Source organism: Haliotis rubra, unplaced genomic scaffold (genome assembly GCF_003918875.1).
Source record: "Haliotis rubra isolate DU_JTF1 unplaced genomic scaffold, ASM391887v1 Scf284, whole genome shotgun sequence".
Taxonomy (NCBI): Eukaryota; Metazoa; Mollusca; class Gastropoda; order Lepetellida; family Haliotidae; genus Haliotis; species Haliotis rubra.
Window position 1 is genome coordinate 197,393 of NW_025766936.1, and position 144,179 is coordinate 341,571.

Genomic DNA, 144,179 nt, shown 5'->3' on the forward strand with positions numbered 1-144,179 from the left:
TTGTATTCCTCATATTTGTACGGAGTTCTACCATCTCCAGCACCCCATGCCCCTATCCTCGATCTGTGTGTTGTTGTACTCATTGTTAATGTCTTCTGATATTCATCTTAATTAAAACTTCTATAGGAGGGATGAATTATGTGACTCTTGGGACCACCCTGTATCTTAGTCGGACACTCTTTGTGTACTGAACATGAAACGTATGGTATCGTGAATATTTTCGGGGGATATGTTTAGGAAACTGTGCTCTGACAGGGTGGGGAGCGGACATGACAGGGTGCGGACATGACAGTGTGGGGAGTAGATATGACAGGGCAGGGAGTGGACATGACAGTTAGGGGAGCGGACATGACAGGGTGGGGAGTGGACATGACAGAGTGGAGAGCGGACATGACAAGGTGGGGAGCGGACATGACAGGGTGGGGAGTGGACATGACAGGGTGGGGAGCGGAACATGACAGGGTGGGGAGCGGACATGACAGGGTGGGGAGCGGGCATGACAGAGTGGGGAAGTGGACATGACAGAGAGGGGAGCGGACATGACAGGGTGGGGAGCGGACATGACAGGGGGGGAGCGGACATGACAGGATGGGAGCGGACATGACAGAGAGGGGAGCGGACATGACAGGGTGGGGCCAGATATCACAATATGTGTTGGATTCATGCATAGTTACGATCATGTATTAGGATCATACACAGACGTGTTGGAATCATTCTAGGTCCGGAGGGATCATATGTTGATGTGTTGGGATCATATGTTGATATGTTGGGATCATATGTTGATGTGTTGGGATCATATGTTGATATGTTGGGATCAAATGTTGATGTGTTAGGATCATATGCAAATATATGTTGGGATCATAAGTAGATGTGTTGATGGATGTATTTATTATGCCGTGCACGTGCATAGACGTGCTAATCTAAGATCAGCTTGGGATCCGTGAAGGAATAAAGCGCAGACGTGTCGGGAATGCGCAGACGCGGTGGGATCATGCGTTGGCGTTATTGGCTCAATAACGGAGCAGTTGCTGCCAGTTATTCCCAATACAATTTCCGACGATGCACTGAAGAAATGTCGTACATTGCTATAAGACAGCGCCATCAATTGCTCGGTGGTAAACGTATTTATAACAACGTCTCATTATCCGGAAGTGATTTGGTGTGTGAAGGACGATGGGCGAGACACGGGCTTATCGAGACATCACCGATCCCACTGCCGACATGAGGCGAGGCTAGCTGCTTGTAGCATACACAGAGTTCATCAACAAGTCAACATCAAATTTGATTTTATAGCCTTTTTCCATGGTGTTAAAGTCCCATACCGTGATCATATACTATAGATAACTGGCTGGTGCTCGTTCCTGTCAACTCGTTGATGTTATTGCCCTTTAATCGTAAACACTGCCCAAAGTTGATACTCTCCGCCCCTCTCTCACACTCTCTCCACCAGCTGAGTCTCGATATTAGTGATCAAATGTTATTCCAAACCACTACCAGCAACGTCACTAGCATATCACGATTGAAAGTGGTAATCTTGTTCCTCTACCAGATGATATATAGACTGTGTGTCAGTATGTGTTGATATATAGACTGTGTTAATATACACAGGGAGTAAACTTTAAAGTTTAGCTGTCTCTAGAGGGAAATGTATCAGTTGGTTGTAGCGTTAAGAGAAATGTTGTATCTCTTGGTTGTAGCGTTAAGAGAAATGTTGTATCTGTTGGTTGTAGCGTTAAGAGAAAGATGGTACTAAGTGCATGATTATAGTGTGTTAAGGAGGGTTTTATACGTTAGGTGTAGAGAATAGAGGAGGGGGGAAGTCAAGTGTTCTGGTGAATGGAAACAGGTTGTGTTGGGTTGTTTGAGTGTGTGGAGGAGGTTGTGCAAGGCTTACACACAAAACCATGAAGCTACCTAACTACATTGTAGAACCTTCCTGTCAACACAGCAGCCCGATGGCACCTGAGCTGTTGGGCCCCATCTACATCTCGCCAGGCAAGCCCTTTGAAGTGCTGAGTTACGATCATTTAACGAGCAGGTTTGTGAGATCCAAGCGCAGACACTGCTAAGTTTCATTCCGACATTCTCTACAAGACTAATGAGTTTATAAGGCTCATTCACTCTTTCCAAATATCAACATTTAACAGTAACATATCAATTACGGAGCTGCTTGAGAGACTGGGTTGACAGAGGAGCTGTGAGCAGAACGAAGTGCTGAAGATGAAGGGGTTACATAGAGGACGGGAAGACAAGTGTCACCCTCTATCACAATACACCACCATTACCAGTGAAACATTTAAAACTACACTACTAGCCATAAATACCTGCCACTAATAGTAGACATACCCATCCGTCACCTGTGCACACGCCGAAGTTCTGTAGACTACAATGTTGTTGTAGGAGGCACAACCGTAGTCTTTATCACCAGGATAACTTTGATTTCACTTTACGTATGTTCCCCATTGACAAAACCTCCATTATTCTCCTTTGTTCTCTGTCAGCCGTTCCAGCTGTGCCAGCCCCTACCCAGCTAGCAGCATCGGGTTATTCATGGACTTCATCTGCTGTAGCTGTTGCGTGGTTTTTCAGTTTTGTAGCCAAGTGCTGCTTGGTAATACGCTGTTGTAGCCAAGTGCTGCTTGGTAATACGCTGTTGTAGCCAAGTGCTGCTTGGTAATACGCTGTTGTAGCCAAGTGCTGCTTGGTAATACGCTGTTGTAGCCAAGTGCTGCTTGGTAATACGCTGTTGTAGCCAAGTGCTGCTTGGTAATACACAGTTGTAGCCCAGTGCTGCTTGGTGATACGCTGTTGTAGCCAAGTGCTGCTTGGTAATACACAGTTGTAGCCAAGTGCTGCTTGGTAATACGCTGTTGTAGCCAAGTGCTGCTTGGTAATACGCTGTTGTAGCCAAGTGCTGCTTGGTAATACGCTGTTGTAGCCCAGTGCTGCTTGGTAATACGCTGTTGTAGCCAAGTGCTGCTTGGTAATACGCTGTTGTAGCCAAGTGCTGCTTGGTAATACGCTGTTGTAGCCAAGTGTATAGTAATAGACTGCTGTAGCCTAGTGCTACATGGTAAAACACTGTTGTAGCCTAGTGTTGCATGGTAATACACTGTTGTAGCCTAGCGTTATATGGTAATACACTGTTGTAGCCCAGTGTTACATGGTAATACACTGTTGTAGCCTAATACTGCATGGTAATACACTGTTGTAGCCTAGACTGCATGGTAATACGCTGTTGTAGCCTACTCCTGCATGGTAATACACCGTTGTAGCCTAGACTACATGGTAATACACTGTTGTAGCCTAGACTACATGGTAATACACCGTTGTAGCCTAGACTACATGGTAATACACTGTTGTAGCCTAGACTGCATGGTAATACGCTGTTGTAGCCAATTGTTGCACAGTGACGTATTCCTATTGAGCCAATTGTTGCACAGTGACGTATTCCTATTGAGCAAATTGTTGCACAGTGACGTATTCCTATTTAGCAAATTGTTGCACAGTGACGTATTCCTATTTAGCAAATTGCACAGTGGTGTGGTATGTGGTCAATTACTGCACAGTGTATAAAAATGATATGAAAGATTTAATTGATAGAAATTTATCGATTTTCTCTATTCCCATTTTCTATTGTATTTTGCCATTTGGACAATCTTGTGAATGAATTTCATTGTTTAAATAAGGCTACTTTTACACCATTATTTGGGCTCTATCCTATTTGAAAACAAAACATGGCGGATACATTTCTGTTTTTATGTGTGAAATAGGCTCCCAATCAAATAATGGTAGTTATTTCTAAGTATAATGTTTGATTGTTGACATGTGATAGGGGAACACTATCAACATCATTGAAGACATGTATGTAACGGCGAGATTCTCTCGGACAGTCTTGACTGAACCATTGGAACAAACAGACAGACAGACAGACAGACAGATAATTCCTTGTTGACCTGTCTGAGCACTGGAGCGTCTGACAAAGGGGCAGAGCACGGTTTGTATATACACGACCACATAGAAACTATGACGACTATGTGAGTTTCTACGACAAGACTTGCTTATACTGACACATCCACCCTGCCATTCTAAATGTTATGGTGAAGAACGGTATTGTATATGCTATCCGCCTCGGTCGGCATGTCACGTGACACACTGGACATGGATACTCCACCTGAGGAGGACATAGCTTCCTCCCCCCCCCCCCCCCCGAACTGCCCTGAACCTCAACCTATGTTACTAAGTAAAAGACGTACTTATAACATAAGTACAAAGATGGTGACCGAGTGTTCCAAGTGGAAGTCCTGATCGATGGTGCATGAAAAAAGAGGATGTACGGAAGATGAAGGCTTATGAATTGCCATACTGGACCAACTGGAGGAGGGATGTGGTCGGATTAGAGGCCTCTTACAGCCTCTTAGAGTCCGGTCGGTGAATAGTCAGTTAGGAACTGATAACATTGGGGTTCATTATAGCTATTTAAACGGGAGCTAAGGCCAATGTTGCAGGCCAGTTCGGGGGGAGGGGGGCAGAATGTCGGGGGGAGAGAGTGTTTCAGTGTTTGCCCAGCTTGCATTGACCGAGGAAATACGAACTTCTCCCTGCTCTACAAGTTAAGGTAGCAGTGCATGCATGAATGCGCCATATTTCATTTCTATTATGATAAATATCTGGAACCATACATCTCCGAGTTGAGTCGCATTTCGAAGATACGGCGCCATACACAGTCGTCCAAGGTGATGCCAGCTGTAAGCGACACCCCCCACCTGTGCCAGAGGCGGATGTCAACACAGTTTATCTTTCCTTACACGCGAATGTCGAGTTTTTGATGGGCTGAGACCCATTCTGTTATTTTAAATGAAAGCTACTAACATGCTAGGTAGACATGTTCACTTGGTATTCGAACTGAATCATGCATGTGTAAGACGTACCATATACATTCCTTTCCCGGTGGTCCTTAGGGAAACATGTATTGATGTACCCGTTATGCTGAAAGTGGCATGTTCCTCAGAAACAGTCTAGACATCAGTCTTTGCCTACCCCATCCTGTGAACAGCAGAACGTACAGGATTCAGATGACGTCTCGTTTAACCCACTTAAAGCTGAGTACCGTGGTATATGACGGTAGGCCAGTCGTGCACAAAATCAGGTAACGTATGTGTACTGGGGGGTAACTAATAAACGCAAAGCCAATTCAAATTTATCGATATGAGGAGTTCTGCATGAAACCGCATTGCTGGGCAAACATTGTGATACTGTTGGTAGTCACTGTGATGGTTCCCGGATCTAGAGGGTCCCGCAGTGACGGTTCCAGGGTCTAGAGGGTCCAGCAGTGACGGTTCCAGGGTCTAGAGGGCCTGGTAGTGACGGTTCCCGGGTCTAGAGGGTCTGGCAGTGACGGTTCCAGGGTCTAGAGGGTCCAGCAGTGACGGTTCCAGGGTCTAGAGGGTCCGGCAGTGATGGTTCCTGGGTCTAGAGGGTCCAGCAGTGACCTTTCCAGGGCCTAGAGGGTCCCGTAGTGACGGATCCCGGTCTAGAGAGTCCGGCAGTGACGGTTCCCGGGTCTAGAGGGCCTGGCAGTGACGGTTCCAGGGTCTAAAGGGTCCAGCAGTGACGGTTCCAGGGTCTAGAGGGTCCGGCAGTGATGGTTCCCGGGTCTAGAGGGTCCAGCAGTGACCTTTCCAGGGTCTAGAGGGTCCCGTAGTGACGGTTCCCGGTCTAGAGGGTCCAGCAGTGACGGTTCCAGGGTCTAGAGGGTCCAGCAGTGACGGTTCCAGGGTCTAGAGGGTCCCGCAGTGAAGGTTCCCGGGTCTAGAGGGTCCAGCAGTGACCTTTCCAGGGTCTAGAGGGTCCCGCAGTGACGGTTCCAGGGTCTAGAGGGTCCGGCAGTGACGGTTCCCGGGTCTAGAGGGCCTGGCAGTGACGGTTCCCGGGTCTAGAGGGCCTGGCAGTGACGGATCCCGGGTCTAGAGGGCCTGGCAGTGACGGTTCCCGGGTCTAGAGGGTCCGGCAGTGACGGTTCCCGGGTCTAGAGGGCCTGGCAGTGACGGATCCCGGGTCTAGAGGGTCCCGCAGTGACGGTTCCGGGGTCTAGAGGGTCCGGCAGTGACGGTTCCGGGGTCTAGGGGTCCAGCAGTGACGGTTCCCGGGTCTAGAGGGCCTGGCAGTGACGGTTCCGGGGTCTAGAGGGTCCGGCAGTGACGGTTCCGGGGTCTAGAGGGCCTGGCAGTGACGGATCCCGGGTCTAGAGGGCCTGGCAGTGACGGATCCCGGGTCTAGAGGGCCTGGCAGTGATGGTTCCAGGGTCTAGAGGGTCCGGCAGTGACGGTTCCCGGGTCTAGAGGGTCCTGCAGTGACGGTTCCCGGGTCTAGAGGGTCCAGCAGTGACGGTTCCAGGGTCTAGAGGGTCCCGCAGTGACGGTTCCGGGGTCTAGAGGGTCCGGCAGTGACGGTTCCGGGGTCTAGGGGTCCAGCAGTGACGGTTCCCGGGTCTAGAGGGTCCGGCAGTGACGGTTCCCGGGGTCTAGAGGGCCTGGCAGTGACGGATCCCGGTCTAGAGGGGCCTGGCAGTGACGGGATCCCGGGTTTAGAGGGCCTGGCAGTGATGGTTCCGGGGTCTAGGGGGTCCAGCAGTGACGGTTCGCGGGTCTAGAGGGCCTGGCAGTGACGGTTCCGGGGTCTAGAGGGTCCGGCAGTGACGGTTCCGGGGTCTAGAGGGCCTGGCAGTGACGGATCCCGGGTCTAGAGGGCCTGGCAGTGACGGATCCCGGGTCTAGAGGGCCTGGCAGTGACGGTTCCCGGGTCTAGAGGGCCTGGCAGTGACGGATCCCGGGTCTAGAGGGCCTGGCAGTGATGGTTCCCGGGTCTAGAGGGTCCTGCACTCGGTTTAATACAGACCGATACGACCTAAACCGTACTGGAACAGGCTGATGCACGTTTCACCACTAGCTCTGAGTGCAAGAGAAATATAGGTGCTGAATGAATTCAGACTCCTTATATTATCAGATATAGGGTCTGGTTGCCATGGATTCCTCTGCAACCAAAGAATGAGACAAACAACAAGTAATATGTGTAAGGTTACATCAGTGCTGTCAAAGATCAATTGTGTCCAGCCTACACTGATCGGGCTATTGTAAATATTTAGATAATGTCTAAGATCAATGTCATACTGTCTTGAACAACTGCATTCTGTCAAAGACTGAAATTCAATAATATTAACATCAACTGAATACAGTCTAACATCAACTGAATACAGTCTAACATCAACTGAATACAGTCTAACATCAACTGAATACAGTGTAACATCGACTGAATACAGTCTACCAACGTCTGAATCCAGTCTGTCATTAACTGAATACGATCTAACATCAACTGAATACGGTCTAAAATCTACTGAATACGGTCTAACATCTACTGAAACAGTCTAACATCAACTGAATACAGTCTAACATCAACTGAATACGGTCTAACATCAACTGAATACAGTCTAACATCAACTGAATACGGTCTAACATCAACTGACTACAGTCTAACGTCAACTGAATACGGTCCAACATCAACTGAATACAGTCTGTCATTAACTGAATACGGTCTAACATCAACTGAATACAGTCTAACATCTTCTGAATACAGTCTAACATCAAGTGAATACGGTCTAACATCTACTGAATACAGTCTAACATCTACTGAATACAGTCTAACATCGACGGAATACGGTCTAACATCAACTGAATACAGACTAACATCTACTGAATACAGTCTAACATCAACTGAATACAGTCTTACATCTACTGAATACTGGTCTAACATCAACTGAATACGGTCTAAAACAGTCATCGACTGAATACAGTCTGTCATTAACTGAATACAGTCTATCAACCAATGAATCATTAACTGAATACAGTCTAACATCAACTGAATACAGTCTAACATCAAGTGAATACGGTCTAACATCGACTGAATACAGTCTAACATCAACTGAATACGGTCTAACATCAACTGAATACAGTCTGTCATTAACTGAATACAGTCTAACATCAAGTGAATACAGTCTATCAACCAATGAATATTGTCTGTCATTAACTGAACTGAAAACAAATGAATACAGTCTAACATCAAATACGGTGAATACAGTCTAACATCATCAAATGAATACAGTCTATCAAACATCCAATGAATAATGAATGTCTGTCATTAACTGAATACAGTCTAACATCAAGTGAATACAGTCTAACATCAAGTGAACATCAAGAATATTGAATACAGTCTAACATCAACTGAATACGGTCTAACATCATGACTGAATATCGAATACAGTCTAACATCTACTGAATACAGTCTAACATCTACTGAATATATACAACCTGGTAAACAGAGCAAGGTCACCCTTAAGTGATGCACAATTAGATGGCATGAAAACAGTGGCAGCTTGTTCTTTCTAACTGGTTCTTTTATTGGTTTTGATCAGTCAATGAACCTTTCTTTTACAAAACTCTCATATTGAATTGAATTCTTGAATCATTCTAGACACTTCTGGTCCTGCAACCACCCATCCTGATGTGTTTTCTGTAGGTCCAACTGCCCCTCCATCTGCTTTCACAAGAGCATTGACTTCTTCATGAGCCTGATCTAGTACCATGGCAGGGAATGGTCGTTTAGGTTTAGGTGCTACAAATCCACCAGAACAAAATTTGTGGTACACTGCTGAGTGTTCCACTGATAAGGAAGACATGTTTCTGATGTGAACTGAAAGCCATCGTGCATAGATGACAAGATCTAACATAAACACCCATGGTATTACTCTGACAAGTGATGCTACATACTTTGGGAAATCTGCTTTTCGAATTGCACCCACCAGGCACAATATGCAAAGTTCAAGTTCAAGAAGAAGGCACCAATGCTGAAACTGGGGTTGAGAAGAATCACACCAGCTTCTAAAAGTCAAAAGGTCTTCTTTGTTTGGTTCTGTTTATTGATAGTGAGCCTGTTGTTTGGTTCTGTTTATTGATAGTGAGCCTGTTTATTGATAGTGAGCCTGTTGTTTGGTTCTGTTTATTGATAGTGAGCCTGTTGTTTGGTTCTGTTTATTGATAGTGAGCCTGTTGTTTGGTTCTGTTTATTGATAGTGAGCCTGTTGTTTGGTTCTGTTTATTGATAGTGAGCCTGTTGTTTGGTTCTGTTTATTGATAGTGAGCCTGTTGTTTGGTTCTGTTTATTGATAGTGAGCCTGTTGTTTGGTTGATAGTGAGCCCAAGGTTTGGTTCTGCTGAGTGAGTCTGTTTGGTTCTGTTTATTGATAGTGAGCCTGTTGTTTGGTTCTGTTTATTGATAGTGAGCCTGTTGTTTGGTTCTGTTTATTGATAGTGAGCCTGTTGTTTGGTTCTGTTTATTGATAGTGAGCCTGTTGTTTGGTTCTGTTTATTGATAGTGAGCCTGTTGTTTGGTTCTGTTTATTGATAGTGAGCCTGTTGTTTGGTTCTGTTTATTGATAGTGAGCCTGTTGTTTGGTTCTGTTTATTGATAGTGAGCCTGTTGTTTGGTTCTGTTTATTGATATTTATTGATTGATAGTGAGCCTGTTGTTTGGTTCTGTTTATTGATAGTGAGCCTGTTGTTTGGTTCTGTTTATTGATAGTGAGCCTGTTGTTTGGTTCTGTTTATTGATAGTGAGCCTGTTGTAGGAGGAAGAGTGTAGCGGCTGTGATCTGATGGACATGTCTTGTTCTGGCAAAGTGGGTACTCTTGATGAAGGATCTTGAACTCAGCTATTTCAATACGCAATCCACCAAACCTGATATAAGGAAACTGGCTTCACCATATGATTCCGGAAAGTTCCACTGGATTGTTTTTGCATTTGCATACAGTTGTTGATCCATGGTAAGCACAGATAGATGACCTGCATGTAAATGCTCAACAGCTTTCTTTACAACATTCATTGAATGTTGTGTCAAAGCAACAGAGTGTGCACATTCTAAAAACAGTGGCATAAGCGCAATTGTTGTTGGAGGGTCTGTTACTGCATCGAATGCTTCCCATGAGGGAAAAACATCATTATTGCCTAGCTCTTGTTTTCCGAGTAGTCCTTTCGTGTGTTCAAACCACTCACACTCAGGATCAAGTATTGTGATAACACCATGTACATCTTGAGTAAAAGGTCTTTTTAAAGGAGGCACATAATGATCCGTCTTGGTAAAACATAATGGGGGTACACTGGTATAGACTAACGTCAGCTTGACAATGATCTTCCTATTTCTTCAATCAGATGAACTTTGTTTGATGTTCCCTCCCATTCAACTGTTGGGTGCTGCATTAATGAAATATCCACCAAAAGAATGCTCTCCAAAATGCATCGTCTGCTACAAGCAGCCATCTTAGATTGTTCAAGGGAGAAAATTCCAATACTACTTTCAAAAGTACTGATCTCATTTAAAAAGGCCATACACACATGTGTATTAAAGAATATACATGTATTCTAAAATTCATAGCTATGAAACAATAAACATTGTGGAACATAATATAGTGGATCAATACTGTATTCATCATGTTAATCATGTGTTAATTATTTTATAAATAACAAAAAGTAATACTTTAAATGTACAAGGAAAAACATTTTGGTATTAATAGCTAGAACATGAATTTTTTAAATCCAGATTGAATTGATCTGAACAAATAATACTGACATTGTGTACAAACATTTAAAACATTCTTAAGAAATCAAAATTTTGCGGCCATCTTGGAATTTTGTCATCACCAGGAGGCAATATACGCTAGATGTAAATGACATATATCACTATAAAGAAAATTCCTTAATAAAATACTGAATATGACAAGATAATTATGATATGTTGAGCATAGACTGACATAGTTAGAAATTTAAGTCAAACTGGCGGCCATCTTGGATTTTCGGCCACCAGGGGGCATCCATATCCAGAAATGTTTAGAATTGTTCAATATATAAGTGTGCCAAGTTTGGTGCTTTTAACCCATAGTGCACAATTTTGACAAATTCCTGGCCTTAACCGCCCCACTATCTGTCATTAACTGAATACAGTCGAACATCAACTGAAAACGGTCTAACATCGACTGAATACAGTCTAACATCTTCTGAATACGGTCTAACATCAACTGAATACGGTCTGTCATTCACTGAATACAGTCTAACATCAACTGAATACAGTCTAACTTCAACTGAATACGGTCTAACATCAACTGATTACGGTCTAACATCTACTGAAACAGTCTAACATCAACTGAATACAGTCTAACATCAACTGAATACGGTCTAACATCAACTGAATACAGTCTAACATCAACTGAATACGGTCTAACATCAACTGACTACAGTCTAACGTCAACTGAATACGGTCCAACATCAACTGAATACAGTCTGTCATTAACTGAATACGGTCTAACATCAACTGAATACAGTCTAACATCTTCTGAATACAGTCTAACATCAAGTGAATACGGTCTAACATCTACTGAATACAGTCTAACATCTACTGAATACAGTCTAACATCGACGGAATACGGTCTAACATCAACTGAATACAGACTAACATCTACTGAATACAGTCTAACATCAACTGAATACAGTCTTACATCTACTGAATACAGTCTGTCATTAACTGAATACAGTCTAACATCAAGTGAATACAGTCTATCAACCAATGAATACTGTCTGTCATTAACTGAAAACAGTCTAACATCAAGTGAATACAGTCTAACATCAAGTGAATACGGTCTAACATCAAGTGAATACGGTCTATCAACCAATGAATACAGTCTAACATCAAGTGAATACAGTCTATCAACCAATGAATATTGTCTGTCATTAACTGAATACAGTCTAACATCAAATGAATACAGTCTAACATCAAGTGAATACGGTCTATCAACCAATGAATATTGTCTGTCATTAACTGAATACAGTCTAACATCAAATGAATACAGTCGAACATCACGTGAATACAGTCTATCAACCAATGAATATTGTCTGTCATTAACTGAATACAGTCTAACATCAAATGAATACAGTCTAACATCAAGTGAATACGGTCTATCAACCAATGAATATTGTCTGTCATTAACTGAATACAGTCTAACATCAAATGAATACAGTCTAACATCAAGTGAATACGGTCTATCAACCAATGAATATTGTCTGTCATTAACTGAATACAGTCTAACATCAAATGAATACAGTCTAACATCAAGTGAATACGGTCTATCAACCAATGAATATTGTCTGTCATTAACTGAATACAGTCTAACATCAAATGAATACAGTCTAACATCAAATGAATACGGTCTAACATCAAGTGATTACGGTCTATCAACCAATGAATATTGTCTGTCATTAACTGAATACAGTCTAACATTAAGTGAATACAGTCTAACATCAAGTGAATACAGTCTAACATCAAGTGAATACAGTCTAACATCAACTGAATACAGTCTTACATCAACTGAATACGGTCTAACATCTACTGAATACGGTCTAACATCTACTGAATACGGTCTAACATCAACTGAATACAGTCTAACATCTACTGAATATATACAACCTGGTAAACAGAGCAAGGTCACCCTTAAGTGATGCACAATTAGATGGCATGAAAACAGTGGCAGCTTGTTCTTTCTAACTGGTTCTTTTATTGGTTTTGATCAGTCAATGAACCTTTCTTTTACAAAACTCTCATATTGAATTGAATTCTTGAATCATTCTAGACACTTCTGGTCCTGCAACCACCCATCCTGATGTGTTTTCTGTAGGTCCAACTGCCCCTCCATCTGCTTTCACAAGAGCATTGACTTCTTCATGAGCCTGATCTAGTACCATGGCAGGGAATGGTCGTTTAGGTTTAGGTGCTACAAATCCACCAGAACAAAATTTGTGGTACACTGCTGAGTGTTCCACTGATAAGGAAGACATGTTTCTGATGTGAACTGAAAGCCATCGTGCATAGATGACAAGATCTAACATAAACACCCATGGTATTACTCTGACAAGTGATGCTACATACTTTGGGAAATCTGCTTTTCGAATTGCACCCACCAGGCACAATATGCAAAGTTCAAGTTCAAGAAGAAGGTTCTGTTTAATGCTGAAACTGTTTGGTTGATTGATGAGAATCACACCAGCTTCTAAAATAGTCAAATTGATAGTGATCCTCTTCTTTGTTTGTTGTTTGGTTCTGGTTCTGTTTTTGGTTCTGTTTATTGATTGATAGTGAGCGTGTTGTTTGGTTCTGTTTATTGATAGTGATTCTGTTTATTGAGTGATTGATAGTGAGCCTGTTGTTTGGTTCTGTTTATTGATAGTGATAGTGATCCTGTTGTTTGGTTCTGGATAGTCTGTTTATTGATAGTGATCCTGTTGTTTGGTTCTGTTTATTGATAGTGAGTCTGTTGTTTGGTTCTGTTTATTGATAGTGAGCCTGTTGTTTGGTTCTGTTTATTGATAGTGAGCCTGTTGTTTGGTTCTGTTTATTGATAGTGAGCCTGTTTATTGTAGGAGGAAGGTTCTGTGTAGCGGCTGTGATCTGATGGACATGTCTTGTTCTTTATTGATAGTGAGCCTGTTGTTTGGTTCTGTTTATTGATAGTGAGCCTGTTGTAGGAGGAAGAGTGTAATCTGTGGGTACTCTTGATGAAGGATCTTGAACTCAGCTATTTCAATACGCAATCCACCAAACCTGATATAAGGAAACTGGCTTCACCATATGATTCCGGAAAGTTCCACTGGATTGTTTTTGCATTTGCATACAGTTGTTGATCCATGGTAAGCACAGATAGATGACCTGCATGTAAATGCTCAACAGCTTTCTTTAAAACATTCATTGAATGTTGTGTCAAAGCAACAGAGTGTGCACATTCTAAAAACAGTGGCATAAGCGCAATTGTTGTTGGAGGGTCTGTTACTGCATCGAATGCTTCCCATGAGGGAAAAACATCATTATTGCCTAGCTCTTGTTTTCCGAGTAGTCCTTTCGTGTGTTCAAACCACTCACACTCAGGATCAAGTATTGTGATAACACCATGTACATCTTGAGTAAAAGGTCTTTTTAAAGGAGGCACATAATGATCCGTCTTGGTAAAACATAATGGGGGTACACTGGTATAGACTAACGTCAGCTTGACAATGATCTTCCTATTTCTTCAATCAGATGAACTTTGTTTGATGTTCCCTCCCATTCAACTGTTGGGTGCTGCATTAATGAAATATCCACCAAAAGAATGCTCTCCAAAATGCATCGTCTGCTACAAGCAGCCATCTTAGATTGTTCAAGGGAGAAAATTCCAATACTACTTTCAAAAGTACTGATCTCATTTAAAAAGGCCATACACACATGTGTATTAAAGAATATACATGTATTCTAAAATTCATAGCTATGAAACAATAAACATTGTGGAACATAATATAGTGGATCAATACTGTATTCATCATGTTAATCATGTGTTAATTATTTTATAAATAACAAAAAGTAATACTTTAAATGTACAAGGAAAAACATTTTGGTATTAATAGCTAGAACATGATTTTTTAAATCCTAAATTGAATTGATCTGAACAAATAATACTGACATTGTGTACAAACATTTAAAACATTCTTAAGAAATCAAACTTTTGCGGCCATCTTGGAATTTTGTCATCACCAGGAGGCAATATACGCTAGATGTAAATGACATATATCACTATAAAGAAAATTCCTTAATAAAATACTGAATATGACAAGATAATTATGATATGTTGAGCATAGACTGACATAGTTAGAAATTTAAGTCAAACTGGCGGCCATCTTGGATTTTCGGCCACCAGGGGGCATCCATATCCAGAAATGTTTAGAATTGTTCAATATATAAGTGTGCCAAGTTTGGTGCTTTTAACCCATAGTGCACAATTTTGACAAATTCCTGGCCTTAACCGCCCCACTATCTGTCATTAACTGAATACAGTCTAACATCAACTGAAAACGGTCTAACATCGACTGAATACAGTCTAACATCTTCTGAATACGGTCTAACATCTACTGAATACAGTCTAACATCTTCTGAATACGGTCTAACATCAACTGAATACGGTCTGTCATTCACTGAATACAGTCTAACATCAACTGAATACAGTCTAACTTCAACTGAATACAGTCTGTCATTAACTGAATACAGTCTAACATCAACTGAATACGGTCTAACATCAACTGAATACGGTCTGTCATTCACTGAATACAGTCTAACATCAACTGAATACAGTCTAACTTCAACTGAATACGGTCTAACATCAACTGAATACGGTCTAACATCTACTGAATACAGTCTAAATCTACTGAATACAGTCTAACATCGACTGAATACAGTCTAACATCAACTGAATACGGTCTAACATCTACTGAATACAGTCTAACATCTTCTGAATACGGTCTAACATCAACTGAATACGGTCTGTCATTCACTGAATACAGTCTAACATCAACTCAATACGGTCCAACATCAACTGAATACAGTCTGTCATTAACTGAATACAGTCTAACATCAACTGAATACGGTCCAACATCAACTGAATACAGTCTGTCATTAACTGAATACAGTCTAACATCAACTGAATACAGTCTAACATCTACTGACTACAGTTTAACGTCAACTGAATACAGTCGAACATCAACTGAAAATAGTCTGTCTAACATCAACTAAATAATGTCTGTCATCAACTGTATATCGTCAAAAAATGATTACTGTCTAAACTAAACTGAGTACTGTCTATGCTGCGATCAACCAAAGGACATACACAACTGTACAATATGAAACTATTCGGGCATTTTAGAATAGTGTTTTCTTACACGGCGTTTTGCAATGTGTCGAATTGATATTGCTATAGAAAATATTAACGGAGGGATTTCAGTTATAGACGGAGGCAGTCCTCGGCTGCAATGGCCGCTCAAGGAGCGAATGCAGGGAAACGATGGTACTGCCTCCAGGCATCTGGCGGGGAACCTCGTAAAACAACTCTGTGATGTCTCGTTTCCAACTCTATTGACAATATCAATAAAAAGTGTTCAGAGATAATGCCGTGTTTAAGTGCTTATGAGCGGGCTTTCAAATATCCAAACTGTGGGTATTCATTTTGCTACCGTTTTGTCAACATTTACACGATAAGGGTCAGCCTTGTCCTTACGGATACATTGACACCCTCGTTATAGTAACTTGTCTGTCTGTCATTATATGCCGAGATGGAATGTTGTCTCTATACAGAATGCGACTCGTTAGTACAATGTTTCAAACCTTTCATTTCAATTTGTGTAGGTAATTCCCTTTCATAGTAATGCACACTGACAATAGCCCATACACTCTGCTTATGTCTACAAACACCATTTTTACACAAATGGAATTGTCGACATTACTTTGTCTTTCTTGCATGTTACAGGTTCCAGACGAACTATTACCCTAGGAGGTAGAGAACTGGAAGAAAAATGGGGGGTTTGCGTCTCTGTGTCCATATGCTGCAGTCGGAAGTGTCTCGGCCTCGATGCGCGCGCATGACATCCATCACCTTCACCTTCACGTGTACATGTAAACCGTTTCAACACACGGACCCGACCAAGCAACACGACTTCATCTACTGAATGTACTTGTTTCAGGACAAGTCAACCTTCAACATCTTCACGCTTCATCGACTGGTTTACCTCGCACAATGCGCTACAGGCAGTGTACCCGTTCCTCTCAAACAAGCCTTTGTAGCCTCAGTGTTCCACGGCAATCCCAATGTGGAGGAGGTTGTAAGGCTGCGGCACAAGGACACTACTGGATGTCCTTTATTGTTTGCAGCATACATCAAAGTCATATCTCACGCTTGTTACCCCAACTCAAGGACAGAGATAATGCATCTTTTCGATGGAGTAATGTTTCACAAGTCAAAATGCTTCAGCTGCTGAGAAAACGATAACGATGTTTCTCCCCTACTCCATCGGACAAAACTAAGGACCTCCAATGAGTTTCGCGAAGAGCTAACTGGTGCTTGTGTGGAGAGTTAGTTGAACGCGTTCACGTGGAGATGTGGTCCGACTGTTTCGTGAGTGTCTGGGTGCTTTGTGTTGAAGCAGGAAGCCTTGGAAGTGGGCACAGCGTGGTATACAGTCTATCTTCCAGCTGGGAGCCACAGTGTGGACAGAAGTGGGTCACAACCTACAGCACTGTCCGCAGAGTTTTATTAGTTTTTTTTCCGTCTACATTGCTCTGACGTTTTTGTCGTACACGTTGTATGTACAAACTATATCAAAGGATATGACATCAAAGGGACAATTAAATACACAGTAATACCTCAAATTCGCCTTTCTAAATCCAGACATTACTCAAGATTTGCTGAAATGACCCTTGTGATAAATCAATGACTCAGGAAAATAGGAAAGAGTAGGAAGAACAAGTGGAAACAAAATCGACTGCTATGTATAATCCGTCACTCAGCTGTTAAAAAAATAGTGCAAGTTTGTGGCATGAAAGTCAGCGATACTCAAATATACAGCCGTCCTGGAGAAATACCGTCATGTTTGATGATCGTTAATACTGACGTGAATACAGTCATGTTTGATGATCGTTAATATTGACGTGAATACAGTCGTGTTTGATGATCGTTAATACTGACGTGAATACAGTCGTGTTTGATGATCGTTAATATTGACGTGAATACAGTCGTGTTTGATGATCGTTAATACTGACGTGAATACAGTCGTGTTTGATGATGGTTAATATTGACGTGAATACAGTCGTGTTTGATGATCGTTAATACTGACGTGAATACAGTCGTGTTTGATGATCGTTAATATTGACGTGAATACAGTCGTGTTTGATGATCGTTAATACTGACGTGAATACAGTCATGTTTGATGATCGTTAATATTGACGTGAATACAGTCGTGTTTGATGATCGTTAATACTGACGTGAATACAGTCGTGTTTGATGGTGGCTAATGTTGACGTGAATACAGTCATGTTTGATGATCGTTAATATTGACGTGAATACAGTCGTGTTTGATGATCGTTAATACTGACGTGAATACAGTCGTGTTTGATGGTGGCTAATGTTGACGTGAATACAGTCATGTTTGATGATCGTTAATTCTGACGTGAATACAGTCGTGTTTGATGATCGTTAATATTGACGTGAATACAGTTGTGTTTGATGATCGTTAATACTGACGTGAATACAGTCGTGTTTGATGATCGTTAATACTGACGTGAATACAGTCGTGTTTGATGGTGGCTAATATTGACGTGAATACAGTCATGTTTGAAGGTGGTTAATACTGACGTGAATACAGTCGTGTTTGATGATCGTTAATACTGACGTGAATACAGTCGTGTTTCATAATGGTTAAGATTGACGTGAATACAGTCATGTTTAGGTGGTTAATACTGACGTGAATACAGTCGTGTTTCATAATGGTTAAGATTGACGTGAATACAGTCATTTTTGGTGGTGACTAATACTGACGTGAATACAGTCATGTTTGATGGTGGTTAATATTGACGTGAATACAGTCGTGTTTGATGGTGGCTAATACTGGCGTGAATACAGTCATGTTCGATGATGGTTAATGTTGACGTGAATGCAGTCATTTTTGGTGGTGGCTAATAGTGACGTGAATACAGTCGTGTTTGATGGTAGCTAATACTGACGTGAATACAGTCATTTTTGGTGGTGGCTAATACTGACGTGAATACAGTCGTGTTTGATGGTAGCTAATACTGACGTGAATACAGTCATTTTTGGTGGTGGCTAATACTGACGTGAATACAGTCGTGTTTGATGGTAGCTAATACTGACGTGAATACAGTCATTTTGGTGGTGGCTAATACTGACGTGAATACAGTCATTTTTGGTGGTGGCTAATACTGACGTGAATACAGTCATGTTTGATGGTAGCTAATACTGACGTCATTTAAAACACCACTTTTGAAAGGGTGCATGATCCAGATATAGCTAATGTTCCATGTATTCTGTGCCCCTGACCAGCCCAGTTCCCGACGGTCGGGGTATACTATGACAGGCGTGACGGGAAGGACCGCTGGCATTAACGTAATCTACTGGCATTGATCTGCTTCCGTCTGACAATGTGACCATGACATTTACTTGCAAGTCCAGCATGATTCGTCCTGATGTATTGGGTGAATACTTTAACGTAATAAATCTCGTTAATGTTTGTGCTTAATTAATCTCGCGGTAAGTATTCCTTTTCAAAATGTATCTGATGTCATACCATTAGTTGATTAATGGTTGATTAGCGTTCATCACAAGACGCAAGTGAAATAATCTTGTAAATGTTACATTATTAGGAGTCGGCAGACGTTTGGTACAAAACTAATTAACGTGGGCGTGGATCAGGACGTGTAGAGTTTGTTTCTACTTTACATGGCGCAGACAAGGCAAGGTTGTTAGACTGGTTCTATGTGTAGACGGGTGAGTATACAGGTACATGGTGCAGTATGTTGCTGGGCGGTTGAGTATATATATGTGAGCGGTTCTTTGCACAGGTGGGTGTTTGTACAAGTGAGCGGCTGTGTGTACAGTTGAGTGGTTTTGTGTACAGATGAGTGGTTATGTGTACAGGAGAGTGGTTGTGTGTACAGGGGAATGGTTGTGCGTACAGGTGAATGGTTGTGTATACAGGTGAGTGGTTGTGTGTGCAGGTGAGTGGTTGTTTGTATAGTTGAGTGGCTGTGTGTACAGGTGAGCGGTTGTGTGCACAGATGAGTGTTTATGTGTACAGGTGAGCGGTTGTGTGTACAGGTGAGTGACTGTGTGTACAGGTGAGTGGTTGTGTGTACAGGTGAGTTTATGTGTACAGATGAGTGGTTGTGTGTACAGGTGAGTGGTTGTGCGTACAGGTGAGTGGTTGTTTGTATAGTTGAGTGGCTGTGTGTACAGGTGAGCGGTTGTGTGTACAGGTGAGTGGCTGTGTGTACAGGTGAGTGGTTGTTTGTATAGTTCAGTGGCTGTATGTACAGGTGAGGGGTTGTGTGCACAGATGAGTGTTTATGTGTACAGGTGAGCGGTTGTGTGTACAGGTGAGTGGTTGTGTGTACATGTGAGTGTTTGTGTGTACAGGTGAGTGTTTATGTGTACAGGTGAGTGTTTATGTGTACAGGTGAGTGGTTATGTGTACAGGTGAGTGGTTGTGTGTACAGGTGAGCAGCAGAACAACTTCTCGGGAGAGTTGATGTATGGGATCGCCGCTGTATTGGGTTGCTGCTTTAAGGGAGTGATGTTATGTCCATGTGTTGGTGTAAGAGAGTGCTGTCGCAAGGGAATACTGTCGACAGCGATAGTCGATGAATTCCACTACCTGTTTAAATGTGAAGCTTTTTTATGAATGCAGATCCAAATTTATCCCCCAAAATACATACAGTTCCCTAATATAAGTACAAAAGTTGCTGAGTAGTAGAAATGTAAAAGAAATCAAGAACCTTGCACAATTCATTTGTATAATACTGACTGACTGAGTTTAGTTTTACGCCGCTTTTAGCAATATTCCAGCAATATCACTGCGGGGGACTCCAGAAATGGGCTTAACACATTGTGCCCATGTGGGGAATCGAACCCGGGTTTTCGGCGTGACGAGCCAACGCTTTAACCACTAGACTACCCCACCGCCCCCATTTGTATAATAGATAAGTGCCTTCGAGTGTGATTGTATGCGTGTGTGCCGAATTTCTAAAGCGGATTTTATATCTATCTGTTTATATTTAAATATTCATAATTGTTTTCAGTCACAATGTCTTGATGTCGCCAATTATCTGTACAATATAACCGTCATCTTCTAAAGTACAAATTATTGTTATGCTAGGAAAACGTTTCTCCTGTACCACCGTGGGTGAATCTTTTTTGAATAAATGAATTGAATTCAAGTGCTGTGTTAGTCAGGTTCTCCCGTGTAGAGGTCATCAGTTATTTCATACAACATAGACTGTGCTTGGTCCCCGTGGGTTGACCTTGTGTGTATACCACTGAGCCGTTCAGACCAGAGAAAGACGGACAGAAGCATGCACAGTACACTGACAGACCGATGCGTCCAACGTGTCTCTAACACAGATAGCTATTCGTTCAGGTTTATTTCCGTTCAGGGTGGGTCGAAGTTAAACACTGGTGTTGTATTACGTGGTCTGTAGGACGAGGAGTCTGGCCGCATGCATCGGGCCCACACATCAGATTACATCAGAAATCAGTAGACCCATCAATCCTCAAATACGGTACAGCTGGAGATGTGCTTGTACAATTGATCACAGCAGGCTTCAGGTCGGACAAGGTCAATGAAGTCACACTTTCCCTCAGTTGGAATTGACGGTATATCTTTAGAAGCAAAGTAAAGGGTTGGAAATGTTGAGGTGTTGGAGACTAAACACCTGTCGTCAGTCGGCGTGATGACATGTAAGAAGTCACCCCAAACAGGCTGCGCCCCCCTGCAAAGACACTACCACTCCGAACCCCACTCGGTGCCACCAGCGATGTGTTTGTTCTATGCCACAGTGGCCGTGTCTCATCTCGGGAAGCGTCGAGCGACACATGTGATTGGCCGACCGCTTCTCCAGCTATGCAGGCTGTCAGGAGGAGCTGTGTTCTGTCGGCTATTCCAGATGTCAGGAGGAGCTGTGTTCTGTCGGCTATTCCAGATGTCAGGAAGAGCTGTGTTCTGTCGGCTATTCCAGATGTCAGGACGAGCTGTGTTCTGTCAGCTATTCCAGATGTCATTAGACTGTCACATCATTCCCAACATTTGGAAATCTTCAGAAATCATCCCTGTTGCCAAAAATCCCAAACCAGCTGCCCTAAATGACTACAGACCAGTTGCATTGACGTCAATTGCCATGAAATGCTTGGAGAGAATAGTGCTGCAATGTCTACTCCATAATGTCTCAGAACAGTTCGATCCATTACTGTTCGCCTACCGCTCCAGGCGAGGATGCAACACTATTCTTAACCATGTATATAAACATTTGGAAATACCACGATCTTACGTACGCATCTTATTTGTTGACTTCTAATCTACTTTAAACACATTGCAGCCACATCTTTTATTTCAAAAACTGTTATCTATGAATGTGAATTGTAACCTCTTGTTATGGATTGCAAACTTTTTAACTGAAAGAGTGAGTGAGTTTGGTTTTAGGCCGCTTTTAGCAATATTCCAGCAATATCACGGCGGGGGACACCAGAAATGGGCTTAACACATTGTACCCATGTGAGGAATCGAACCCGTTTCTTCGGCGTGACGAGCGAACGCCTTAACCACTAGGCTACCCCACCGCCCCTTTAACTGAAAGAGCACAATTTGTTAGAGTGAACACGTCTAACTCAGAGACACTGATCATCAACACAGGACCCCCGCAGGGTTGCGTTATCTCACCGGTGCTGTTCATGTTGTACACAAATGACTTTGTTAGCCAGCATGATGATTTCTTTATTGTTAAGTTTGCTGACGACGCAGCTTTTGTAAGCCTGTTGACCAACACAGAGGACGCCTACAGACAGGAAATCGTGAATCTCACAAGCTGGTGTAAAGACAACTACTGATCAGAGTGTCTAAACCTAAATAGATGATGATTGACGTAAGCCTGTGCATTTACCAGTCACTGTGCATGGTTCAGATGTGGAAATTGTTAAGAACTACAAATATCTTTGGACAATAATTGATGACAAATTGAACTGGAATGAAAACACAGACGCTTTATGCAAAAAGGGTCAACAACGTTACTTTATATTTCTTGCGGAAACTTCGCTCTTTTAATGTTGACAAAACTATTCTTTCACTGAGATTCTTGAGAGGCATTTAGAAGTTGGTGACTATACAAGACGAGTATATGGATGGCAACTTCTTCTTTATTGTATAACACGAAGTTACTTTTCATCATTGCATCACCTGAAGAAGGGCCCAGAAGTGGCCCAGAAACGTCGTGTTCTACAATAAAGAAGAAGTTGCCATCCATATACTCTAGGCCGTGGGCCGAAGCCCCAAAGTGTCAAAGTGCTTCAACATATCTGGTGAATACAAAGTTAGTGTTTTATAATTAAGGCTGTTATTTATAAAGCCTATTAAAAAACCTTTCTTGTTAAATCACCTGCACATTAATTATTTAGAAGCCTTTAAATGAAAAATTCTAAAGCATTGAATCACCATGGTTGCAAGGTATTTTTGACCACTCAGAATACAGGAAGCAGCTATTTTGTGCAGTACTACAACATGGCCGCTGCCATGGCTGTGGCATGTTTATGTCTCATTGCTGACAATAAAATAGGTGATTTACTTCCAATTACGGACATAACATGAGCAAAAGTGAGTGATATGTTGCAATATGGAAATAACTAGATGGCATTGAAAAATCTGTTTCTGAGAAAGTTAATACAGCTTCTAAAAGCATAGCTAAGTTCCATCTGAAGTGTTACCAAACATTTACTGATAAGACTAGCATTGAGAGAGCTTTGAAACGAAAAGACAAGGGTTGTTTGCATAAAGGATGGGCAGATTCTCTTCCTTAAAGAACTGGCAGACTTATGTTGCACTTTTGGCATTCGTGCCATAAATGTTAGATTAGGTCATGATTTATGTGGCCAATGTATATGCTTTACTCATAACGGTTGCAGCGTTGTTGACTACATGTTACCTTCTTCATTATTTCCTTTCACCACACAGTTTAATGTAGGCACACTAGATAACTCGTGTCACTTTCCCCTGTCATGCACATTCAAGCTCATTCAAACACATTTACCTCTAACAGTAATACACAGGAGAGTAAACAGGACAAAATTGACAAAATACTTGTTTATGAAAACAGTGCATTCATTACAAACTTTACACTTGATAACACTTTTTCAGAAGGCAGCTGATCACACACAAAAAACACATATGATGCTACATTTGCTTCAACTAACGAGAACACAAGCACCTTGGTGGGATCAGGAATTAGAAAACATACAGCATGACAATTATACAGCACTCAGAGCTCATAGAGAGACTTGAGCTCGTAGACTTTAATATCTTCAGACAGTTACAAACACTCTTCAAATGTACATTTAAACAAAAAAAGATGACAGTTCCAAAACAAACAGAAAGATAAATTAGTAGCAGCAAGCACTAACCCTAAATTATAGTGGAAAACACTTTCAACCAATATCACGATCATGTCAACAAATTGAACAATGGATAGATCACTTCTCAAATCATTTATGTATCAATACTCCTCAAAACACACAAGAACATTTACCTCCACCTTCACAACCTACAAACAACACACGCTCTTTTTCAAAACCAACCTTTTTGCGAACAAGAAATATTATTTTCTCTTTGCCAAATAGTAAAACCCCTGATCCATGCGGAATTGCACATGAATTTCTGAAAGAGTCGATAAGTTTCATTGTCCAAACTCTCACTGTTCTTTTAATAACAATTTATTACTTTGGCTATTTCCCTCCCATTTGGGGTAAGGGCATTGTATCCCCTTTATTAAAATCTCAATGACTCCCTTTGTAAAATTATTTTTATATTACATCAATTCTAAATAAAAGATCAAAGTTTGGTGCGATTTGAATAATATCATTTGTGAATATCAGGCTGGTTTCTGGGGAAACTGTTCTAAAATAGACCACATCTTTACACATCAGGCTATCATACAGAAATATTCATTTAAGAAACAGAGTAGATTTTATTGATTTTTCAAAAGCTTTCAAGACACTTAAACATGATGAACCTTTTAAATGCTCTCCATAAGGCTGGGTTAGGTAGGAAGTTTTTAAACATTATTACTTGTATGTATAATTCACTTTGTGCCTGTGTCAGAACCCTTGAGAAACATTCTAAACAATTTTCTTATAATGTAGGTACCCGTCAGGGATGCATTTTTAGCCCACAATAATTTATAATATTTATCAATCATTTATGTACAATTATGCAACATGAAGGTGGTAAGGGAATATCTATTTCCACTGTTTATAATAATGTGTATGACCTTATGTTTGCTAATGATGTTTCGGCTCTTTCAGACATGTGTATTCAAGTGCAGACAAATGATGACTGCCCTTGAATTATTTTGTAAAGAAACAGGAATGGAAGTAAATCTTGAGAAAACTAAAGCTGTTATATTTAGAAATGGAGGGCCTAGATCTTATGATAGGTGGTATATTAATGGGGAATAATTGGAGACTGTGTCTTTTTTTTAAATATAAGGCATTATATTTACACCAAAACGTGTTTGGTCCAGAGCACACTTATGTTTAGCATCTCAAGCCAGAATAAAGCTGCAGGGACAATCTGCGACATTCAGTCAGGCCCATAGAATTACAATATGACCTATATATTTTAAGATACTTTTTACAAAAATCAAGCTGTACAGATTTAAAATACTCATGCCAATAATGGTTGCCACCCCTCCCCACCCCAACCCCACACACCCACCCCACACACCCTCTCAATAAAATAGATGAAGGGGGTGACAACCATTATTGGCATGAGTATACATTTACAATAAGAAGTTCCCCATATTTCTGAGCCATAGTATAAAATTGGTGTGATCAGTGAATAAATCTTTTTTGAATAAATCTGTACAATTACTGTTTCCAAATTTCTTTTGAAAATGATTAACTGATTAAATTGCCTTTATATGACCCATGTAATCATATATTAGTGTAGAGAAATACAACTTCCCCATGACAGATTTCCCTTTCAAAGTTACCTTATGGTTAAGTCATTAGATGGTAGTGGTAGAACAACATGGACATCAAAAGGTAAAAGTATTCTTTTAAATTTTGGTGTTAGATATGTTTGGTTGAGCCAAGATGTTGGTGATGTAAAAATGTTTATAAGCTTATTTAAACAAAGACCATAAGATAATTTAAAGCAGTCTTGGTACATTTCCTTGAGTAATTCCTCCAAATGCAATTATTATCGGTATGTTAAGGCAGTATGAAATGCTGCATGTTATTTACATAACCTTTCTACCCATTTAAGAACTGCTTTAGCACAATTTAGGTGTAGTAAGCTGTAAGATAGCTGTAGAAACAGGGCGTTATATCAATCACTGACTATAATCAAAGATTATGTACATCATGTAAATAAAGGTCTAACCTATATTGAAGATAAATTCCATGTATTGTTTATTTGTGAATCCTATTCACAACTCTGAGAGAGGTATGTTACAAAATTTGTTAAAAGGCCTTACACTTCATATTTTTTAGTTATCTTCTAGAGAATACTAACTTACATGCAACTTGTAAAATATGTTCCTTTATATCTAATTAATGTTAAAAGGATTGTTATAAACACTCCCGAAAGATCATTGTGCCCCCGAAGACACTGTATTTTTTAATGTATTTTGGGCCTATGGCCTTTTACTGGAAATAAACTCTGACTCTGACATTCAAATCATCAGCATAATGTGTATTAATGACTCATACTTTCCATTCTGTAGATATTTCAAAAGTGTGAATACTGTCATATCATTTGTCTGATCAAATCTGTTTCCAGAAAACTGAAACTGATAGAAATTTGGGCCCGTTACCATTCAAATTTGATAGTTTCATGTGATATATACATGAAATTTATTTGTATCATTTATCTCAATTAAATTTAAGTAATTAAGTAAATCAGTTGCAAAGATGAATGTAATGTATGATATTCCATAGAGTGAAGTGGCTGAGCGGGTTTGGTGGCTGACTTTGTGTGCTGGCGATTAGGTGGCTGACTCTAAGGGTGTGGGTTCGAATCCCGGATGGGACTCAACCCAACAGAGGTACTAGACTCTGTACTTTACTAAGAAAGTGTAATCCCAAATATAATATATATGTTATATTTGACCACTTTCTAAGTGGCATTGTGCAATCACAGAGATTAATGTGGTTCTTTGATAATTTACTCTTTTTCATTTTGTTTATTTACATGATTGGTCGTGTAATGATCAACAAAGTTTAACTGGTGAAACTTTGAATTTTAACAAATATTGACTAATTATGAAATTATGAAAACATTTCTAATGTTTCTACACATTACTAGTGCACAAGTACCATAAAAGGCTGTTACCAACAGGCCAAGGCCAAGGCCGAGTAATCAGAATCCTGCCAGAGGGTACCCTTCTTTCAGGAACCGTGAATCATTAATGTGCAACTATTTTTTTGCAAGAAAAGTTTTGATTCTTAACAAGCACATCCTGGGGATCATTTTGATATATAGTTCTTGTATTCACCAAGTATGTTGAAGCACTCTCCTATTTCTAGAGGCCCTACAGATTTCGGCCCACGGCCTACTCGTGTTATATATTCTTTCAATGTTTTATCGTAGTTTTATTCAAAGTGTCTTAACCTTCTCAATCCAGTGCTGGTATGGATCGCTATCAGTTCAAAACCGAAACAAACGCAACAAAATCGTCAAATTAAGCAGTAAAATCGCAAATCTGGATTTCGACCCTTTAGCTTACGTGTATGAGGAAAGACTTGTAACTTTAGCAAATAACATTTTCGTGACTCCTCACACATTCTAAACACAGAATAGAAACATTTACCATCTGGAAGACGTTTCCAAATTCCAAATTTAATCAAACAGAGCTCCGAAATCGTTCATCCCGTCCAGAATCGGCTTTTTAAACTGACTGACTGACTGACTGAGTTTGGTTTTACGCCGCTTTTAGCAATATTCCAGCAATATCACGGCGGAGGGACAACAGAATTGGGCTTTTTAAACAATAAATGATATTTTACATACAAATCTGATCTTTACCTGTATATGCACATTGTTGTTGTTATATTAATCATAATTGCATTACCTGCATATTATTAATCTATGTTCAATGATTTATTTTACAGTACATTTACCTGTGAGAAACGTTCTTTTCTCCCTTATTTATCCTATCTTCATATGTGATGATGTACAGCAAATATCCATTCTTTTTCCTCTTCTTCTTCTTCTTCTTCTTCTTCTTCTTCTTCTTCTTCTTCTTCTTCTTCTTCTTCTTCTTCTTCTTCTTCTTCTTCTTCTTCTTCTTCTTCTTCTTCTTCTTCTATACTTCTCCAGTTTAGTATCTCTCACATGGAAAGAGTTACCCATCAACAACCCGTCACAAGCGCCCCAAACTGCAACTTATAATCATGGGCAGTTTAACTTAGCACAGAATCTTCTGCAAACCTTTGTCCTTTCCGCGAAGCGGCTGTATTTGTGCTATCAAACACTGTCCGAGAACACCAGTTCTTTAAGGACCCTTCAGAACAAACGGGGAAAGAAAATATATGGTTACATCTTGCTTCTAAGGTTCTGGACAATTTGTCAAAAATGAAAGCAGCTATTATTCAATGTTTACTGAGAAAACAATATGTGGAATACTGGACTTGCTCATTTGAGGATAAAACATAGACAAGAAGCAGACATCCCCATGGGCAACAATTGTTTTACATTCATTGCGGATCTGCTTCTCTATACACACGTGTCAGAGTTTCCGCTCGGATTGGCAAAATGAAAACAAGGTCATTTGATCAAAAAGTTAAACTTTGGGTATATCGATATCTTTCACAGTTCCATAACAATGAAAAATCATATTACCTTCCACTGATTTACCCACATGAACTTGACACAAAGGAGACTAGAAAATTGCTTCATGTGTTTTAACTGAGTGAACGCGAAGCGCACGTACAATCGGTAGTTTCTCCTGCTAGACAGCTGATGCGACTGGAGAACCTCTTTCAAAGTTCCAGGTAAAGGAATTGATACTATATGAGGAATATTAATGTTTTTTTATACCCATCACTGTATCACCATGGAGACCCTGGCACCAGGCATGCCAGACACTTGTCACAGATTGTGGAAACGACATCAGTGACTGCAATAACAAATAAGATCACTCTAGGCATGTGTACAGGGATCACTCTAGGCATGTGTACAGGGGTCACTCTAGGCATGTGTACAGGGGTCACTCTAGGTATGTGTACAGGGATCACTCTAGGCATGTGTACAGGGATCACTCTAGGCATGTGTACAGGGATCACTCTAGGCGTGTGTACAGGGGTCACTCTAGGTATGTGTACAGGGGTCACTCTAGGCATGTGTACAGGGGTCACTCTAGGCATGTGTGTGTACAGGGGGTCACTCTAGGCATGTGTACAGGGTCACTCTAGGCATGTGTACAGGGGTCACCTAGGCATGTGTACAGGGGTCACTCTAGGTATGTGTACAGGGGTCACTCTAGGCATGTGGACAGGGGTCACTCTAAGGGTCACTCTGTGTTCACTCCTACAGGGGTCACTCTAGGTATGTGTACAGGGGTCACTCTAGGTATGTGTACAGGGGCATGTCACTCTAGGTATGTGTACAGGGGTCACTCTAGGCATGTGTACAGGGGTCAGGGTCACTCTAGGCATGTGTACAGGGGTCACTCTAGGTATGTGTACAGGGGTCACTCTAGGTATGTGTATCTAGGCATGTGTACAGGGGATCACTCTAGGCATGTGTACAGGGGGGTCACTCTAGGCATGTGTACAGGGGTCACTCTAGGCATGTGTACAGGGGTCACTCTAGGTATGTGTGTACAGGGGTCACTCTAGGCATGTGTACAGGGTCACTCTAGGCATGTGTACAGGGGTCACTCTAGGCATGTGTACAGGGGTCACTCTAGGCATGGGGTCACTCTGTACAGGGGTCACTCTAGGCATGTGTACAGGAGTCACTCTAGGCATGTGTACAGGAGTCACTCTAGGCATCTGTACAGGGATCACTCTAGGCATGTGTACAGGGATCACTCTAGGTATGTGTACAGGGGTCACTCTAGGCATGTGTACAGGAGTCACTCTAGGTATGTGTACAGGGGATCACTCTAGGCATGTGTACAGGGGTCACTCTAGGCATGTGTACAGGGGATCACTCTAGGCATGTGTACAGGGGTCACTCTAGGCATGTGTACAGGAGTCACTCTAGGTATGTGTACAGGGGATCACTCTAGGTATGTGTACAGGGGTCACTCTAGGCATGTGTACAGGGGTCACTCTAGGTATGTGTACAGGGGTCACTCTAGGCATGTGTGCAGGGGTCACTCTAGGCATGTGTACAGGAGTCACTCTAGGTATGTGTACAGGGGTCACTCTAGGCATGTGTACAGGGGTCACTCTAGGCATGTGTACAGGGGGTCACTCTAGGCATGTGTACAGGAGTCACTCTAGGCATGTGTACAGGGGTCACTCTAGGCATGTGTACAGGGGTCACTCTAGGCATGTGTACAGGGGTCACTCTAGGCATGTGTACAGGAGTCACTCTAGGTATGTGTACAGGGATCACTCTAGGCATGTGTACAGGGGTCACTCTAGGCATATGTACAGGAGTCACTCTAGGCATGTGGACAGGGGTCACTCTAAGCATGTGTACAGGGGTCACTTTAGGTATGTGTAAAGAAGTCACTCTAGCCATGTGTACAGGGGTCACTCTAGGCATGTGTACAGGGGTCACTCTAGGCATGTGTACAGGGGTCACTTTAGGTATGTGTACAGGAGTCACTCTAGGCATGTGTACAGGGGTCACTCTAGGCATGTGTACAGGGGTCACTCTAGGTATGTGTACAGGCGGTCACTCTAGGCATGTGTACAGGAGTCACTCTAGGCATGTGTACAGGGGTCACTCTAGGTATGTGTACAGGGGTCACTCTAGGCATGTGTACAGGAGTCACTCTAGGCATGTGTACAGGGGTCACTCTGGTCATGTGTACAGGCGGTCACACTTCATACAGAACATTTCATATTGCTGCACATGTGAGAACCAATAATGTACTGGACGGTCCTAAATGCCCAGGGGTACATATTTAGCCAGATAGGTGTTTCTCTCTACATTAACGACTGGGAACTAGGTAGTCTTGGCATGCGGTGTGTTCATGACAGAGCACAATTCTGCTCATTAGTGTTTCCAGATTAGGGCAACATTTTTAATTTCTGTGTATCTCATCGCCCGTCCGTCTGTAAACGAGCCGCCTACCCAATAATAAAATAGACTTTTTTTATTCCGCCGACTCGACCTACTCATTGCTCATTCAACTCCTTCCTTCCTGTGTCAGTCCTGGGTGAAGGCTGCAGGTAGAGGACTAGTGGAACTTTACATTCAACTCCTTCCTTCCTGTGTCATTACTGGGTGAAGGCTGCAGGTAGAGGACTAGTGGAACTTTACATTCAACGTCTTCCTTCCTGTGTCATTACTGGGTGAAGGCTGCAGGTAGAGGACTAGTGGAACTTTACATTCAACGTCTTCCTTCCTGTGTCATTACTGGGTGAAGGCTGCAGGTAGAGGACTAGTGGAACTTTACATTCAACGTCTTCCTTCCTGTGTCATTACTGGGTGAAGGCTGCAGGTAGAGGACTAGTGGAACTTTACATTCAACGTCTTCCTTCCTGTGTCATTACTGGGTGAAGGCTGCAGGTAGAGGACTAGTGGAACTTTACATTCAACGTCTTCCTTCCTGTGTCATTACTGGGTGAAGGCTGCAGGTAGAGGGACTAGTGGAACTTTACATTCAACGTCTTCCTTCCTGTGTCATTACTGGGTGAAGGCTGCAGGTAGAGGACTAGTGGAACTTTACATTCAACGTCTTCCTTCCTGTGTCATTACTGTGTGAAGGCTGCAGGTAGAGGGACTACTGGAACTTTACATTCAACGTCTTCCTTCCCTGATTACTGGCTGCAGGTAGAGGACTAGTGGAACTTTACATTCAACGTCTTCCTTCCTGTGTCATTACTGGGTGAAGGCTGCAGGTAGAGGACTAGTGGAACTTTACATTCAACGTCTTCCTTCCTGTGTCATTACTGGGTGAAGGCTGCAGGTAGAGGACTAGTGGAACTTTACATTCAACGTCTTCCTTCCTGTGTCATTACTGGGTGAAGGCTGCAGGTAGAGGACTAGTGGAACTTTACATTCAACGTCTTCCTTCCTGTGTCATTACTGGGTGAAGGCTGCAGGTAGAGGACTAGTGGAACTTTACATTCAACGTCTTCCTTCCTGTGTCATTACTGGGTGAAGGCTGCAGGTAGAGGACTAGTGGAACTTTACATTCAACGTCTTCCTTCCTGTGTCATTACTGGGTGAAGGCTGCAGGTAGAGGACTAGTGGAACTTTACATTCAACGTCTTCCTTCCTGTGTCATTACTGGGTGAAGGCTGCAGGTAGAGGACTAGTGGAACTTTACATTCAACGTCTTCCTTCCTGTGTCAGTCAAGGCTGCAGGTAGAGGGACTAGTGGAACTTTACATTCAACGTCTTCCTTCCTGTCAGTCAAGGCTGCAGGTAGAGGACTAGTGGAACTTTACATTCAACGTCTTCCTTCCTGTGTCATTACTGGGTGAAGGCTGCAGGTAGAGGACTAGTGGAACTTTACATTCAACGTCTTCCTTCCTGTGAAGGCTGCAGGTAGAGGACTTACTGGGTGGGTGAAGGCTGCAGGTAGAGGACTAGTGGAACTTTACATTCAACGTCTTCCTTCCTGTCAGTCATTACTGGGTGAAGGCTGCAGGTAGAGGACTAGTGGAACTTTACATTCAACGTCTTCCTTCCTGTCAGTCCTGGGTGAAGGCTGCAGGTAGAGGACTAGTGGAACTTTACATTCAACGTCTTCCTTCCTGTGTCATTACTGGGTGAAGGCTGCAGGTAGAGGACTAGTGGAACTTTACATTCAACGTCTTCCTTCCTGTCAGTCCTGGGTGAAGGCTGCAGGTAGAGGACTAGTGGAACTTTACATTCAACGTCTTCCTTCCTGTCAGTCCTGGGTGAAGGCTGCAGGTAGAGGTAGAGGACTAGTGGAACTTTACATTCAACGTCTTCCTTCCTGTCAGTCCTGGGTGAAGGCTGCAGGTAGAGGACTAGTGGAACTTTACATTCAACGTCTTCCTTCCTGTCAGTCCTGGGTGAAGGCTGCAGGTAGAGGACTAGTGGAACTTTACATTCAACGTCTTCCTTCCTGTCAGTCCTGGGTGAAGGCTGCAGGTAGAGGACTAGTGGAACTTTACATTCAACGTCTTCCTTCCTGTCAGTCCTGGGTGAAGGCTGCAGGGACTAGAGGACTAGTGGTGTCATTACTGGGTGAAGGCTGCAGGTAGAGGACTAGTGGAACTTTACATTCAACGTCTTCCTTCCTGTGTCATTCCTGGGTGAAGGCTGCAGGTAGAGGACTAGTGGAACTTTACATTCAACGTCTTCCTTCCTGTGTCATTACTGGGTGATGGCTGCAGGTAGAGGACTAGTGGAACTTTACATTCAACGTCTTCCTTCCTGTCAGTGTGAAGGCATTACTGGGTGAAGGCTGCAGGTAGAGGACTAGTGGAACTTTACATTCAACGTCTTCCTTCCTGTGTCATTACTGGGTGAAGGCTGCAGGTAGAGGACTAGTGGAACTTTACATTCAACGTCTTCCTTCCTGTGTCAGGGTGAAGGCTGCAGGTAGAGAGGACTGGGTGAAGGCTTACAGTGGAACTTTACATTCAACGTCTTCCTTCCTGTCAGTCCTGGGTGAAGGCTGCAGGTAGAGGACTAGTGGAACTTTACATTCAACGTCTTCCTTCCTGTCAGTCCTGGGTGAAGGCTGCAGGTAGAGGACTAGTGGAACTTTACATTCAACGTCTTCCTTCCTGTCAGTCCTGGGTGAAGGCTGCAGGTAGAGGACTAGTGGAACTTTACATTCAACGTCTTCCTTCCTGTCAGTCCTGGGTGAAGGCTGCAGGTAGAGGACTTAGTGGAACTTTACATTCAACGTCTTCCTTCCTGTCAGTCCTGGGTGAAGGCTGCAGGTAGAGGACTAGTGGAACTTTACATTCAACGTCTTCCTTCCTGTCAGTCCTGGGTGAAGGCTGCAGGTAGAGGACTAGTGGAACTTTACATTCAACGTCTTCCTTCCTGTCAGTGCTGGGTGAAGGCTGCAGGTAGAGGACTAGTGGAACTTTACACGATAGCCAACGCTGGTATTAACATTATTTCTTACGTTTCATTTATTAGTACACTTTCATGACGGGAGAGAAACACTTTATGACAATAACAGCTGATTCAATCTTTATATATCGATGTTCTCTGCTGCTTTTCTTTGATGTTCTCTTCTGGGTTTGTTTGCAGTGCAATCTGTTGATTCAAAATCTGCAAATTTGACAACAAACGAGCTTGCTGTAAATATTTCGTATTTCTTGAATACCAAAGAAAACGTAAAAAATAGTGTTTTTTAAGACAGGTATTTTGTTTTTTTCCATACGCAGATTTCCCATAGCCACCCCTTAACAGGCAAACTACAGCAGAATCAAAGCTACAGATGTTTTTGTCCACTATCCTTGTGCAGATATGAACTGTCAGTGAATGTTGTACTGCGAGTGAATGTTGTACTGTCAGCGAATGTTTTTCCTGTCAGCAAATGTTGAACTGTCAGTGAATGTTGTACTGTCAGTGAATGTTGTACTGTCAGTGAATTTTGAACTGTCAGCGAATGTTGAACTGTCAGTGAATGTTGAACTGTCAGCGAATGTTGAACTGTCAGCAAATGTTGAACTGTCAGCGAATGTTGTACTGTCAGTGAATGTTGTACTGTCAGTGAATGTTGAACTGTCAGTGAATGTTGAACTGTCAGTGAACTGTCAGCAAATGTTGAACTGCAAATGTTGAATGTTGTAATGCGAGTGAATGTTGTAACTGTCAGTGAATGTTGAACTGTCAGTGAATGTTGAACTGTCAGTGAATGTTGAACTGTCAGCGAATGTTGAACTGTCAGCGAATGTTGAACTGTCAGGAAATGTTGTAACTGTCAGTGAATGTTGTACTGTCAGTGAATGTTGTACTGTCAGTGAATGTTGAACTGTCAGTGAATGTTGAACTGTCAGTGAATGTTGTACTGTCAGCAAATGTTGTATGGTCAGCGAATGTTGTACCTTGAATGATCATTTCTCTTTCATGTCGCACGACTGTGTGGACGTGCTGTATATTAGGGACATTATTTCACCCTAACATCATAGGGAAAACTGATAATCAGTCAAGGAAAGTTAAGGAAAGTTTGTGCTCAATGCAAGACGAATTATTCGTCCCTCGACCCGGGGGACGTTCACCATGAATCAACACTTCAGGTATCGTCACCTAATCGCCGATCCAGATCGCCACATCATTCTAGATCACCACAACGATTTAGATCACCTTCACGACCAAGGTCACCATCACAAGCCCAATCCAGATCACCGTGCCGATCAAGATCACCGGATCGATCCAGATCACAGTCACGATCCAGAGCACAACTACGATCCACATCACCTGATCAATCCAGATCACCTAACCGATCCAGATCACCAAACGGGTCCAGATGACAACTTCGAATCAGATCACCGGATAGATCCAGATCACCTAGCCGATCCAGATCACCTAACCGATCCAGATCACCGAACCGATCCAGATCACAACATCGAAGTAGATCATCGGACCGATCCAGATCACCTAATCGATCCAGATCACCGAATGGATCCAGATCACAACTTCGAATCAGATCACCTGACCGATTCAGATCACCGAATGGATCGAGATCACAACCTTGAATCAGATCACCGGGCCGATCTAGGTCACCTAACCGATCCAGATCACAACATCGAAGTAGATCGCCAGACCCATCCAGATCACCGAACCGATCCAGATCACAACTGCAAACCAGATCACCGGAAGTACCTTCGCTTTGTGTTCAACGGGAATCACTACCAATGGAAAGTCCTACCATTTGGAAATTCCACGGCCCCGAGGCTTTTTACCCGAATTACCAAGCCTCCACTAAGGTTCCTCCACTTTCAAGGGATCACCTTCGAAAGCTACATAGACGATTGCATCCAGGCTCAACAGGATCCGATCGTATTGCTTCGCCAGCTACAGTTCACCCCCACGCTGCTCAAACAGTTACGGTGGCTGTTGAACATCGCGAAATCGGAACTGATACTGACTCAGAAAATCCAATTCATCAGAGCACTGTTCGACACTCGTCAGGGGATGATGTTCGTACCTCACGACAAGTGGATAAAGATTCAGCAATGCATTCCTCCAGCGCTGTCTCAGGCGAGAACCTTACGAAAGTGGCAGGAGCTACTGGGCCTTCTGACGTCAGCTCAAGCCTTAACGTACAGAGGCCAGCTCCAACTTCGACCGATACAGCGATTTCTACGCCCGTACCTTCAGGCCGACAACCCTGCCGATACCTTGTCCTGATCCAACTGACCGTCCCCGACAGAGTGGAAGTTACTGCCCCAGATCTTTCAGTCGATGATCTACCCGTCATCACGACCTCAAATAGGTCTGTTCGCCACAAGGTTCAACAACCAACTTCCAAAGTTCGTATCACCAATCCCAGACTCCTTGGCATGGGACCTCGACGCGTTGGCAATATCATGGGAGGGTCTCAATGCCTATGCGTTCCCCCCTCCAGCTCTGCTACCAAAAGTAATACAGAACCTATTGGCCACCAGCAACATACTACTGCTTTTGGTCGCACCCTTCTGGCCAGCGAGAGGTTCGTCAACCAAAGAAGCCTGTCAGAGCCAAACCCAGTACCGCTTCACAACCGGGATGACCTACTTCTTCACCCTCATTCGGAACTGCGCCACAGGTCACCTCAGACCCTCAATCTACCCGTTTGGCGCATCTTCAGAGGTCTCTCATAGCTAAGGGCTACTCTCGCCGAGTAGCCATAGCTATCACTTCAGCGCATCGTACTTCGACCCGTTCCTTGTACGACAACAAGTGGAAGAAGTTTGAAGACTATCGCAGGCTTAGGGGAATTGCATCTCCCACTTCCACCTTGGCTCAGGTCGTTGCTGAGTTTCTCCAGCATCTCCACACTACCAAGAAACTGAAGGGTACTATGTTAGCTACCTACTTAGCCGCCATTAACTCGGTTTTGGCTACCACCACGGGCACTGAGATTTCCACTGTTCCCGAGTTGCAGAGTCTACTATGCTCCTATAGATTCTCTGACCAGTCCAGGAAGTTCAGACCTCCGGCCTGGGATCTGTCCGTCGTCCTTCGTCATATGATTTCTACAGATTATGAACCTTTAGATGACAAGGACCTTGAACAAGTGACATTCAAGACATTCTTCCTGGTAGCTTTGGCTACCACTGCTCGTATATCTGAACTGCATGCGCTTGATGTCAATCGGGTGCGGTTCGAGTGGAAGAAGCATGGCAAGGCTTTCCTGGGTCTCCGCTGGGACTTCATTGCGAAAAGCCAACTGCCAGGGCAACCGGACCGGATGTTTACCATTCCCCCGTTGTCCACCATTCTTGGGCCTGATGATAATGAAGATTTGACACTCTGCCCTGTTAGGGCATTACATGTTTACTTTAATGCCTCCAAGGATCGTCGACGGCTACAGAAGCGCCTCTTCATACCATTGTCGACCGCTTCAAGATCTGAGGTTTTCCAGACCACATTGGCCTTCTGGATGCGTGCCACGATCCTGCGAGCCTACACCTTTGCAGGGTTGCCTCCTCTAGCCGCTTCCAATCCTCATGAGACTCGTGCACTAGCCTCGACCATGGTCCTCCATAGCAACTGCTCCTTGACAGCTATCATGAAAGGTCCTTCTTGAAGCAGGGGCTGGCCCGATTCTAGTCGCAAGACTTTAATTACGGGGGTACCTCGTAAATCGTGGCGAGGCCTTGCTTACTTGCCGATTTGCGTCCCTTGTCTTGTACAAGGTTGCGGCCGAACACCACATCGCTCGGGATCACCCATCTCCCTGGGAGTCGTTGTTCTTGGTAAGCCAAGGGGTTCCGGAGAACCCACTACAAGAATAGGAGTTGCGTGCATGCGTAACAGGCCTCCCTACTTTTATTTTTAATCATTTGTAGATTTGAGTATACATAAGATAATCACAGTGTTATAAGAGCGATCATTGCTGGTTGTTGTAGATGCTTAATGATCAATTTATAATTGATTGGAAGTCCTTCTCAGACAATACAACATCACTTAGGTCGATCTTAAACACAGCTGTTTAAAGTGTTGTCAACTGTTGTTTTCCTTTTGTGCATTACACTTGTTATGTATCACGTTCCCTTACTTATAAGGCATAGTTCAATATGCATGATCTCATCGTGCTAATGGCTTCTTAAGCTAACGATTGCACGCATATATAGGCCCTGTATATCGACACTGAATAACGTCCCAAATCGCCACAGATTCGGTAAACGTATGGAGGCACAAACTTCTGGTAGTTGGATATTGTATGAAGCGCACGTAAAATATGCCCTGCCCTTGGTGTAAGTCTTGATACACTTCTCCCGCAGTTCTGAATGATTGCATAGTAACTCATACTGCCATCAATTCTTTGACATTGGGTTCATTGGAACTCGAATGTCGGTTCTCAAATCTTATTGCCGTGACGTCACAATCTGAGTTGTACACACTTAGTACACCCGCCACCCCTTGTGTGTGAAGCCTCTGACAGGTCCTTCTGTGCAAAGACATAAGCTATGGGGACTGTGTAACACAAATGGACTTAGCCTCAAAATGACCAATCTATTACGTAACATGTATGAGAATATTAAAGCTTGTGTCAGAAATAACACTGCACTCTCTGAAACTTTTGATGTACTTATTGGAGTAAGGCAAGGTTGTGTACTTTTTTGTTTTCCTTCTTCATAAATGACCTAGCAGTACAGATTGAAAATAATTGCTCACATGGTATACAGTTGCATCCCGATATGTTTCATCTTTTCCTTTTATTATTTGCAGATGATATTGTTCTCATCTCGAGTACTGTCATTGGCCTACAGAAGCAAATTAACGAACTAGGAAACTACTGTAAAAAATCATGCCTAAATGTAAATATGGATAAAACGAAAGTAGTTGTTTTTAAAAAAGGAGGGAAATTATCAAAACAGGAAAAATGGTTTTATAAACGTAGTACTTTAGAGACTACCACTTCATATAAATACCTTGGTGTATGCTTCACTAATCATCTTTCATGGCTGGTACATGCAAAATATGCATCTATTCATTCACGAAGGGTATTGATATGTATATTGAAAATATAAAAATACTTGGGGATTTAAATTTAACATCCTTTTTTAGAATATTTGATGTTAAAATCAAACCAATTCTACTGTATGGTGCGGAAATATGGGGATTTAAATACTTTGATTCCATAGAAAAGGTACATTTATTTGCTTGCAAGAAATTTCTCGGGGTAAAGATGAGCACATCAAATGTTACGGTACATGGGGAATGTGGCAGATACCCGCTAATCATATCTTCACAAATCAGGGCTATTAAATATTGGATAAGGTTATTAAGTATGCCATCCTACCGTTTACCAAGAAAATGCTATAATATGATGTTACTAAATGACAAAGAAGGTAAAAAAGAATTGGACAACACATGTTAAACACCTACTATTTTCTACAGGATTTAATCATTTATGGTATGAACAAAACGTTGAATGTTCGTCATGGTTTCTAAATGCATTCACTCAAAGATTAAAAGATATTTACCAGCAGAAATGGTTGGAAACAATTTTATTAGCTACAAAATGTAATTATTATTCAATCTTTAAAACACACATTTATACTGAACGTTATTTATCATGTGTTAATGTTAAGAAATATAGAATAGCTTAAGCTCGTTTCGTTGTTCATCTCATGATTTATTAATTGAAAGAGGTAGGTTTATGAATATCAAAATAGAGGATAGATTATGTAGATGTTGTAATAATAATCTTATAGAAGACGAATATTCATTACGTAAAAAATATATTAAAGAACTCTATTTTGTCCATCCATCAATTGAAAAATTTTCGTCTCTATTGAATTCTTCAAATGAAAGTGTAATTAAAAATGTTGCTGTTTTCATTTATCAAGCCATGTCGATAAGAAATTTGTATATATGAAATGTACTACAGGCCTGTGTCCTCCTGAATACTGAAATAAAGATTGATTGACAGGTCCTTCAATACAGAACAGATAAACCATCCCCGCTATCATCACGACATATTCGGGATTATGTTGCTTAGTAAAGTCTAAGCCATTGCCATATACCATTATTCCATCGTGAAGATTTACATGTACTGCCGTTCGAGGTTTTACTAGTCCTGCCGCTTAATGTTTCACAAGTACTGCCGTTTGATGCTATACTAGCTATGGCTGGGGCTTCCCCTCTTTCAAACATTTGCCAATGTGCTGTCTGGTATTTAAAGGGAACTACGACACCGTCAGTTGAGAACAAATGACAAAAATATTCCTTAAAACAAAATAGAACATTTCTTGTCCTGAACCACTCACCTCAAAATACTTCATTCGAAAGTAATAACTGAAGAGGGATTCGAGATTCCAAAACTAAACATGAATAGGACTCTCGACACCGTTTCTTCTCGACAACCACGATATATGATTGCTGAACCCTAATTGAGAACACTTCAAATAAGTATGTTATGTAGAAAACACACACATCTCTGTTTTCAGTTGTTTTATTTGTCAAAATTATATACAAATTGATATGTCAGCATGTACAAAATAAAAGACACGAAGTCTCTAGTCTCAAAACTATAACCTCACTCACACGGATAGAATGTACTCTATGTCAAGCTAGTCACTTGGAAACTCATCTACACTGGATGCATTGAGACAGCTAAACTCCAGCACGGGTTGTATTGATACAACTAACTTCCAGCACGAGTTGTATTGATACAAATAACCTCCAGCACGGGTTGTATTGGTGCAAGTAACTTCCAGCACGGGTTTTATTGATACAACAAACCTCAGCCACGGGGTGTATTGATACAACTATCTTCTAGCACAGAGTGGAATTGATACAACTAACCTCCGGCACGGGTTGTATTGATACAGCTAACCTTCAGCACGGGTTGCATTGTTACAACTAACCTCTAGTACGGGATTGAATTGTTCCACCTTAGCTCGGCACGGGTTGTATTAATACATGTAACGTCCAGTACGTGTTGTATTGATACAACTAACCTCCAGCACGGATTGTATTAATACATCTAACTTCTAGCACGGGTTGTATTGATACAATAACCTCCAGCACGGGCTGTATTGATACAACTAACCTCCAGCACGGGATGTATTGATACAACTATCCTATATCGGTTTGTATTGATACAACTAACCTTCAGCACGGATTGTATTGACACAACTAACCTCCAGCACGTGTTGTATTGATACAACTAACCTTCAGCACGGGTTGTATTGATACAAGTAACTTCCAGCACGGGTTGCATTGATACTGCTAACCTCCAGCACAGGTTGTATTGATACAACTAGTATGTGGTGTGTGGAGGACGCCACTTGATGTATGATTGCCTCTCTGCATCACGTATTAATACATCTAACCTCCAGCACGGGTTGTATTAATACATCTAACCTCCAGCACGGGTTGTATTGATACATCTAACCTCCAGCACGGGCTGTATTGATACAACTAACCTCCAGCACGGGATGTATTGATACAACTATCCTATATCGGTTTGTATTGACACAACTAACCTACAGCACGGGTTGTATTGATACAACTAACCTTCAGCACGGGTTGTATTGATACAAGTAACTTCCAGCACGGGTTGCATTGATACTGCTAACCTCCAGCACAGGTTGTATTGATACAACTAACCTCCAGCACAGGTTGTATTGATACATCTAACCTCCAGCACGGGCTGTATTGATACAACTAACCTCCAGCACGGGATGTATTGATACAACTATCCTATATCGGTTTGTATTGACACAACTAACCTACAGCACGGGTTGTATTGGTACAACTAACCTTCAGCACGGGTTGTATTGATACAAGTAACTTCCAGCACGGGTTGCATTGATACTGCTAACCTCCAGCACGGGTTGTATTGATACAACTAACCTCCAGCACGGGTTGTATTGATACAACCAGTATGTGGTGTGTGGAGGACGCCACTTGATGTATGATTGCCTCTGCATCACGTATTAATACATATAACCTCCAGCACGGGTTGTATTAATACATCTAACTTCTAGCACGGGTTGTATTGATACATCTAACCTCCAGCACGGGATGTATTGATACAACTATCCTATATCGGTTTGTATTGATACAACTAACCTTCAGCACGGATTGTATTGATACATCTAACCTTCAGCACGGGTTGTATTGATACAAGTAACTTCCAGCACGGGTTGCATTGATACAGCTAACCTAAAGCACGGGTTGTATTGATACAACTAACCTCCAGCACAGGTTGTATTGATACAACTGGTATGTGGTGTGTGGAGGACGCCACTTGATGTTTGATTGCCTCTCTGCATCACTACCTCATGATAATCTAGTACGGCAACCAGACGTGTAATTTGGCGGACACTGAACAGTTATTACGTTAATGTCGGCTGGCTGATCCGAGAGACATTGTCGACTGATTCTCTATGGTGATTTATCAGCATAGGATGGCCCCTGCACGTATTTCTCTAGGTCTTTCAGATACTATGTTATAACATTTCTATATAACACTCTTTCCATATAATGTATAACAAGTATATACAATTTATATAACAGCACGCTATATAACGTTCTTTTCGCTCTACTTCACATCAAGTATATACAAGGTTTATAACGAATTTTATATAACACACTCTCGTTTCTAGTGTATATCACGGATAAAGTTTTAAAACAACCTGTGTATGTTTGAACGACCCGGCAATTCCTTTCAACATTAGATAGAAATATCTCCTGAAATATCACCATTTATACCACACTTTTCCTTCTTGTCTATAGTGACATATTTATACCACACTCTTCCCTCTCATTTATATCAATTATTAACAAAGTTTTCACAATATACTCCATGGTGTTTTGTATATATATACTGTTTAGCAACAACATGGTCAATAATGAAGTGTTTAGTCTGGTGTATATAACGTAAATGCTGCAACATATCACATTCTTCTTATTGTGTATATCAAGGATAAACGATGTTCATTGCAACCAATTTCTGATCAATATTGAGTAGAAAAGTAATGTTTCTAATGATTCCTGTTAACAGCGATTTGAAGCAGCAACATATTACGTCAACAAGGAATGAACATGGACACAATGTGGTATGCATGAATCACCTGGACATAATGCGATATGCATGAATCACCTGGACATAATGCGATATGCATGAAACAACTAGGTATAATGTGGTAGGATTGAAACAACTGGATTCAACGTGGTATCCGTTGAACAACTAGATATAATGAGGTATGCATGAAACAGCAGGATAAAATGTCGTATGCATGAATCAACAGGACATAATGCGATATGCATGAAACAACTAGATATAATATGGATGACTTGAAACAACTGGATTCAACGTGGTATCCGTTGAACAACTAGATATAATGAGGTATGCATGACATAACAGAATAAATGTGGCATGCACGAAACAACAGGATAAAATGTGGTATGCATGAATCAACTGGCCATATATATAATGCATGAAACAACTAGATATAATGTGGATGACTTGAAACAACTGGATTCAACGTGGTATCCGTTGAGCAACTAGATATGAAGAGGTATGCATGAAACAACAGAATAAATGTGGTATGCATGAATCAACTAGAACAATGTGATATGCATTGAAATAGATACAATGAGGTATGCATTGAACAACTAGATACAATCTTGTATTCATGAAATAAATCGATGCAACGTAACAATTAGATGAGGTATGGCGATGGCGGACATTGCGTCAGGCAACTGGACGAGGACTATATGAATGATATGTTGGTGAACAATAAGGTATGACAAGTATAGACGTATAACGAGGACAGGCTGTGATATGCTGCTCTATGACGAGGAACACTGAGATCGTGTTGGGCAAGGGGAAATAGAGACCATGAGGGCGGGTATGAAAGAGCGAATGTGTACATGAGATATGACTTATGCATGGGAAACCTGGGTATGACTGAAATGTGAAAGAAGTCGTGAACATGAACGTGAACTCATGTGTTCAAGTGATAAGGTTTTGTCGGAGAGTTTTTTGTTTGATGCGTGGCCATCAATGTGATGTAGAGCCATTGATGTGGATCTACCACCAGAAGGTTGTGTCCACCTTGTGTCCACGTGTGACCTGCAGCTGTCCCCTCTGTGCTGTGTTGACCTCTGGCCTGAAGATAACTCCGGGAAGTGCGTTGACCTCTGGCCTGAAGATAACGCCGGGAAGTGCGTTGACCTCTGGCCTCTCTTGACCTCTGACCTAGCGGTTTCCCCCACTGTAATAGGCTGACCTCCGGCCTGAAGGTATATTCCTCTGGCGGTATGTTGACTTCTGAACTGAAGGTAATACTTCTTGACCTTTAGGTAACAGGCGAGGTGTGTTGACCCCTGACCTGAATTTATCCCCCATGAGGCGTGTTGACCTCTGACCTAAAGTTATCCACACATTATCAATGTCTTGTTAATCCAGCCTTAAATATGACTGTAACCTGGATAACTAGAATATTTGGCACTTTTCTGATGGGTTCATTGGTGAGTCTGGTCGGCACTTGAAGGCAGCAGCGAATGGACGGAAGTTCATCAGTGCCCCATGGACCCTGAAACATACGTATATAACACTGGGTAGGGTGTGATGTGGTTGTAGGGTGTGATGTGGTTGTAATACTACAGGGGTATATAACACTGGGTAGGGTGTGATGTGGTTGTAATACTACAGGGGTATATAACACTGGGTAGGGTGTGATGTGGTTGTAATACTACAGGGGTATATAACACTGGGTAGGGTGTGATGTGGTTGTAATACTACAGGGGTATATAACACTGGGTAGGGTGTGACGTAGTCATAATACTACAGGGGTATATAACACTGGGTAGAGTGTGATGTAGTTGTAGGGTGTGGCTGACTGACTGAATTTAGTTTTACGCCGCTTTTAGCAATATTCCAGCAACATCACGGCGGGGGACACCTGAAATGGGCTTCACACATTGTACCCATGTGGGGATTCGAACCCGGGTCTTCAGCGTGATAAGCGGACGCTTTAACCACTACGCTACCCCACCGCCCTGTAGGGTGTGATGTGGTTGTAGGGTGTGATGTGGTCATAATACTACAGGGGTATATAACACTGTGTAGGGTGTGATGTGGTTGTAATACTACAGGGGTATATAACACTGTGTAGGGTGTGACGAGGTTGTAGGGTGTGATGTGGTTGTAATACTACAGGGGTATATAACACTGTGTAGGGTGTGATGTGGTTGTAATACTACAGGGGTATATAACACTGGGTAGGGTGTGATGTGGTTGTAATACTACAGGGGTATATAACGCTGGGTAGGGTGTGATGTGGTTGTAATACTACAGGGGTATATAACACTGGGTAGGGTGTGATGTGGTTGTACAGGGGTAATACTACAGGTATAACACTGGGTAGGGTGTGATGTGGTTGTAATACTACAGGGGTATATAACACTGGGTAGGGTGTGATGTGGTTGTAATACTACAGGGGTATATAACACTGGGTAGGGTGTGATGTGGTTGTAATACTACAGGGGTATATAACGCTGGGTAGGGTGTGATGTGGTTGTAATACTACAGGGGTATATAACACTGGGTAGGATGTGATGTGGTTGTAATACTACAGGTTTATATAACGCTGGGTAGGGTGTGATGTGGTTGTAATACTACAGGGGTATATAACGCTGGGTAGGGTGTGACGAGGTTGTAGGGTGTGATGTGGTTGTAATACTACAGGGGTATATAACACTGGGTAGGGTGTGATGTGGTTGTAATACTACAGGGGTATATAACACTGGGTAGGGTGTGATGTGGTTGTAATACTACAGGGGTATATATCCCTGGGTAGGGTGTGATGTGGTTGTAATACTACAGGGTATATAACACTGTGTAGGGTGTGATGTGGTTGTAATACTACAGGTGTACATAACACTGGGTAGGGTGTGATGTGGTTGTAATACTACAGGGGCATATAACACTGGGTAGGGTATGATGTGGTTGTAGGGTGTGATGTGGTTGTAGGGTGTGATGTGGTTGTAATACTACAGGGGTATATATCACTGGGTAGGGTGTGATGTGGTTGTAGGGTGTGATGTTGTTGTAATACTACAAAGGTATGAAACACGGGGTAGGGTGTGATGTGGTATATTACTACAAGGAGAGACAGAAGGATGTGCTGGCGTAGATAGCTAGATGGGCCAGAGTGAATATAGTAATGTATATTAATTGTTAGCGAGATGTGCAAGAGTAGATGAGTAGATAGGGGTGTAGGTAGCGAGATGTGCAAGAGTAGATGAGTAGATAGGGGTGTAGGTAGTGAGAGAGGGGGTACAGGTAGCGAGATGTGCAAGAGTAGATGAGTAGATAGGGGTGTAGGTAGCGAGAGAGGGGGTACAGGTAGCGAGATGTGCAAGAGTAGATGAGTAGATAGGGGTGTAGGTAGCGAGAGAGGGGGTACAGGTAGCGAGAGGAGGGTTTTTTAAAGGTGTGCAAACTTTTATTCATCAATCAAAACGTTTTGTGTGATCACATGGGTTGTATTCCTTCCTCTACTTAACTTTCCTATCTCTTCTCTCTATTCTTTCCTAATAAGTATATAATTGAAAATGTATGTATGTAAATATTAGGGAGCGGGTATTTTAAGTTGGATTACTTGTCCCCAATCCCTTTCACATTTGTGAATAAATAGATGGGAAGGTGTGTGTGTTTGGTGGGGGCGTCGGTAGCGAGATGGGTAGCTATAGCTCTGATGGTGAGCTGAGGCCAAAGCGGTTATTAAGGTGTGAAGTTATGAATGACACCGGAGGAGTAGGGGTATTGGAGGAGGGGAACTCACCTGAACCTCCCAGGAGGTGTCACCTCGGAGTCGTCGTTGATGTAGTGTTCTATCAACCCTCGTCGACTGACCTTCTCACACATAGTCTGAAATAAAACGCCAGAATGTCTACAAGACATGTCACCATGCTGTACTGCAATAACATCCTAACTGTCCCAACTGACAAAATATCATGTTCAAGTTATGCATGTAAACTAACATCACTATTCTTCAAGTAGTTTCAGAACAGAACAGAAGTTAATTCAGTAGTATTTGGGCCATAAGGCCTATGATACATTGACAAATACAATATAAATTATAAATTACACGTGATCATAAACATTTGAGTTTCATATTGATCTTATTTTGAATATTTCATTGAGATAGATAGCATAAATATCTCACCTGTGCATAGCCATGTAACATACATAAATATCTCACCTGTGCATAGAGTATAAAGAAGGTTTGTTCCTCGCTGTACTTGAGACCTGGAATAATCACTTCTTTCGTCTGACTTGACTTGTCATATCGCCAGTTCTGTGAACAATCAGACAGGAATAAACATCCATCTGGCATATATGACAGGCGGAATAGTAGCACGTCCGTCATCTGAGACTGAGGGAATACTAGCACGTCCGTCATCTGAGACTGGGGGAATACTGGCACGTCCGTCATCTGAGACTGGGGGAATACTAGCACGTCCGTCATCTGAGACTGGGGGAATACTGGCACGTCCGTCATCTGAGACTGGGGGAATACTGGCACGTCCGTCATCTGAGACTGGGGAATACTAGCACGTCCGTCATCTGAGACTGAGGGAATACTAGCACGTCCGTCATCTGAGACTGGGGGAATACTGGCACGTCCGTCATCTGAGACTGGGGGAATACTAGCACGTCCGTCATCTGAGACTGAGGGAATACTAGCACGTCCGTCATCTGAGACTGGGGAATACTGGCGTCCGTCATCTGAGACTGGGGAATACTAGCACGTCCGTCATCTGAGACTGAGGGAATACTAGCACGTCCGTCATCTGAGACTGGGGAATACTAGCACGTCCGTCATCTGAGACTGGGGGAATACTAGCACGTCCGTCATCTGAGACTGGGGGAATACTGGCACGTCCGTCATCTGAGACTGGGGGAATACTGGCACGTCCGTCATCTGAGACTGGGGGAATACTGACACGTCCGTCTCTGAGACTGGGGGAATACTAGCACGTCCGTCATCTGAGACTGGGGGAATACTAGCACGTCCGTCATCTGAGACTGGGGGAATACTGGCACGTCCGTCTCTGACACTGGGGGAATACTGGCACGTCCGTCATCTGAGACTGGGGGAATACTAGCACGTCCGTCATCTGAGACTGGGGGAATACTGGCACGTCCGTCTCTGACACTGGGGGAATACTGGCACGTCCGTCATCTGAGACTGGGGGAATACTAGCACGTCCGTCATCTGAGACTGGGGGAATACTAGCACGTCCGTCATCTGAGACTGGGGGAATACTAGCACGTCCGTGATCTGTTATTGAGGGTAATGCCCAAACGATAGTTATGGTTTATCTGCCGTTAACGCCATGTGGCATGTGTGTCGGGCGATGTCCAGAAACAAACCTACCTCGTAAGCAACTTTCAGTGACAGGTGATCCTTCCAATTCTCGTTTTTGGCAACAGCTCCTCTCACCTGTAACAGTCAGGGCTGTACATCAACACAGGTAAGTCATCACAGGTGCATCATCACACTAACAGCAACACAGGCATATGATAACACTTACAGCAACACAGGTATATGATGACATTTACAGCAACACAGGTATATGATTACACTTACAGCAACACAGACATATGATGACACTTACAGCAACACAGGTATATGATGACACTTACAGCAACACAGACATATGATGACACTTACTGCAACACAGGTATATGATGACACTTACAGCAACACAGACATATGATGACACTTACTGCAACACAGGTATATGATGACACCTACAGCAACACAGGTATATGATTACACTTACAGCAACAAAGACATATGATGACACTTACAGCAACACAGGTATGTATGATGACACCTTACAGCAACATAGACATATGATGACACTTACTGCAACACAGGTATATGATGACACTTACAGCAACACAGACATAAGATGACACTTACAGCAACACAGACATATGATGACACTTACTGCAACACAGGTATATGATGACACCTACAGCAACACAGGTATATGATTACACTTACAGCAACAAAGACATATGATGACACTTACAGCAACACAGGTATATGATGACACTTACAGCAACATAGACATATGATGACACTTACAGCAACACAGGTATATGATGACACTTACAGCAACACAGACATATGATGACACTTACTGCAACACAGGTATATGATGACACTTACAGCAACACAGACATATGGTGACACTTACTGCAACACAGGTATATGATGACACTTACAGCAACATAGACATATGATGACACTTACTGCAACACAGGTATATGATGACACTTACAGCAACACAGACATATGATGACACTTACAGCAACACAGACATATGATGACACTTACTGCAACACAGGTATATGATGACACTTACAGCAACACAGACATATGATGACACTTACAGCAACACAGACATATGATGACACTTACTGCAACACAGGTATATGATGACACTTACAGCAACACAGGTATATGATTACACTTACAGCAACAAAGACATATGATGACACTTACAGCAACACAGGTATATGATGACACTTACAGCAACATAGACATATGATGACACTTACTGCAACACAGGTATATGATGACACTTACAGCAACACAGACATATGATGACACTTACTGCAACACAGGTATATGATGACACTTACAGCAACACAGACATATGGTGACACTTACTGCAACACAGGTATATGATGACACTTACAGCAACAGAGGTATATGATTACACTTACAGCAACAAAGACATATATGATGACACTTACAGCAGCACAGGTATATGATGACACTTACAGCAACACAGACATATGATGACACTTACTGCAACACAGGTATATATGATGACACTTACAGCAACACAGACATATGATGATGACACTTACAGCAACACAGGTATATGATGACATTACAGCAACATAGACATATGATGACACTTACAGCAACACAGGTATATGATGACACTTACAGCAACATAGACATATGATGACACTTACAGCAACAAAGGTATATGATGACACTTACAGCAACATAGACATATGATGACACTTACAGCAACTGACATATGATGACACTTACAGCAACACAGGTATATGATGACACTTACAGCAACAAAGACATATGATGACACTTACAGCAACACAGGTATATGATGACACTTACAGCAACACAGGTATATGATGACACTTACAGCAACACAGGTATATGATGACATTACAGCAACATAGACATATGATGACACTTACAGCAACACAGGTATATGATGACACTTACAGCAACACAGACATATGATGACACTTACTGCAACACAGGTATATGATGACACTTACAGCAACATAGACATATGATGACACTTACAGCAACACAGGTATATGATAACACTTACAGCAACACAGGTGGTATATGATGACATTTACAGCAACACAGGTATATGATTACACTTACAGCAACAAAGACATATGATGACACTTTACAGCAACACAGGTATATGATGACACTTACAGCAACACAGACATATGATGACACTTACTGCAACACAGGTATATGATGACACTTACAGCAACACAGACATATGGTGACACTTACAGCAACATAGACATATGATGACACTTCTTACAGCAACACAGGTATATGATGACACTTACAGCAACACAGACATATGATGACACTTACAGCAACATAGACATATGATGACACTTACAGCAACACAGGTATATGATAACACTTACAGCAACACAGGTATATGATGACATTTACAGCAACACAGGTATATGATTACACTTACAGCAACAAAGACATATGATGACACTTACAGCAACACAGGTATATGATGACACTTACAGCAACACAGACATATGATGACACTTACTGCAACACAGACATATGATGACATTTACAGCAACACAGACATATGGTGACACTTACTGCAACACAGGTATATGATGACAATTACAGCAACACAGGTATATGATGACACTTACAGCAACAAAGACCTTTGATGACACTTACAGCAACACAGGTATATGATGACACTTACAGCAACACAGACATATGATGACACTTACTGCAACACAGGTATATGATGACACTTACAGCAACACAGACATATGATGACACTTACAGCTACACAGGTATATGATGACACTTACTGCAACACAGGTATATGATGACACTTACAGCAACACAGGTATATGATTACACTTACAGCAACATAGGCATATGATGACACTTACAGCAACACAGGTATATGATTACACTTACAGCAACATAGGCATATGATGACACTTACAGAAACACAGGTAAATGATGACACTTACAGCAACACAGGTATATGATGACACAGCAACACAGGTATATGATGACACTTACAGCAACATAGACTTATGATGACACTTACAGCAACACAGGTAAATGATGACACTTACAGCAACACAGGTATATGATGACAGTTACAGCAACACAGACATATGATGACACTTACAGCAACACAGGTATATGATGACACTTACAGCAACACAGGTATATGATGACACTTACTGCAACACAGGTATATGATGACATTTACAGCAACATAGACATATGATGACACTTACAGCAACTGACATATGATGACACTTACAGCAACACAGGTATATGATGACACTTACAGCAACAAAGACATATGATGACACTTACAGCAACATAGACATATGATGACACTTACAGCAACACAGGTATATGATGACACTTACAGCAACATAGACATATGATGACACTTACAGCAACACAGGCACATGGTGACACTTACTGCAACACAGGTATATGATGACACTTACAGCAACACAGGTATATGATGACATTTACAGCAACATAGACATATGATGACACTTACAGCAACATAGACATATGATGACACTTACAGCAACAGACATATGATGACACTTACAGCAACACAGGCACATGGTGACACTTACCGCAACACAGGTATATGATGACACTTACAGCAACACAGGTATATGATGACATTACAGCAACACAGACATATGATGACACTTACAGCAACAGACATATGATGACACTTACAGCAACAGGTATATGATGACAGTTACAGCAACAAAGACATATGATGACACTTACAGCAACACAGGTATATGATGACACTTACTGCAACACAGGTATATGATGACATTACAGCAACAAAGACATATGATGACACTTACAGCAACACAGGTATATGATGACACTTACAGCAACACAGGTATATGATGACAGTTACAGCAACAAAGACATATGATGACACTTACAGCAACACAGGTATATGATGACACTTACTGCAACACAGGTATATGATGACACTTACTGCAACACAGGTATATGATGACATTTACAGCAACATAGACATATGATGACACTTACAGCAACATAGACATATGATGACACTTACAGCAACACAGGTATATGATGACACTTACTGCAACACAGGTATATGATGACACTTACAGCAACACAGGTATATGATGTCATTTACAGCAACATAGACATATGATGACACTTACAGCAACATAGACATATGATGACACTTACAGCAACAGACATATGATGACACTTACAGCAACACAGGTATATGATGACACTTACAGCAACACAGGTATATGATGACAGTTACAGCAACACAGACATATGATGACACTTACAGCAACACAGGTATATGATGACACTTACAGCAACACAGGTATATGATGACACTTACTGCAACACAGGTATATGATGACATTTACAGCAACATAGACATATGATGACACTTACAGCAACTGACATATGATGACACTTACAGCAACACAGGTATATGATGACACTTACAGCAACAAAGACATATGATGACACTTACAGCAACACAGGGCACATGGTGACACTTACTGCAACACAGGTATATGATGACACTTACAGCAACACAGGTATATGATGACACTTACAGCAACAAAGACATATGATGACACTTACAGCAACACAGGTATATGATGACACTTACAGCAACACAGACATATGATGACACTTACTGCAACACAGGTATATGATGACACTTACAGCAACACAGACATATGATGACACTTACAGCAACACAGGTATATGATGACACTTACAGCAACACAGACATATGATGACACTTACAGCAACACAGGTATATGATGACACTTACAGCAACACAGGTACATCACAACAGGTACAGCACATATAATTCAACAAGGCAACGTCATCACAGGTATACAACACAGCTGGGTCACTAAAGGTGCATCACAACAGATTGTCATTACAGGTGCGTCTCCTCAACTTGTATTACCACAGGTACATTACAACAGCTTCTCACACACCTGTGAGACTGGTATCAAACATATGTGTGAGATCGATTTCCAGGCTGATGACCTTAGGTCAGATTATGACCGACTCCTTTCCTAATTGGAATTCATTGATACGTTACTCGTGCTTCAGTTCATTCGTACTCGAGTCAGACACATTTATGCCCACCTGTTATTTTCGCAGTGGTGTCGTGAACAGTTATTTATGCAATAAAACAAACTTACAATAGATAACAACATGAATCTATTATTTGTTCTAATTCCCGTTATCGTTTGGTTGTTTTAGATGTGAAACACTGGTAGTTCCCCTGCCTGTGAGATGGATTTGCCCCGTGGTTTGATTGATGAACTGATAGAAGAGAATGACCTTTTTCACTGATAAACATGTCGATTCTTTAGATATAAATCCATTTGCAGCCCTGGGTTACTGTGTGATACGAACCCGTGAAGATCTGGGTTAGAATTGGTCTTCAGTAACCCATGCTTGTCGTAAGAGGCGACTAACGGGATCCGGTGGTCAGGCTCGCTGACTGGGTTGACACATGCCATCGTATTCCAATTGCGTACATCGATGTTCATGGTGCTGATCACTGGATTGTCTGGTCCAGATTCGATTATTTACAGACTGCCGCCATATAGATGGAATATGGTTGAGTGCGACGTCAAACAACCAACCAACCAACCAAGTATGTGATACGTATGTCAACAAATTCACTCGTGACAATCAGAACCAAAACACACTGCGTAGACAATGTACAACAGGAAACGTTTGCAAGGGTTCATGACTGCAAAAGGCGACACGCGTCCTTTCGAATCAATCTCACATCTGCAGGCACGGTACACACAATTCACTGCTTAAATCATTCCCCTGACACATGATAAGTAATTTTATGTCTTTGTACAACTACATTCACATTTCATCCTAGCAACAGCTAGCGTTACATCAGTAACATCCCAAGTGCCAGCTTCGTGGTAGGGAAAACAAGAAGGCTGTGGCGAAAACGTGTAGTCCCCCCTCGACAGTGAACATGGCCTCAGCAATATCACATACAAGCACTTGGGTATACACTGTATTAAGTATTCTGTACTCAGTGTAACTGTATTCAAACTCAATGAGCGACCCAAGCAAATGTCCCAAAAGATTACATTCTCAATTATTGTATACTTGATAGAGAGAAACTGATCTATGTCTCAGTTGCAACATCGTCGTTTTAGAGTGTTTAATTAAGTTTCTTTGATCTGGTCTAGTGTACATCATTGTTATCGCCTTGATGCAGTACACAAGTGGCAGACACTTGACGAGGGGGTCACCTTAGGGGATGAGCAGGGGGACAGGGAGCCTAGCGACGACATAACCAATACGATAAGAAACTCTGAAACTGAATCAATTCGACACTAAAGTGGTGAGATTTTATGGTGTGTTAGAAACAGATTACTGTACTCGTGTCTGTCAGATATCATTTATCTTACAACTTCTTCTCTCTTTACGTTCGACAGATAAGTTTTGAAAAAACTCGTTGTAAGATGAATGGAATCTGACAGACACTTGTGCAGTAATTTCGGATACCACAGGTATTGCCCTGTCCGATACACCCTCCTACCCAACTCACCTTGAATACAGTGTTGCCCTGTCGGAGAATTTCGAAATGGTTGTAGAGGTCAACAAGACATTGAAGTCTAATGGCGAGATACAACACCGCGCTGTCGTTCAGGATGTCGTCGGCGTAGTGGTCTAGCAACACTGAAGGTACAAGAAAGGTGCTGTCACTGCCGTTGCACAAATAAAAGAACATGTTTTATCCGAAATGCATTGTCAAGATCGACTTACCCTGGATGTCGAGTTGGTCGGAGATGTCGCGAGCGAGGTAGGTGCCGAGGGAAGCATAGTGGATGTAGGAGGGGTTGGGAGAAGGGAACCACACACCCCCATAAGGAAACCCGAACTCTGAAACATCACAACACATACCTGTATATTTAGAAACGCAACACATACCTGTATATTTAGAAACGCAACACATACCTGTATATTTAGAAACACAATATACAAACGTGCTTTACCAAGCCTTTAAAGTGTTTCGTTAACTCCGTGGGGAATGATGTAATGCACTACTGCTACTGCTGCTGCTACTACTACCACCACCACAACCACCACCACCACCACCACCACCACTACTACTGCTGCTGCTGCTGCTGCTGCTGCTGCTGCTGCTGCTGCTACTACTACTACTACTACAATGACTTCATGTGTTATGACGTTTCTGAAGCTATTGCAAAATAGAATACCAGCCATGTTCGTGTCAGTACGTCTGTTGACGTGGTCATTTGGCCACATACTGAGTCAGATTATCTGTCACACATTTCCTATATTCCTTATTTGAATTTAGAGAGAGAGCTGACAGTTAAAATTGGTTCTGTCGAGAAATACAAAATCTTAATGAACCCAGCGGCTGGAATGAAGTCTGTCAGATGTTTAGTGCGACTGTCTGATGACTGCAAGCGCCATCACTCGTGCAGATACGCGTTTCCTGCGATGGCTGCAAGCCTCATTCGGTGTCTTTCATGTCAGAAAGACAGACTCCATATATCTAGCAGTTCTCAGTCGCTGTCCCTCTCTCAAACTAGGCTCCATGTGTCTAACAGGTGTCCCTCTCTCAAACTAGGCTCCATGTGTCTAACAGGTGTCCCTCTCTCAAACTAGGCTCCATGTGTCTAACAGGTGTCCCTCTCTCAAACTAGGCTCCATGTGTCTAACAGGTGTCCCTCTCTCAAACTAGGCTCCATGTGTCTAACAGGTGTCCCTCTCTCAAACTAGGCTCCATGTGTCTAACAGGTGTCCCTCTCTCACGCCAGGCTCCAAGTGTGCAGGTGGTGTTGGTCGAACAGCATGTGTCCCTCTCTCAGAACTGGGCTCCCTGTCTGAAGGAGGTGTCCCTCTCTCACGCCAGGCTCCAAGTGTGCAGCAGATGTCACGACCATACGCCTGGCCCCATATGTCTAGCAGGTGTCCTACACGCCAGGCTCCATGTGTCTATCTGGTGTCCCTGCCATACACCAGGCTCCACGTGTCCAGGTGTCCTACACGCCAGGGCGCCACGTGTCCAGGTGTCCCACACGCAAGGCTCCATGTGTCTAGCAGGTGTCCCTGCCACACGCCAGGCCCCATGTGTCCTAGCAGGTTCCCCTGCCACACGACAGGCTCCACGTGTCCAGGTGTCCTACACGCCAGGCTCCACGTGTCAAGCAGGTGTCCTACACGCCAGGCTCCACGTGTCTAGCAGGTGTCCCTGCCACACGCCAGGCTTCACGTGTCCAGGTGTCCTACATGTCAGGCTCCATGTCTCCAGGTGTCCTACAAGTCAGGCGCCACGTGTCCAGGTGTCCCACACGCAAGGCTCCATGTGTCTAGCAGGTGTCCCCTGCCACACGCCAGGCTCCATGTGTCTAGCAGGTGTGCTTGCCACACGCCAGGCCCCATGTGTCTAGCAGGTTCCCCTGCCACACGCCAGGCTCCACGTGTCCAGGTGTCCTACACGCCAGGCTCCACGTGTCCAGCAGGTGTCCTACACGCCAGGCTCCACTTGTCTAGCAGGTGTCCCTGCCACACACCAGGCTCCACGTGTCCAGGTGTCCTACATGTCAGGCTCCATGTGTCCAGGTATCCTACGAGCCATGACTGTTTACTTGCAGGCAAAGCTGTTCATCAATCTCTTGCCAGCAGAAATTGTTATTGTTTCCCACTATTTCGAGGCACCAAATGAACATTTGTCATAAGTAGAGGCTACGTCATCAAGGTCTCGTGAGTCTACCAACGTGTAGGACAAACATCCCCATCATGTGACGTCATCCTACTGATCACCTAACAACGTACTATGTCAGGACAGAAACAGACACTTCAATACGATGATAAACAGACACTGTGACAACAATGGAGACATCCACACCATGGTAATGAACACTGTACAGCTAGCGCAGTACAAACTACCCATCAGCATGTACGCACGATGAACATATCTTGATCCATCTCAACACAGTTCCGTTAAAAGTCAACAAAAGAAAAACCCTCAAATTGAATTTTGTATACAAAGACATTCTAAATACGAAAATGTATTAAAAGTGCTTAAACTGTTCTAAACGCATCCATGATAAAAATCTGAATGGCTTGGTAAATTGATTATTTTTGTAAAAGTACAATTAAACTACATTTGGGAATGCTTTAACAAGATTTTAAGAGCCGAAAAAACATTCTCGGTTTAACTAATGATCCTAACACAGATCGCCAAGGAACAACGTAACGCCTGTTTTGCATATCGATGCGGTCCAGGTGCAGATCACGTGGTCGGTGATTGGAGGATGTAGTTGTGGGCGTCTGGTTCGAACCGGTTGGGATACAATGACGCAAGGAGGGCTGAAGAACTACATCTCAAACACATTCCATGATGTCAATATTTAAATACATGACAAGAACTTAATGGACGAGTTCTGGCAGCGATTTGGAACCATTACCCAGAAAACTAAAGTGCGCGTCTTTTATCCTATAACTCAGCAAGGATGACTTCTTTAGTAATCTTACGCTGATAATTGACATACAATTCCCACAGAACTGAATGCAAGGGCAAGGCAATGGAAGTAGTCGTAGTGGTGTAACCAAATTAATATGTTTGCCGTGACGACGCTGGAGCGTAATGTCCGATACGTAGTTATCGTATCGGCTCCAGGTCGTGAAGTGATCCTCGTAGTGGCGGGTCATTGATCCGGCGGCCCAACACTGCTTGCCTACACAAACCCCAGTCAGATAAATAGCTTAACAAGTCAGCGCTAATCTTCAGTTACACGCCCGACATCACTACACAAACATATCAACCTCGTACCCGCCTTTGAACACACACTCGCTAAATGTTAAGTCTAAATTTGTCCCGGGTTTCGCTCCAGCGCTAAAATACATGTTATCTTATTTAGTTATGTTTGAATTAGCGCTTTCCGCGACCGAACCAAAGTAACATTAGTGCGATAAGTTGTCAGGGAAATACCCGCAAGAAAAGAAAGAGAGGCTTTTTATCGCTTGAAGAATGACAAAGTAGCGTTTGTTGGACAGCGACAATCGATGCGTATTGCCACAAAGTTTGCACAATTTATTGGTAGATTTTCTTGAGTTCGACAACGCATGTGGGGTTCAAGAAACGTGCCTTTACCAAAGAACATTGACAGTCACCAAAAATAACCTCCAGTCACATTTCTAGATGTCAATAGAAGTTAACCTCAAGTTTTCTTGTAATATCACCATAAACTACACACAGTGCCAGCTGAACGTGACGCTCGGAGAGCAAGATGTCCATTCCATGCAGCAGGCCACTCTCACAACCATGCTTTCCCCACGAACGACATAACCAGGAACTCGTGGAATGTCCTACTAGGTCACTTACTATTGAAACCTTTGTGAGGAACATTAACCAGAATGAAATGACTGACACAATGTGCGCGTGTACAAGTTGTGTGTTGTGGTAATGGTGATGCCGAACCGTACAGCCGGCGAGGAGGACGTTCATGCTGCATCCATCATCAAGGGATGTGAGTCCCAGCAACATTGTACGACCTGTACAAACGTGTACGGTTGATAAAAACTATGCCTTCACAGATTATCCTGATAATTTGTACAAGTATTTTGTGGCATGGTTCTATACTTCAGAATGATCTGGTGCCGCGTCAGGTTTGCTCAACGGGTGGTTATACACGGTTTCTCTCTTTAATCTTAGAGTGTATGCAAATACCGCCATATCTGTTTCATCCTATCTAAATAGACTACTTGAGGGGCTAACATTCTGCTTGGGTTTCCAAATGCTCTGCATGCAGACAAACATGTTACCGTGATATGTGCAGTCTAGACAGCGGCCATGCGATACAGGTACTTATGTACCAGACAGTGTTATCATTAAGTCATATCGAGCAAAAGAACTCGAGCTATGATTAACGTCGTCATTTAACGTCGTACGTAAGTTGAACTCCTGTTTACATCAGGTTGACGTAAAGCCGTACAGGTTTCCGTAAATCTAACCATGGGTCTTTATATGAGACGGACAATATAGGGGTTGAGAAACTGATGGATGGGTCACGTGATACTTGCGGAAGTGATGGATGAGTCACGTGATACGTGTTGAACTGAAGGCTGGGTCACGTGATATACGTTGAACTAATGGATGAGTCACACGTGGAACACGTGCATGATGTTAGATGGTTAAACTTTTAGCGACATGGTGGTAAGATTTATGCTGGGTGGTGAGGTTTATGTCTGGTGGCGCTGGGGTAAGGTTTATGTGTAGTGGCGTTGGGGTAAGGTTTATGTGTAGTGGCGTTGGGGTTTTTGTTTGGTGAGGTTTATGTGGTGGAGTTGAGTGGCGTTGGGGTAAGGTTTATGTTTGGTGACGTTTGGGTAAGGTTTATGTTTGGTGCCGGTGTGGTAAGGTTTTTGTTTGGTGACGTTGTGGAAAGGTTTATGTTTGGTGACCTGGTAGTCATGTTTGTGTTTGGCGACCTGGTAGTCGTGTTTATGTTTGGTGACCTGGTAGTCATGTTTATGTTTGGTGGCCTGGTAGTCATGTTGATGTTTTGGTGACATGGTAGTGAGATTTATGTTTGGTGACATGGTAGTGATGTTTATGTTTGGTGACCTGGTAGTCATGTTTATGTTTGGCGACCTGGTAGTAATGTTTATGTTTGGTGACCTTGTTTATGTTTGGTCCTGTTTTTATGTTTGGTGACCTGGTAGTCATGTTTATGTTTGGTGACCTGGTAGTAATGTTTATGTTTGGTGACCTGGTAGTCATGTTTATGTTTGGTGACCTGGTAGTCATGTTTATGTTTGGCGACCTGGTAGTCATGTTTATGTTTGGTGACCTGGTAGTCATGTTTATGTTTGGCGACCTGGTAGTCCTGTTTATGTTTGGTGACCTGGTAGTAATGTTTATGTTTTGGTGACATGGTAGTGAGCTTTATGTTTGGCGACCTGGTAGAAAGCTTTATGTTTGGTGACCTGGTTAGCTTTATGTTTGGTGACCTGGTAGTCATGTTTATGTTTGGTGACCTGCTAGTCATGTTGATGTTTTGGTGACATGGTAGTGAGCTGTATGTTTGGCGACCTGGTAGTGAGGTTTATGTTTGGTGACCTGGTAGTGAGCTGTATATTTGGCGACCTGGTAGTGAGGTTTATGTTTGGCGACCTGGTAGTGAGCTTTATGTTTGCTGGCCTGGTAGTGAGGATTATGTTTGGCGACCTGGTAGTGAGGTTTATGTTATGTTGATACTATAACTATTGACGGCTGAAATAGTGATGGTATTTATGCATGTACCGAAATAACAGCAGATGAAATATTGCTTGTCGATGTCCATTATATTTAAATTGTAAACAAAATACGTGATAATAATAATAATAATGTTAAAATTTGTATAGCGCCTGAATCCAAGGTTTGCCCTAAGGCGCTTGGTCGAATGCTCTGTGGAAAAGAACTGTTTTTAGTTCTTTTTTCAATGGAATGATGTCTGACAAGTGATACTGACTGCGAGCCATTTCAGTCCTGGAACATCACTGACTGCCAAGTACAGAGGCAGGGTCATAACACATACCTTCCTTACACGGGGTATGGTATGACACGGGGTATGGTATGACACGTTGTATGGTATGACACGTTGTATGGTATGACACGTTGTATTTGACACGTTGTATGGTATGACACGTTGTATGGCATGACACGTTGTATGGTATGACACGGTGTATGGTATGACAGAGAGTCGACTGCTCCGAAAACAACACTTTGACCACAGTTTTGTTTTGAGGAATAGAAAGAACCACAAGTTTTAACTTAATTTTACCAAACATGGTATTTCTAAATGAACGCATTCAAACAGTAAGAAATCAATTGTTACATAATATTCTACTTCCAAAATTAACTGATTTCTTGTTCGAAAGAGATTCGGTTAACACACAGTCAACTGATGAGAAACCGGATCCGCCATTTTAAAATCAAGGTATAATAACTTTTTGTCAAATTGTAAAATATGTTGTTACTAAGTCAATTGTCTACTAGCATTCACCCGCCCGGGCAATATGTCTGTGGATGAAGATGTCCCTGCGTTCATTCTTGTTGTAAGTAATAAGTTCAGCCTACAAGATTGGCCAGACTCTCGACAATAATCATATATCATTAAGTGACGAGACAACCTTAAATGGAATTGACCTCGAGAAGATTACCCAATGTCATCGTGTTCACACCTTCACCGGGAGCCGTTCACGGAATGAGCCATACAACACAAATTATGTCATTTAACATTACCGCGTATGTCCGTTAGGCTGTCATGCACGGGGGGCACACAGTCGCAACAGACAACACAGGAAAATAATATGTCTCTCACTACAAAAACTAGTTACTTATATATGTCACTTGTTTCACACTTTCGACCTACAACCAGGTGTACATCTATTCCCAGCCCCCTCAATTCACTTCCCCCACATCAACGTTGTGGGGAGCTCCCGTGGCTACAACGTTCGTGACTTCCTCCTATAAAAACTCAGCCTCAATCAATGCACATCTGAGGCCAGATTCCTCATATTGTTGGTATTTCAACCGTTTTTGCCTCATCACAAACGTTATTTCCAACTTAGACAGATAATCCATACTTCCTTGTACCACTTGTGTTTTTCGCTCGACAGCTACAAATGGCGGACATGCGAGTGAGCTCTAACGTCGGTCGAACACCGTAGACTAATGGACGCAGTCACGTGATGTATGTATGTGATATACCAGCATATCGTCACGACAATGTATGACAGACTGCCGCATGACGCTGTAGACAGCAGTATATCGTGTATAATGTGGCAGGTGCAACGTGCAGACTGATTAACATCATGTGGGTCAAGGTGGTTGTGAGGTGCAGACAGCAGTATATCAGGTGTATCACGGTGGTTGTGAGGTGCAGACAGCAGTATATCAGGTGTATCACGGTGGTTGTGAAGTGCACACAGCAGTATATCAGGTGTATCACGGTGGTTGTGAGGTGCAGACAGCAGTATATCAGCTGTATCACGGTGGTTGTGAGGTGCAGACAGCAGTATATCAGGTGTATCACGGTGGTTGTAAGGTGCACACAGCAGTATATCAGGTGTATCACGGTGGTTGTGTGAGGTGCACACAGCATATCAGGTGTATCACGGTGGTATCACGGTGGTTGTGAGGTGCAGACAGCAGTATATCAGGTGTATCACGGTGGTTGTGAGGTGCAGACAGCAGTATATCAGGTGTATCACGGTGGTTGTGAGGTGCACACAGCAGTATATCAGGTGTATCACGGTGGTTGTGAGGTGCACACAGCAGTATATCAGGTGTATCACGGTGGTTGTTGTGCACACAGCAGTGCACACAGCAGTATATCAGGTGTATCACGGTGGTTGTAAGGTGCAGACAGCAGTATATCAGGTGGTATATCAGGTGTATCACGGTGGTTGTGAGGTGCAGACAGCAGTATATCAGGTGTATCACGGTGGTTGTGAGGTGCAGACAGCAGTATATCAGGTGTATCACGGTGGTTGTGAGGTGCAGACATCAGTATATCAGGTGTATCACGGTGGTTGTGAGGTGCAGACAGCAGTATATCAGGTGTATCACGGTGGTTGTGAGGTGCACACAGCAGTATATCAGGTGTATCACGGTGGTTGTGAGGTGCAGACAGCAGTATATCAGGTGTATCACGGTGGTTGTGAGGTGCACACAGCAGTATATCAGGTGTATCACGGTGGTTGTGAGGTGCACACAGCAGTATATCAGGTGTATCAAGGTGGTTGTGAGGTGCACACAGCAGTATATCAGGTGTATCACGGTGGTTGTGAGGTGCAGACAGCAGTATATCAGCTGTATCACGGTGGTTGTAAGGTGCAGACAGCATTATATCACATGTAAACGTTTTATTTAGCAAATAGAATAATCATTGATGTTATATGTCATCATTGTTTCCAACATTTAGGCGTTTTAAATTGACTGCATATCTTCTAACGTGTATGTATCTGGGACACTAGAGGCTCTAATATAACGCCTGAACGATAGAAAAAGTCGGTTGACACGTGACACTCAGATGCTTGATCGTCAGCGATGACGCTGGTCACAGCTGTAGCAGGGCAAGACGCCGACCCTAATGTCTTGTTAAGGAGACGGTGCGAATAGAAAAATGATTTTTTAACAGCTTTTCGTTTTCTCTTAATGTGATTTCATAGTTTCTCAACCAATTCTGAATCCAAGGCTGAGACAAACCATCCCCTTTCAATGTGATATAAAAAGGTAGGGACATGTTAGAACATATAGAGAGTGATATAAAAAGGTAGGGGCATGTTAGAACATATAAGGTGTGATATAAAAAGGTAGGGACATGTTAGAACATATAGAGAGTGATATAAAAAGGTAGGGACATGTTAGAACATATAGAGAGTGATATAAAAACGTAGGGACATGTTAGAACGTATAGGGAGTGATATAAAAAGGTAGGGACATGTAAAAACATACAGAGAGTGATATACAAAGGTAGGGACGTGTTAGAACATTTAGGGAGTGATATAAAAACGTAGGGACATGTTAGAACATATAGAGAGTGATATAAAAAGGTAGGGACATGTTAGAACATAGAGGGAGTGATATAATAAGGTAGGGACATGTTAGAACACATAGGGAGTGATATAAAAAGGTAGGGACATGTTAGAACATATAGAGAGTGATATAAAAAGGTAGGGACATGTTAGAACATATAGAGAGTGATATAAAAACGTAGGGACATGTTAGAACGTATAGGGAGTGATATAAAAAGGTAGGGACATGTTAGAACATATAGAGAGTGATATACAAAGGTAGGGACGTGTTAGAACATATAGGGAGTGACATGAAAAGTAGGGACATGTTAGAACATATAGAGAGTGATATAAAAAGGTAGGGACATGTTAGAACATTTAGGGAGTGACATAAAAAGTAGGGACATGTTAGAACATATAGGGAGTGATATTCAAAGGTAGGGACGTGTTAGAACATATAGGGAGTGATATAAAAAGGTAGGGACGTGTTAGAACATATAGGGAGTGACATGAAAAGTAGGGACGTGTTAGAACATATAGAGAGTGATATAAAAAGGTAGGGACATGTTAGAACATTTAGGGAGTGATATAAAAAGTAGGGACATGTTAGAACATATAGGGAGTGACATAAAAAGTAGGGACATGTTAGAACATATAGGGAGTGACATAAAAAGTAGGGACGTGTTAGAACATATAGGGAGTGACATAAAAAGTAGGGACATGTTAGAACATATAGGGAGTGATATTCAAAGGTAGGGACATGTTAGAACATATAGGGAGTGACATAAAAAGGTAGGGACATGTTAGAACATTTAGGGAGTGATATAAAAAGTAGGGACATGTTAGAACATATAGGGAGTGACATAAAAAGTAGGGACATGTTAGAACATATAGGGAGTGACATAAAAAGTAGGGACATGTTAGAACATATAGGGAGTGATATTCAAAGGTAGGGACATGTTAGAACATATAGAGAGTGATATAAAAAGGTAGGGACATGTTAGAACATATAGGGAGTGATATAAAAAGGTAGGGACATGTTAGAACATTTAGGGAGTGATATAAAAAGTAGGGACATGTTAGAACATATAGGGAGTGACATAAAAAGTAGGGACATGTTAGAACATATAGGGAGTGATATAAAAAGTAGGGACGTGTTAGAACATATAGGGAGTGATATAAAAAGGTAGGGACATGTTAGAACATATAGGGAGTGATATAAAAAGGTAGGGACATGTTAGAACATTTAGGGAGTGATATAAAAAGTAGGGACATGTTAGAACATATAGGGAGTGACATAAAAAGAAGGGACATGTTAGAACATATAGGGAGTGATATAAAAAGTAGGGACGTGTTAGAACATATAGGGAGTGACATAAAAAGTAGGGACGTGTTAGAACATATAGAGAGTGATATAAAAAGGTAGGGACATGTTAGAACATATAGGGAGTGATATAAAAAGGTAGGGACATGTTAGAACATTTAGGGAGTGATATAAAAAGTAGGGACATGTTAGAACATATAGGGAGTGACATAAAAAGTAGGGACATGTTAGAACATATAGGGAGTGATATAAAAAGTAGGGACGTGTTAGAACATATAGGGAGTGACATAAAAAGTAGGGACATGTTAGAACATATAGGGAGTGATATAAAAAGTAGGGACGTGTTAGAACATATAGAGAGTGATATAAAAACGTAGGGACATGTTAGAACGTATAGGGAGTGATATAAAAAGGTAGGGACATGTAAAAACATACAGAGAGTGATATACAAAGGTAGGGACGTGTTAGAACATTTAGGGAGTGATATAAAAACGTAGGGACATGTTAGAACATATAGAGAGTGATATAAAAAGGTAGGGACATGTTAGAACATAGAGGGAGTGATATAATAAGGTAGGGACATGTTAGAACACATAGGGAGTGATATAAAAAGGTAGGGACATGTTAGAACATATAGAGAGTGATATTCAAAGGTAGGGACATGTTAGAACATATAGAGAGTGATATAAAAACGTAGGGACATGTTAGAACGTATAGGGAGTGATATAAAAAGGTAGGGACATGTTAGAACATATAGAGAGTGATATACAAAGGTAGGGACGTGTTAGAACATATAGGGAGTGACATGAAAAGTAGGGACATGTTAGAACATATAGGGAATGATATTCAAAGGTAGGGACGTGTTAGAACATATAGGGAGTGATATAAAAAGGTAGGGACGTGTTAGAACATATAGGGAGTGACATGAAAAGTAGGGACATGTTAGAACATATAGAGAGTGATATAAAAAGGTAGGGACATGTTAGAACATTTAGGGAGTGATATAAAAAGTAGGGACATGTTAGAACATATAGGGAGTGACATAAAAAGTAGGGACATGTTAGAACATATAGGGAGTGATATAAAAAGTAGGGACGTGTTAGAACATATAGGGAGTGACATAAAAAGTAGGGACATGTTAGAACATATAGGGAGTGATATTCAAAGGTAGGGACATGTTAGAACATATAGGGAGTGACATAAAAAGGTAGGGACATGTTAGAACATTTAGGGAGTGATATAAAAAGTAGGGACATGTTAGAACATATAGGGAGTGACATAAAAAGTAGGGACATGTTAGAACATATAGGGAGTGACATAAAAAGTAGGGACATGTTAGAACATATAGGGAGTGACATAAAAAGTAGGGACATGTTAGAACATATAGGGAGTGACATAAAAAGTAGGGACATGTTAGAACATATAGGGAGTGATATTCAAAGGTAGGGACATGTTAGAACATATAGAGAGTGATATAAAAAGGTAGGGACATGTTAGAACATATAGGGAGTGATATAAAAAGGTAGGGACATGTTAGAACATTTAGGGAGTGATATAAAAGTAGGGACGTGTTAGAACATATAGGGAGTGACATAAAAGTAGGGACATGTTAGAACATATAGGAATTGATATAAAAAGTAGGGACGTGTTAGAACATATAGGGAGTGATATAAAAGGTAGGGACATGTTAGAACATATAGGGAGTGATATAAAAAGGTAGGGACATGTTAGAACATTTAGGGAGTGATATAAAAGTAGTAGGGACATGTTAGAACATATAGGGAGTGACATAAAAGTAGGGACATGTTAGAACATATAGGGAGTGATATAAAAAGTAGGGACGTGTTAGAACATATAGGGAGTGACATAAAAAGTAGGGACATGTTAGAACATATAGGGAGTGATATAAAAAGGTAGGGACATGTTAGAACATATAGGGAGTGACATAAAAAGTAGGGACGTGTTAGAACATATAGAGAGTGATATAAAAAGGTAGGGACATGTTAGAACATATAGGGAGTGATATAAAAAGGTAGGGACATGTTAGAACATTTAGGGAGTGATATAAAAAGTAGGGACATGTTAGAACATATAGGGAGTGACATAAAAGGTAGGGACATGTTAGAACATATAGGGAGTGATATAAAAAGTAGGGACGTGTTAGAACATATAGGGAGTGACATAAAAAGTAGGGACATGTTAGAACATATAGGGAGTGATATAAAAAGTAGGGACGTGTTAGAACATATAGGGAGTGACATAAAAAGTAGGGACATGTTAGAACATATAGGGAGTGATATTCAAAGGTAGGGACATGTTAGAACATATAGAGAGTGATATAAAAAGGTAGGGACATGTTAGAACATTTAGGGAGTGATATAAAAAGTAGGGACATGTTAGAACATTTAGGGAGTGATATAAAAAGTAGGGACATGTTAGAACATATAGGGAGTGATATAAAAAGTAGGGACGTGTTAGAACATATAGGGAGTGACATAAAAAGTAGGGACATGTTAGAGCATATAGGGAGTGATATTCAAAGGTAGGGACATGTTAGAACATATAGGGAGTGATATTCAAAGGTAGGGACATGTTAGAACATATAGGGAGTGATATAAAATGGTAGGGACATACAGGAACATATACAAACACACAGGGACAGGTAGGGACAGAAATGAATAGGTAGGGACACACAGGAACAGATGTAAACAAGTTGGACACACAGGAACAGAAGTAAACAAGTAGGGACACACAGGAACAGATGTAAACAAGTTGGACACACAGGAACAGAGGTAAACAAGTAGGGACACACAGGAACAGATGTAAACAAGTTGGACACACAGGAACAGATGTAAACAAGTAGGGACACACAGGAACAGATGTAAACAAGTTGGACACACAGGAACAGATGTAAACAAGTAGGGACAAACAGGAACAGATGTAAACAAGTAGGGACACACAATGTAATAGCATGCAACATCCTTTCGGTGCAACAGATGGCGATAGGTCAGCGAGAACATATGACAGACTCCCTGCCAACACACATTCATACAGGTAGGTGAGGGTTGTCGCCTCCAGCAGAAAGGAGCAGATGTAAATGTGACCTACCCTTGCATCCCGCCAGCACCCCCAGGACGCTGGGGATGACGGGGTTGTACGGCCGATGCGCCTCCCCCTGCATGTACCGCAGCGTCCTCAGCTTGATCAGCCCAATAAAGTTGGACAGGTACGACTGATGTGACTGGTGCTGATACTGGTCGAGGCGGACATCACTCTCCCGCAGCGGCAGCACGCTCAGCCACTCGCGCGACACACTCGACACAGTCTCGTTGGCAATCTTATATGTCTCATCTGAAGTTATTCCAAACAAGATGGATAATGTTTCGGACAAGGATCTTTTCAGATTGAAGAACACAGTCTCCATGGTGTACTGGGCGTGACTGAACCGTGACGGGGTCGTCTCACATAGCAAGGAGTTGGGAAGAAGCTGCGTGATTGTGTGAACACACTGTTCTTCTACTGTTCCTGCTTCCTGACCATATCGCCCGAACACCCTCAGCTGCCGCCGTAAGGAGGTGGACTTGGGGAGCAGAGAGAACACCTTGGTGTTGAAAAGAGTGTGGATGAGGATGTAGCGCTTGAGGACGTAAGAGGGGGTGTTGGCGAGCAGCTCCTGCACGGCTGCACTCAGGTGGATGTGGCACACGGTGACGGAGGTGATGTCAATGCCACCAAGTACCCGGATCAAGAAGTCCGACCACGTGATCTGGTACCCTCCAAAATTGGTGTTCAGTGTGTGGATAGGAGACTTGTGGCCTTTCCAGCAGGCTCTGACGTCATCCTCCGTCCAGTCGATGTCGTCGTCGTATAACACCTGCAACGACGTCAAAGGTTCATACTCGGAAAATCAGATCACACAGGCTGTCATTATAATTGCTCACAATACGCAGACGCAATCCACATATAGACCAGACAAAATACACATATCCTGACATTACATTCGATGCACACACGCACGCATGCATGCATGCGCTGACACAACCGGTACTCACAATCACACATACAATGTCAAAACACAAAGACATAATGCACTTTGTAGTCAGTCTAAACAGTCAGGGCACATATAGACACTTGGAACACACATACGGTCACAGACACACATAGACACAGTCAGGACACACACTTACACACAACGAAACCTCACAGACAGTCAGGACACACACATACACACAACGAAACCTCACATACAGTCAGGACACACACAAACATACAACACAACCTCACAGACACAGTCAGGACACACACATACACACAACAAAACCTCACATACAGTCAGGACACACACATACACACAACGAAACCTCACAGACAGTCAGGACACACACATACACACAACGAAACCTCACAGACAGTCAGGACACACACTTACACACAACGAAACCTCACAGACAGTCAGGACACACACATACACACAACAAAACCTCACATACAGTCAGGACACACACATACACACAACAAAACCTCACAGACAGTCAGGACACACACATACACACAACGAAACCTCACAGACAGTCAGGACACACACTTACACACAACAAAACCTCACAGACAGTCAGGACACACACATACACACAACGAAACCTCACAGACAGTCAGGACACACACATACATACAACACAACCTCACAGACACAGTCAGGACACACACATACACACAACAAAACCTCACATACAGTCAGGACACACACTTACACACAACAAAACCTCACATACAGTCAGGACACACACTTACACACAACAAAACCTCACATACAGTCAGGACACACACTTACACACAACAAAACCTCACATACAGTCAGGACACACAACCACACAACAGGACACACTCACATACAGTCAGGACACACATACACACACACACATACACACACAACACACAACAGAACCTCACATACAGTCAGGACACACACTTACACACAACGAAACCTCACAGACAGTCAGGACACACACTTACACACACATACAGTCAGGACACACACTTACACACAACAAAACCTCACAGACAGTCAGGACACACACATACACACAACGAAACCTCACAGACAGTCAGGACACACACACATACATACAACGAAACCTCACAGACAGTCAGGACACACACATACACACAACGAAACCTCACAGACAGTCAGGACACACACATACACACAACGAAACCTCACAGAGACAGTCAGGACACACACATACACACAACAAAACCTCACATACAGTCAGGACACACACTTACACACAACAAAACCTCACATACAGTCAGGACACACACTTACACACAACAAAACCTCACATACAGTCAGGACACACACTTACACACAACAAAACCTCACATACAGTCAGGACACACACTTACACACAACAAAACCTCACATACAGTCAGGACACACACTTACACACAACAAAACCTCACATACAGTCAGGACACACACTTACACACAACAAAACCTCACATACAGTCAGGACACACACATACACACAACAAAACCTCACAGACAGTCAGGACACACACATACACACAACGAAACCTCACAGACAGTCAGGACACACACATACACACAACGAAACCTCACAGACAGTCAGGACACACATACATACAACGAAACCTCACAGACAGTCAGGACACACACATACACACAACGAAACCTCACATACAGTCAGGACACACACTTACACACAACAAAACCTCACATACAGTCAGGACACACACTTACACACAACAAAACCTCACATACAGTCAGGACACACACTTACACACAACAAAACCTCACATACAGTCAGGACACACACTTACACACAACAAAACCTCACATACAGTCAGTACACACACTTACACACAACAAAACCTCACATACAGTCAGGACACACACATACACACAACGAAACCTCACAGAGAGTCAGGACACACTGTCACATACCGATCCAGACACACAGATACAGCCAGGGAAACACACACACTCACACCACGAAGACACACTGCAATGTCAGATATCAACATGGACCTGGCCCCCAACAGACTGCAGCTTCCCGTGTACGCACCACACACCAGACCCATGTTCTACACCCTGACAACTCCAGATCTGGACGATCCAGTGTGGGGAACCTAGTGGACCTGGATACATACCAGATCATCTCACGGACATAGCTGAACAATGTAACAGTCGAAAACAGATCTGACAATGTTTGTTTGCCAACGACAAGATATTTGTTCGATAAAATGATATTGCATTTACACAATGAAATGAGAGTGAGTTTAATCGCGGGAGGCAAAATGGATTATTGTTGGTTTTATAGTCTTGCCTGTCGAAACGTTTGTAAATTGGCCATTTGAAGGGGAGATGTACGTCACACGAGCCGAAATGCAATTGCAACAGAGATGGGAGCTCGTGAACAGCCCAACCCCTGGTCTGCAATTGTCATCAATCTTTATACAGTGAGACACGGCAATCCGAGTTATGTTTTAGTTAAATAACCCCATGCTCACTTGTCCCCGAGGCCGCGACCCGCCAGGGGGGTATCGGAACACGGACCAAATGTGTTGACACCGGGGTTACGCGGGGTTAGTCTTCAAGTGATGGAGATTAATCACTGGGTATCATTACTGGTCCCCGCGGACTTCACGGCCCGCGAGATCCACTGTCATATACTGGCATCGATCATCGCAAAGGGAGAGAACTCTCATCGCGTCAGTCCCAATACCCTAACTTGGTTACTATGAAAGGGTTTTTGAGTTGTTATCTAGTTTCAGGAAATGCGCTCCCCGTCAGTGCCAATAAAAACAGTATTGATTGATGAGTCGATGCCAAGAAATGAATATTAAACCTACAGAAAGAATATCTTTGATAGATTGCTTGTCAAATGAGTGTTTAGTCATAAGCTTCTGAAGCTGAAACACTGTTAGTGTCGTATTAGCGGCGCGCTGACATGCCAGCAATGACACCCTGGAGCGTTGCCTACCTTGTGGAGTTCCAGCTGGAAGTAAAACACCTCCTCCACGGCCACCCTGGCGGCGCCATCTCCACGACTGCCCGTCAACATCGACACCACCGACCACAGTAGAGTCTTGAAAGCGCTCAGCTTCTTGCAAAAACAGAAATCACATTAACAGAAAAAATCTACTGTATCACAAGAGGAAGGGGGCACTGTCTGTGTCGATAACGGTACCTCGTCTAGTCCTGGGCGCTTGATCACACATATCAATTAAACTGTTACCCAGAGGCACAGCCAGGACAACTGATATCTTGGATTTTTTCTCTGATTTAATTGTTTGCTTATGTTTACTGCAGAAACAGTGAACACAACTACCCCCGGGACTATAGACTGGAACACAACTACCCCCGGGACTATAGACAGGAACACAACTACCCCCGGGACTATAGACTGGAACACAACTACCCCCGGGACTAAAGACTGGAACACAACTACCCCCGGGACTAAAGACTGGAACACAACTACACCCGGGACTATAGACTGGAACACAACTACCCCCGGGACTATAGACTGGAACACAACTACCCACGGGACTATAGGCTGGAACACAACTACCCCGGGACTATAGGCTGGAACACAACTACCCCCGAGACTATAGGCTGGAACACAACTACCCCCGAGACTATAGACTGGAACACAACTCCCCCCGGGACTATAGGCTGGAACACAACTACCCCCGGGACTATAGACTGGAACACAACTACCCCCAGGACTATAGACTGGAACACAACTACCCTCGGGACTATAGACTGGAACACAACTCCCCCCGGGACTATAGGCTGGAACACAACTACCCCCGGGACTATAGGCTGGAACACAACTACCCCCGGGACTATAGACTGGAACACAACTACCCCCGGGACTATAGACTGGAACACAACTACCCCCGGGACTATAGACTGGAACACAACTACCCCCGGGACTATAGACTGGAACACAACTACCCCGGGACTATAGACTGGAACACAACTACCCTCGGGACTATAGACTGGAACACAACTACCCTCGGGACTATAGACTGGAACACAACTACCCTCGGGACTATTGACTGGAACACAACTACCCTCGGGACTATAGACTGGAACACAACTACCCCCGGGACTATAGACTGGAACACAACTACCCCCGGGACTATAGACTGGAACACAACTACCCCCGGAACTATAGACTGGAACACAACTACCCCGGGACTATAGACTGGAACACAACTACCCCCGGGACTATAGGCTGGAACACAACTACCCCCGGAACTATAGACTGGAACACAACTACCCTCGGGACTATAGACTGGAACACAACTACCCCCGGGACTATAGACTGGAACACAACTACCCCCGGGACTATAGACTGGAACACAACTACCCTCGGGACTATAGACTGGAACACAACTACCCCCGGGACTATAGACTGGAAACATATCATGTGACATGTAGGTCTTGGTACGTCAGGTTTTACATGGTGTTACTTTATAAGAGAGTTTGCCATGATTTAAGTATCCTATGTGTACGGACCAAACATACACATATATTGTAATGTCTTCTTTCTATTAATCTTTTAAGCATGCGCTAAAGCTGGTTTTGCGTTTGTATTCCCTATGGACTCCATCCATATATTGTGGTTGAAATAATTACATATATACGTTTAAGTATAAACATACCAAAAACATATGTTTCCCATAGGTCATCTTACATATCTGATTAAAACACACAAAAACATCTACTTGAAACATATTGAAAGTGTTTTAGAAGTAAAAGTCCATGTACCTTGCTCTTCTGAGAATATCTTGGTATGAAGTCGCTCGGTCTAAGAAACTGAAAACTACCAACATCGTCGTTTAGGCCCCGCAGGAGATGCAGCATGTGGTCGGAGTAGCGGTTGATAAGCTGCAAGAACAATCATACACAGGCTTATACATCATTTCAAAAGTGGGTTTCTATTTAGGTCTTATTGTAATCAGATCAGTGCGTTCCACTGTCTGATCAGCAAATATTAATTACACACCAACACGCCATTAGCAGGGATATAATGTCCAGTGATCATCATGGATGGGCTGTGGTCAGCTGGACAATACGCTGTCAGAGATAAGCTGCTCGGTGCCTTCACTCAGAATTCTTTACTGATCAATTACAAGATGTAATAAATTTGCTTCAAGAGACAATATTAAGAGATTGGTAGTCCTCTAGTAAGAGGTAATGGTCCATGATGGTGACTCAGATGACCCATCACTGTTGTATAGTGTATATAAACAGCTGGTCGATGGCCCTTCAATTTCCAATGGCTAGAACTATCACTGTGGATAATGTCTCAACTTTCTGGCAATCAATCTTCTAGATTCCATATTTGTCCGAGTCTGTTTACGTCGTTCCTGCAGAGAGCCAACCACTACCCTGGGTTGGTAACTACAGGCATGTTCCAGTCCTCTAGTTGGTCTCTATGGGCCTGTGCCAGTCCTCTAGTCCTCTAGTCGGTCACTACAGGCCGATGTCAGTCCTCTACTGCTTTAGTCGGTCACTACAGGCCGGTGCCAGTCCTCTAGCGCTTTAGTTGGTCACTACAGGCCTGTGCCAGTCCTCTAGTCCTCTAGTCCTCTAGTCGGTCACTACAGGTCTGTGTCAGTCCTCCTGTCCTCTAGCCCTCTAGTCGGTCACTACAGGTCTGTGTCAGTCCTCCTGTCCTCTAGTCCTCTAGTCGGTCACTACAGGCCGGTGCCAGTCCTCTAGTCCTCTAGTCGGTCACTACAGGCCTGTGCCAGTCCTCTAGTCCTCTAGTCCTCTAGTCGGTCACTACAGGCCGGTGCCAGTCCTCTAGCCTTCTAGTCGGTCACTACAGGTCTGTGTCAGTCCTCCTGTCCTCGACTCAAGTGAAAGTGAGACAGCCTGGTGAGGCTGGCACAATCATCACTCATGGTGCATGACCTGCATCGTTCTCTCTGAGAACCAGTGGTTGATACTGCTCGATATACTCTGTTAAACCGCACGATAGAGTTCACGGTCAGATCGTCCAAGTCAATGGAAGTGAAAAAAAAAAGACATCCATGGAAATGAATAATGTGAGTCTGTACATACGCAGGGGTCGAGAATTCCCGAGGCCGGGATGAGCGTGGTCCGCACTAAGGACGCAGCAGAGTGAGGTGTAGGCTGTATACAACAGTTCCCTGTGATTGAGTCTGACCCACCTGTGTACTTCCGCCAGCAACTGACATGCTGCCTTGACCCCAATAGATAGATGCTGGCAGATGGCCACGCTGCAGTCGACCTGCCTCTCCCAAGGGTCAGTCAAACCTTCGAAATGCTCTTCCAGTAACAAGGTCATTTGTGTGTGTCTGTGTGGGGGGTCGGGGGTGGAACAGAGATGACTATGGTTTTGTTAAGCGCCACAGCGCCTATTTGGTTTCAATCACAGTCACAAGTAAATGGCGTATCTAAGAAGTGGACAGTGCCAACTGAACAAGGTGGACATGGAACGACCAGCCGCGACACCTTTCATAACTGTGCCACTCACACCCTTCAGCCTGTTTGGGTGTTTGTTGCTAATGTAACGCTCAGCAATATTCCAGCTGTATGACGCCCGTTTGGACCAGACAATCAAGTCAGCGAGGCTGATCACTCGATTCTGGTCGATTCTTTCGACGAGCAAGTGTTGCCGAGGACCAGTTTTAACCCGGATCTTCACCGACGCCCCAGGCACAAACAACGGAAGATCAATGTATGCAACCTGTCTTCCAACGTTAAACCACCGTTCATACGAGGGTGGTACAATTACACACATAGGTACAATATCAGACCTAATCCAGGCGAACTGATGTTGTTGGAACATTGCTAAAACGGCATAAAAGCATACTCACTCAATCACATTTGCTAATGAGTTCAAGCTGCTCTATGTGATGTGGGACCTCGGTGCTGTCTATGCAGTGGTGTTGATTATGTTGAGGGTCGTCTTGGTGGTAATGTAACACACAATTAACGATCCTCTACCACCGATTATATCATATTTATTACTGGATTAACTTGACGTTAACACATAATTTTGATGTATGGATAGAGCGGGAAACTTGTTTTTGGTAACTGATCCGATCGAATGTGAAAGCACTACCAGTTTCCAATGTCGAGCTGAATCAGCCTGATGTTGTAACGTTTGCACTGAAGAATAAAATACCCTTCTATTGGTTTCCGAAGTTTCCATCGACATCCACCGTTTATAATGTAGTTCGTCAGAATAATTTGAAAACTATAGTTCAGAATCACAAACCCTCAAGTTATTATGTAATTTACTTCTTACAGGCAAACATAGTTTTCGTTCATTCGAGACGGACAAGAGTGTGCTCTGTATAACTAAGTGTCCTGAATGTATTTGTGTAAAGACATGACAGTGAAGATGTAAAGCCACTGCAGCTCCCCCTGGTGTCGTATCTACACATCACTGTCATCTAGCCGTTAAGGTAAAGACGATAATGGCGTGATAGATGGCCACCGTGGCATTTCCACCTATAATAAAAGTTGAAATCAATCGTAGGAATTATACCAGTTTATCAAATAATCGGGCATATAATTGACTATTATCTGTTTGGCTGGAGAGTCACGACAGTTGATTCGGCACGTATGTAAATCCCCTCCTCCAGACACTCTGTAATTTATCAGTGGTAATCGAAAAGAGATTTAGCCTTTCTGATTGCCATGACGGCGGTATCGTCCTATCAGGCGGTGTCCGGTCGGCCGGCAGGGCGGACAGAAGATAGGAGTGACCATACGGACCAATCGGGCTTGGCCAGGCGCCAACAGCAGCCGTTGAGTTGCTTAGATGACAAGGCATAGGCGCCGTATTAACAAATTCCAATATTACCAGGGTCCCTCTACACTGATCGCTTATACTAACTTGATTTCTTGTCAGGAACCATATATTTCTTCTATTGTTAGATGTTTCTAAGTTGTCGCAGATTTTAATTAAGATTGATTTCTGCAACTAACTGGGAGCTACTGTCTCCCGATTCCGTACAGGGCAGTTGATTGCATGAGATATATGACGTGGATGTCGACGTCCCAAGTCAGGCGAGGGGAGATTAGGACAAATTCCATGAATGGTCCTGCATATCCCCTCATGTCCGGTCCGTGACCACTGGCCGGCTAAACCAAGATGGAGCTGACGAGATGCTTTCGCACAGCACTGCATCTCATATATCTGACCAGTGGCCAGCCAGACAACATTACCAATCTGGAGTTATTGTCGGAGATTCACACCAGGGCAATACGGAAACATCAGAACAACACATAACCTTTCACTTCTTGACCAGAAGACTGACAGAGAATGACCACCATATAACATTTCACTTTTTGACCTGAAAACTGTGAGAAAAACTAAGTATGACCAGCATATACCCCTTCACTTCTTGCCAACAACATATTTACCAAGACAGGAAGAGAATGTTTGAACAACATTTTGACATTCACTTGTTGGCCACAACAGACTCACCCAGACAGAAGCACAATGGTTTAACATCTATCTGTCATTCACCTTTTAACCACGACCGACTCTCTATGTCAGGAAGGCAATATTTGGACTTCGTGTTACCATCCACTGACCACAACTGACTTACCAAGACAAGCAATGAATCAACAACAATTACACTTCTTTCACTTTCTGTCCAGTTTACGGAGACTTGGAATACAAAGTCTGAAGAACAAATATACTTTCACTTTCTGTCCAGGTTACGGAGACTTGGAATACAAAGTCTGAAGAACAAATATACTTTCACTTTCTGTCCACGTTACGAAGACTTGGAATACAAAGTCTGAAGAACAAATATACTTTCACTTTCTGTCCAGGTTACGGAGACTTGGAATACAAAGTCTGAAGAACAAATATACTTTCACTTTCTGTCCAGGTTACGAAGACTTGGAATACAAAGTCTGAAGAACAAATATACTTTCACTTTCTGTCCACGTTGAGGAGACCTGGAAGATAACTTCTGAACAACAATTAAACCTTGACAAGAGGACGGACAAATCAAAACATTTAGAACAATATGGTATTGAAACAAACCACTACAGTATATGTGTCCAGCAAATGTTGATACACTCGTGCTACGATCAAAACCTGCAGTCGACGTCACACGCCATGAGATACTCCCAGCATTCTCTCATCTCATCTAGGATGAATAGACATTGTAACTGTGTTTGTGATATTCCCAGCATCTAGTTCATCTCATCTAGGAAGCATGGACATTGTAACTGTGTTTGTGAAGAATGTATAGCCATCTTTGAAACATACCGAAATGCTATAAAGTACAATGTGAATGATGAAAGTGTATTGGTAACAGCAGTTCATAGGGGGAAAGATTATCTCCATTTGCTGGGAACGAAATTCATCCTACCAGACATTTGAAACAGCAAGACACTCAATCTTTGGCCCATATTCACAATCCTCAAATAGGTGTGTCTGTCGCTTATATTAAGCACGTGGCAAATTTCAAATATTCGGGGTAAGGAATTGCAAAGTTACGGCTTTTTGTGACAGTGATGAAAAGCATGTAAGGTGATTGAGCGCTATTCTAACGGTCTGTCAGCCAGTGCCTCCCCACATCCCCACACAGCTGCAGATGGGACAATGGTGATATTGAGAAATGGTCAAACATTTGATTAATGACACTATCATCGCCTTCAGTGTTGTCTATTCAAACATTCGCAAGCCCGATGTTCGCAATTAACAGCTATCAATGGCGAGGCAGACCTATCTGCTATATCGTGACATGGGGTCGGTGGCAAGTCTTATCTATGGACGTCAAACCGAAGGGGTCAACCGCCAACATAGAGGGTTTAACCTCAGACCTGACCACGGAAGTTATAAACTACCCACGCACTGCACCAGGGGTGATGGGATAACGCAGTGGCTATGGCAGTATATTGTTACAATACCACTGTTGTGGAAAACCAAATAAATATTATGTGTTTGGGCTTGATCGTTATTCCGGTTTCTGGGGATAATGGATAAATGAGTGGCCTTGATATGCACGTATGATGTCGGCTGGTGGGTCTCACAGTCACCGTCGTTAGACACACACACACACACACACACACACACACAGACACATAGAGACAGAGAGAGAGACAGAGAGAGAGAGAGAGAGAGAGAGAGAGAGAGAGAGAGAGAGAGAGAGTGTGTATGTGTGTGTGTGTGTGTGTGTGTGTGTGTGTGTGTAGACAGAAGGTAGATGGGGTGTACCCATGAAGTATACGTGGTGCACACTTGGTGAAGACGTGGTATAGCCGCGATATATCGGCAGACAAGGGTATGCTTATCTGCCCCCGCCTCACCTCACACCCGCGATACATAGTAATTAGGTCATTTCCTCGGCGTGAGGATCAATGTAGCATTACGGCCAGATCTCGTCTACATCCACTAACACTAACATCCATGACTGGAATTGTGTTGATCTAGTATCAGGCAATGAGAGCCTGGTGCTTACAGCATTGACGACGTAAGTAGCCCCGTAACTGATGCCGATACAGAAGATGACAGACTGGTCAAGTCATGGAGACTGTCAGACCCGACATGGCAGTTACCAGTGTAGCAGACATCGGCTTGGTGATCTGATCTTCACCTTATTTATACAGATACAGGTCCTTATGATACAAGAGTATAAGAATACAAGTGCTTCTGATAAACTGTGACAGTTTTACAAAGAGCTTACTTAACTGGCCATTTACATCACGTGACCCGTGGCACGACCTGAGTGAGCGGTTATGGTATTGATAGCAATATTGGTGTCTGGGGGGCACCCCCAGACATGGGCTTCACACATTGAATCTATGTGGGGAACCGAACCCGGGTCTTCAGGTGAGTTGAGGTGAAATCGGATTTAACGTCGTGCTTGAAAATATTTCGCTCATATGACGACGTGCATACATGCGTGTGTATGTGTATGTGCGGCTGCTTGTACTAGCCCAGACTGATGCTGGTTTTATAGTGCTAGCTCACTGAGATACCATGCCGCAGTGAAGCATGAATACCCCACTCAGACACATTATACTGACTCCGAGCCGACCAGTCCTTGTTGTACCCATTAATGCCGAGCGCCAGGCAGGGACCAACAAGTACCATATTTTAACGTCTTTTGGTATGACGCGGTCGGGGATCGAACCCGCGACCTTCCCGCTCTAACCCCTACACCACGGAGGCGGTGGGTCCCGGGTCTGCAGTGTGGCGAGCTGACGCTTGATAAGGCTACCCCGGTGTCCCACTCAGTCTTGTGAATGGAATGACATATAAATTACAGTTGTAAAATACTAAATGTATATTTTGAAAGATCTGTGGGTGGTGATTTTACAATGATTGTCTATGACTGTAAAAATCGCAGTTGAATATTATGTGACACTTGTCATAAGGACATGGATACCCCACGTAATTCTCTGACGTAATGTAGAAAGTAATGCTCGAAGCACATATCGGAGTTGTATTTTGTTAAACTGCTGCGGAATGCAATAAATCTGTTTCAGACACTGAAGTATTAATTTGTTACCAATGGAAACAAAATTCAATTTATGTATTGACATCTTGTGGGTACCAGACGCCAGGACAGCCCCTTGAATGTGATTGGTGTGTGCTCCTCACAGAGACATACAAGTCAAGGGGATATGAACCATTGTGTTCTGTCGGGGTGTATTTGTTTGTGTCTGCGCTGTAATTGACACATGTGGTTATAAATACCATTCTTTACAGACTTCTGGTTTCTCCGTCATTTTTCACAGATTCACACTAATACGGAGAACGTCGCTAATCTAGTTTTTACATCTATGACTTCAGCTTTAACATACTACCGCCATTTTCTAGAGATCCATTAGCGCTACCAGTGACCTTACTCTGTGACACTGGGTTTCCCTATTCCCAGGTTCGACCCCAACCCTGAACTATGTACTTACCGATATCTTGCTGGGCCCGTGGACTAGTACTTTAAAGAACGGCGTAGCCCCGTACAAGCGCGTGACGTTAGCTAATAGTGACGTCATATCGAAGCTGCTATCACGTGTGTTGTTTGTCAAGTGCAGACCCCCCAGGTTGTGGAAGAATTCGGTCACTGTGGAAGAAACATTCGTCATTTCAACATGTCTGTTTCCACTGGAACCAAGTTCAAAACTGCTCGAGGTACTTTATCACAGGTGATGCAAATATACGTCAGACACAATCCAATACCCACCCTACAGACACAATCAAACACCCACCCTACAGACACAATCAAACACCCACCCTACAGACACAATCAAACACCCATCCTACAGACACAATCAAACACCCACCCTACAGACACAAACACCCACCCTACAGACACAATCAAACACCCACCCTACTGAAACAATCAAACACCCACCCTACTGACACAATCAAACACCCACTCTATAAACACAATCAATCACCCACCCTACAGACACAATCAAACACCCATCCTACTGACACAATCAAACACCCACCCTACAGACACAATCAAACACCCACCCTACTGACACAATCAAACACCCACCCTACTGAAACAATCAAACACCCACCCTACTGACACAATCAAACACCCACTCTATAGACACAATCAAACACCCACCCTACAGACACAAACACCCATCCTACAGACACAATCAAACACCCACCCTACTGACACAATCCAACACCCACCCTACAGACACAATCAAACACCCACCCTACAGACACAATCAAACAGCCATCCTACTGACACAATCCAACACCCACTCTACAGACACAGTCAAACACCCACCCTACAGACAAAATCAAAAACCCACCCTACAGACACAGTCAAACACCCGACCTACTGACACAATCAAACACCCACCCTACAGACACAATCCAACACCCATCCTACAGACACAATCCAACACCCACCCTACAGACACAATCAAACACCCACCCTACAGACACAATCAAACACCCATTCTACTTACACAATCCAACACCCACCCTACTGACACAATCAAACACCTACCCTACTGACAAAATCAAAAACCCACCCTACAGACACAGTCAAACACCCACCCTACTGACACAATCAAACACCCACCCTACAGACACAATCCAACACCCACCCTACAGACACAATCAAACACCCACCCTACAGACAAAATCCAACACCCACCCTACAGACACAATCAAACACCCACCCTACAGACACAATCCAAACCCACCCTACAGACACAATCCAACACCCACCCTACAGACACAATCAAACACCCACCCTACAGACACAATCAAACACCCACCCTACAGACACAATCAAACACCCACCCTACAGACACAATCAAACACCCATCCTACAGACACAATCCAACACCCACCCTACAGACACAATCCAACACCCACCCTACAGACACACAATCAAACACCCATTCTACTTACACAATCTAACACCCACCCTACAGACACAATCAAACACCTACCCTACTGACACAATCAAACACCCACCCTACAGACACAATCAAACACCCACCCTACAGACACAATCCAACACCCACCCTACAGACACAATCAAACACCCACCCTACAGACACAATCAAACACCCACCCTACAGACACAATCAAACACCCATTCTACTTACACAATCCAACACCCACCCTACTGACACAATCAAACACCTACCCTACTGACACAATCAAACACCCACCCTACAGACACAATCAAACACCCACCCTACAGACACAATCAAACACCCATCCTACCCACCCCTACAGACACAATCAAACACCCGCCCTACTGACACAATCAAACACCCATCCTACTGACACAATCAAACACCCACCCTACTGATACAATCAAACACCCGACTACCGCACTACATACTGAAGTTAGCCGACTACCCCCATCACATACACTGCAACCAAGGCGACAGCTGTAACACACGCCCCACTTACACCTAAGTTAGTTGTATATATTGTAGCAACCTTTTGACAAAATCCTACAGAGGTCAAGGTCACAGGTCTCAACGGATTATGCCACTGCATATCCAAATTCAATTTCAATTTACAGGAAAATAAGTTTTCATTTCAAAATAAAGAAAATCAGCATTGCATTAACTAAATTATAGTTTAGAGTTGTGTCAGCTCCAGACGGCACTAGGGGGATTGTTTAGATTACTTACGCTAAACTTGGATAACACCTTGTCATTAAGTTTAATCTTTCATTACAAATTCAAATGACATGTTTTCATCCCTGAAAAGGAAGTATGGACTTCAGAGAACTTCCAACTAATCTTCCTTCGTGTCAAAAACGTCCATGAGAACGGAGGAATACCTTCTCGGTTAATTCAAAGCTCTCGGGGTTAGATGACATATTTTCATTACAAAAACAATTACCGGACTTTCCACACTGAGCGACGAGGTGATCAAAGTCAATTAATCTACGGTTTGAGCAAAAACCTCTTTTCAAATGGTTCCAACTCATATAATCTTAAGATCACTTAATTTCGATTTTTTGAATCGTTGAACTTTACAGAATGCGAAAAACGTGTGTCAAATTACAGAAGAAATTTTCAGCGGCAAAACGCTATATTGGGAAGAAAGGGCCTTTTGTAAACATGAGCTGTGATATTGATGGATGCCGCCACGCCATATAGATGAGGGCAATTGGAAGACACTTTGTTTTGCTGGTGTAAATACTTCCGAAATATCCTCATCCGATGAAAAAAACCACGCTCCTCATCCTTTAACGACGCGAAATGTGTTAAATGTAGCTATGTGTGTGTCCCTCCGTATCAGAGGTCCCATCATTAGCAGGTTTCTTTACACGTTTACTGTGGCGCTCTCCGGCATTTAACCACACCGCACACAGCTGATATATAACAGCATCAGCTTCAGGTGACTGATCTCAACACACGCTGTAACGTGGACGTCGGACACAAACTACAATGTCACTGAAGGAAGTTCTCTTCGGGAGTAAGGGTTGAGAAGTGTTGCCGACTTACACAAGTGTTAACCACCGGTTGATGACATACTCCGGTGTAGACTCGCGGTGTCCGCTGTTGTGTTATGATGTGTTGTACGTGTGTTGGATGTTGTGTGTTGGATGTTGTGTGTTCATGTTGTGTTGTGATGTGTTGTACGTGTGTTGGATGTTGTGTGTTGGATGTTGTGTGTTCATGTTGTGTTGTGATGTGTTGTACGTGTGTTGAATGTTGTGTGTTCATGTTGTGTTGTGATGTGTTGTACGTGTGTTGGATGCGTGTTCATGTTGTGTTGTGATGTGTTGTACGTGTGTTGGATGTTGTGTGTTCATGTTGTGTTGTGATGTGTTGTACGTGTGTTGGATGTTGTGTGTTCATGTTGTGTTGTGATGGGTTGTACGTGTGTTGGATGTTTTGTGTTCATGTTGTGTTGTATGTTTGTACTGTGCCGTGTTTGTTTCTGTTATATGTTTGTATTGTGCTGTATGTTGATGATTTGCCGTGTTTTTGTGTTGCCACTATGCGGCTTTACCGCTTCAGCCCCTATACGGCTTTACCGCTTTAGCCACTGTACGGCTTTACCGCTTCAGCCACTATACGGCTTTACCGCTTCAGCCACTATACGGCTTTACCGCTTCAGCCCCTGTATGGCTTTACCGCTTCAGCCACTGTATGGCTTTACCGCTTCAGCCACTATACGGCTTTACCGCTTCAGCCCCTGTATGGCTTTACCGCTTCAGCCCCTGTACGGCTGTACCGCTTTAGCCACTGTACGGCTTTACCGCTTCAGCCCCTATACGGCTTTACCGCTTCAGCCACTATACGGCTTTACCGCTTCAGCCCCTGTATGGCTTTACCGCTTCAGTCACTGTATGGCTTTACCGCTTCAGCCACTATACGGCTTTACCGCTTCAGCCACTATACGGCTTTACCGCTTCAGCCACTGTACGGCTTTACCGCTTCAGCCACTGTACGGCTTTACCGCTTCAGCCACTGTACGGCTTTACCGCTTCAGCCACTATACGGCTGTACCGCTTCAGCCACTATACGGCTTTACCGCTTCAGCCCCTGTATGGCTTTACCGCTTCAGCCACTGTACGGCTTTACCGCTTCAGCCGCTGTACGGCTTTACCGCTTCAGCCGCTATACGGCTTTACCGCTTCAGCCCCTGTATGGCTTTACCACTTCAGCCACTGTATGGCTTTACCGCTTCAGCCACTGTATGGCTTTACCGCTTCAGCCACTATACGGCTGTACCGCTTCAGCCACTATACGGCTTTACCGCTTCAGCCCCTATACGGCTTTACCGCTTCAGCCACTGTGCGGCTTTACCGCTTCAGCTACTATACGGCTTTACCGCTTCAGCCACTGTACGGCTTTAACGCTTCAGCCACTGTGCGGCTTTACCGCTTCAGCCACTGTGCGGCTTTACCGCTTCAGCCACTATACGGCTTTACCGCTTCAGCCGCTATACGGCTTTACCGCTTCAGCCACTGTGCGGCTTTACCGCTTCAGCCACTGTGCGGCTTTACCGCTTCAGCCACTGTGCGGCTTTACCGCTTCAGTCACTATACGGCTTTACCGCTTCAGCCACTGTACGGCTTTACCGCTTCAGCCACTGTATGGCTTTACCGCTTCAGCATATATTTAATACACAGTGGCGGTGCGGCGGCCTGTTGGCAAGGTTCGATTAACTACAACGGTAAACTACATGGTGCTAAGTGTTGGCGTACCGTACCCTGATGGCTGGAACATTGCTGGAAATAGCTTAACAGCCAAATCACGCACGCACGTACATGCATTAGAACTTCTTCACCTTGCAATCCTTCGTGTGCCTCTCCCCATATGACTTCACCTGGCCATTACTACATATAGAAGACGGAAACCCGTCTCACACAGTGAGGGTGTCATTCAGTGACCTTTACAGACAAGATACAGAAGTAGCGGGTAATATATACTTATTACAGCGCCATCACTGTCTGAATGATCGTCATCCACAACTGGGTTGATCCAGCCATAACATCTCCCGGTCCTATTCCATCTCGGTTGAAGGACTGGCTAACCATGCTGGTCTATGTAGCATTACGGATTCCGCTTTCATTGAATGCCAAAGCTTGATTTGGAAGTGTTAACGGCCTTTTCGAGGTGCAGTTTCCTGTTGTTAGCGGGCAAAGCTGTGAGATAAACAGCACACCGTCAAAGGTTGACAGCAAGTCGCGGTTCACAGGCACAACTTATTGATTCTACCCTTCTGCCCAACTCCACCGCCTCAGAAATTAGTGCGATGTTCTGCTCAACGTGTCCACAAGAAGACGTTTCTGTCAAAGCCGTTTAGAGAACTAAAAATATTTGACAGATTGGAGAAGTACCAGACTGAGGCATGTGGAGGATGTCGTAGAGGAGGTGGCTGCGTGGTCAGTCTGGACCAAACCGTCTCCCAAACATCAAACAAACATGCTCACAGATTAAATAGAGAACATGCGTAGCGTTTGACATGTGAGTTAGGTACCCCCTGCTTTAAGCAACGTTCCAGTAATATCACAGTGGCAGCCTACAGAGGTCGGAAGCTTTGATCACCACCCCGGTGTGTGCAGCGTCCAGGGCCGGTCTGTATAAAACAGTGTATGGGAATAAACGGAGGACTCCTCTAATTAACACCAGTACATATACACCAACATTTCCTCCAGCAATGATGAATGGCACCGGACTCCTCTTTCTGATCATCGCGTCTATGTTTATCTTTAATTATGTTTTTTTAACTTTTTCGAAACATTAAAAAAGTTGAATTTCCTGCCACAATGAATGTCTTCTGACATTTCAACCTTGACGTTCTGACATTAGAGGATTGATTTATGCTTTAAATGTAATATGTGTAGGTCTCTCAAGACGTCTACCAAACTACTTCCGCCTCAAGCGCATGTGTCTATTGACTTAAGGTCCTACTTGTGATTCGTGTGACGTCATCGACCCTTGCTGATCTGGAGATGCATGACTTGAATACGGCTCGCAGTGACTTCAGGGCCGGGCTGTCACTCTCCCCTTGCCCGCTGGATAACGTGTCTGACAACAACAACAAACAACATCCTGTTACCATGGCGTATCTCATATATCTTATAATACTAGTCAGTATCCTAGAATAATATTTTGATAATGATAAAAATTATCAGATTCTCGATTCTCGATTGTTTATATTGACCCAGTGGCAGATTGACAAGGGAAACCCCATGCTTGTTTGCAACCAATTAAAGCAGTATCCACTCTGACCTTTCGCAGTTGCAATGATATCCTTATATGCCCCGCAACGGGGGGTGGGAGTGGGGTGGGGGTGTTGCTGAGAGGAGCAAGTATGTAGACATGTGTTTACCTATGAGGTATGACTTGTATCTGTGCGGCAGTTCATCAGGGATCTCTCGTATCCGCGTCTTGTTCCACGTTAACCGCGTCCGGCTGATATAGCCACCGCACGCAAAACTGTAGAAATTCTGCAAATACAAAAATCCAAAATATGCTGAAATCACCTGTACCTATATCGAAGTATGATATTTTTTAAATTTTCTATCTTCGTCATAACATCCCCCTCCCACACCTGAGACACACACGCCGTGATGCTGATTGACACGAGACTGTAGGGTAAGGTGAAATGAAGTTTAACGTCGCACTTAAGAGTATTTCGCTCATATGACGACGTGCATGCGTGTGTATGTGTAGCTGCTTGTACTAGCCCAAACGTAAGCTGGTTTTTATAGTGCTAGCTCACTGAGATACCATGCCGCAGTGATGCATGAATACCCCACTCAGACACACTATACTGACTCCGAGCCGACCAGTCATTGTTGTACCCAGTAATGCCGAGCGCCAGGCAGGGCCAGCAAGTACCATATTTTAACGTCTTTTGGTATGACCTGGCCGAAGATCGAACCGGCGACCTTCCGTTCTCAAGGCGGACAATCTAACCACTACACCACGGAGGCGATCCGGGACTGTACTGGCTGGCAGAAGGGAAAGGAAGAGACTTGTTAAACTCTTGTACCTGGTGCCATGAATGTCCTGTGGGGTGCACGTCTATTGTCTTGTATTTTATGTTTTGTAAATGAAGAGTTTTCAATTATTAAGTAAAGATAGTCACAAAACCACGTTTTCAGCCCGAACTAACCATAGTTAGGTCACATACACGATGGTCATCGTGCTGACGAGGCACCGACGCCATTTAGAGTTTCCCTACTATTAAGTGAGGTAGAGTGTGACATCCCCGGTCAATCTGACGCTACTCGTTGTTTAGCTTTATCACACACATTAAATACAGCTCCGTCACACAGTGTAATCTGTACAGGTGCACGTACACAGTACATAACAGTTGTATAACACAAATACATCAGTTCTCCCAGCTTTCGACCAGCTAATGGTATACGACCAGTTGGACCGACAAGTTGAATCCTGTGAACAGGGCTTCATGGAGTCCGGCAAGTGGTCAGTTCCCGGGGAGTATATGGACTGTATGATTTATACACCGTCCACTAAGCGAGTTATGAAGCACTCTACAGCCACGTACTCTGTATCTCATAAATATCACTATGGCAGTCCGACTCACAAGGAAAGGTCACAACCAATTGGTCGGGTCAAGTTTAGGCAAACAGTGGCGAGGAGAATTCATAGATCTCCCGGTTCTGCTGGAATTACAAGTTTGGACATCAGTTTGGATCAACTAAGTGAATTATCGGCAAACATTTGACAGTAACTACGTCGTTTTGGGCAGTAATCAGCCCTGCTTTGTCTGGCGAACCCCTTCCTACCCCAACCCCTCGCCGTCTCGCTGAAACATGCCACTGATGGTCAAGTAACTCGATAACCGGAAATGACCTCAAATCCCGTTAATCCGGGGATCTAATCAAATATCTTATTTCCTCCACCTGCTTGCGATTCTTAGACACTCGATGGCTCGGAAATAATCGCATTAGGGGAGGCGATTCTTACACTCGTGAGCCAGGGGACAAATAGATACGGCAAATTGGTGAAGGTGAAGAGGCCTGAATTGATGGGACAATCTCGGTGCCTTTCCCTGCGACCAGTCTGTATGTGTTGATACAGTATTTGATGGGCTAGTCAATCTTCCAGCCTTGATGAAACCTGGCGTTGTGAAAGAAACACAACTTGTTTTGAATTGAGGGTCGGAAAATCCCAGAATGAACTTTAGTTGCACATTGCGAAGGGAATTAGAATTTCCATCTCAGAAAACGCAAGTCAAAGCTTTTCACCTCGTGCAAACAAGCGTGAAAGTCTCTGCATTTCCTTAAGAGCGAATGGAGACAGTTCTTTGATGATCCCCAGGCCGTAGGCTCCACACAGGACTCGTGACAATGTTTCGAATAATGAGAACTCAGTCGGACCCGGTATCCCGTGCAAGGAGTACTATCAGGTTATGCAAAGTCACAACTTTGACACCTCACCCTTTGAACAACTTGATTTCCAAATTCAGGACATAGTCAGACGTATGTGTCGACACGCTTCAGGGTCCACTCAACAATAGGCTGGTACTCGAACGATTAAAATAAATAAAAATCCAATTTCCTTAATGTCTTGTTATAGTTACCATAAAGATTCTTTTCAAATTGGCTACACTTCGGTCGATATGTAGCCAAGATATGATACAAGATGATCAAAATATCAAAATGGTTTTTGTTTCTTGATCAACAGAAATGTATTCAGACAGTCGTCAGACAACTGTAAGAAGAGACAGTAGCTGCAAACTGTGTCCACAATGAGTTGCAGTCACTCACTCACTCACTCTGCATGCCAAGTATTGCAATACCCACACCGCGCTGTGTGGATCCAGCGCTACACTGTTGGTAACATCAATATGTATGTCTTAGGTGCTCTTGGCGTAATAAATAAAGTAAATAAAGAGACTACTAATCTAATGGACAGTGTTGATGAAAAAATCTGAGTGTTATCAACTTGCGGGATACTCGAATCGTTGAGGAACAAAGCTGGAATCAATGTGGAGGAGGCATATTGAACAACAAGACCTTGGTGACCTCCCATCTCCTCAATAAGCTGTGATAAACATTACAGGTTCTGTCAATAACCGATACTTCCAGGTTCCCGGCAGGCACAAGTCGTCGATACCCGCCATTACCGACCACAGAATTCCATAGGAATGTCTTCGTCGTCTTTTCCAATAAATGAAATTCTATACTATCATAATGGATTTCGATTTTAGTTAAGTATTTTGCTAATCAATTTACTAACTGATATGGATAGCAGAAACATGCCGGAGGTGGTGACACGTTGGGGATTTATGTGATATGGAGCAGATTAACCTGGATCCTCGTGTCTGTGCGATAACGAGCATCCTCTTTTTACCGCTATGGCGGGTCTAGGGGAAGGATCTGGGTGTGGCCACCCCTCAGTTTAGCAGAACGATACAGTGTTAGTCCAAGCCTTCAACTTCATATATCCACTCTATGAGGGTCTGGGTGTGGCCACCCCCTCAGTTTAGCAGAAAGATACAGTGTTAGTCCAAGCCTTCAACTTCATATCTCTACTCTATGATGCACCATTATCACCCTTACTATCGCGGTGCGACATATCAAACGGTACGGAGTAATTGCTTTATTTGCCATGCACAATATACACCCTCACAGTAGACAATACTGTACCTTCACTCTACTGGCCAGTATACACACCTGGGGATATGTACTAGAAGTCCCTTCAGTTGAACTGAAATAGTATTATATGAAATATTCACCCCTCAACTATAAATCCCACAGCATCCTATATTTAAATCTTCGCCAGTATACAGTATACATCCCAAAGTATCATAATCCGCTCAAGAAATCCTAAAGCATCATATCTAATAGTCGCCATTACAGTATACACCCTAAAGTACAGACCGCCTCCGTGGTGTAGTGGTTAAAGCGTCCGCCCGGAGTGCGGAAGGTCGCGGGTTCGATCCCCGACCGCGTCATACCAAAAGACGTTAAAATATGGTACCTGTTGGTCCCTGCCTGGCGCTCGGCATTAATGGGTACAACAAGGACTGGTCGGCTCGGAGTCAGTATAATGTGTCTGAGTGGGGTATTCATGCTTCACTGCGGCATGGTATCTCAGTGGGCTAGCACTATAAAACCAGCATCAGTCTGGGCTAGTACAAGCAGCCGCACATACACATACACACGCATGCACGTCGTCATATGAGCGAAATATTCTCAAGCACGACGTTAACACAATTCAACCACCACCCTAAAGTACAACATGCAATGTCTACCTTTACATTATAAATCGTACAGCATCGTATCCAAGATTTGCCATTACACCAGAAATCGTATGGTATTATATGTAATATCCACCCACCAGTAAAACTCCTATAGTGCATGTAAATCCTGTGATATCATAGTACATGTAAATCCTGTGATATCATAGTACGTGTAAATCCTGTGATATCATAGTACATGTAAATCCTGTGATATCATAGTACATGTAAATCCTGTGATATCATAGTACATGTATATCCTGTGATATCATAGTACATTTAAATCCTGTGATATCATGTGTTCTTTGCCATGTTCCTTGTTATTTGGATGCTTCGCTCTAGTGATGCTGAGGTTCCGAGGATATTCCGTGTTCTCATTAAATGAACATGACTCTTCAGACAAAGTCTGATGGCTGCTTTGTGCTTTTGTCCTGTAATCTAGCTTATTACAACCATTATGTAACGTTAGGTAAAGAAAGTTTGAGACATTTATATAGCTCTCTGCTCTGGCCATTAAGCAATTATATCACAGATCAATGGCCCTCTATGTAAACGGACGCTCGCCAATTTCCATCGCAAGTTAAACCCGCTGTGGGATATTCTCAGACTATTTCATTTGAACAATATCTAGCCTTCAACAGATTAGCGTGACTGTTTCCCATAGCTCAGCCGGTAGTGTGCATTTCCGGAAGGTTTATTCCTTGCTTTGATGGGCGCGTTTCCCCAGGTTCGCCTCCGTGTCAGTCCAATTAGCCGCGGTTACATGGCAGTAGTATCATGCGCAGATAAAACACTATGTATGCCCGATTCATCCCTCTAGCAAATTACATTTGCATACAGTTGCAATAAAGCAAACATTAGTGGAGTATAGATAATCCTTGTGCTAACAAGAACAGGGTTTTTGTCATTCTGGGCCTGTCATGCTCACTCTTTCTTTCCTGACGTGAAGCATTATGGGTAGGGAGGCTATTTCCGGTGGCACTGACTGTATGTCGCACCGTTGTGTCATGCGAATATCACAGATGTACATTCCGTTTCGTTTTATACTCATGTCTATTTCCTGTGAATTACCATACATTGAGTGACGCCCGGTGTTTATATAATCTCCTAAAATAGTTGGAGATATTTGAAAATAGCCGATGACTACAGAAGAAACAAAGACGCATGGAGTGATGGCAATAGCTGGGAACATGAAGGTGTAGGTGTCACGTGACAGTCAACAAAACATGGCGGCGGTGTGCTGTAAAAGGTGTCATGTGACAGCCAACAAAACATGGGAGCTGTGTATTGTGAAGGTGTCACGTGACAGCCAACAAAACATGGCGGCGGTGTGCTGTAAAAGGTGTCACGTGACAGTCAACAAAACATGGGAGCTGTGTATTGTGAAGGTGTCACGTGACAGTCAACAAAACATGGCGGCGGTGCACTGTGAAGGTGTCACGTGACAGTCAACAAAACATGGCGGTGGTGCACTGTGAAGGTGTCACGTGACAGTCAACAAAACATGGCGGTGGTGCACTGTGAAGGTGTCATGTGATAGCCAAGAAAACATGGCGGTGGTGCACTGTGAAGGTGTCATGTGACAGCCAACAAAACATGGCGGCGGTGTACTGTGAAGGTGCAAGCACGTAACAGCCGAGAACATGTTGATCAATGATGAGTCATGCCCATGTTCATTGGTCAAGGATGGCTTCTCAGGTGTTTCTTGTTAAAGTAGCGGGTGGCCTTGGATTCCTGCCTTCTGGTGATGTTTGGCTGCTGGAGATTGTATGTTACTATATGTGCTTAGTATTGAAGGACAAAACGTGGACTATTATTGGGTCCATATACGGCACAACTTTTGAAGCCAGAAATGTGAATGTAGTAATGTCCGATGACCCTTCTTGTGCAATATATTGTTCTGGCGGAGGCAATCTGCCATGTTGCCTTACATTAACGTGGGCTTGACGTTCGTTAGGACGGCCGCCAGCCACGACCACGCCCATCCAGAAAGTCCGGAGTGAATATGGACTCGTCAGGATGCATCACACGAGACAATTAGCGATCCCCATCTGTTTTACATTCTAAACACCATCGGTGTGTGACAGGAATATGTCTATTTGTCAGACAGCACCAGTTCTACCAGGTTGAGGCATGCATGTGGCCCCTGGGCGTTCATTACGTTGTAGACGACACATTTCAAATCTGATCATATATATAATTCTACATTCAGGCAAGAGTACAGAACTTATATATTGCTGATTATAAAACTTGTCGAATGTCTCAGAGCGATTCGATGACCTTTGACTGAAGTGACAAAGTGAGGAATCCCACCCTGCCTAGAGGAACTGTTCTGTCCATGTGCAATAGGTATGTTGGGGCTTTAGGTTCTGTAACCGGCATATTTCTGACAGTCATTGGTTAAAGTTCATCCCTGAACCCCATCCTAACACATACCCTCTACGAACCCCTATTTTCTCTGGAGTGTGTGGACTATGTCAGAATGTGCCCCCTGTTGCGGCATCTAGACAACCCTGCCACCACCGACACTGAAACTGCAGTAACATATTGATGTCCTTCGTCCTGATTATCTATAGTTACATGAGGGTATTACCTCGTGAAGGTAGTTAGGGAAATTGGTTCACCGTTGCTTTGAACTTTCTTCCAGTTACTTCACGAATGAAAGACCCAGGTCTTAGACATTTAACACTTTGATAAAACATTTCATGGTGCGTACAGACCCGTACAGACCCGTACAGACCCGTACAGGCCCGCACAGACCCGTGCAGACCCGGACAGACCCGTACAGACCCGTACAGACCCGTACAGGCCCGTGAAGAACCGGGTCAGAACTGGTCTTTATCAACCCATGCTTGTCGTAAGAGGCGACTATCGGGATCGGGTGGTCAGGCTCGGTGACATCGTATCCCAACTGCATAGATCGATACTCATGCTGCTGATCACTGGAGTGTCTGGTCCAGACTCGATTATTTAAAGACCGCCACGATAAAGCTGGAGCACCTCAGACCATACATGGTCTCTATGCCAACAGACCTTGCCGTGGTCTGTGTGACGGCAAACATGCCAGTGCCTGCTGTGGAAATCAGTTAAACACGATTTAGGTTCCCCCACGACTGCACCGATTAAAATGTCGATTACTTCATTGCCGGATCGGCATGCTTGATGAAGGATATGTAAATTCAAGCGCTGCATCAGCGTGCCGGGTGTCAGAGCATCCTGTCTGTGTGGCCTGCTGACTTCAGATTCCAAACACTGGGTGCATGATGGATTGGGTACTCTGTGTATCGTACTGCTACTTACAAAACTAGACCATTTCTTGCCGTCTACAGCAACCCTGTAGAGAGTATATAGCAACAGTAATTCAAGTGTTAATTAACATTGCGGCCTCGCCTGTGTATCACTCCACATAACCATCGTTGATGGGGAATTAATTCGACTCCTTGTCAAGTTTACCGTGCTCTCACGTTTAGGATAATTGGCAGCAATGGTCATCGATGTCAGCGTGCTACTGGTTGTCTGCAGGCTCCACGGTGGAAGAAGTATAGAGTTGGGGATGGAGGAAGGCAGTACTCATCCCTGCGTTAACAACACGACATATTTGCATCAACCACAGCAACCAGAGGCGATACCATCTGCCCATCGAGTAGCATATGACTTCAATAAAACACCGTCAAGTTCAAAACCTCTATGTGTCGGAACGTATAATGTAGCGTCCGGTCATTTCATGTTCGGGGCCCTGAATTCTTGTCACAGAAACGAGAGTTTTATCGGTCATCTTTTCAAAAGATTATTGATCGTTAATTGTCAACAGACCCATTTTATATTGTTACAAAATCTTGCTAAGTTTCTACATATTATTGAAAATGTCATATTTGCTTTAACCCTGATGCACTCTATCCGTTTAGTTTATCCAAATCCGTTAGAAATAACGCTTAAGCTAAGTGTTAAAGACTAAATCTCAATATACGAGTTAGGTAGAGGACTCGCGTAGAGTATCAGGCTCAGCAGAGTTAACCCTTCCACGGCCGCGGTGGACACATGTACACTCCCCAATTATCGGTAATTCAATGGAATCAACTGATGATGAAGGCTGTTTACCCATCCAAGATGTAGAAATCTGATACGGGGGCAGGCTTATATTGACTGGTATTATGTTATTATTATTTATTGAGCTTGACCTTTGTCCAGCCGGGACAGATGGCCGACAGGAGGATTATTTAATGGAACTTATGAAGTCGACGCCAAATCTCTTCCCACCACACAACGCCGGGGCCTGGAGCGGCGAACTACACCATCGCAGCTGTCGCTATCCATCGCTTCTTAATACAGAGCGAAAAAATGTAACATTCTCGTCCCTGAGGTGCGCAGTCTATTTGTTACGAACTAAGGAGTATTTGATAAATATTGTATGTTCACGCCGACCTTTACTTGTTATCACTGTAGTACATGCATTATATAGACAGTGTTCACCAAATACGTCCCTGTTGTTTGTATGTGGGGCGCGATGGGCGAGCTGGCTAAAGCGCCAGGTTAGTGATCCATCGAGCTTGAGGTGTCGGGATCGAACCCTTCTGTGACCGGGAGTAAAAAACCATGGAGTTAACTTTGTGGGGGGTGTGCAGACCCAGTGTTGTCACAACCCCTAGTGTACAGTACACAACCCTGTGCACTTAAAAGAACCCACGAATCCGTTGGTATATGACCAGATGGTGGCCACATGAATACGTGCAAACACCTAGCTGCGGGTACAGAAACGTGCAGTGAACTTGGACAAAATACTGCGACTATGTGTCCCAGTCCACCCAGCTGTGAATGGGTACCTCGTAAGGGTGAGAAAGCCGTGAAACTCAGTGCGCCTAGTGGCTGCAAGAGTTGTATGCTCCCTGGGGAGTTGAGATTGATAATACGATGTGCCGTTGAGACATCCAGTGATCGATGGAAATACCAGCGCCTTGAGCATGTACTAGTCACGTGGATATGTGCGTTATATAAATATCATGTAATAATAACAAGAAGACAAAGTCATCAATATCCCCCCGCAATGGCAAAATACTCTTCATGAATATGTCTACTAGTTATGATTATGTCAAATGTTTTGGTGTGTATATAGCAAAGTAGAAGGAGAGTATTGAAAGGTTTTAAAGTTCTGCTCCAGGAAAAGAGCACTACCACCAAATTCAGTCGAAGTCAAACTTGTTGCCATGGAAAAAAAATTAATTTAATTCAATATTCCAAAGCTACCAAAAGACACCAGTACACCACCAGATGTATCTATGTGCCACGTTGGGTGAAGAAATAGTGAACAGTTTTAAAGTTCTGCTCCGGAAAAGAGCACTACCACCAAATTCAGTCGAAGTCGAACTTGTTGCCATGGAAACACACAAAATCATTTTATTCAGAATTCCAAAAATACCAAAAGGCACCAGTACACCACCACACCTATCTATGTGGAAAGTCTGGTGAAGAAATAGTGATCGATTTTAAAGCTCTGCACCGGAAAAGAGTACACAACCACCAAATTCAGTCGAAGCCAAACTTGTTGCCATGGAACACAGAAAATATTTTATTCAGAATTCCAAAAATACCAAAAGGCACCAGTACACCACCAGATGTATCTATGTGCGCCACTTTGGGTGAAGAAATAGTGAACAGTTTTAAAGTTCTGCTCTGGAAAAGAGCACTACCACCAAATTCAGTCGAAGTCAAACTTGTTGCCATGGAAAAAAAAATAATTTAATTCAATATTCCAAAGCTACCAAAAGACACCAGTACACCACCAGAAGTATCTATGTGCCACGTTGGGTGAAGAAATAGTGAACAGTTTTAGAGTTCTGCTCCGGAAAAGAGCACTACCACCAAATTCAGTCGAAGTCGAACTTGTTGCCATGGAAACACACAAAATCATTTTATTCAGAATTCCAAAAATACCAAAAGGCACCAGTACACCACCACACCTATCTATGTGGAAAGTCTGGTGAAGAAATAGTGATCGATTTTAAAGCTCTGCACCGGAAAAGAGCACACAACCACCAAATTCAGTCGAAGTCAAACTTGTTGCCATGGAAACACAAAATATTTCATTCAATATTCCAAAACTACCAAACGACACCAGTACACCACCAGACCAATCTATGTGCCAAGTTTGGTGAAGAAACATTGAACGGTTTTAGAGTTCTGCTCTGGAAAAAACACAACCACCAATTTCAGTCTAAGTCAAACTTGTTGCCATGGAAATGCCACAAATATTTTATTCAGAATACTAAAATTACCAAAAGGCACCAGTACACCACCAGACCAATCTATGTGTCAAGTTTGGTGAAGAAATATTGAATGGTTTTAGAGTTCTGCTCCGGAAAAGAACACTACCACCAATTTCACTCAAAGTCAACTTTGTTGCCATGGAAAAACAAAAAATATCATGATCAGAAATCCAAAACTACCAAAAGGCATCAGTTCACCACCAGACCTATCTATCCGAGAAGTTTGGTAAAGAAAAATTGAACGGTTTCAAAGTTCTGCTCCGGAAAAGAGCACCAACTCCAATTTCAGTCAAAGTCAAACTTGTTGCCATGGAAACGCACAAAATACATGTATAATAATCAGAAATAAAAAAACTACCAAAAGGCACCAGTACACCACCAGACCTATCCATGTGCCAAGTTTGGTGAAGGAATATTGAACGGTTTAAAAGTTCTGCTCCGGAAAAGACAAATGTGCACGGACGCCGGACGGAACGCGTTGCGGGGATAATATATATGTGTGTTCTCGACTTACTTTCTTCGTGTTCAGGACGGTGAGGTAGCCTAGTAGTTAAAGCGGTCGCTCGTCACGCCGAAGACCCCGGTTCAATTCCCCACATGGCAACAATGTGTGAAGCCCATTTCTGGTGTCCCCTGCCGTGATATTGCTGGAATATTACTAAAAACGGCATAAAACTAAACTAACTCACTCACTCTTTGTGTTCAGTGCCACACTCAGATCAGGCTGTATGGCGGTGGCCTGTAATTATCGTCGGATCCTTGAATGGTGGTGTGATGTAGTTGTAGGGCGACTTGGACCAGATGTAGGGTCTATTTCCTCCCAACACATTAATTGAAGTTGAACTATCACAAATATAAGTAGACATGCTGCAAATGATTAATATAGTTACCATACATAAAATGAATGGTGGCTTGTGTTCAGGACAGAGTTCCTCCTATCGTAGCGCTACGACAGTCGTAAGTCTGTGTTAAAGTATGGAGTTACAGTCACCTTAGCGCTGATCGCCTTAGGAACAGATAGCAACGAATCGTCTCTTAAGTTAGTGACATGGTTTACAGTCGTTCGTGTGATTAAAAAGATAGCAAATAATGTGAATCGGGCTCCGAAACAATCAAATAATTAAATCATACTTCAGCTACAAATATCAGCTAAAAATATAAACATGGTAATTCGTATGGGATTCGTTATTAATGTGTGAGAAAAAACGTAAATTCAGGGGTATGGATCACTTGTACAAGAGACAGTTGATGTATACAGGGCTATGGATCACTTGTACAGGAGACAGCTGATGTATACTAGGGTATGGATCACTTGTACAGGAGACAGTTGATGTATACAGGGGTATGGATCACTTGTACAGGAGACAGTTGATGTATACAGGGGTATGGATCACTTGTACAGGAGACAGTTGATGTATACAAGGGGTATGGTCACTTGTACAGGTGACAGTTGATGTATACAGGGGTATGGATCACGTGTACAAGAGACAGTTGATGTATACAAGGGTATGGATCACTTTTACAAGAGACAGTTGATGTATACAGGGGTATGGATCACTTGTACAGGAGACAGTTGATGTATACAAGGGTATGGATCACTTTTACAGTAGACAGTTGATGTATACAAGGGTATGGATCACTTGTACAAGAAACAGTTGATGTATACAAGGGTATGGATCACTTGTACAAGTGACAGTTGATGTATACAGGGGTATGGATCACTTGTACAGGTGACAGTTGATGTATACAAGGGTATGGATCACTTGTACAGGAGACAGTTGATGTATACAAGGGTATGGATCACCTATACAGGAGACAGTTGATGTATACAAGGGTATGGATCACTTGTACAGGAGACAGTTGATATATACAAGGGTATGGATCACTTGTACAGGAGACAGTTGATGTATACAGGGGTATGGATCACCTGTACAGGTGACAGTTGATGTATACAGGGGTATGGATCACCTGTACAGAAGACAGTTGATGTATACAGGGGTATGGATCACTTTTACAGGAGACAGTTGATGTATACAGGGGTATGGATCACTTTTACAGGAGACAGTTGATGTATACAAGGGGATGGATCACTTGTACAGGAGACAGTTGATGTATACAGGGGTATTGATCACTTTTACAGGAGACAGTTGATGTATACAAGGGGTATGGGTCACTTGTACAAGAGACAGTTGATGTATACTGGGGTATGGATCACTTGTACAGGAGACAGTTGATGTATACAGGGTATGGATCACTTGTACAGGAGACAGTTGATGTATACAGGGGTATGGATCACTTTTACAGGAGACAGTTGATGTATACAAGGGTATGGATCACCTATACAGGAGACAGTTGATGTATACAAGGGTATGGATCACTTGTACAGGAGACAGTTGATGTATACAAGGGTATGGATCACTTGTACAGGAGACAGTTGATGTATACAGGGGTATGGATCACTTGTACAGGTGACAGTTGATGTATACAGGGGTATGGATCACCTGTACAGAAGACAGTTGATGTATACAAGGGTATGGATCACTTTTACAGGAGACAGTTGATGTATACAGGGGTATGGATCACTTTTACAGGAGACAGTTGATGTATACAGGGGTATGGATCACTTGTACAGGAGACAGTTGATGTATACAGGGGTATTGATCACTTTTACAGGAGACAGTTGATGTATACAAGGGGTATGGATCACTTGTACAAGAGACAGTTGATGTATACAAGGGGTATGGATCACTTGTACAGGAGACAGTTGATGTATACAGGGGTATGGATCACTTGTACAGGAGACAGTTGATGTATACAGGGGTATGGATCACTTGTACAAGAGACAGTTGATGTATACAGGGGTATGGATCACTTGTATAGGAGACAGTTGATGTATACAGGGGTATGGATCACTTGTACAGGTGACAGTTGATGTATACAGGGGTATGGATCACTTGTACAGGAGACAGTTGATGTATACAAGGGTATGGATCACTTGTACAGGAGACAGTTGATGTATACAAGGGGTATGGATCACTTGTACAGGAGACAGTTGATGTATACAGGGGTATGGATCACTTGTACAGGAGACAGTTGATGTATACAGGGTATGGATCACTTGTACAAGAGACAGTTGATGTATACAGGGGTATGGATCACTTGTACAGGAGACAGTTGATGTATACAGGGGTATGGATCACTTGTACAGGAGACAGTTGATGTATACAAAGGGTATGGATCACTTGTACAGGAGACAGTTGATGCATGCAGGGCTGGATCACTTGTACAGGGAGACAGTTGATGTATACAGGGGTATGGATCACTTGTACAGGAGACAGTTGATGTATACAGGGTATGGATCACTTGTACAGGAGACAGTTGATGTATACAGGGTATTGATCACTTGGATACAGGAGACAGTTGATGTATACAAGGGGTATGGGTCACTTGTACAGGAGACAGTTGATGTATACAGGGTATGGATCACTTGTACAGGAGACAGTTGATGTATACAGAGGTATGGATCACTTGTACATTGTACAGGAGACAGTTGATGTATACAGGGTATGGATCACTTGTACAGGAGACAGTTGATGTATACAGGGCATGTATGGATCACCTGTACAGGAGACAGTTGATGTATACAAGGGTATGGATCACTTGTACAGGGAGACAGTTGATGTATACAAGGGTATGGATCACTTGTACAGGAGACAGTTGATGTATACAGGGGTATGGATCACCTGTACAGGAGACAGTTGATGTATACAAGGGGTATGGATCACTTGTACAGAAGACAGTTGATGTATACAAGGGTATGGATCACTTTTACAGGAGACAGTTGATGTATACAGGGGTATGGATCACTTGTACAGGAGACAGTTGATGTATACAGGGTATGGATCACTTGTACAGGAGACAGTTGATGTATACAGGGGTATGGATCACTTGTACAAGAGACAGTTGATGTATACAAGGGTATGGATCACTTGTACAAGAGACAGTTGATGTATACAAGGGTATGGATCACTTGTACAGGAGACAGTTGATGTATACAAAGGTTGATGTATGGATCCACTTGTACAGGAGACAGTTGATGTATACAGGGGGTATGGATCACTTGTACAGGAGACAGTTGATGTATACAGGGTATGGATCACTTGTACAGGAGACAGTTGATGTATACAGGGGTATGGATCACTTGTACAGGTGACAGTTGATGTATACAAGGGTATGGATCACGTGTACAGGAGACAGTTGATATATACAAGGGTATGGATCACTTGTACAGGAGACAGTTGATGTATACAGGGGTATGGATCACTTGTACAGGAGACAGTTGATGTATACAGGGGTATGGATCACTTGTACAGGAGACAGTTGATGTATACAGGGGTATGGATCACTTGTACAGGAGACAGTTGATGTATACAAGGGTATGGACCACGTGTACAGGAGACAGTTGATATATACAAGGGTATGGATCACTTGTACAAGAGACAGTTGATGTATACAGGGGTATGGATCACTTTTACAGGAGACAGTTAATGTATACAAGGGTATGGATCACTTGTACAGGAGACAGTTGATGTATACAGGGGTATGGATCACTTTTACAGGAGACAGCTGATGTATACAGGGGTATGGATCACCTGTACAGGAGACAGTTGATGTATACAGGGGTATGGATCACTTTTACAGGAGACAGTTGATGTATACAGGGGTATGGATCACTTTTACAGGAGACAGCTGATGTATACAGGGGTATGGATCACTTTTACAGGAGACAGCTGATGTATACAGGGGTATGGATCACTTTTACAGGAGACAGTTGATGTATACAGGGGTATGGATCACTTTTACAGGAGACAGCTGATGTATACAGGGGTATGGATCACCTGTACAGGAGACAGTTGATGTATACAGGGGTATGGATCACTTTTACAGGAGACAGCTGATGTATACTGGGGTATGGATAACGTTTGCAGGAAGTTTAACAGAACGAGGCTCTCCAGACTGCTGTTTCATTGTGTGTGTTGATGGGTGATAATTTCTATGTTTAAATGTCACAGTTCCATATACAAATTACTTCCTGACGGACACCCCTGTTTGTCTATCACAGCCCTAACACAATGTGCAGATGGCAAGAGAGCACAAGTGGTTCATAGGAAACGTGCCGACTGCTGATAACGATGAATTATGCCCCTTTTAGCCCGTTCACCTCCAAGATTAATCAAAGTTAATGTGAATAAATGTTTACTCGATTGGTCAATTTCAGATGGTAACGGGCATTATTGACAGAGAGCCATCTTTTGTGGTGTGGTGGTGCCGGCTTTAACGATAGGTATTATACACACGTCTCAAGGATTTCATCAAAATATTGGGTCTGCCTGTAACGAAATTAGCGGTCTGGTAGCCCGCTCGACACGAGTATTGGGGACGTTCTCAACCATATAAGTCAATTTGTTTCCGTACAACCGACCCAGTCAGACACTGTACTACTTATAGGCAGCGCTTAACTTCACTTACACACATCTCCAGTTACTTACTTAAATCATCAATCGACCTGGTTAAGTCTACAAAGTCGGTGATGCATGAATATTCATTACTCTAAGTTACATCCTTATCAGAAGTTCACCTTCACATGCGCTTTTTAATTGTATCGGGCATGATTCTCTCCTTTCGATTACACTGCTCAGTTGAACTGCTGCCACGATGGTCAAGTGAGACGTCGTGCTTGAGCCTGTGCCTGTGCCTGAGCCTGTGCCTGTGCCTGTGCCATGGACAACACGTATATACTATGTCGCTAGACACGGTCTCCTCGATCAACACCTTCTGGGAGCCCAGGTTTGGTCCCAAGTGGGCCCTAGCTGTTAAGGAGGGCCAGATTGAAGTCAGTTTTCCAGGTCTTATTAAATGTGGACGTCTACGTTGCCGGGGAAGTTGAAGCTGCGCAGGTGTCTTCTTCTCAAAGCAAGTTCATTTTCTTAGCGAAAACCAATGTCGAATTATATTTATGGAATACCGAAGACGTTCTTAATGCTCAGAATAATTAAATATGGTGGCGATTATCTGTACCGCGAGGGAGAATTACGTATCTAGGGCGGCCGAAAACACCAGTAATTGCTCCCCACCTCTGAGATCAAGCCAATCACCATGGCAATAACTGCTGGTTATAACAGTGCTAGAAATCGACTGTGGATATATTCAATGAACCAAACAAAATTTAGCTTTACATTGACCCATTGGAGAACGTAGAGAGAGAGGTGAACGGGTAATGAGATTACCCTCAGATAGGGAGGGAATCCTATTTACTACACAACACTGGGGGGAAGATGCACGGTCGGTTCAACGTCGGGGTTTATACTCATTAACTCGTGCAATACATTCCTGCTCTGTAAACAGCCTCAGTTCACCGAATAAAGAAGAATTACATCCTTGATTCAACTACTGAATTCCGAATATTATTACATTTTCATTAACATTACATTTCTAAGGGGTTTCAATTGAATTATGGAAGGATTCTATGATTATGAATTATGCCCTGCCATACTGACTCATACTAACTCAAGAAAGCCGCCTTTGGATCTAGCAGCATACTCTTCGTGTCCTTCTACCTACAGATACCTCACTCTATTCATGTCCTAGAGCCTAAAGATACCTCACTCTCTACATGCCCTAGAGCCTACAGATATCACATCCTCTTCATGACCTAGTGCCTACAGATACCTCACTCTATTCATGTCCTAGAGCCTAAAGATATCTCACTCTCTACATGTCCTAGAGCCTACAGATATCACATCCTCTTCATGACCTAGTGCCTACAGATACCTCACTCTATTCATGTCCTAGAGCCTAAAGATATCTCACTCTCTACATGTCCTAGAGCCTACAGATATCACATCCTCTTCATGACCTAGTGCCTACAGATAGCTCACTCTCTTCATGTCATGGAGCCTAAAGATATTTCACTCTCTGCATGACCTAGTGCCTACAGATACCTCACTCTCTTCATGTCCTAGAGCCTAAAGATATCTCACGCTCTACATGTCCTAGAGCCTAAAGATATCTCACCCTCTACATGTCCTAGTGCCTAAAGATATCTCACTCTCTACATGTCCTAGTGCCTACAGATAGCTCACTCTCTACGTGTCCTAGTGCCTACAGATATCTCACCCTCTTCATGTCATGGAGCCTAAAGATATCTCACTCTCTACATGTCCTAGTGCCTAAAGATATTTCACCCTCTACATGTCCTAGAGCCTACAGATATCTCACCCTCTTCATGTCATGGAGCCTAAAGATAGCTCACTCTCTACAGATATCACATCCTCTTCATGACCTAGTGCCTACAGATACCTCATTCTATTCATGTCCTAGAGCCTACAGATATCTCACTCCCTACATGTCCTTTTACCTACAGATACCTTACGATAGAGTGAGAGAGACAAAATCCTTTCCACATTTATATGATATCTCTGCCAAAAGCAGTGTCGGTTGTACAAATGTGACTATATCATGAGTATATATTTGTTTCAGCAGTATTACAGCTGTACGATGTTTTTCGTAAACAAATCGGGTCTGGATCAGACAATCCAGTGATTGTCACCATGCGATACGAAGGACAGAGCATGTGTTTATGAATCACAGTGAAATAGTGATGATACCAGGTGAGCGTATCCTGCCCCACCGGTGTCACCCGTCAGAAAACATGCTAAGTCTAGTCAGTGTTTCACTATCTTCACAGTGCTTTGACACCTCATTGTCTTCATATCTTACTGCCTACAGCTGTCTCACTGTCTTCATGTCCTACTGCCTACAGATGTCTCACTGTCTTCATGTCCTACTGCATACAGATGTCTCACTGTCTTCATGTCCTACTGCATACAGATGTCTCACTGTCTTCATGTCCTACTGCATACAGATGTCTCACTGTCTTCATGTCCTACTGCCTACAGATGTCTCACTGTCTTCATGTCCTACTGCATACAGATGTCTCACTGTCTTCATGTCATACTGTCCTAAAGCAGATTTTTCATAGAAAATGATATATTTTGAATACATGCGCATTGTTTGCGACTAGCACACACTGAATGTCGTATCTCCATCCGGGGGAAACAGTGCAGAAGTCAGGACGGCGTCATGGACGACACATGCTTGTAACAAGCCCGATGTTCCCAATCATGTCTTCCACCCGCTACACCACCACAGTGTCAGCCAGGTGAGGCTTTACTAATGCTTCCCTCACATGTAGAAGTGACTGACGAGAACTAATTCTGTTCTTATACGCATACGTTCATGTCAATATTGATACTATTGCTGTTGGTACTGCTGCTGGTGGTATTGCTGGTGGTGGCATTGCTGGTGGTTGTATTGCTGCTGGTGGTGGTATTGCTGGTGGTGGTACTGCTGCTGGTGGTATTGCTGGTGGTTGTATTGCTGCTGGTGGTATTGCTGGTGATTGTATTGCTTGTGGTGGTACTGCTTGTGGTGGTATTGCTGGTGGTTGTATTGCTGGTGGTGGTACTGCTTGTGGTGGTATTGCTGGTGGTTGTATTGCTGGTGGTTGTATTGCTGGTGGTGGTATTGCTTGTGGTGGTATTGCTGGTGGTGGTATTGCTGGTGGTTGTATTGCTCGTGGTGGTATTGCTTGTGGTTGTATTGCTGGTGGTGGTACTGCTTGTGGTGGTATTGCTGGTGGTTGTATTGCTGGTGGTGGTGGCTTTGCTTGTGGTTGTGGTATGCTTGTGGTGGGTATTGCTTGTGGTGGTATGCTGGTGGATGGTATTGCTGGTGATTGGTGCTGCTTGGTGGTGTGTGGTGTACTAATTATTGTGGTATATTGCTAGTGGTGGTGGTATTGCTTGTGGGTGGTATTGCTGGTGGTGGTATTGCTTGTGGTGGTATTGCTTGGTGGTGGTATTGCTTATGTGTTTGTGTGTGCTTGTGGTGGTGGTATTGCTTGTGGTGGTGTATTGGTGGTGGTGGTGCTATTGTAATTGGTGGTGTTGCTGGTGGTGGTATTGCTGATTGGTGTGGTGGTGGTGAGGTACACTGCTTGTGGTGGGTGTTGCTGGTGGGTGTGAATTGCTTGTGGTGGTGTTGCTTGTGGTGGTATTGCTGCTTGTGGTGGTATTGCTGCTGGTGGTTACTGCTTGTGGTGGTATTGCTGGTGGTGGTACTGCTTGTGTGGTGGTATTGCTGGTGGTGGTACTGCTTGTGGTTAAGTGTGCTGGTGGTGGTATTGCTTGTACTAAATATTGCTTGTGGTGGTATTGCTTGTGGTGGTATTGCTGGTGCTGGTGTATTGCTTGTGGTGGTGCTGCTGCTGGTGTGTGGTTGTGCTGCTGGTGTTGCTGCTGGTGGTAGTTGTGCTTAATGGTGGTTGTTAACTGGGTGGTGGTATTGCTTGGTGGTGGTATTGCTGGTGGTGGTATTGCTTGTGCTGTTTGGTGGTGATTGCTGGTGGTATTATTGCTTATGTGTGATGTAATTGGTGGTGGTGGTATTGCTTGTGGTGTGGTATTGCTGGTGGTGGTGTTGTTGCTTGTGGTGGTGTGCTTGTGGTGGTGTATTGCTTGTGGTGGTGTTAGCTGGTGGTGTTGCTTGTGGTGGTATTGCTGGTGGTGGTATTGCTGGTGGGTGGTGAGTATTGCTGGTGGTGGTATTGCTGCTGCTGGTGTTGCTTGTGGTGGTATTGCTTGTGGTGGTATTACTTGTGGTGTGGTATTGCTGGTGGTGGTATTGCTTGTGGTGGTATTGCTGGTGGTGGTATTGCTTGTGGTGGTATTGCTGGTGGTGGTATTGCTGGTGGTGGTATTGCTTGTGGTGGTATTGCTGGTGGTGGTACTGCTGGTGGTGGTATGTGCTTGTGGTGGTATTGCTGCTGGTGGTATTAGCTTGTGGTGGTATTGCTTGTGGTGGTACTGCTGGTGGTGGTATTAGCTTGTGGTGGTATTGCTTGTGGTGGTATTGCTTGTGGTGGTATTGCTTGTGGTGGTATTGCTGGTGGTGTGGTATTGCTGGTGATGGTATTGCTTGTGGTGGTATTGCTGGTGGTGGTATTAGCTTGTGGTGGTGTTGCTGGTGGTGGTATTGCTATACATTGGTGAGGTAGTGCTTGTGGTGGTATTGCTGGTGGTGGTATTGCTTGTGGTGGTATTGCTGGTGATTGTATTGCTGGTGGTGGTATTGCTTGTGGTGGTATTGCTTGTGGTGAAATTATGTGCTGGTGGTGGTATTGCTGGTGGTGGTATTGCTGGTGGTTGTATTGCTTGTGGTGGTATTGCTGGTGGTGGTATTGCTGGTGGTGGTATTGCTTGTGGTGGTATTGCTTGTGGTGGTATTGCTGGTGGTGGTACTGCTTGTGGTGGTATTGCTGGTGATTGTATTGCTGGTGGTGGTATTGCTTGTGGTGGTATTGCTGGTGGTGGTATTGCTGGTGGTGGTATTGCTGGTGGTGGTATTGCTGGTGGTGGTATTGCTGCTGCTGGTATTGCTTGTGGTGGTATTGCTTTTGGTGGTATTGCTTGTGGTGGTATTGCTTGTGGTGGTATTGCTGGTGGTGGTATTGCTTGTGGTGGTATTGCTGGTGGTGGTATTGCTGCTGCTGGTATTGCTTGTGGTGGTATTGCTTGTGGTGGTATTGCTTGTGGTGGTATTGCTGGTGGTGGTATTGCTTGTGGTGGTATTGCTTGTGGTGGTATTGCTGGTGGTGGCATTGCTGGTGGTGGTATTGCTGCTGCTGGTGTTGCTGGTGGTGGTATTGCTGCTGCTGGTATTGTTTATGGTGGTATTGCTTGTGGTGGTGGTATTGCTTGTGGTGGTATTGCTGGTGGTTGTATTGCTTGTGTGGTGGTATTGCTTGTGGTGGTATTGCTGGTGGGTGGTACTGCTGGTGGTGGTGTACTGCTTGTGGTGGTATTAACTGGTGGTGGTATTGCTGGTGGTGGTATTGCTGCTGCTGGTATTGCTTGTGGTGGTATTGCTTGTGGTGGTATTGCTTGTGGTGGTATTGCTTGTGGTGGTATTGCTGGTGGTGGTATTGCTGGTGGTGGTATTGCTGGTGGTGGTATTGCTTGTGGTGGTATTGCTTGTGGTGGTATTGCTTGTGGTGGTATTGCTGGTGGTGGTATTGCTGGTGGTGGTATTGCTTGTGGTGGTATTGCTGGTGGTGGTGGTATTGCTGGTGATTGTATTGCTGGTGGTGGTATTGCTGGTGGTGGTATTGCTGGTGGTGGTATTGCTTGTGGTGGTATTGCTGGTGGTGGTATTGCTGGTGATTGTATTGCTTGTGGTGGTATTGCTGGTGGTGGTATTGCTTGTGGTGGTATTGCTGGTGGTGGTATTGCTGCTGCTGGTATTGCTTGTGGTGGTATTGCTGGTGCTGGTATTGCTTGTGGTGGTATTGCTGGTGGTTGTATTGCTGCTGGTGGTTGTATTGCTTGTGGTGGTATTGCTGGTGGTGGTATTGCTGGTGGTGGTATTGCTGGTGGTGGTATTGCTTGTGGTGGTATTGCTTGTGGTGGTATTGCTGGTGGTGGTATTGCTTGTGGTGGTATTGCTTGTGGTGGTATTGCTTGTGGTGGTATTGCTTGTGGTGGTATTGCTTGTGGTGGTATTGCTTGTGGTGGTATTGCTGCTGCTGGTATTGCTTGTGGTGGTATTGCTTGTGGTGGTATTGCTTGTGGTGGTATTGCTGGTGGTTGTATTGCTTGTGGTGGTATTGCTTGTGGTGGTATTGCTGGTGGTGGTACTGCTGGTGGTGGTACTGCTTGTGGTGGTATTGCTGGTGGTGGTATTGCTTGTGGTGGTATTGCTGGTGGTGGTATTGCTGCTGCTGGTATTGCTGGTGGTGGTATTGCTGGTGGTGGTACTGCTGGTGGTGGTATTGCTTGTGGTGGTATTGCTGGTGGTGGTACTGCTGCTGGTGGTACTGCTGGTGGTGGTATTGCTGGTGGTGGTATTGCTGCTGGTGGTACTGCTGGTGGTGGTATTGCTGGTGGTGGTGCTGTTTGTTGGATCACTTATGAGGCTTTATGTAGGAGTTGATCATTTGTTGACTATATAGACAAACTTCATGGATAATAACTCGTGAGTGCGACGTTTCGGTACAGATTCTTATACCGTTGTCAAGCAGCAACAACGGTACAAGAATCTGTATCGAAGTTGTGATCCATAAAATTTGTCTAAATTGTACTTCCCAACTTCTAAAATGCCTCTGAAATAAGTTAACATGTTGACAGGGCTACAGAATAAGGGATGTACAACCTACCTGGCAGGGTTCGGCGGACAGGTTCATCCTGGCCAGGACACTCCCCGCTGTCTGGACACACTCCGGACTCTTGCATACCTGTAACACGAAACATACAGGTAAATGGGTACCTGTAACAGGAACAACACAGGTAACTGGATACCTAGGACCATATATAGTCAACAAAATAAAACAGCTGACACACAACATACGGGTTACCTAGGTCCAGACCATAACTGACAAATAACATACGGGTTACCTAGGTCCAGACCATAACTGACAAATAACATACGGGTTACCTAGGTCCAGAACATAGCTGACAAATAACATACGGGTTACCTAGGTCCAGAACATAGCTGACACATAACATACGGGTTACCTAGCACCAGAACATAACTGACAAATAACATACGGGTTACCTAGAAAAAACCCATAGCTGACAAACAACATACGGGTTACCTAGGACCAGAACATAACTGACACATAACATACGGGTTACCTAGCACCAGAACATAACTGACAAATAACATACGGGTTACCTAGAAAAACCCCATAGCTGACACATAACATACGGGTTACCTAGGTCCAGAACATAGCTGACACATAACATACGGGTTACCTAGGACCAGAACATAACTGACACACAACATACGGGTTACCTAGGTCCAGAACATAACTGACACACAACATACGGGTTACCTAGGTCCAGAACATAACTGACAAATAACATACGGGTTACCTAGGACCAGAACATAACTGACACATAACATACGGGTTACCTAGGACCAGAACATAACTGACAAATAACATATGGGTTACCTAGAAAAAAACCATAGCTGACACACAACATACGGGTTACCTAGCACCAAAACATAACTGACACATAACATACGGGTTACCTAGGTCCAGAACATAGCTGACACATAACATACGGGTTACCTAGGACCAGAACATAACTGACACATAACATACGGGTTACCTAGGACCAGAACATAGCTGACAAATAACATACGGGTTACCTAGGTCCAGAACATAGCTGACAAATAACATACGGGTTACCTAGGTCCAGAACATAGCTGACAAACAACATACGGGTTACCTAGGTCCAGAACATAACTGACACATAACATACGGGTTACCTAGAAAAAACCCATAGCTGACACACAACATACGGGTTACCTAGGACCAGAACATAACTGACACACAACATACGGGTTACCTAGGTCCAGAACATAACTGACAAATAACATACGGGTTACCTAGGACCAGAACATAACTGACAAATAACATACGGGTTACCTAGGACCAGAACATAACTGACAAATAACATACGGGTTACCTAGGACCAGAACATAACTGACAAATAACATACGGGTTACCTAGGACCAGAACATAACTGACAAATAACATACGGGTTACCTAGGTCCAGAACATAACTGACAAATAACATACGGGTTACCTAGGTCCAGAACATAGCTGACACATAACATACGGGTTACCTAGGTCCAGAACATAACTGACAAATAACATACGGGTTACCTAGCACCAGAACATAACTGACACATAACATACGGGTTACCTAGGTCCAGAACATAACTGACACATAACATACGGGTTACCTAGGAATACACAATGCCATTTAGAAAGTGGGTTCGAATCCCAGATGGGACTCAACCCAACGAAAGTACTACAATCTGTACTTTACTTAGAAAGTGGAATCCCAAATATAACATATGTTACTGAATACAGCTGACACACAACATACGGGTTACTTCACATCTGAGATATAAATAGCCTAGAAGAGATCACGAAAATAGCATTTGGCCATTTTTAAATGATTCTAATAATATGAAGCTCCCCATCTGCTGTCGTCAACTCCCGATACATTATGATGCTAGTTAATCTAGCAGTGAAAACAATGGATGCCTCTAACGTGCCATGCTTCAGAAGCAGTAATGAATTATCGACCACCACCATCTTGTCCAAATCAAGTCAGATTGATTCCCTGACGTTCCCACTGAAACATGCTCAGCGAATTGTTCAGATGTAAAACATAAGAACATTGGGCATAAGCCGGGGCTTGCTAACACGAGTTGGCATCACGCGCGTTGTAACCCACAGATTCCAAGCCTCCGCTTCTCTGTAATTATCCAATGAACTTAATGGCGATACCATAACCACTATCCCCGGTATTCTCTCACAGGGTGTACTGTTCTAATGATCGTTTTATTGACGTTCGAAATAACGTCAATACTTTCTTCATTCAAAGCCCTATCATCCTAGAAACGGAAATTATATACACTAACCTTTGAGGTTTACAACATAACTGGCACGTATATTGTCGATAATGTCCCTCTAACGACACATCAGCCTTCTCTAATACAGCTCGAACATCTGCTCTGCTGTATCACGGGCTTGCCCAGCAAAATCAGTGGCTTACAGCATATCCAGACAGCATTTCTAATTTATACAATCAAGAGCTAGTCTAGTAACACCTTAGTCTTGCAGCTCATCACCGCATCTAGCCTAGCAACACGTTTGTCTTGCAGCTCATCATCGCATCTAGCCTAGCAACAGCTTTGTCTTGCAGATCATCGTTGTATCTTGCCTAGCACAATCTTGCAGTATACGCCGACATGTAGTCTAGGAACATAGCATGCCCTTCAGTAGTAGATGTATATGGAGCAACTCACAGTGTATCATGAATCAGTTCAAAATGAGGTCAATGATCAGTTCTAACAGTATGAACTTCATTCTTAGAAATATTTGCCTATGACCACGAATACCGGATGAAGGGGCAAGAATTAGCTCTGAATAACACCTGGTGAAGGAGCAAGAAAACATACATACATGCATACATACATGCATGCATACATACATACATACATACATACATACATACATACATACATACATACATACATACATACATACATACATACATACATACATACATACATACATACATACATACATACATACATACATACATACATACATACATACATACATACATACATACATACATACATACATACATACATACATACATACATACATACATACATACATACATACATACATACATACATACATTGTCCCATTTCCGGCAGCCGATCTCACAGATATATCCCATATATACAGTGTAAACATGTTTGGATATATCCAATATGTAAAGGTATATAGGGTGTACACATGTTTGGATATATCCCATGTGTAAAGGTATATAGGGTGTACACATGTTTGGATATATCCCATGTGTAAAGGTATATAGGATGTACACATGTTTGGATATATCCCATGTGTAAAGGTATATAGGGTGTACACATGTTTGGATATATCCCATGTGTAAAGGTATATAGGGTGTACACATGTTTGGATATATCCCATGTGTAAAGGTATATAGGGTGTAAACATGTTTGGATATATCCCATGTGTAAAGGTATATAGGGTGTAAACATGTTTGGATATATCCCATGTGTAAAGGTATATAGGGTGTAAACATGTTTGGATATATCCAATATGTAAAGGTATATAGGGTGTAAACATGTTTGGATATATCCCATGTGTAAAGGTATATAGGGTGTACACATGTTTGGATATATCCAATATGTAAAGGTATATAGGGTGTACACATGTTTGGATATATCCCATGTGTAAAGGTATATAGGGTGTACACATGTTTGGATATATCCAATATGTAAAGGTATATAGGGGGTGTACACATGTTTGGATATATCCCATGTGTAAAGGTATATAGGGTGTACACATGTTTGGATATATCCAATATGTAAAGGTATATAGGGTGTACACATGTTTGGATATATCCCATGTGTAAAGGTATATAGGGTGTACACATGTTTGGATATATCCCATGTGTAAAGGTATATAGGGTGTACACATGTTTGGATATATCCAATATGTAAAGGTATATAGGGTGTAAACATGTTTGGATATATCCCATGTGTAAAGGTATATAGGGTGTACACATGTTTGGATATATCCAATATGTAAAGGTATATAGGGTGTACACATGTTTGGATATATCCCATGTGTAAAGGTATATAGGGTGTAAACATGTTTGGATATATCCAATATGTAAAGGTATATAGGGTGTACACATGTTTGGATATATCCCATGTGTAAAGGTATATAGGGTGTACACATGTTTGGATATATCCCATGTGTAAAGGTATATAGGGTGTACACATGTTTGGATATAGCTCATATCTACAGGTTTACGAAATTAATTATATTGTAATTTGTAAATTGTAATTATGTGGAATGTCCTATACATACAGGTGTGCATGTTTAGTCACAATACTCAAGACTACATACATGTATGTGTACATTTGTTTGGGTAAGGTATGTACTATATATATGTCAGCGTGTCTTGTTTGGTGCACGTGCAAGACATGTATTTTTAAACGAGTTGAACAAAACCAACATTTTCTATTTTTATACGATATCGGGTTAATTAGTGTTACGAGTTGTTGTTCAGCTGGTGATAATTTATAACTTTACATTACACCGCAAACACTGCGCCAATATTTCAGAATTGAAGGTATTTTATTGTCAGCTTTCATCTTCCCCAACTACAACATGATGGGCCCCGCGGATGAGGTACTGTGTTGAAGCCAGGGTTTAATGCAGATAGACATGCGCTCGCCAATCTCTTTTGATTGAATCGTAAAATTTGTAAAATCGTTAAATCCTCGATGGCGACAAGGTACACGATCTTCTCATCTTTGAATTCATCATGGCAGTTACTGTAAAGATGAAAGTTGAAACTTGAAAAAAATCTAATTCTGAATATTACGGTTAAGTAGTTTGGCATTTTGAAAGCACAATGAATATTACAAACTGCAGGACAAAAAGACAACCTGATCATAACGGCAAGAAACCATATGCTACGCGAATAGATCGTCGTATCTCTGTATCGACGGTGCAGGTGTAGGCCGAGAATACATCGACATGTATATTAGTATTGACGGTGCTGGTATAGGCCGAGAATACATCGACATGTGTATTTGTATTGACGGTGCTGACTGGTATAGGCCGAGAATACATCAACATGTGTATTTGTATTGACGGTGCTGACTGGTATAGGTCGTGAATACATCGACATGTGTATTTGTATTGACGTTGCTGGTATAGGCCGAGAATACATCGTCATGTGTATTTGTATTGACGTTGCTGGTATAGGCCGAGAATACATCGACATGTGTACTTGTATTGACGGTGCTGGTATAGGCCGAGAATACATCAACATGTGTATTTGTATTGACGGTGCTGACTGGTATAGGCCGAGAATACATCGACATGTGTATTTGTATTGACGTTGCTGGTATAGCCGTGAATACATCGTCATGTGTATTTGTATTGACGGTGCTGGTATAGGCCGTGAATACATCGACATGTGTATTTGTATTGACGGTGCTTGTATAGGCCGAGAATACATCGACATGTGTATTTGTATTGACGGTGCTGGTATAGGCCGAGAATACATCGACATGTGTATTTGCATTGACGTGCTGGTATAGGCCGTGAATACATCGACATGTATATTAGTATTGACGGTGCTGGTATAGGCCGTGAATACATCGACATGTGTACTTGTATTGACGTTGCTGGTATAGGCCGAGAATACATCGACATGTGTACTTGTATTGACGGTGCTGGTATAGGCCGAGAATACATCAACATGTGTATTTGTATTGACGGTGCTGACTGGTATAGGCCGAGAATACATCGACATGTGTATTTGTATTGACGTTGCTGGTATAGCCGTGAATACATCGTCATGTGTATTTGTATTGACGGTGCTGGTATAGGCCGTGAATACATCGACATGTGTATTTGCATTGACGGTGCTGGTATAGGCCGTGAATACATCGACATGTATATTAGTATTGACGGTGCTGGTATAGGCCGTGAATACATCGACATGTGTACTTGTATTGACGGTGCTGGTATAGGCCGAGAATACATCGACATGTGTATTTGTATTGACGGTGCTGGTATAGGCCGAGAATACATCGACATGTGTATTTGTATTGACGGTGCTGACTGGTATAGGCCGAGAATACATCGACATGTGTATTTGTATTGACGTTGCTGGTAAAGCCGTGAATACATCGTCATGTGTATTTGTATTGACGGTGCTGGTATAGGCCGTGAATACATCGACATGTGTATTTGTATTGACGGTGCTTGTATAGGCCGAGAATACATCGACATGTGTATTTGTATTGACGGTGCTGGTATAGACCGTGAATACATCGACATGTGTATTTGCATTGACAGTGCTGGTATAGGCCGTGAATACATCGACATGTGTATTAGTATTGACGGTGCTGGTATAGGCCGTGAATACATCGACATGTGTACTTGTATTGACGGTGCTGACTGGTATAGGCCGAGAATACATCGACATGTGTATTTGTATTGACGTTGCTGGTATAGCCGTGAATACATCGTCATGTGTATTTGTATTGACGGTGCTGGTATAGGCCGTGAATACATCGACATGTGTATTTGTATTGACGGTGCTTGTATAGGCCGAGAATACATCGACATGTGTATTTGTATTGACGGTGCTGGTATAGGCCGTGAATACATCGACATGTGTATTTGCATTGACGGTGCTGGTATAGGCCGTGAATACATCGACATGTATATTAGTATTGACGGTGCTGGTATAGGCCGTGAATACATCGACATGTGTACTTGTATTGACGGTGCTGGTATAGGCCGAGAATACATCGACATGTGTACTTGTATTGACGGTGCTGGTATAGGCCGAGAATACATCGACATGTGTATTTGTATTGACGGTGCTGACTGGTATAGGCCGAGAATACATCGACATGTGTATTTGTATTGACGTTGCTGGTAAAGCCGTGAATACATCGTCATCTGTATTTGTATTGACGGTGCTGGTATAGGCCGAGAATACATCGACATGTGTATTTGTATTGACGGTGCTTGTATAGGCCGAGAATACATCGACATGTGTATTTGTATTGACGGTGCTGGTATAGACCGTGAATACATCGACATGTGTATTTGCATTGACAGTGCTGGTATAGGCCGTGAATACATCGACATGTGTATTAGTATTGACAGTGCTGGTATAGGCCGTGAATACATCGACATGTGTACTTGTATTGACGGTGCTGGTATAGGCCGAGAATACATCAACATGTGTATTTGTATTGACGGTGCTGACTGGTATAGGCCGAGAATACATCAACATGTGTATTTGTATTGACGGTGCTGACTGGTATAGGTCGAGAATACATCGACATGTGTATTTGTATTGACGTTGCTGGTATAGGCCGAGAATACATCGTCATGTGTATTTGTATTGACGTTGCTGGTATAGGCCGAGAATACATCGACATGTGTACTTGTATTGACGGTGCTGGTATAGGCCGAGAATACATCGACATGTGTATTTGTATTGACGGTGCTGACTGGTATAGGCCGAGAATACATTGACATGTGTTGCATTTGTATTGACGTTGCTGGTATAGCCGTGAATACATCGTCATGTGTATTTGTATTGACGGTGCTGCTATAGGCCGTGAATACATCGACATGTGTATTTGTATTGACGGTGCTTGTATAGGCCGAGAATACATCGACATGTGTACTTGTATTGACGGTGCTGGTATAGGCCGAGAATACATCGACATGTGTATTTGTATTGACGGTGCTGGTATAGGCCGAGAATACATCGACATGTGTACTTGTATTGACGGTGCTGGTATAGGCCGAGAATACATCGACATGTGTATTTGTATTGACGGTGTTGATTGGTATAGGCCGAGAATACATTGACATGTGTATTTGTATTGACGTTGCTGGTAAAGCCATGAATACATCGTCATGTGTATTTGTATTGACGGTGCTGGTATAGGCCGTGAATACATCGACATGTGTATTTGTATTGACGGTGCTTGTATAGGCCGAGAATACATTGACATGTGTATTTGTATTGACGGTGCTGCTATAGGCCGTGAATACTTCGACATGTGTATTTGCATTGACGGTGCTGGTATAGGCCGTGAATACATCGACATGTTCATTAGTATTGACGGTGCTGGTATAGGCCGAGAATACATCAACATGTGTACTTGTATTGACGGTGCTGGTATAGGCCGAGAATACATCGACATGTGTATTTGTATTGACGGTGCTGGTATAGGCCGAGAATACATCGACATGTGTATTCGTATTGACGGTGCTGACTGGTATATGGAGCCGAGAATACATCGACATGTGTATTTGTATTGACGTTGCTGGTAAAGCCGTGAATACATCGTCATGTGTTTTGTATTGACGGTGCTGGTATAGGCCGTGAATACATCGACATGTGTATTTGTATTGACGGTGCTTGTATAGGCCGAGAATACATCGACATGTGTATTTGTATTGACGGTGCTGGTATAGGCCGTGAATACATCGACATGTGCATTTGCATTGACGGTGCTGGTATAGGCCGTGAATACATCGACATGTATATTAGTATTGACGGTGCTGGTATAGGCCGTGAATACATCGTCATGTGTATTTGTATTGACGGTGCTGGTATAGGCCGAGAATACATCGACATGTGTATATTTGTATTGACGGTGCTGGTATAGGCCGAGAATACATCAACATGTGTATTTGTATTGACGGTGCTGACTGGTATAGGCCGAGAATACATCGACATGTGTATTTGTATTGACGTTGCTGGTATAGCCGTGAATACATCGTCATGTGTATTTGTATTGACGGTGCTGGTATAGGCCGTGAATACATCGACATGTGTATTTGTATTGACGGTGCTGGTATAGGCCGAGAATACATCGACATGTGTATTTGCATTGACGGTGCTGGTATAGGCCGAGAATACATCGACATGTATATTAGTATTGACGGTGCTGGTATAGGCCGTGAATACATCAACATGTGTATTTGTATTGACGGTGCTGGTATAGGCCGAGAATACATCGACATGTGTATTTGCACTGACGGTGCTGGTATAGGCCGTGAATACATCGACATGTATATTAGTATTGACGGTGCTGGTATATAAACCGTGAATACATCGACATGTGTACTTGTATTGACGTTGCTGGTATAGGCCGAGAATACATCGACATGTGTACTTGTATTGACGGTGCTGGTATAGGCCGAGAATACATCAACATGTGTATTTGTATTGACGGTGCTGACTGGTATAGGCCGAGAATACATCGACATGTGTATTTGTATTGACGTTGCTGGTATAGCCGTGAATACATCGTCATGTGTATTTGTATTGACGGTGCTGGTATAGGCCGTGAATACATCGACATGTATTTGCATTGACGGTGCTGGTATAGGCCGTGAATACATCGACATGTGTATTTAGTATTGACGGTGCTGGTATAGGCCGTGAATACATCGACATGTATACTTGTATTGACGTTGCTGGTATAGGCCGAGAATACATCGACATGTGTACTTGTATTGACGGTGCTGGTATAGGCCGAGAATACATCAACATGTGTATTTGTATTGACGGTGCTGACTGGTATAGGCCGAGAATACATCGACATGTGTATTTGTATTGACGTTGCTGGTATAGCCGTGAATACATCGTCATGTGTATTTGTATTGACGGTGCTGGTATAGGCCGTGAATACATCGACATGTGTATTTGTATTGACGGTGCTGGTATAGGCCGTGAATACATCGACATGTGTATTTGCATTGACCGTGCTGGTATAGGCCGAGAATACATCGACATGTATATTAGTATTGACGGTGCTGGTATAGGCCGTGAATACATCAACATGTGTACTTGTATTGACGGTGCTGGTATAGGCCGAGAATACATCGACATGTGTATTTGCACTGACGGTGCTGGTATAGGCCGTGAATACATCGACATGTATATTAGTATTGACGGTGCTGGTATCGGCCGTGAATACATCGACATGTGTACTTGTATTGACGTTGCTGGTATAGGCCGAGAATACATCGACATGTGTACTTGTATTGACGGTGCTGGTATAGGCCGAGAATACATCAACATGTGTATTTGTATTGACGGTGCTGACTGGTATAGGCCGAGAATACATCGACATGTGTATTTGTATTGACGTTGCTGGTATAGCCGTGAATACATCGTCATGTGTATTTGTATTGACGGTGCTGGTATAGGCCGTGAATACATCGACATGTGTATTTGTATTGACGGTGCTGGTATAGGCCGAGAATACATCGACATGTGTATTTGTATTGACGTTGCTGGTATAGCCGTGAATACATCGTCATGTGTATTTGTATTGACGGTGCTGCTATAGGCAGTGAATACATCGACATGTGTATTTGTATTGACGGTGCTTGTATAGGCCGAGAATACATCGACATGTGTATTTGTATTGATTTGATTACATCGACATCGATATGCTGGTATAGGCCGAGAATACATCGACATGTATATTTGTATTGACGGTGCTGGTATAGGCCGTGAATACATCGACATGTGTACTTGTATTGACGGTGCTGGTATAGGCCGAGAATACATCGACATGTGTATTTGTATTGACGGTGCTGGTATAGGCCGAGAATACATCGACATGTGTATTTGTATTGACGGTGCTGGTATAGGCCGAGAATACATCGACATGTGTTTGCATATGACGTTGCTGGTATAGCCGTGAATACATCGACATGTGTATTTGTATTGACGGTGCTGGTATAGGCCGTGAATACATCGACATGTATTTGTATTGACGGTGCTGGTATAGGCCGAGAATACATCGACATGTGTATTTGTATTGACGGTGCTGGTATAGGCCGAGAATACATCGACATGTGTATTTGCATTGACGGTGCTGGTATAGGCCGAGAATACATCGACATGTATATTTGTATTGACGGTGCTGGTATAGGCCGTGAATACATCGACATGTATTTGTATTGACGGTGCTGGTATAGGCCGTGAATACATCGACATGCATATTTGTATTGACGGTGCTGGTATAGGCCGAGAATACATCGACATGTGTATTTGTATTGACGGTGCTGGTATAGGCCGAGAATACATCGACATGTGTATTTGTATTGACGGTGCTGGTATAGGCCGAGAATACATCGACATGTGTATTTGTATTGACGTTGCTGGTATAGGCCGAGAATACATCGACATGTTTTATGTATTGACGGTGCTGGTATAGGCCGTGAATACATCGACATGTATATTTGCATTGACGGTGCTGGTATAGGCCGTGAATACATCGACATGTGTATTTGTATTGACGTTGCTGGTATAGGCCGAGAATACATCGACATGCGTATTTGTATTGACGGTGCTGGTATAGGCCGAGAATCACATCGACATGTGTATTTGTATTGACGGTGCTGGTATAGGCCGAGAATACATCGACATGTGTATTTTGTATTGACGGTGCTGACTGGTATAGGCCGAAATACATCGACATGTGTATTTGTATTGACGTTGCTGGTATAGCCGAGAATACATCGTCATGTGTATTTGTATTGACGGTGCTGGTATAGGCCGTGAATACATCGACATGTATATTTGTATTGACGGTGCTGGTATAGGCCGAATACATCGACATGTATTTGTATTGACGGTGCTGGTATAGGCCGAGAATACATCGACATGTATATTTGTATTGACGGTGCTGGTATAGGCCGTGAATACATCGACATGTATATTAGTATTGACGGTGCTGGTATAGGCCGACAATACATCGACATGTGTACTTGTATTGACGGTGCTGGTATAGGCCGAGAATACATCGACATGTGTATTTGTATTGACGGTGCTGGTATAGGCCGAGAATACATCAACATGTGTATTTGTATTGACGGTGCTGACTATATAGCCGAGAATACATCGACATGTGTATTTGTATTGACGTTGCTGGTATAGCCGTGAATACATCGTCATGTGTATTTGTATTGACGGTGCTGGTATAGGCCGTGAATACATCGACATGTGTATTTGTATTGACGGTGCTTGTATAGGCCGAGAATACATCGACATGTGTATTTGTATTGACGGTGCTGGTATAGGCCGTGAATACATCGACATGTGTATTTGCATTGACGGTGCTGGTATAGGCCGTGAATACATCGACATGTGTATTTGCATTGACGGTGCTGGTATAGGCCGTGAATACATCGACATGTATATTAGTATTGACGGTGCTGGTATAGGCCGAGAATACATCGACATGTGTATTTGTATTGACGGTGCTGGTATAGGCCGAGAATACATCGACATGTGTATTTGTATTGACGGTGCTGGTATAGGCCGAGAATACATCGACATGTGTATTTGTATTGACGGTGCTGGTATAGGCCGAGAATACATTGACATGTGTATTTGTATTGACGTTGCTGGTATAGCCGTGAATACATCGTCATGTGTATTTGTATTGACGGTGCTGGTATAGGCCGTGAATACATCGACATGTGTATTTGTATTGACGGTGCTGGTATAGGCCGAGAATACATCGACATGTGTATTTGTATTGACGGTGCTGGTATAGGCCGAGAATACATCGACATGTGTATTTGTATTGACGGTGCTGGTATAGGCCGTGAATACATCGACATGTGTATTTGTATTGACGGTGCTGGTATAGGCCGTGAATACATCGACATGTATATTTGTATTGACGGTGCTGGTATAGGCCGAGAATACATCGACATGTGTATTTGTATTGACGGTGCTGGTATAGGCCGAGAATACATCGACATGTGTATTTGTATTGACGGTGCTGGTATAGCCGAGAATACATCGACATGTGTATTTGTATTGACGGTGCTGGGTATAGGCCGTGAATACATCGACATGTGTTTGTTTGACGTTGACGTATACAGCCGTGAATACATCAAATCATGCCGAATACATCGACATGTGGTATTTGTATTGACGGTGCTTGCATAGGCCGAGAATACATCGACATGTGTATTTGTATTGACGGTGCTGGTATAGGCCGAGAATACATCGACATGTGCATTTGCATTGACGGTGCTGGTATAGGCCGTGAATACATCGACATGTATATGAGTATTGATCGAAGTGCTGGTATAGGCCGTGAATACATCGACATGTGTATATTAGTATTGACGGTGCTGGTATAGGCCGTGAATACATCGACATGCGTATTTGTATTGACGGTGCTGGTATAGGCCGTGAATACATCGACATGTGTGTTTGTACCGTATTGACGTGCTGCTGGTATAGCCGAGAATACATTGACATGCATTTGTATTGACGTTGCTGGTATAGCCGTGAATACATCGTCATGTTGACGGTGCTGGTATAGGCCGAGAATACATCGACATTGTATTGATTGGTGCTGCTATAGGCCGTGAATACATCGACATGTGTATTTGTATTGACGGTGCTTGTATAGGCCGAGAATACATCGACATGTGTATTTGTATTGACGGTGCTGGTATAGGCCGAGAATACATCGACATGTGTATTTGCATTGACGGTGCTGGTATAGGCCGTGAATACATCGACATGTATATGAGTATTGACGGTGCTGGTATAGGCCGTGAATACATCGACATGTGTACTTGTATTGACGGTGCTGGTATAGGCCGAGAATACATCGACATGTGTATTTGTATTGACGGTGCTGGTATAGGCCGAGAATACATCAACATGTGTATTTGTATTGACGGTGCTGACTGGTATAGGCCGAGAATACATCGACATGTGTATTTGTATTGACGTTGCTGGTATAGCCGTGAATACATCGTCATGTGTATTTGTATTGACGGTGCTGGTATAGGCCGAGAATACATCGACATGTATATTTGTATTGACGGTGCTTGTATAGGCCGAGAATACATCGACATGTGTATTTGTATTGACGGTGCTGGTATAGGCCGAGAATACATCGACATGTGTATTTGCATTGACGGTGCTGGTATAGGCCGTGAATACATCGACATGTATATTAGTATTGACGGTGCTGGTATAGGCCGTGAATACATCGACATGTGTACTTGTATTGACGGTGCTGGTATAGGCCGAGAATACATCGACATGTGTACTTGTATTGACGGTGCTGGTATAGGCCGAGAATACATCGACATTTGTATTTATATTGACGGTGCTGACTGGTATAGGCCGAGAATACATTGACATGTGTATTTGTATTGACGTTGCTGGTAAAGCCGTGAATACATCGTCATGTGTATTTGTATTGACGGTGCTGGTATAGGCCGTGAATACATCGTCATGTGTATTTGTATTGACGGTGCTTGTATTGGCCGAGAATACATCGACATGTGTATTTGTATTGACGGTGCTGGTATAGGCCGTGAATACATCGACATGTGTATTTGCATTGACGGTGCTGGTATAGGCCGTGAATACATCGACATGTGTATTTGCATTGACGGTGCTGGTATAGGCCGTGAATACATCGACATGTATATTAGTATTGACGGTGCTGGTATAGGCCGTGAATACATCGACATGTGTACTTGTATTGACGGTGCTGGTATAGGCCGAGAATACATCGACATGTGTACTTGTATTGACGGTGCTGGTATAGGCCGAGAATACATCGACATGTGTATTTGTATTGACGGTGCTGACTGGTATAGGCCGAGAATACATTGACATGTGTATTTGTATTGACGTTGCTGGTAAAGCCGTGAATACATCGTCATGTGTATTTGTATTGACGGTGCTGGTATAGGCCGTGAATACATCGACATGTGTATTTGTATTGACGGTGCTTGTATAGGCCGAGAATACATCGACATGTGTATTTGTATTGACGGTGCTGGTATAGGCCGTGAATACATCGACATGTGTATTTGCATTGACGGTGCTGGTATAGGCCGTGAATACATCGACATGTTCATTAGTATTGACGGTGCTGGTATAGGCCGTGAATACATCAACATGTGTACTTGTATTGACGGTGCTGGTATAGGCCGAGAATACATCGACATGTGTATTTGTATTGACGGTGCTGGTATAGGCCGAGAATACATCGACATGTGTATTCGTATTGACGGTGCTGACTGGTATAGGCCGAGAATACATCGACATGTGTATTTGTATTGACGTTGCTGGTAAAGCCGTGAATACATCGTCATGTGTATTTGTATTGACGGTGCTGGTATAGGCCGTGAATACATCGACATGTGTATTTGTATTGACGGTGCTTGTATAGGCCGAGAATACATCGACATGTGTATTTGTATTGACGGTGCTGGTATAGGCCGTGAATACATCGACATGTGTATTTGCATTGACGGTCCTGGTATAGGCCGTGAATACATCGACATGTATATTAGTATTGACGGTGCTGGTATAGGCCGTGAATACATCGTCATGTGTATTTGTATTGACGGTGCTGGTATAGGCCGAGAATACATCGACATGTGTATTTGTATTGACGGTGCTGGTATAGGCCGAGAATACATCAACATGTGTATTTGTATTGACGGTGCTGACTGGTATAGGCCGAGAATACATCGACATGTGTATTTGTATTGACGTTGCTGGTATAGCCGTGAATACATCGTCATGTGTATTTGTATTGACGGTGCTGGTATAGGCCGTGAATACATCGACATGTGTATTTGTATTGACGGTGCTTGTATAGGCCGAGAATACATCGACATGTGTATTTGTATTGACGGTGCTGGTATAGGCCGTGAATACATCGACATGTGTATTTGCATTGACGGTGCTGGTATAGGCCGTGAATACATCGACATGTATATTAGTATTGACGGTGCTGGTATAGGCCGTGAATACATCGACATGTGTACTTGTATTGACGTTGCTGGTATAGGCCGAGAATACATCGACATGTGTACTTGTGTATTGACGGTGCTGGTATAGGCCGAGAATACATCAACATGTGTATTTGTATTGACGGTGCTGACTGGTATAGGCCGAGAATACATCGACATGTGTATTTGTATTGACGTTGCTGGTATAGCCGTGAATACATCGTCATGTGTATTTGTATTGACGGTGCTGGTATAGGCCGTGAATACATCGACATGTGTATTTGTATTGACGGTGCTGGTATAGGCCGAGAATACATCGACATGTGTATTTGTATTGACGGTGCTGGTATAGGCCGTGAATACATCGACATGTGTATTTGCATTGACCGTGCTGGTATAGGCCGAGAATACATCGACATGTATATTAGTATTGACGGTGCTGGTATAGGCCGTGAATACATCAACATGTGTACTTGTATTGACGGTGCTGGTATAGGCCGAGAATACATCGACATGTGTATTTGCATTGACGGTGCTGGTATAGGCCGTGAATACATCGACATGTATATTAGTATTGACGGTGCTGGTATAGGCCGTGAATACATCGACATGTGTACTTGTATTGACGTTGCTGGTATAGGCCGAGAATACATCGACATGTGTACTTGTATTGACGGTGCTGGTATAGGCCGAGAATACATCAACATGTGTATTTGTATTGACGGTGCTGACTGGTATAGGCCGAGAATACATCGACATGTGTATTTGTATTGACGTTGCTGGTATAGCCGTGAATACATCGTCATGTGTATTTGTATTGACGGTGCTGGTATAGGCCGTGAATACATCGACATGTGTATTTGTATTGACGGTGCTGGTATAGGCCGAGAATACATCGACATGTGTATTTGTATTGACGGTGCTGGTATAGGCCGTGAATACATCGACATGTGTATTTGCATTGACGGTCCTGGTATAGGCCGTGAATACATCGACATGTATATTAGTATTGACGGTGCTGGTATAGGCCGTGAATACATCGTCATGTGTATTTGTATTGACGGTGCTGGTATAGGCCGAGAATACATCGACATGTGTATTTGTATTGACGGTGCTGGTATAGGCCGAGAATACATCAACATGTGTATTTGTATTGACGGTGCTGACTGGTATAGGCCGAGAATACATCGACATGTGTATTTGTATTGACGTTGCTGGTATAGCCGTGAATACATCGTCATGTGTATTTGTATTGACGGTGCTGGTATAGGCCGTGAATACATCGACATGTGTATTTGTATTGACGGTGCTTGTATAGGCCGAGAATACATCGACATGTGTATTTGTATTGACGGTGCTGGTATAGGCCGTGAATACATCGACATGTGTATTTGCATTGACGGTGCTGGTATAGGCCGTGAATACATCGACATGTATATTAGTATTGACGGTGCTGGTATAGGCCGTGAATACATCGACATGTGTACTTGTATTGACGTTGCTGGTATAGGCCGAGAATACATCGACATGTGTACTTGTATTGACGGTGCTGGTATAGGCCGAGAATACATCAACATGTGTATTTGTATTGACGGTGCTGACTGGTATAGGCCGAGAATACATCGACATGTGTATTTGTATTGACGTTGCTGGTATAGCCGTGAATACATCGTCATGTGTATTTGTATTGACGGTGCTGGTATAGGCCGTGAATACATCGACATGTGTATTTGTATTGACGGTGCTGGTATAGGCCGAGAATACATCGACATGTGTATTTGTATTGACGGTGCTGGTATAGGCCGTGAATACATCGACATGTGTATTTGCATTGACCGTGCTGGTATAGGCCGAGAATACATCGACATGTATATTAGTATTGACGGTGCTGGTATAGGCCGTGAATACATCAACATGTGTACTTGTATTGACGGTGCTGGTATAGGCCGAGAATACATCGACATGTGTATTTGCACTGACGGTGCTGGTATAGGCCGTGAATACATCGACATGTATATTAGTATTGACGGTGCTGGTATAGGCCGTGAATACATCGACATGTGTACTTGTATTGACGTTGCTGGTATAGGCCGAGAATACATCGACATGTGTATTTGTATTGACGGTGCTGGTATAGGCCGAGAATACATCAACATGTGTATTTGTATTGACGGTGCTGACTGGTATAGGCCGAGAATACATCGACATGTGTATTTGTATTGACGTTGCTGGTATAGCCGTGAATACATCGTCATGTGTATTTGTATTGACGGTGCTGGTATAGGCCGTGAATACATCGACATGTGTATTTGTATTGACGGTGCTGGTATAGGCCGAGAATACATCGACATGTGTATTTGTATTGACGGTGCTGGTATAGGCCGTGAATACATCGACATGTGTATTTGCATTGACCGTGCTGGTATAGGCCGAGAATACATCGACATGTATATTAGTATTGACGGTGCTGGTATAGGCCGTGAATACATCAACATGTGTACTTGTATTGACGGTGCTGGTATAGGCCGAGAATACATCGACATGTGTATTTGCACTGACGGTGCTGGTATAGGCCGTGAATACATCGACATGTATATTAGTATTGACGGTGCTGGTATAGGCCGTGAATACATCGACATGTATATTAGTATTGACGGTGCTGGTATAGGCCGAGAATACATCGACATGTGTTGGTGGTGTCATTCAGTATGAAATCGTACATGGCAGTGTGGTTTAATTTTAAAGTTATGAATGCCTCATTTCTAGTGAACATATTCCATGACATATTCCAAAATACCAGCGACATATGACCAGCATACTTTAGCAGGCTCAGATGGTATTGCTGACAGTGCTGGTATTGTGGGCTGGTCACCGCTAATGTTCTTCTTAAAGAGACCTTGTTGTAAATCAACAAATTCGGATGCAAGAATGACACCGGTATTAAAGCCCCAGTAAATGTTGGTATGAAAGGACAAGACGCACTTCAGAATAACCGCAAACTGGTAAAACACCTGACCATCGATTGATATCGAAGCACCGCAATTAATGGCTCCACAATATCGTCACAGTTGTCACATTATAGTTACAGCTACCACTTTCTGTCAACAAATATCAGGTCGAGACTGTTACACTGCCAACCCCAAACCTCTGTTGAAACCCCAATCAGGCACACCCTTGCGACACGAGACACCATGCTCCACCACCCTCATCCATCCTTGACTCTTTCCATACGATACATCGCCCCTCCCCACCACCAGCCCAATATTCGCCCTGTCCTCCACATGGGACATCCGTCCGCTCCCCACCGCCAGCACCAGACCTACTCTGGCCATCTCCACCACCAGCCCCATACTCTCCCTGTCCTCCACATGGCCATCTCCACCACCAGCCCCATACCCTCTCCCCTGCCCTCCACATGGCCATTTCCACCACCAGCCCCATACTCTCCCCCTGTCCTCCACATGGCCATCTCCACCACCAGCCCCATACCCTCTCCCCTGCCCTCCACATGGCCATCTCCACCACCAGCCCAATACTCGCCCTCTCCTCCACATGGGACATCCGTCCGCTCCCCACCGCCAGCACCAGACCTACTCTGGCAATCTCCACCACCAGCCCCATACTTTCCCTGTCCTCCACATGGCCATCTCCACCACCAGCCCCATACTTTCCCTGTCCTCAACATGGCCATCTCCACCACCAGCCCCATACTTTCCCTGTCCTCAACATGGCCATCTCCACCACCAGCCCCATACTTTCCCTGTCCTCAACATGGCCATCTCAACCACCAGCCCCATACTTTCCCTGTCCTCCACATGGCCATCTCCACCACCAGCCCCATACTTTCCCTTGTCCTCCACACGGCCATCTCCACCACCAGCCCCATACCTCTCCCCTGCCCTCCACACGGCCATCTCAACCATGGCCCCATACCTCTCTCTCCACATGGCCATCTCCACCATCAGCCCCATACCCTCTCTCCTGCTCCTCCACATGGCTATCTCCTAACCACCAGCACCATACTTCTCCCTCGCCCTCCACATGGCTATTCTCCTCAGCACAGTACTCCTCTTTTCCTGCTGCCTCCATGGCCTGTCTCCACCACCAGCCCCATACCCTCTCCCCTGCCCTCCACATGGCCATCTCTAACCATCAGCCCCATACCCTCTTCCCTGCCCTCCACATGGCCATCTCTAACCACCAGCACAATACTCTCCCCTGCTCCTCCACATGGCTATCTCTAACCATCAGCACAGTACCCTCTCCCCTGCCCTCCACATGGCTATCTCTCAACCACCAGCACAGTACTTCTCTCCCCCTGCCCTCCACATGGCCATCTCCACCACCAGCCCCATACCCTCTCCCTGCCCTCCACACGGCCATCTCCACCACCAGCCCCATACAGCTCTCTCCCCTGCCCTCCACATGGCCATCTCCACCACCAGCATGTACCCTTCTCCCTGCCCTCCACATGGCCATCTCAACCACCAGCACAATACCCTCTCCCCTGCCCTCCACATGGCCATCTCCACCACCAGCCCCATACCCTCTCCCCTGCCCTCCACGTGGCTATCTCAACCACCAGCCCCATACCCTCTCCCCTGCCCTCCACATGGCTATCTCAACCACCAGCATAATACCCTCTCCCCCTGCCCTGTCTCCACATGGCCATCTCAACCACCAGCACAATACCCTTTCCCCTGCCCTCCACATGGCCATCCTCTCTAACCACCAGCACAATACCCTCTCCCCCTGCCCTCCACATGGCCATCTCCAACCAACCACCAGCACACATACCCTCTCCCCTGCCCTCCACATGGCCATCTCAACCACCAGCACAATACACCTTTCTCCTGCCCCTCCCACATGGCTATCTCTAACCACCAGCACACAATACCTCCCCCTGCCCTCCACACGGCCATCTCCTGCACCAGCACAATACCCTCTCCCCTGCCCTCCACATGGCCATCTCCACCACCAGCACAGTACCCTCCCCCCTGCCCCTCCACACGGCTATCTCAACCACCAGCACACACTCTCCCCTGCCCTCCACATGGCCATCTCAACCACCAGCACAATACCCCTCTCCCCTGCCCCTCCACATGGCTATCCTCAACCACCAGCACAATACCTCTCCCCTGCCCCTCCACATGGCCATCTCAACCACCAGCACAATACCCTCTCTCCTGCCCTCCACCACGGCCATCTCTCAACCACCAGCACAATACCCTCTCCCCCTGCCCTCCACATGGCCATCTCCCACCACCAGCACAATACCCTCTCCCCTGCCCTCCACATGGCCATCTCTCCACCACCAGTCCCCTGCCCTCCACATGGCTACCCTCTACCCTCTCTCCTCCACATGGCCATCTCAACCACCAGCACAATACCCTCTCCCCTGCCCTCCACACGGCCATCTCCACCACCAGCACAATACCCTCTCCCCTGCCCTCCACACGGCCATCTCCACCACCAGCACAATACCCTCTCCCCTGCCCTCCACATGGCCATCTCAACCACCAGCACAATACCCTCTCCCCTGCCCTCCACATGGCCATCTCAACCACCAGCACAATACCCTCTCCCCTGCCCTCCACATGGCCATCTCAACCACCAGCACAATACAATACCCTCTCCCCATGCCCTCCACATGGCTATCTCCACCACCAGCACAATACCACAATCTCCCCTGCCCTCCACATGGCCATCTCAACCACCAGCACATACCCTCTCCCCTGCCCTCCACATGGCCATCTCAACCACCAGCACAATACCCTCTCCCCTGCCCTCCACATGGCCATCTCAACCACCAGCACAATACCCTCTCCCCTGCCCTCCACATGGCTATCTCCACCACCAGCACAATACCCTCTCCCCTGCCCTCCACATGGCCATCTCCAGCCACCAGCACATCTCCACCACCACCACAATGCCCTCTCCACATGGCTATCTCCACCACCAGCACAATACCCTCTCCCTCCATGCCCATCCACATGGCCATCTCCACCACCAGCACAATACCCTCTCCCCTGCCCTCCACATGGCCATCTCAACCACCAGCACAATACCCTCTCCCCTGCCATCCACATGGCTATCTCCACCACCAGCACAATACCCTCCCCCCTGCCATCCACATGGCCAACCGTCCCCTCCCCACCACCAGCCTCCATACTCCACACTGCAACCAATAACTGATTGTACGAAGTGGGCACAGAATGCTAGTTTCATGGCAATAACCGACTAATGTTGAAATCAGACTGGAGTTTATATCATACGAGTCACAAAGAAACAGAGCGACTAATCTGATTCACGTGTTATTTATCTCTGAGTTAGATAACGCCGCAGGTTGACAAGAGTGGCGATATGTATCCCAATGCCCAAGTCCCCAGGCGGATCTCTCATACACAGTCGTTTTATTCTGACAACGGCTAAGACAGTTCCCGTTCTGTCTCAGTACCAATCACGGAGTAGGGGACATATTTCATCTGCCCAACCATCTAGAATAGCTTTTACGCCAGCTGCCCGCACAGGTTAATTGTCAGTTTACGAGTGTATGCTTTCAGCACATGCTACCTCTGCGAGACTGTCTGCCTAGTTCCGTAACCCTCCTATACTTTCGTTTTGCAGCCCCGTCCCCTGGGTCCTCCTGTCTCGTTGTAAGTGATGAAATGAAATGAAACCGTGAAATCAATTTAGCTCAAGTTTGTTCTTAATCAGTCGAAATCTTTCTTTGATGGTTTGCCCACGCACTGCGCATGACAGGCCCACCTGCTCCCCACTTTTGTATTGGTCACGTGTCTTGAAACTGTCGGGATATAAGTACTTACCTATGTCCGAGTAATGACTAACACCTGCCGTGATTTATCCACTTCCATGTGTTAAAGTAGTGGCTCCAAATGATATGTAATTTTTCCGTCTATGTGTTAAAGTAGTGACTCCAGTTGATATGATAGATTCCCGTCTATGTGTTAAAGTATTCACTCCAGTTGATATGATAGATTCCCGTCTATGTGTTAAAGTATTGACTCCAGTTGATATGATAGATTCCCGTCCATGTGTTAAAGTATTGACTCCAGTTGATATGATAGATTCCCGTCCATGTGTTAAAGTATTGACTCCAGTTGATATGATAGATTCCCGTCTATGTGTTAAAGTGTGTTTGATATGATGACTCCAGTTGATATGATAGATTCCCGTCCATGTGTTAAAGTATTGACTCCAGTTGATATGATAGATTCCCGTCTATGTGTTAAAGTATTGACTCCAGTTGATATGATAGATTCCCGTCCATGTGTTAAAGTATTGACTCCAGTTGATATGATAGATTCCTGTCCATGTGTTAAAGTATTGACTCCAGTTGATATGATAGATTCCTGTCCATGTGTTAAAGTATTGACTCCAGTTGATATGATAGATTCCTGTCCATGTGTTAAAGTATTGACTCCAGTTGATATGATAGATTCCTGTCCATGTGTTAAAGTATTGACTCCAGTTGATATGATAGATTCCCGTCCATGTGTTAAAGTATTGACTCCAGTTGATATGATAGATTCCCGTCCATGTGTTAAAGTATTGACTCCAGTTGATATGATAGATTCCCGTCCATGTGTTAAAGTATTGACTCCAGTTGATATGATAGATTCCTGTCCATGTGTTAAGTATTCACTCCAGTTGATATGATAGATTCCCGTCCATGTGTTAAAGTATGATAGATTGATATATTCTCGTCCATGTGTTAAAGTATTGACTCCAGTTGATATGATAGATTCCCGTCCATGTGTTAAAGTATTGACTCCTATGTTGATAGTTGATATGATAGATTCCCGTCCATGTGTTAAAGTATTGACTCCAGTTGATATGATAGATTCCCGTCTATGTGTTAAAGTATTCACTCCAGTTGATATGATAGATTCCTGCCCATGTGTTAAAGTATTGACTCCAGTTGATATGATAGATTCCTGTCCATGTGTTAAAGTATTGACTCCAGTTGATATGATAGATTCCCGTCTATGTGTTAAAGTATTCACTCCAGTTGATATGCTAGATTCCAGTCCATGTGTTAAAGTAGTGACTCCAGTTGATATGATAGATTCCCGTCTATGTGTTAAAGTATTGACTCCAGTTGATATGATCGATTCCAGTCCATGTGTTAAAGTATTAACTCCAGCTGATATGATATATTCCCGTCTATGTGTCAAGGTAGTGGCTCCAGCTGATATGATATATCACCGTCTATGTGTCAAGATAGTGGCTCCAGCTGATATGATATATCCCCGTCTATGTGTCAAGGTAGTGACTCCAGCTGATATGATATATTCCCGTCTATGTGTCAAGGTAGTGGCTCCAGCTGATATGATATATCACCGTCTATGTGTCAAGATAGTGGCTCCAGCTGATATGATATATCCCCGTCTATGTGTCAAGGTAGTGACTCCAGCTGATATGATATATTCCCGTCCATGTGTCAAAGTATTGGCTCCAGCTGATATGATAGATTCTCGTCTATGTGTCAAAGTATTGGCTCCAGCTGATATGATAGATTCCTGTCCATGTGTCAAAGGTATTGACTCCAGCTGATATGATAGATTCCCGTCTATGTGTTAAAGGTAGTGACTCCAGCTGATATGATATATTCCCGTCTATGTGTCAAGGTAAAGTATTGACCAGCTGATATGATATATTCCCGTCTATGTGTCAAGGCAGTGGCTCCAGCTGATATGATATATTCCTGTCTATGTGTCAAGGTAGTGACTCCAGCTGATATGATATATTCCCGTCTATGTGTCAAGGTATTGACTCCAGCTGATATGATATATTCCCGTCTATGTGTCAAGGTAGTGGCTCCAGCTGATATGATATATTCCCGTCTATGTGTCAAGGCAGTGGCTCCAGCTGATATGATATATTCCTGTCTATGTGTCAAGGTAGTGACTCCAGCTGATATGATATATTCCTGTCTATGTGTCAAGGTAGTGACTCCAGCTGATATGATATATTCCTGTCTATGTGTCAAGGTAGTGGCTCCAGCTGATATGATAGATCCTCGTCTATGTGTTGTCAAGGTAGTGGCTCCAGCTGATATGATACATTCCTGTCCATGTGTCAAGGTATTGACTCCAGCTGATATGATATATTCCCGTCTATGTGTCAAGGTAGTGGCTCCAGCTGATATGATATATTCCCGTCTATGTGTCAAGGCAGTGGCTCCAGCTGATATGATATATTCCCGTCTATGTGTCAAGGTAGTGACTCCAGCTGATATGATATATTCCCGTATATGTGTCAAGGTAGTGGCTCCAGCTGATATGATAGATCCTCGTCTATGTGTCAAGGTAGTGGCTCCAGCTGATATGATACATTCCTGTCCATGTGTCAAGGTATTGACTCCAGCTGATATGATATATTCCCGTCTATGTGTCAAGGTAGTGGCTCCAGCTGATATGATATATTCCCGTCTATGTGTCAAGGTAGTGGCTCCAGCTGATATGATATATTCCCGTCTATGTGTCAAGGCAGTGGCTCCAGCTGATATGATATATTCCTGTCTATGTGTCAAGGTAGTGACCAGCTGATATGATATATTCCCGTCTATGTGTCAAGGTATTGACTCCAGCTGATATGATATATTCCCGTCTATGTGTCAAGGTAGTGGCTCCAGCTGATATGATATATTCCCGTCTATGTGTCAAGGCAGTGGCTCCAGCTGATATGATATATTCCTGTCTATGTGTCAAGGTAGTGACTCCAGCTGATATGATATATTCCTGTCTATGTGTCAAGGTAGTGACTCCAGCTGATATGATATATTCCTGTCTATGTGTCAAGGTAGTGGCTCCAGCTGATATGATAGATCCTCGTCTATGTGTCAAGGTAGTGGCTCCAGCTGATATGATACATTCCTGTCCATGTGTCAAGGTATTGACTCCAGCTGATATGATATATTCCCGTCTATGTGTCAAGGTAGTGGCTCCAGCTGATATGATATATTCCCGTCTATGTGTCAAGGCAGTGGCTCCAGCTGATATGATATATTCCTGTCTATGTGTCAAGGTAGTGACTCCAGCTGATATGATATATTCCCGTCTATGTGTCAAGGTAGTGGCTCCAGCTGATATGATAGATTCCCGTCTATGTGTCAAGGTAGTGACTCCAGCTGATATGATATATTCCCGTCTATGTGTCAAGGTAGTGATTCCAATTATACTTCGAATACATATTAGGACACAAAGGTTTTGTCATTTGGACACAGACACGATATAGCGTGGCAACAGGTCAAAACGAGAACAATTGACTGAGGGATCTCGTCCGTGCAGCTAATACTTGGACTCCATTGGATGTCCTCACTTATAGTCTCAGTGCTCCTACTGTTGTGAAAGTTGACATAATGGTCCTTAGGTCTGGTGACTGGTCTAGGTCTGCTTGAACGTGGTCGTTCCTTGACTTCGCAATGGGTCTGGACCCCGTGCATAACAGATGGTGCCTTTTGGGGCCGTCTGACAACTTATCTGACTCTGTAAGCGCCAAATGTCCCTTGCTCTGTCCCTCTGACGTAATGTTCATGTTGATGTCATGGTGGTTAAACCAATGCAATGAAAGGACATATCTGTGTCATCCTTCATACCCTTGTGTGCAGGCACAGTCAACAGAGATCACGTGTATCATTGCATTCTGATGCTGCATTCCTCCTTACCAAAACAAACGACTTTGACAGTCGCAAAATTCTTGCTACCTGTCTCTCAAACACAATCAGCAATGATGGCCAATCACAAACTCATATTGCATTTTCAGGTTTTGATTCCACAGTTTGATGTGTTACCTATAGGGAGCCAAGAAATCTCACAACAAGTTTAATACCGGCATGTATCGCTCTCAAACACTCTTGACCAAAAATAAATCTCAAAAAGGAATAAATAAAAATGACAATGGAAATCGAATGGAAAACCCGTCCACCAAACGAGGGAGTTCCCCTCACATGGGTTAACATAGGGTTCACGGTGGTTTAGGCTCTGGGCAATTTCAAGGATTGGGATATCGCCCGTTTAGTGGCCTCGGGTTTTTAATCGGCTTTTTCTGTCTGCTCATCGATTACCGCGGAATAGGACTGAGGGCAGCTGCTGGTTCGGGGGTCTTTCCACGTGTCCGGTACCTATTGTCATGTTGAGAAAGTCACCTGAGCGTTATCACTGCTACAATGATGAAGGAAGGTGCACCTCACATATGACACTACTACTTTCTCATCTATATTCACATACACTGTACTGAGTGTAAACCTTTACGACATACATCAGTGAGGGAGTAAGCATACTACTAATTTCTCACCTACACTGTCCTGAATGTAAACCTTTAACACATACATCAGTGAGGGAGTAAGCATAATACTAATTTCTCAACTATATTCACATACACTGTCCTGAGTGTAAACCTTTAACACATACATCAGTGAGGGAGTAAGGATACTACTAATTTCTGACATACACTGTACAGAGTGTAAACCTTTACGACATACATCAGTGAGGGAGTAAGCATACTACTAATTTCTCACCTACACTGTACTGAATGTAAACCTTTAACACATACATCAGTGAGGGAGTAAGGATACTACTAATTTCTGACATACACTGTACTGAGTGTAAACCTTTATCAAATATATATCGGCGAGGGAGTAAGCGTACTACTTATTTCTCAACTATATTCACATACACTGTACTGGGTGAAAACCTTTAACACATACATCAGCGAGGGAGTAAGCATTTTACTAATTTCTCACATAAACTGTACTGAATGTAAACCTTTAACACATACATCAGTGAGGGAGTAAGCATACTACTAATTTCTCACATACACTGTACTGAGTGTAAACCTTTAAGACATACATCAGTGAGGGAGTAAGCATACTACTAATTTTCACATCCACTGTACTGAATGTAAACCTTTAACACATACATCGGCGAGGGAGTAAGCGTACTACTTATTTCTCAACTATATTCACATACACTGTACTGGGTGTAAACCTTTAACACATACATCAGTGAGGGAGTAAGCATTTTACTAATTCTCACCTACACTGTACTGAATGTAAACTTTTAACACATACATCAGTGAGGGAGTAAGCATACTACTAATTTCTCACATACACTGTACTGAGTGTAAACCTTTATCAAATATATATCGGCGAGGATGTAAGCGTACTACTTATTTCTCAACTATATTCACATACACTGTACTGGGTGTAAACCTTTACCACATATATCAGCGAGGGAGTAAGCATTTTACTAATTTCTCACATAAACTGTACTGAATGTAAACCTTTACCACATACATCAGTGAGGGAGTAAGCATACTACTAATTTCTCACATACACTGTACTGAGTGTAAACCTTTAAGACATACATCAGTGAGGGAGTAAGCATACTACTAATTTTCACATCCACTGTACTGAATGTAAACCTTTAACACATACATCGGCGAGGGAGTAAGCGTACTACTTATTTCTCAACTATATTCACATACACTGTACTGAGTGTAAACCTTTAACACATACATCAGTGAGGGAGTAAGCATAATACTAATTTCTCACATAAACTGTACTGAGTGTAAACCTTTACCACATACATCAGTGATGGAGTAAGCATACTACTAATTTCTCACATACACTGTACTCAGTGTAAACCTTTAACACACACATCAGTGAGGGAGTAAGCATACTCCCAATTTCTCAACTATATTCACATACACTGTACTGAGTGTAAACCTTTAACACATACATCAGTGAGGGAGTAAGCATACTACTAATTTCTCACATACACTGTACTGAGTGTAAACCTTTAAGACATACATCAGTGAGGGAGTAAGCATACTACTAATTTTCACATCCACTGTACTGAATGTAAACCTTTAACACATACATCGGCGAGGGAGTAAGCGTACTACTTATTTCTCAACTATATTCACATACACTGTACTGAGTGTAAACCTTTAACACATACATCAGTGAGGGAGTAAGCATAATACTAATTTCTCACATAAACTGTACTGAGTGTAAACCTTTACCACATACATCAGTGATGGAGTAAGCATACTACTAATTTCTCACATACACTGTACTCAGTGTAAACCTTTAACACACACATCAGTGAGGGAGTAAGCATACTCCCAATTTCTCAACTATATTCACATACACTGTACTGAGTGTAAACCTTTAACACATACATCAGCGAGGGAGTAAGCATATTACTAATTTCTCACATACACTGTACTGAATGTAAACCTTTAAAATATACATCAATGAGTTAGTAAGCATACTACTAGTTTCTCACATACACTGTACTGAGTGTAAACCTTTAACACATACATCGGTGAGGGAGTAAGCGTACTACTTATTTCTCATCTATATTCACATACACTGTACTGAATGTAAACCTTTAACACATACATCAGTTAGGGAGTAAGTATTTTTACTAATTCTCACCTACACTGTCCTGAGTGTAAACCTTTAAGACATACATCAGTGAGGGAGTAAGCATACTACTAATTTCTCACATGCACTGTACTGAATGTAAACCTTTAACACATACATCAGTGAGGGAGTAAGCATACTACTAATTTCTCACATGCACTGTACTGAATGTAAACTTTTAACACATACATCAGCGAGGGAGTAAGCATACTACTAATTTGTCAACTATATTCACATACACTGTACTGAGTGTAAACCTTTAACACATACATCAGTGAGGGAGTAAGCATACTACTAATTCTCACATCCACTGTACTGAATGTAAACTTTTAACACATACATCAGCGAGGGAGTAAGCATACTACTAATTTGTCAACTATATTCACATACACTGTACTGAGTGTAAACCTTTAACACATATATCAGTGAGGGAGTAAGCATACTACTAATTCTCACATCCACTGTACTGAATGTAAACCTTTAACACATATATCAGTGAGGGAGTAAGCATACTACTAATTTCTCACCTACACTGTACTGAATGTAAACCTTTAACACATACATCAGTGAGGGAGTAAGCATAATACTAATTTCTCAACCATATTCACATACACTGTACTGAGTGTAAACCTTTAACACATACATCAGTGAGGGAGTAGGCATACTACTAATTTCTCACATACACTGTACTGAATGTAAACCTTTAACACATACATCACTGAGGGAGTAAGCATAAAACTAATTTCTCAACTATATTCACATACACTGTCCTGAGTGTAAACCTTTAACACATACATCAGTGAGGGAGTAAGGATACTACTAATTTCTGACATACACTGTACAGAGTGTAAACCTTTAACACATACATCAGTGAGGGAGTAAGCATACTACTAGTTTCTCACATACACTATACTGAGTGTAAACCCTTATCACATATATCAGCGAGGGAGTAAGCGTACTACTTATTTCTCAACTATATTCACATACACTGTACTGGGTGTAAACCTTTAACACATACATCAGTTAGGGAGTAAGTATTTTACTAATTCTCACCTACACTGTCCTGAGTGTAAACCTTTAACACATACATCAGCGAGGGAATAGGCAGAATACTAATTCTCACTTCCACTGTACTGTATGTACACCTTTAACACATACATCAGCAAGTGAGTAAGCATACTACTAATTTCTCACATACACTGTACTGAATGTAAACTTTTAACACATACATCAGCGAGGGAGTAAGCATACTACTAATTTCTCACATAAACTGTACTGAATGCAAACCTTTAACACATACATCAGAGAGGGAGTAAGCATACTACTAATTTCTCACATGCACTGTACTTAATGTAAACCTTTAACACATACATCAGCGACGGAATTAAGCGTACTACTTATTTCTCAACTATATTCACATACACTGTACTGTGTGTAAACCTTTTAACACATACATCAGTGAGGGAGTAAACATACTACTAATTCTCACATCCACTGTACTGAATGTAAACCTTTACCACATACATCAGTGAGGGAGTAAGCATACTAAGCATACTACTAATTTTAACACATCTCACATACACTGTACTACACTGAATGTAAACCTTTAACACATACATCAGCGAGGGAGTAAGCATACTACTAATTTCTCAACTATATTCACATACACTGTACTGAGTGTAAACCTTTAACACATACATCAGTGAGGGTAAGCATTTTACTAATTTCTCACATACACTGTAAGCACATACATCAGCTAATCATACTACTAATTTCTCACATACACTGTAAACCTTTAACACATACATCAGAATGTAAAGGAGTAAACATAACTTTAACACATACATCAGCTGGGGGTAATAAGCATACTACATAATTTCTCAACTACTATTTCTCACATACACTGTACTGAGTGTAAACCTTTAACACATACATCAGTGAGGGAGTAAGCATACTACTAATTTCTCACATACACTGTACTGAGTGTAAACCTTTAACACATACATCAGCGAGGGAGTAAGCATACTACTAATTTCTCATCTATATTCACATACACTGTACTGTGTAATTCTCAAACCTTTAACACATACATCAGGGAGGGAGTAAGCATTTCTACTAATTTAACACATACATCACATACACTGTACTGTGTGTAAACCTTTAACACATACATCAGTGAGGGAGTAAGCATATTACTAATTATCTCACATACACTGTACTGAGTGTAAACCTTTAACACATACATCAGTGAGGGAGTAAGCGTACTACTTATTTCTCTTCTATATTCACATACACTGTACTGTGTGTAAACCTTTAACACATACATCAGCGAGGGAGTAAGCATACTACTAATTTCTCACATACACTGTACTGAGTGTAAACCTTTAACACATACATCAGTGAGGGAGTAAGCATACTACTATTTTCTCACATACACTGTACTGAGTGTAAACCTTTAACACATACATCAGCGAGGGAGTAAGCATTTTACTAATTCTCACCTACACTGTCCTGTAGTGTGTAAACCTTTAACACATACATCAGTGAGGGAGTAAGCATACTACTAATTTAAGCATACTACTAATTCTCACACTATACACACTGTACTGAGTGTAAACCTTTAACACATACATCAGCGAGGGAGTAAGCATACTACTAATTTCTCAACTATATTCACATACACTGTACTGAGTGTAAACCTTTAACACATACATCAGCGAGGGAGTAAGCATACTACTAATTTCTCAAATACACTGTACTGAATGTAAACCTTTAACACATACATCAGCGAGGGAGTAAGCATACTACTAATTTCTCACATAAACTGTACTGAATGTAAACATTTAACACATACATCAGCGAGGGAGTAAGCATACTACTAATTTCGTATGGTTTCGGTTGTGAAAGGAACTTCCAACATCGAACAGTATAAGACAGTATCAAAGGCACAGATGCAGTTACATGTTATAACCAAATCTGAGAGGTTTCTGTCGGATACAAGTTTCTGACGATGATTAGTCTATGCCAAAGAAAACTTTGTGAAGAAGCACAAGATGTCAGTGAACAGTGAGTCGACGCCAACAACTCCATGCGACTGAGTCATCAACTCTGTACATAAACATTGTGATGTTGCAGGATGGTCGAGATAATACTGTGATCACATTGCACGTTACTGGCTCCAAACAGAAGACGACGACGAAGTATGAAAATCTAGACCGGAACTCGTCACCCTTGACCAGTGCTTGCTGCACAAGTAACAAGTCTCCGATTATTGAACACAAACATGATGTTACAGATTACCAAATGTACTGAAGTATTCGCAAGGTCACGATCAGCGTGCAGCCTTACCTACGGAGCTGTCGGACAATGTATGTCTTAAGGCTGAGGACACGTGTGTCTAATGACAGGGACCAGCTGTCTGGCTAGTGATAGAGAACGGATGTGTCTAATGACAGGGACCAGGTGTGTGGCTAGTGATAGAGAACGCATGTGTCTAATGACAGGGACCAGCTGTGGCTAGTGATAGAGAACGGATGTGTCTAATGACAATGACCAGGTGTGGCTAGTGAAAGAGAACGGATGTGTCTAATGACAGGGACCAGCTGTGTGGCTAGTGATAGAGAACGGATGTGTCTAATGATAGGGACCAGCTGTGTGGCTAGTGATAGAGAACGGATGTGACTAATGACAGGGACCAGCTGTGGCTAGTGTTAGAGAACGGATGTGTCTAATGACAATGACCAGGTGTGTGGCTAGTGATAGAAAACGGATGTGTCTAATGACAATGGAGATGAGAAAACGGATGTGTCTAATGACAATGACCAGGTGTGTGCTAGTGATAGAGATGTGTTTAATGACATGTGACCAGGTGTGTGGCTAGTGATAGACGGATGTGTCTAATGACAGCCAGGTGTGGCTAGTGATAGAGAACGGATGTGTCTAATGACAGGGACCAGGTGTGTGGCTAGTGATAGAGAACGGATGTGTCTAATGACTGTGGCTAGTGATAGAGAACGGATGTGTCTAATGACAATGACCAGCTGTGGCTAGTGATAGAGAACGGATGTGTCTAATGACAATGACCAGCTGTGGCTAGTGATAGAGAACGGATGTGTCTAATGACAATGACCAGCTGTGGCTAGTGATAGAGAACGCATGTGTCTAATGACAGGGACCAGGTGTGTGGCTAGTGATAGAGAACGGTTGTGTCTAATGAGAGGGACCAGCTGTGGCTAGTGATAGAAAACGGATGTGTCTAATGACAATGACCAGCTCTGGCTAGTGATAGAGAACGCATGTGTCTAATGACAGGGACCAGCTGTGTGGCTAGTGATAGAGAACGGATGTGTCTAATGATAGGGACCAGCTGTGTGGCTAGTGATAGAGAACGGATGTGTCTAATGACAGGGACCAGTGTGGCTAGTGATAGAGAACGCATGTGTCTAATGACAGGGACCAGGTGTGTGGCTAGTGATAGAAAACGGATGTGTCTAATGACAGGGACCAGTGTGGCTAGTGATAGAGAACGCATGTGTCTAATGACAGGGACCAGCTGTGGCTAGTGATAGAGAACGCATGTGTCTAATGACAGGGACCAGCTGTGGCTAGTGATAGAAAACGGACGTGTCAAATGACAGGGACCAGGTGTGTGGCTAGTGATAGAGAACGCATGTGTCTAATGACAGGGACCAGCTGTGTGGCTAGTGATAGAGAACGGATGTGTCTAATGACAGGGACCAGTGGCTGATAGAGAACGGATGTGTCTAATGACAGGGACCAGTGTGGCTAGTGATAGAGAACGGATGTGTCTAATGACAGGGACCAGCTGTGTGGCTAGTGATAGAGAACGGATGTGTCTAATGACAGGGACCAGGTGTGTGGCTAGTGATAGAGAACAAGTGTGGCTAGTCACAGATAACAGG

The 144,179-nt window shown here is 43.2% G+C and overlaps 2 protein-coding genes and 1 long non-coding RNA gene across 3 annotated transcripts; 1 reads left to right on the top strand and 2 right to left on the bottom strand.

Moving 5' to 3' along the window:
• Nucleotides 1–40,434: 40,434 nt before the first annotated feature.
• Nucleotides 40,435–41,914, bottom strand: LOC124281452. The gene is made up of 2 exons (XR_006899932.1): nucleotides 41,334–41,914; nucleotides 40,435–40,958 (listed from the first exon to the last, which is right to left on the bottom strand). It is a non-coding gene; the product is annotated as an uncharacterized LOC124281452 (long non-coding RNA).
• A 1,462-nt stretch (nucleotides 41,915–43,376) lies between these two features.
• Nucleotides 43,377–113,145, bottom strand: LOC124281439 (endothelin-converting enzyme homolog). The gene is made up of 15 exons (XM_046717488.1): nucleotides 113,104–113,145; nucleotides 110,031–110,108; nucleotides 87,612–87,729; nucleotides 87,191–87,307; nucleotides 81,230–81,384; nucleotides 74,081–74,200; nucleotides 72,285–72,404; nucleotides 68,386–69,151; nucleotides 55,185–55,301; nucleotides 54,967–55,097; nucleotides 48,399–48,464; nucleotides 47,220–47,315; nucleotides 46,800–46,885; nucleotides 44,203–44,546; nucleotides 43,377–44,113 (listed from the first exon to the last, which is right to left on the bottom strand). The coding sequence occupies exons 1-14, from the start codon at nucleotides 113,143–113,145 to the stop codon at nucleotides 44,447–44,449; spliced, it is 2,112 nt and encodes a 703-aa protein (XP_046573444.1). The 3' UTR covers nucleotides 43,377–44,113; nucleotides 44,203–44,446.
• Nucleotides 113,146–129,035: 15,890 nt separating this feature from the next.
• Nucleotides 129,036–131,992, top strand: LOC124281440 (extensin-like; the record flags this gene model as incomplete). Its single annotated transcript, XM_046717489.1, has 3 exons — nucleotides 129,036–129,797; nucleotides 129,910–130,588; nucleotides 130,689–131,992. Coding segments are annotated over 3 exons (2,745 nt in total), but the record flags the coding sequence as incomplete, so codon positions are not given.
• Between the last annotated feature and the right edge of the window lie 12,187 nt (nucleotides 131,993–144,179).

What these genes read in the sequence shown, in the direction of transcription:
- LOC124281439 (XM_046717488.1), bottom strand. Translation starts at nt 113,145, where the DNA reads ATGGGATATATCTGTGAGATCGGCTGCCGGAAATGGGACAAT. An exon ending in GGTGCTGGCGGGATGCAAGG is followed by an intron (nt 55,302 to 68,385) that starts GTAGGTCACATT and finishes GTGATGTTTCAG; the next exon opens with AGTTCGGGTTTCCTTATGGG. An exon ending in CACTGAAAGTTGCTTACGAG is followed by an intron (nt 47,316 to 48,398) that starts GTAGGTTTGTTT and finishes GATTGTTCACAG; the next exon opens with AACTGGCGATATGACAAGTC.